The sequence below is a fragment of the Anabrus simplex genome, chromosome 14 (assembly GCF_040414725.1).
Source record: "Anabrus simplex isolate iqAnaSimp1 chromosome 14, ASM4041472v1, whole genome shotgun sequence".
Classification (NCBI taxonomy): domain Eukaryota; kingdom Metazoa; phylum Arthropoda; class Insecta; order Orthoptera; family Tettigoniidae; genus Anabrus; species Anabrus simplex.
Window position 1 is genome coordinate 5,461,671 of NC_090278.1, and position 144,179 is coordinate 5,605,849.

Below are 144,179 nucleotides of genomic sequence, written 5' to 3' on the forward strand. Positions count from 1 at the left end.
TCATTTCGTGTGCAGCTAAGGTTTTGTGCCATCAGATACTAATTGCGCTTCTATACGCTGCAAGGGCGAGTTTCCACTACTTACTTTGGCGCCGTACAAATCGGTTAGCTGCTTCGAATGACATTTTGCGCGTTTGTTTTAATGTTTAAGAAAATTAAAGGAAATAATTATACGATAAGACGAAAGATTTGTATAAATTGTTTTATTTTAATATTCCTAGTTTTAGGCGGCTAACATAGAATAAGAATTTAATTCTTTCTCCACAGATTTTTGGGGAGGGGCGGCGGTGGACGACTCCCCTCACCCGTCGTCTCCCATTCGTAATTGCCGCCACATCATTCCTCCATATACTCCTCCTCCATAAACAATAGAGCGCAGATGAGTACTGTTATTTTGTAATTTTCCCCTGTGGGTGGAGGCAATAGAGTAACACTCACGGTATCCGCTGCCTGTTGTAAGAAGCGACCCAAAAGGGCTCCAGCAGCTCCTGTCTTGGGAGCGTGGGTTAGCGACCACGGGGCCCTTAGCTGAGTCATGGCATTGCTCCCACTTAGTTGTACCTGGCTCCTCACTTTCATCTATCCTATCCGACCTCCCTTGGCCAACTCTTGTTCTTTTTCGGCCCTGACGGTATTGTATTAGAGCACCCGAAGACTAGGAAGTCTTTCATTGTCAGGCCCTTCTTGTCTTTCTTTGGCCGATACTTTCATTGTTTGAAGTGTCGGATCCCTTCCATTTTTCTCTTATTAGTGTTTTATAGTGGACAGTTGCTAGTCGTACTTCCTCTTAAATAATCCTAATAATGAAAATAGATACGAATTAATGAGGGTTTTAAAAATTGGGAATCAGTGTAAGAATGCCAGTGTAAGAATTAATTCACCCAGTAGGATATATTTTTCCAAAGCGATAACCTATATTTTTTGTGGCTTAAAAGTTTCCTGAAAGTCCAAATTAAGTTTTAACATCAACCCCGAGGAAATACTCTACCCTTCTTTGTGGTAGTTGTCCAAATTTTTATGTACACTAGCTGATGTACCCGTCTCTGTCTTTGTGGCTTTCTAACTGAAGTCAACATTACAAAACGTCAGTAGCAACGTTATCACATAAAATACTCGATCAAATAGAAAACCATACATTTTCTCACTTTAATGAACGGTACTACGGTCCCAGTGCTCGAATGGCCAGGCCGCAGATAGCCGTGAACACTCCTCTGCCATTATTTATGTAAGTGTGCACACTGTTCATTCCAATCAGTGCCTCAGAGTGGGGACTGAATAGCTCGAATGTTATGATGAACCAGTTTGTTACGTACCAGTAGTATCAGAAAATTTATGAACCAGAGGAATGGCATGCTAAATAAGATAGTTATCCAACTCCCCAGCTACTTCCCGTCAATATTCAGGCAGGCTGTTATACTCGGAACGACTGGGCGAGTTGGCCATGTGGTTACGGGCGCGCAGCTGTGAGCTTGCATCCGGGATATGGTGGGTTCGAACCCCACTGTCGGCAGTCCTGAAGATGGACTTCCGTGGTTTCACATTTTCACAACACGCAAATACAGGGGATGTACCTTAATTAAGGCTACGGCCGCTTCCTTCCCACTCCTAGGCTTTTCCTATCCCATCGTCGCCATAAGACTATCTGTGTCGGTACGACGTAAAGCAAATTTTAAAAAATCCTCAGTACGCAACAGTAATCCCATCTATCATATATGAGTGGCAACATAAGGCACAAAGCACATCACAACAAACAATGTTCAATGTAATGTTATTGTTGAGCAATTTTATGAGTTTTCTATATTGTAGGCCTTCACATAAAGTTTTCTTTCGACTAACTTATGTGATATTAGGGCGTCTTACAAAATTATTTATAGCGTAGACTGTAGTTCCTTATTCCCCGACTTTACATACCGATTTTCATTCAATGCTCTTCTCGTGACTCGGCACTGATATGGACTTAAGCAACAAAAATTCAAATTCATAAATATCTCTGTTAGTCGGTACGGTAAAAATGTATAAGAAATAGATGATCAGAAATTTAATACTATATAACTATAATTATGTAGTATTTATCAACAGGACTAGTAATAACATAAATATTTAAGAATCAATGTTTAGGCCTTCCCCTAAACTACCATTTCACTCAACGTGAATAAAATTATTGATAACATAGATTGTAGCGACTTATTCCCCAACTTTGCATACCGATTTTCATTAAGAGAGGACAGCTAGTAACATAAATATTCGAAAATGAAATTTTAGGCCTTCCCCTAAACTAACATTTCCCTCAGCGTGAATAGAATTATTTATGGTCTAGATTGTAGCGACTTATTCCCCGACTTCGCATACTGATTTTCACTATACCCTACAGGGCATAAACAACAATGCATGATCGAACTTACCTGCTTACCTGTTACGAACTAACTGCACCAACCTAGCTGCAATCGGCTGACGGTCGATTACTGGGTTCTTGCGACGAGAGTATGGGGGTTAGGAAAATTACTTTATTACTACAAATTACTAAGTGAGGAACTCAGTTATGATTCATATTTTTACTGGACAAAACATGTTTGATTAATCAAATAAGAATATTGTTATCACTCTTTCCTATGCACAATACAAAGGCGCATATTCATAATTTATAAAATTACATTCAGTGATGACTCGGTGCTGATGAGTAAATCTGTGAACCAAACTTGTATTCCTCTTTAAGGAATACCATCGGACCTATAAAAGTAAAAAAAAAAAAAAAAAAACAACAACATGATGCTAAGATCAGAACTGTCTCGCAGAAATAAAGCCATTGCAAGGGGTCCCCTCACATATTGGGGAGTACACACACAAATAGCAAGTTCGTCTGTTACAACTACGACTAAAATAAATCTTCCACTGCAACCGTATCTGTCCCTACCATGCATAGAGGTATGCATACGGATGCGAACTCATGTCCATTAAGCAATAATTGTATTTACAAGGTAGCCTAACACTACTAATTCCTTAAGATGTCCTATATATAATTCATGACAATATCAACACGTAACCGGAAAGAGAAAAGAAAAAAAGACAAATCAAAGAAACATCACTGTCAAATACTTCTCTGCCTGAAGGGGAATGCCTTACCACACAAATAAACATACACACGGATGCCAACAATAGACATCAAATTAGTCATCTGGAATAAACACAAGAGAAACAGAACAAAAATAACAATTCGCATGCAGACATACAAGAAGAAAACTCCCCTTGAAGAGGGTGTGGGTCGTGTCTTTGACCGGCTGAGTGGTGTGAGGATCTCTCCCTGACTAGCAGCAGCAGCAAAAAAAAAAAACAGTAAACAAACACACCTCCTAGACCTAGTTTCTCTCAGCTGATGCGAACTTGACGGGACAAGGACTCTCATTCTTCCACTCTTACAAGCAGGCATATCGGCTTTCTCGGCCATTCCCAACACAAGGGATCATTTACTTTCACAAGTACAAAAGGCTCAATCGCCCGGCCGCATCTGGGGCCTATCTCATTTGGGTACTCTAACGTACCAATTCATTATAAACGTTAGGGCGCATCATTCATACGGCGCAACATCTCTTCCTTGAGTCCCAGGTTCAAGTCAAGTGCAGAGTGAAAAACTCTGTCGGAAATTCAGATAATCTTACTGTTACGACGTTGCTACAGTTTATACGCCGCCTCACCCAAATCACTGGAAACCATGCAATAACAACATGGAGATCCCGACATAAATTTAACTAACATTTTATTCCTACCCAGACTTCGTCTTAAATTATCAGAACTTTCCTTTGACGACACTTACGTTGCGCAGATCCATCTATCCTACCCAATAGAGCGAAACGATAAACTACTCTGAGTAACTCTAATTTACCAGAAAGTTTTATACAGATCCTAAGGAATATACTAATCTAATGTACGCAAAACAAGCTCGCGTAATACTAGGCACTCTTCTTCCTATCATGTAACATGATTTCTATCGTTGTTGCTGCATAATATATATATATATATATATATGCTTTACACATTAATGTTATAAAATCATCTTAATGAATGGCCTGATAGGCTATAATCACGTCATCTACCAATATTTAGAAATTTAACTACTGTATTTCTGCGCAACAACCCCCAATCTTAACACATGCTTAAGTATGGTTCACTTATCTATCATTTTGGAGACTTCTTCCTCTCCTTCCGGGTTGAACCGCGCCAGCTTAACCCATCATGGTGGTGGTATGGTCCTGGATCGAGCCTCTGGGTCCAGTCTCCATGTGCAGCTCGTTCGTGATGTCGTCTTCTGGAAGAATGGCTCGTTCAAGATGCCGTCTTCTTGAAGTTATGGTCGGAGGCTCTCGTATCACACGTCTCTCGAACACGGCACCGGTCTTCACGTCTTCTGGAAGAATGGCTCGTTCAAGATGCCGTCTTCTTGAAGTTATGGTCGGAGGCTCTCGTATCACACGTCTCTCGAACACGGCACCGGTCTTCACTCTAGTATCAGAAATCAACAACTGAATCATTCGAGGCACTTGTTATTATTTCATGCCCGACTGCTCCAGTCTCATATGCCTAGCAGGAATAAAATACCGATTGCTTTAGTTTATTATTAGCACCTTTTCTGCACTTTACAAACTTCCCCTTACCGCTTCATAATGAAGTCTATAGATACGGCATTCTTTACATCAATTAATTAGGCACTCGCGACCTCACTGCAAAGCGTCTAAATATTATCATACACTTGAATTACCTCCGGTACATACGGTATTCTTTACCATCAATTAATTAGGCACTCGCGACCTCCCTGCAAAGCGTCTAAATATTATCATACACTTGAATTACCACTGGAAAGTTTATAGATTACCGATCCACTGAAACAAAGTTAGCGCAACTGCATTCATTATTCACAATCTTTGTCCTAAACAAAGGTTTCTGGCGCAATACAGGCAGACGCGCGACACGCACGGGCAGCGGTCTTATCGTCGAATGAAATCCCCTCCTTCCACATATTTCAGCTCTTATAGGAGGCAAAAAACCACGCGACGCAGAGAAAGCCCCTGGAAACAACTTGAGTTTGGTATGCAGCCACTAAACAGTTTCCCACGGTGGTAGGCTTACTACGTAGTTATTAATCTAATTATTCGTTAACAGCATTAAAAGTATCGTTTGCTTCATAAAATTCTGGGGGCCGATGACCTAGATGTTAGGCCCCTTTAAACAACAATCATCAATCATCATCAATCATCATAAAATTCTGGAGATAATTTCCATCCTTTTATTACCCTGGAAAACCTTCAGATTCGCGTGATGTGGTGAACCTGACTGCTTCCGCTTAAAATTATTGTTAGGGTGGTCTGGTACTTCCCCAAACAAATTCTTATCTCTCTTTCTCCCTTCCACATATCCTGTCTCACTCGTGCATCGCTTAGGGAATCACCTTCTGAGTTCCCGCGTTCTATATGGCATCACGCCCTTCCAGTTGGCGTCATGTTGCGCAATATTATTTCTGCGTTAAATATAATTTGTTAATAACTGAACAGAATGGTACAATACATACATACATACATACATACATACATACATACATACATACATACTTACATACATACATACATACAAAACTTTTTTTGTTATTTGCTTTACGTCGCACCGACACAGATAGGTCTTATGGCGACGATGAGGGAGGAAGGGGCTAGGAGTGGGAAGGAAGAAGCCGTGGCCTTAATCAAGGTACAACCACAGCATTTGCCTGGTGTGAAAATGGGAAACCACGGAAAACCATCTTCAGGGTTGCCGACAGTGGGGTTCGAACCCACGATCCCCCGAATACTGGATACTGGCCGCACTTAAGCGACTGCAGCTATCGAGCTCGGTGACAGACAAAACTCTTACTTTATATACATAGATGGTTCTTCTAAGAAATTTAAGAATAGTCAACGTCCTCATCAGCGCCCATATGACAGTTTGTAGGGGGGCAGACCTGGAGGTACGTAGTATTTTTAATATTTTGGAAGATAAATGGCGACTTGTATTCTATGGTAGAATAACCCACGGTGTTCCCTGCCTGTTGGTGGGGAACGGTACTATCGCTTCTACCTAATACTGATTTTTAAATCATTTTCTTGAAAGGAAAACACCTGACTATACTAGATTTTTGCCTTTCCCTGAGAGCTAGGGTGGGTGGGTGGGGGGTCCGCGGTCCAACCTTGCCCGCGGGTATGGGCGCCCTTGAACGTCCTTATACACATCGACTTCTATTTATCCTTCTTAATATCTCGGAAATGTCCCTTAACAATTTCCTCTCGGCCCGTATTCTTGGTTTTCTAGACCAGGGTAGCTATCTCAACGTCAGTTAGCTCCTCAACTGTAATCACGTAGGCCAAGTGGAACTCGAACCTTCAGGTTGAGGTAAATATCCAGGACCTGGCCGGAATGGAACCTGGGGCCTCCGGCTGAGAGGCAGGCTGGGTACCCCCACCCCACCATCCACCCAGAATGCTGGCAATAGAAACAAGTAAGTGCATAAGGTGTACACACGGGTAAATACATCACATTATCAGTCATGAATAGCAATAAACACGTTCCTATGTAAAGTAGGAACACGTGAAGCAATCCTGACTTTACGTCTGATCTTAGAGGATCGAATTAAAAAGGACAAGCCCACGTACATGGCGTTCGTAGATCTAGAAAAGACATTCGATAATGCTGATTGGACCAAGCTATTTGAGATTCTGAAGGTGATTGGGATCAGATACCGAGATATCTCACGAAGAGGTGCTGATTCGAATTGGTGAGAAGAAATCAATTTGGCTAAATTTGACAAGAAGAAGAGATATAATGATAGGACACATCTTAAGACACCCGGGACTTGTTCAGTTGGTTTTTGAAGGAAGTTTAGGGAGTAAGAACGGTAGGGGGTAAACCAAGGTATGAATATGACAAGCAGATTAGAGCAGATGTAGGATGCGATAGTTGCGCAGAAATGAAGAAGTTAGCACAGGATAGGGCGGCATTGAGGGCTGCGTCAAACCAGTGTATGAATTGATGACTCAAACAGCATGTAAAGGTCGATTTTGCACACCATTGAACGTCTATACATTGCACATACTGTGGTAATTTCAAATTATACTAAAGCGTCAGAAAAGTTCTCGTAAGAGCGACTTCATATTGCTATCACAAACTGGAGTCAAATTAACATTGTCACTCCATTGCCGCTCGGGGCACTGAATGCAGTTTTCGCGCGTTTTTGTCAAAGCTGTCCTCTCTTCTGCAAATTATGGATATTATAAAGAATACTTTTAAAATGTCATTCAAAACACAGGATAGTCTAAAGCCAATAGCACTGCAAATCTATATATATATATAAAATAAGAGTTTTGTCTGTACATTGCTCAGAATTTGAAAAGAATGGTATTTCTGTATCGGTCATGTCCACAGTAACAAGAAAACGCACTTTTTTCTTTTCCGTAATTTCTGTCTGTCTGTCTGTCTGTCTGTCTGTCTGTCTGTCTGTCTGTCTGTATGTATGTATGTATGTATGTATGTATGTATGTATGTATGTATGTATGTATGTATGTATGTATGTATGTATTGTACCCGAATGAGATAGGCCCTAGTTTTCATGATTTCTTGATTATAATATATGGAAATATTAAATTATGTACAGTGTCAGTTTGGTGTGGGAAGAAGAATTTCGACATAGCCAGACGTGGTCACGACAATCCGTCGCCTCAGTTAAGCCTGTCATTATGGGGAGAATATTCTTGGTCATAAGTTAAGAGGATTAACTCTACAGTTCACAACAACAGAAGTAATGACTACAAGGAAGTGAAAGAGCATTTATTTCTGAACAAAGGCGAGGCCAGGTGCATCACCGATACGGAGAATATGACGTACCAGTATTTCCAACGTCTTGAGGCATTTTGTGTTGTCAAGTTGCAACGAAGAGATTTTAAACTAACCGATGCGGTGTTGACCAATGGCAAAATTTATCAGAGGCTCGCAGATAAACCAACATAAGAGAAACCTAGAGTGAACTCCAGTTAGCTTCTCTGATAACAATAATTAAATTATTCCAACCACAGAATTGAATAGAGGGGATTTTTGTGATATCTTTCCCATGTTGATTAATTGTAATTGTAATAAATTAAAGTAATGAATTCTTGGAAATGACCCACGCTATCTCGCCATTGGTCAAGATGAGCACGCCATCAGGGACGCCAACTTAGCGCGCGAAAGGTGGAGGACAGGAATCAAGTGATATCTCCATGATCACCGAACGATATGAGTTGAGAATACGACACATGAATGTGTATCGCCAGTTTATTAAGTGGGATAAATTAAGAGATCCAAATCCACCTGCATATGCCGATTTAGGATAACCAACCCCCTCCCTATGAGATGACCACGGATGACCCCGGCGGGAAACCATATCGTCCATAAATAACCAGCAGTGGGACCTCACATCACCAGTTGTTACCAGTCACCAGTTGTTATCGGTCACGAGTCGTGTCAGTCGTATGAGGTAGCTGAGACTCTGACACGTTGACTCGGTAAGTCAGTATCTCGGGACGCATTCGAAGTCAGTTAGAGCTGAAAGTACGTGAGTTGTTATGAGAATGAAGACGAACAGTGAGATTATCGATAGTACCGAGTGTAAATAATCAGTACAACTGTATGTTGAATTTAATACATGTCTTGTGATTAAATATAAATAACGAACGGAACGCCGATAGTACTTTTGGAAGGCAGTGTGCGGAGCCTGAAGTAAATAGCTCAAGATAGACGGTGAATAACTATCCTAGCAGGGAACTGTAGGAGGTAGGCGATTATTAAGGCGGCTTAGAAATAAACCAGGAAGTGCCGGTTGAAGACGCGATACGCGCCGGTTCGAATGAAACGACACTTCGTCGTAATGTGTCACGACGTGTGTTTCGGGCTCATATGAAGAATATATTGTGCGAGTGTCATGGGTCTAGACACACCAATAAGTGTTTTTTTTAATTATTATTCTTGTATAAATCACTATAAATTAAATAATGTGTTAATCATGGGTAATCGCACAGACGTGTTTTGCTGTGTTAATTTTATATTGTGCGACATGATGTCCGAATAAATCACCATGGGGCCATGAAGCTTCTCATCCGCTACGAGACAATGGAATTCTACATAGGAATGAGTACACAAATGTAATATTTGGGGATGTTATCGCGACTAAACGGGGTTCAGTGTAGATTAATTATGGTTACTTAACATGGTTCGCCTCACGAATCCATGATTTTTAAGACAGACGGACGAACTAATTTATGTTAACGTAATTATGGGTTAGATTAATTAATTGAGTATTTGTTTGTTGTATATAATGTAAATATGGGATATATTTCTTTCAATTAATGCATGCTGTTTGTAATACTTTTTGTGCTAACCCATTTATTTGATTTTCAATCACTGCGGTGATTATTTGTATTTTAGTTAGGAATATTTGCTACCAGACAGCCAGATTATGAAAGTGCCAGAGTATGAAAATTTGTGTTGCGTACGGAAGGTCATAAAAATAATAATGATACTGTTCTATCTGCTTTGGGCGTTCGCAAGTTCTATATAATAATAATACTGCTCGGTGTGTTTGCGAGTGAGAAATAATAATAATTTTTGTGAGTTGGCAAAGGAAAGTAAATTATTATTATTATTATTATTATTATTATTATTATTATTATTATTATTATTATTAATAATAATAATATTTTGTGCGCTTTCAAGTTATAGTATCATAGTCATGATAATGCTTTGTGAGTTTGCTAGCGGAAATAATAATCAATGTGGAGATAACCTGTAGCGTTAAAGACTTTAAGTCAGGCAGTTTGATTTGTACGTAAATTGTTGATTTCACGTTTTTGGACTTTATATTAACCATTAAAATTTGTTTAAAAGCGATAGAGGCACGTGAATTAGAATGGTCACGATATGTTAAAAGCCCAGCGTGGTTTGGGCCCATATTTAGAGTTGGAAGTCATGATGGACGATGAGACAATAATTTACGATACCCTCATTCGTTGGACATATATACTTGTGTGTGGGGACGTTATCTACATTATCGGCCATTGTTAAACTGTTGCCTAACTGTGGAAATTACCAGGCAAATTTAATTCAAATAACTTTTCCCGATTGTTACGTATTTGGTGAATCAACTTGATTCGCGGAATTATTGTTTGAGTGGTGCGCGTATCACGCCGCGCAAGCTTTGAATCATGGGAAATAGCTTCTTCCTGCTTGCTGAGAGTGAGCTCGAACAGTCCGTTCGTCGCTACAGTCCAAGATGGGTGTGTTGTGTGAAGCTCCCAAGAGGACATCTTGGCGCATAAAAAGACAGTTACGGATGGAGCCTGACTCCGGCGGATAAGAGTGTGAAGGTTGGGGCAATGCCCCTTACTATTTTAAAAGTTTATTAGTGTGCTCCAACCTGTTTTTTTCTTTGAAATGAAATGTCGTATGGCTTTTAGTGCCGGGATATCCCAGGATGGGTTCGGCTCGCCAGGTGCAGGTCTTTCTATTTGACACCCGTAGGTGACATGCGCGTCGTTGTGAGGATGAAATGATGATGAAGACAACACATACACCCAGCCCCCGTGCCATTGGAATTAACCAATTAAGGTTAAAATCCCCGACCCGGCCGGGAATCGAACCCGGGACCCTCTGAACCGAAGGCCAGTACGCTGATCGTTCAGCCAACGAGTCGGACGGTTTTTTCTTTAGTGTGAAGGTAAGCTTGTGTCTTCTTACCGTTTCCGGTATGGAGTTTTAAAAGTGTTGTAAGTTGGATACCCTAACTCCAAGTAAGTACTGGAAATTACAATTAATTGAAAGGATTTCGTAGGAGCAGACATTTAGAAGTAAGTAATTTCATCGTGGATTTTACCAACATCAAATACGCACCCTTTCGGCATCGTATAACTTTTGTAACCAAAATCTTGTGTATCATCTTTGGACTGAATCAGTATGAAATACACTGACTGACAGAGCAAATGCAACACCAAGAAGGAGTGGTCAGAACTTTATGCCAATTGCAGGGTAGACTGACGTCACTGAGGTATGCTCATGATGTGAAATGCGCCGCTGTGCTGCGCACGTAGCGAACGATAAATGGGACACGGCGTTGGAGAATGGCCTACTTCGTACCGTGATTTCTCAGCCGACAGTCATTGTAGAACGTGTTGTCGTGTGCCACAGGACACGCGTATAGCTAAGAATGCCAGGCCGCCGTCAACGGAGGCATTTCCAACAGACAGACGACTTTACGAGGGGTATGGTGATCGGGCTGAGAAGGGCAGGTTGGTCGCTTCGTCAAATCGCAGCCGATACCCATAGGGATGTGTCCACGGTGCAGCGCCTGTGGCGAAGATGGTTGGCGCAGGGACATGTGGCACGTGCGAGGGGTCCAGGCGCAGCCCCAGTGACGTTAGCACGCGAGGATCGGCGCATCCGCCGCCAAGCGGTGGCAGCCCCGCACGCCACGTCAACCGCCATTCTTCAGCATATGCAAGACACCCTGGCTGTTCCAATATCGACCAGAACAATTTCCCGTCGATTGGTTGCAGGAGCCCTGCACTCCCGGCGTCCGCTCAGAAGACTACCATTGACTCCACAGCATAGACATGCACGCCTGGCATGGTGCCGGGCTAGAGCGACTTGGATGAGGGAATGGCGGGACGTCGTGTTCTCCGATGAGTCACGCTTCTGCTCTGTCAGTGATAGTCACCGCAGACGCGTGTGGCGTCGGCGTGGAGAAAGGTCAAATCCGGCAGTAACTGTGGAGCGCCCTACCGCTAGACAACGCGGCATCATGGTTTGGGGCGCTATTGCGTATGATTCCACGTCACCTCTAGTGCGTATTCAAGGCACGTTAAATGCCCACCGCTACGTGCAGCATGTGCTGCGGCCGGTGGCACTCCCGTACCTTCAGGGGCTGCCCAATGCTCTATTTCAGCAGGATAATGCCCGCCCACATACTGCTCGCATCTCCCAACAGGCTCTACGAGGTGTACAGATGCTTCCGTGGCCAGCGTACTCTCCGGATCTCTCACCAATCGAACACGTGTGGGATCTCATTGGACGCCGTTTGCAAACTCTGCCCCAGCCTCGTACGGACGACCAACTGTGGAAAATGGTTGACAGAGAATGGAGAACCATCCCTCAGGACACCATCCGCACTCTTATTGACTCTGTATCTCGACGTGTTTCTGCGTGCATCGCCGTTCGCTGTGGTCCTGCATCCTACTGAGTCGATGCCGTGCGCATTGTGTAACCTGCATATCGGTTTGAAATAAACATCAATTATTCGTCAGTGCCGTCTCTGTTTTTTCCCCAACTTTCATCCCTTTCGAACCAATCCTTCTTGGTGTTGCATTTGCTCTGTCAGTCAGTGTATTTGGATGTGATCATTATTTGCATTGTTGGGACTTAAATTAAGTGACACTTCATGTATGCATCTTGGCGTGATCCAAAGCTCCCTCCATTCTAAATTATTTAGGCAGTTGGCGTACTGTTCAACAAAAGTAAATGTAATTTCCATTGTAACCCATGGGAGTAATGAAAAAAATTATTATTATTATGATTTTAATAAGGTTGAGTCTGTAAAAGATTGAAATTTGCTGGTCGATATTCAACTTAAATATGCCGACCTCTTTACGTTTTGCTGTCTCCTTCTGCTCATTGTTTTGGGCTCCCTACCTTTGTTTTTATTACGTAATTATCCCTTCTTATTTAATCTGATTGACCCGTTGTAAATTTTGGTGGCTTTGATGACTATGACTGGATTATGGCTTGGCGTCGGTACTGGTAGCTCCTAGGGTGTGCTTCCGTGTTCTATTATTTTTTGTGAGGAACGTTCATTGTAATTTTCCTTTGATATACTGTACTTCATTTAGTTGAGACTGCTGTCGACTTTAATTTCATTGTGTTTTCATCTTGTTCGGTTATTTAATGTAATTTTTATTCGCGGTTGGAGCCACTATTTTTCTCTTTTCGTGTGTCCTTGTTTGTGACTTGTAATTAACTATTTTGTAGTGTAGCAAATTTCAATTTTAAGCTATATTTGTAATTGCAGGCCCGTATACTGATGATCATCACTCTAAAAATAACGATGAATTTCTATATACTCATTTCCTAGTGTTTATCTTTTAATTTATTTGAAAAGGTTGCCACCTTTTTTAATATTTTCTTCCCATATTTTAAGTAAATCTTATTGAGAATTCTATTCAGTGATGTCTGTTTTGAGTAATGCAGTATTTATTTGAGAAACCCTATTTTGCTAGCAGGTTTATTGTACCTTAAATTAAATTTAATTATAAAATGGTGTTTCACCTTTGAGTTTTAATTGCGTTATGTTTTTTAAAAGAGAAGAATATATGTAAATTTAATTGTTTCCAACCTATTTTAAATTTTCATTTTTATTTATTTATTAAAATTTCTTCATTTTCAATTTAATCTGGTCTCTCATTTGGTAGTTAGCAATATTAGCCTGGCAACCTGTCAACCGTTAATGTCAAGATCCAGCCCTTTCATTCATGCTATGCCCTCCACGCTTCATATTTTCTGCTACTGCCCTTACGGTAAGTATTGTGCTGTTTTCATTTTGGTGTTTAGTGTTATTTTGGTAAGGTTGCAGGCGAGAATCCGGCATGAAATAAAATTGAGCCGTACTGTTTGTAATGATGAAGTAGATGAATCTCAAGGCCTAAGATGATATAAAATGCATATTCCGGTGTTATGAGTGGCAGAATCCCCGCACCGAGGAGTAAATTATGAATTAAATGTTTGAAGAGTTCCAATAAGAAAAAGTTGGATTTCAAATGAGTAGGAAGACAAACGGGCGATGGGTTAGAGTGCATTCAGTGGCGAAGCTAAAGGAGATGGACGCAAACGAGAGCGCTGAGGGTGGCGAGATGACAAGGCAAGATGAGAAGAAGAAGAAGGAAGAAAAGGGGAGGAGGTGAGACGTGGAAAGGGAGGAGATCATCTCAGAAGAGAACGGGCAGTGCAGTCCGGATACAGAAGATCAAGATAGTGAAGTGGCCAGCGAGAGAGAACAGCAAGAAACCGTGAGAGCAGAGTGTAGTGTTTTAGTGAGCGAGAAAGGACAAGGGAAGACGAATCAACAGGAAGGTAAAGCAATTTTGAGTAAGAAAAGAAGTATCAGTCTGAAGGATATATGGGGAAAAGGTCGGAATGGCAAGGAGGATAGGGAGGAGGGGGAAGGGAATAGATCGGTTAAAAGAGATGGGAGGGAGACAAGAGATGAGAGGGCGATAACGACTGATAGGTCGATAATGACTAGGAGCAAGAACAGAGGGGGAGATACAGAAGGGAGTGAGGGAGAGTTATAACTATATTGGAAAATAGGATGTGTAAATATAGAGGGATTAATGAACAAATTAGGAAATAAGAAAGTGCGGGAAGAAATTGAAAGTTTCGATGTGGTGGCACTACTGGAGACGTGGCTGGAAATAGGGAAGGAGATTACATGGAAGGGGTTTGTGATAAAATATAAATATAGAAGAAAAGAGAGGACTAGAGGCCGCGCACCAGGAGGGATGATAGTTCTAATTAGGGAAGAAATTAGTGAAATGGTGGAGGATATAGAGACCGATATGAAAGAAACCATATGGATGAGATTGAATATGGGAGGGTTTGAGGGAAGGAGGAGAAAAATAAATCTAGCCTTTGTTTACTGCCATCCTAGTAATTCAGCATATGCAAATAAATATTTTTTTGAAGAGTTACTGGTAGATATTGGTAGGATAAGAGGAATGTTTCCAGGGGAAGAAGACATGTTGTTATTCGGGGATTGGAACGCGAGAATAGGGGAACAGAGCCCAGTATATAGTAGGGAGGATGGAATGTGTATGCGGAAATGTAGAAGGAGTGAGGACAAAATTATAAATAGTTATGGAGAGAAGCTCCTGGAGATGTGTGCGGTGGGAAATTTGTATATTCTGAATGGGTGGATAGAGGGGGACAGGATGGGGAAATTGACATATGTTACTGAGAAGGGTGGCAGTGTGATAGATATGGTTTTGAGCTCGGAGGGGATGATTGAGGATATTGTAAGAATGGAAATAGGAGACTGGATTGAATCACACCATTTCCCGGTGGGGGTTATGTTGAAAAGGGGGGAAGAGAAGTGCACAAGGAAGCTGGATGGGACGAGTGATAAACGGGGGAGTGGATATAATAAGTATAAATGGTCAGAGAAAGTGAGCCGAGATTGGAATAGAGTAGTAAAAGAGGAGTTACAATTCCTGAAATATGGGTAGAAGAGAATAATACTGATAAAGCCTTAGAGTTGCTGCTACATCCAATAAAGATAATAGCGCAGAAGACGAGATCTAGTAAGAGAAATAAGAAGGAGGGAGAAGAATGGTTTAATAGAGAGTGTGAAGGAATGCGGAGGAAGGTGATGATTGCGTTAAAAGATTATAGAAGGAAAGGTGGGGACCAAGAAAGGGAGATTTTTTGTAAATTGAGGAAAGAGTATAAAAAGAAAATTTGCGAGACAAGAAAGGCGTGGCTAGAGGAACAAATTGAAGCCATAAATAAGGATTGCAAGACAAATAATTTTGAGAGAGTTTGGGACAAGATTAATAAAATTATTAAGGGTGGAAGGAATAAAGAGAAAACGAATATTGAGGAAGAGCAATGGATGAGGCACTTTGATGAATTACTAGGGGAAAAGGGGGAAGAAGGATGGAGAGGGACGTGGAAAGAGGTAATTTGGAGGAATAGGAGAGTGGCAATATATGATCTGGATAAAGAAATCTCAAGGGAGGAAATCCAGGGAGTGATAAGCAGAGTTAGAGCCAAGTCGGCCGGGGGATGTAATGGTATAAATAACAAGTTTTGGAAAGAAATTGGCAAAAATGAGATAATGATAGAGGGCATAGTTAAACTATTCAATAAGATATTTGAGGGAGGGAAGTTCCCGAAGGAATGGGAAACAGGAATTATATGCCCAATATACAAAGGGAAGGGTAGTAGGAGTAGTGTGAACAATTACAGGGGCATATCTCTGCTGGATTCCTTAAGTAAAATATACACTGGAGTGCTAGCGAACAGGATAAGTAGGTGGGCGGAAGAAAATGAAATATTGACAGATTATCAAGGAGGATTTAGGAAAAAGAAAAGAACGGTGGACAACATTATGATAGTAAAGACTATTCTAGAAAAGTATAAAAGTATGGCTAGAAGTACGGTTTACGTAGCAGCAATAGATTTTGAGAAAGCTTTTGACAAGGTGAATAGAGAGGCTCTATTAGAGAAATTAGGCAGGTTAGGGATTTCAGAAAAGATGTTGAGGGCAGTGGAAGGAATATATAGGGTGGTTAGGTTTTGTATAAAATTGGGAGAAGAGAGACTGAGTAGACCCTTAGAGTCCAGGGTGGGTTTAAAGCAAGGGTGTAAATTATCGCCAATACTGTTTATTTTATTTATCAACGATATTTTAGAGGGATTTGGGGCAGAAAATTGGTCTGTGCCGGTAATTAATGGTTAAGAGGTACCAGGACTGATATTTGCGGATGATGTATTATTGATGACGCTAACTTCAGGGGGGATGAATAGAGCGTTAAATGCAGTGACGCTATTTGCGAGTAAATGGGGATTGAGAATTAATGGAAATAAGTCTAAATTATTAGTAGTCCAGGTAGACAAAAGAAGAAAGATAGAAGGTAATTGGGTAATGCAGGGAGAAAGTTTGGAACAGGTAAGGAAGTTGGAATATCTAGGAGTTATTTTTAATGACAAAGGAACGTGGAATGACCGGATCAGAAGGGCGAAAAACAGGGGATTGGCAGCCCTAGCCTCAGTCAGAAACATGCTAACCAAATATCCGCGTATCAGTTATAAAACCCTGAGGCTAGTGTTAAGGTCGGTAATTTTTGGGAGGGTATTGTACGGCGCAGAAGTTTGGGGCTGGATGAGAAAAGAGAGGAACTAAGAAGTATTGTTAGTAGTTTTGCTAAGTTAGTAATGGGCTTACCGAGGTGCACAGCAAATGCAGGGGCGGAACTAATGTGTGGGGAGGATTTGGAATCAGAGGGGGTAAAAAGAATAGTGAGATACTGGATGAATTTAAAAAGACAGAAAGGTGGGAAGATATTGCAGGCAGCGTATGAACAGCAATGTAAGAGCATGTATAGGGGGACTGGCTAGAAAAAATAAAGGGATATGTGGAGAGGATAGGATTAGGACACCTGTGGGGGGAGGTATGGTCGAAGACAGAGGTTAGAGGGATGAAGATACTGGAAAGGAGGATTAGAGATATACATAGGCAGAAATTATTAGGGGAAAGCAGACTGAGAAATTCGTTAAAGGTTTTGACGAAAATAGAGGAGATAGCAGGGTTGAATATTAGATACGTTGATAGGTCAAAACGATGTGGAATGATGTAGTGGTTGTTAGGTTTGCCAAGGAATACAGGTTGGATGCAGGGGAGGGATAAGACAAGATGTATACTTTGTGGAGCAGGGAATGATGAATTTCATTTGCTAAGAGATTGCGAGGAAACGAGGGAGATAAGACATGGATTATTGAGTGAAGAGCATCGGAAAATATTGGGAAGGGGGGATGAGAAAGCAATCTTGAGATGGATTATTAAGCAGTGGGAAAAAGGGGGTGAATTGAACAGGTATTTATGCGCGGCAAAAAAGGCCTGCGAGAGTAAAATGAAGGAGGCTGAGTAGGGGAGTAGGGGGGTGGAATAGTTTTGTATGTATATGGAAAGAGTGGGTATATAAGGGAAGGGGATAGTATGATAAGATTCAAATGAGCTAGGGAAGATAGGAGTTGTGTACTTAGTTGAGTATGGGGAGTTGGGTAATGATATGGGATTACATGAAGGCAAGGTCTCTCTGTTTGTGTTAGAGTTGGTGGGAATGCAAGTGTTGAAATGCTGAGTGGTGTTGTTTGCAGTATTGATTAGGTGTAGGTCAGTAACAATAAAGTGACGAAAGCGCAGAACGAAATAAGGACACTTGATGAGCATGCTTGAATACTGAGTAAGAGACTGCTTCAGCAAATGACTGTTACGAATAATACTCTTATACATAGATTATTATTATTACTATTATTATTACTTTCATTATTATTATTACTATGATTCTCTTTTTTAGTTTTACTCTCTTGATTCTGGGGTGTTAATTCTACGGAATGAGGGGCATGGCACGAGGCTCTGAGGATGACTGCTGTGGTGGCTCTACTTTAGGGGTTTCACGTTTCCGGAGTGTCCAAACGAGCCTTATGACATGCCCAGGGGATACGATAATTTTCTCTTCTTTTTCTTTTTTTGGTGATCTGAGTGGTTTATTATTATTATTATTATTATTATTATTATTATTATTATTATTATTATTATTATTATTATTATTATTATGAAATTAGGGCAGGTGCCTTTTCTCGCCATTCATGCATATTAGGGGGGGATAAGGGAGGATGGGCAAGGGAAAATGACGGGGTGGGTAAGGCCCATTCCAAATAAGAAAAGGAAGGGAAGAATGCGATGGGTGGGATAGGAGAGGAGAGTGGATCCAGTTAGATGTGGTTTGTTGGAATGGAATGGTGAGAATAAACGCACTGTCATCTGGTTAGGATTGTTGGGGTTTCGCCTTAGGACCCCACAGTTAGTGCCGGCTGTGTCATCATGAGGAGGGCGGCCTTTTTCTCACCAGGGTGATGACACGGCCGGACGGTAGCAGTAGTTAGTAAATTTGTATTCTCTATTGTTTATTTTTCCTTTTCTCTGTATATGAACATGTATAGGGGCGAAATCGCCTGTTATGTTCAATAAATGTTCATATGTCATAAATGAGTAGGAAGTAATAGTTTAGCAATCGCCGGCATTGGAGGTATTTGCCCAGCCGCGATGTGCCATAGGTTGTGAGATGTGTCTTGGGAGGACATGTGTCCCCATAAAATTAACGGCAGTACGAAACTGATGGTTGCGGTACCGAATACCGTGTTGTCCCGACCGATATTAAGCAGATCTTGGTGGTTCATAACGGGATTTAACATATGTGACTGAATTCTAAAGAGTGGAAATTAAAATATCAGCTTTCCATTTTTAATAATAATAATAATCCAAGAGAATCTTGTCTTAAATCAATTGCTTAGTGCCAAAGTAGACCGAAATTGTAAAAGCTTATGCATTTAACCATAAATATCGCTAACGGTAGTGTAACACGTAAAATTAATTTACCATAATAATAATAATAATATGAATAGGAATAATCATACGAAGAATTTATTCGATTAATTTGAGAATAATAATAATTGATGAAAGAAATTATGATATTTCTTGGACGATGATTCATTGTAATAATAATAATAATAATAATAATAATAATAATAATAATAATAATAATATTTTATTAGGAAACTGATCATTAAATTGTGCGGATAAAGTACGAGGAAGAACGACTCGTTGTTTGAAACGTCGGCAAGGGTCAGCATATAATCATCCCGCATGACAACTGATAATAATCAAATATAGGATTATAATTGAAATTAATGATAATAATAAAATATTTGATGGTAATCACAGAATATGATAATGATCAGATAAAGAATGATAATGATAATTATTTAATAATCATAGGAGGATATGATAGGGACAGTCGTCATGTGTCGAACTGGTCTGAACCAGATGTTGGGTTTCCACGTGGGAGATTGTCAGCGGTAGATGCGGAATAATCCACGGGCGGCACATGTCTTCGTTGTCAGAGCGTAGTAAATGAACCTTTCCGTACGTCTTGTCGTATTGACAAGTGTAAATATTGAAATAGGATTTGAGTTAATGAGCTCTACCTGGCATGTTTGTGAATCTGGAAATAATAGGCTAGAGTTTGTCCGTACTATAAATTCCCGTTTTCGATAGATAAAAATTCCACGGTGGGTGCCCGGCTCACCAGAATGTACATACCGGAAGTGTCTCATGTCCAAACGGAACGAGGAGATGACAGTAAAAAGTTACTGTCATGCCTTCGTCTCCGAAAAAATGATCTCCAGCGGGGAAACGTCCACTCATACGGATGTGAATTCGACCCCCAGTAACCAATTGGGGCGAATTTACCAAATGTTGTACACTACCAGAGTAATGAGGTAAATCCAAGTAGTATGCCATTTATTTTTCAGGATGGAAGTGTCTCAATGTAAAAATTGTCATCATGTGTAGTTTGCAAAATAAGTGAATAAATTGCTCCTCATTGCAATTTCAATAGGAAACAGTTTCCACATATTTTTATTGTAGTTAGTCCAGTATGCCCATAGAATTTAAGTTGTCACTTCCCAGTCCTATCGTGGAGTCTAAAATTTGTATGCATGAATGAGCAGTCCCCGTTACCTTAATTTAATGGCCCGTTCATCCCTGTGTTCATTTGGTGTGCCGTTATATAATTTGATTTTCTTTATTAAATATTGCTTTATCTTTTTCGAATTGATCACCCCTGAGATTAAAGTTAGTCCAGGACTCATGAGGTGAGTGGGTGCAGTATGTATGTATGTATGTATGTATGTATGTATTGCACCCATAAGCGAATTTGCCTAATTTAATTCATAATTAAATTGTATATTTCACATATGAGATACCACAGTAAGGCTGTGAAACTAGCAGTCACAAAGGAACTTTCTGGCGCCATCCTGACGGCGAGGACAATCCTTGAAACTCTTCTCTAGACACGACCAGATTGTAAACCACCCTTCCAATAAATTTTATGACACCGCCAGGGAGTGGTCACTTGCTGTGCGTTCTCACAAGAAAAGCACGCGGTGAAGCCTGACCTATTTAGCTAGGACAATAGAGGACCAACGACAGTAACCGCCAATTCGTGGGAGGAAGCGGATGCACTATGTTTTGGAAGAGCGCGAAAGTCTCAACCAATCAGAATATTCTAAATTTGAATGAGCTGTCATACCGGGAGATCTACTATCAGTATCTCGCGATCTGAAGCCCGATGTGGTAGTGAAAAACAGTGTCCTAACTTCTTTATAATATTTGGTGAATTATCTGTGCCAATCTGTGGTTAATCAGTGCCTAATTAATAAAAATTCAACTTCGAACGGAGGAGTAATAGAACCCAGAATAAGGAGCCATCATGGCTGAACGAGGCCATCCACCGGAAGAAAATAACACCAGTGACGCGCGTCATCGTGTGGATTATTCTATGATCATTTCCCGCGGCGCAATATCACATGTGAGTCGGACAGAATTTAGGAAGTTTTGAGTATAAATTTTGAAAACCATAACCTACGGATGTACGAGAAAGCGCTCCTGAGGACTAGATTATTACGCCACATCCCTTCCACGGAACTATTTTCCTGGTGGTGGGAGGAATTTTTATAAAACCCAGCGACCACAGGGTCGAATTCTCAGTGTGTTTCTGGAGTTCTCAGTCACTCTCAGTGTGAATCAGTTCTCAGTCAATTATCAGTGTTTTGAGTTTCTCTCAGTCACTCTCAGTGTTTCTAGAGTTCTCAGTGTTTCTTGAATTGGCAGTCATTCCAAGTTCTCAGTTCACAGTTGTTTTGAATACTCTCAGTTATTGTCTTGAGTACTCTTAGTGTTACTTTAGTATGCACAGCGAATCTACGTTTTGACAGAGTGACAGAGTGTGTCAGCAAAAATGCATTTTAGTCAACTTTATTTTGGCTGGTACGAAAGCGACTAGACACTTGTAGGCATTTTAGAAAGCCTTGTATTATTTATTTGGGAGAATATGCATTTCAGAAAATGAACACTTTCACAGACTTTTACTGTAAATGCAGGGAGAGTAGGCAAGAATGACACTTTCAACTTAAATGAACTCACATTATTAGTCGAGGGAAACAAATTCATGTTCCAGCAGATTTACATAAAAACATTTCTAACCAGTGGGGAGTGTTACATGTGAGATCAGTATATAATTTTCTCCACGACATAAACTGTATTTAGCTTGTTTCTACCATTCTACAAACTGTTTGGCAAGCTAGATGTTTATGGGCGGAAACTAGTAAGACAAACGGGAAGGTGATTGACTTTATTCAATGGAGGCCGCAACAGCAGACCTTGAGGGAACAGTTATGCCCCAGTAGGGTTAACGTACTATAAGCTGTAGGTAAACAGAGCTGAGGGATCGTCGGAAGGCCAGCAGGTGTTTGCAGGTAAAGAGCGAGGCGACCTTCATCTACACTACAGGCAGGAGGCTGCAGTGGCATCTTCTAAACTTTCACTGGAGTGAGAGAAATGCGAGTGTTTTTATGCTAATATAATCGTGTGGCACGGCATGGCAAGAATGTGTCAAATTTGCGTGTGTAATAAAAATATGGAATACCACATCACCTTGAAGATGGAATTCTAATTTCCACCATGACGGGGACCGGTGGGTGAACTGACCTGCTTCCACCATACAGGTATGAGCATAATTAAATCATGTAAATAATATGTAGTACCGTGGCAAAATCGATGATCAGTGTAGTTTAGAGTACTAGGTAAGGGTGTAAATAATTCACAGTTTTATAATACTGCTATAATAATAATAATAATAAAAATAATAATAATAATAATAATAATAATAATAATAATACTAATAAATGATGTTTATGTTGCACTTTCAGATAGGCTTATTTTTGTGCACTTTGTTTAAGTAGATGTTTGTTTGCGTGTATTTATGGTTGATATTCTGTAGTATGTCATTTTGACAGTTAGTCAGCTATCGATTTTAATCTACGAGTGTAATGTCAGTTTATTATTTTGTTATTTCATCAGGATTTTAGATCGATGGTTCTTGAGTCATATTTTCTTTTGTAGAGTTTTGATGTTATGGACACCGTCGCGATGATTTCAAGGTTTATTTTCATCCCGCGGATTTTTGCGACGATTTCGGTTAGACGCGCATATATTTTATCTCTGTAGTTGCGGTTGCGCACGTTTCAACATTTGTGTTTTGAGAGGCAATCTCGTCACTTGTTTTGTTTATATAGTAACAATGAGCGCCATTGATGAGTCAGCTCTGTGATTTTTGTGATGTGTTAACAGTGAATGATCGAGAGATCGAGCTAGATGATTAATATCCCTGATGATCTACGTTAATGATGGAAATATGATATTTGAACCATGTCTTGAATTTACATAAGAAGTCGTAATATGCACGACAGATATTTTTGCCCGCCGGGTACGAGCGAGGCCGTATTGTGAGAATAATGAATTATAATGACGTCGCGAATTAATGAGGAAATAGAAGTGTGAAATGAAGAATTTAACCACGTGCGTTAAAATGTGTTACGACATGGGTATGATACTACAGGCAGGAGCCTGTATTTGTTAAATAATTCCAGGGAGAATAGATGCTCGACTAATAATGCTAGCCAGTGTACAATGTGGACAGAGCGACGAGTCAATGTGTTTTGAATATTTATGTAGAGTCACGGATAACGTGAAAGAACAGTAAACTTTTCCATCAAGGTTAGGTAATATTATGTCCAGACGTTTGTAGTCTGAAATTTGAGATTGCCGTCAAATTCGCAATATTTTGCTACTCGCAGCGGGGTATATGTTTTCTGGTAACTCCGAGTTTGTTTTGCGCATTTCTATCCTTATTAATTTCCAGTAGGCCGCGATGGTGGGACCCAGTTTGTTATTGTTTTCTTTCTGAGTGCACCTTTTACCGTATTTGTGGGACGCAAGCGTATGTGAATTATTTATATTTGATGTGTTGTAAATAGATAAGTGTAGCTAGTTTTGTTTTGATTTCTGTATTTTTTTTGATCGGAGCAGTGTTTCTCCGTTAGTTAACGTAATGATGTAAATTAGATGTTAGATGTTAGGTTTATAGGTCATCGATTCTGTCACAGTCGAAATAGTAGTGGTATGCTCATACCAGGCATCTAAGTAATTACCAAACTTTCTTTTAAAATCCACTACATTTTTATTTTGAAATGAAGCGATCTTTAAATAAACCAATTATATAAAACTGCCGCAAGAAATGGTAAATAAGATGGTATCTGCCTCCATCTAGTGGTGATACCACAAATATGAATTTATAATGAAAAGCAGTTAGCGGCAAAGTCAATAGAAATTTTAATGTACAAAGATCGCTGTCATTCGATAATGTTAACATCAGGCACTTGGCCTAAATTTTGTTTTTATTTTAAGAGTCCAGTCTATCACAGGCAAGCAAGTGGAGTCTAACATGTAGATGAGTGGTTGGATACACTCAGAGTGATGTTTCGATAATTGATTTGTTTAATCAGGAGGTGTTGTATAAGACAACAGTTATGTAGGAAATGAAAGTGATGTTCATGGTTGTTTTGTTCTGTTTCGAAGAACTATTTCCTTAAGTGATACACTTGCTTAGTGCAGTCCATGTTTATTAAAATTTGGGTATTTTTCCCAAATGAGCAACATGTGTTAAACATTTTATAACTCTGATAAGTCAGTGGATTGACCGACGTAACAGAATTTAATTTACTTTATTGTGAGTCTATTTATTAATTTGGATATCTGAGAGATAGTTTCTCTGTTATATATTTTATATTTCAAGTAGGTGGTTTTTCTGACCAGAGTTTTAACAGAGTCATTTTTTTTTCAACTTGAAGTCAATGTCAAGATAGTCTGGAATATTAAATTAAGGTGTTTGACCTTCAGTCAGTTTATTTAGGCAGTTTATGTTTGTTTTGGAAGGCAGACCTTCAATTTTAAATATTTTATTAGTCTCTTTTATTTCATTTGTTTACATTTTCACTAGTTCAGTTTACGTCCATTTCAGCATTTTGCATTTTACTTGAATAAATTAGTCTTTTATTTAATTTTAATTCAGTCTTGGGTACCGTCATTTTAGTTAGTTTACCCCTTCTTTTCATCTCCCTCACTCCTCTATCAGCGGGTGGCCTCTCCGGGAATATCGAACGGGCACGACTGAGAAGAAGAGTCTACATGCAGCGGTGAGTATGATTTATATGTCATTTATTATAGGAGCAGCCGGCACAAAGAAGAAAGAAGAGATCACCGCAGTTGGTGCCTTAAAGGGCACAGGGGCCGGAGTGAGGAGTGAAAAGCGTGGCGCCCAACGTGGGGCTAGTTTTGCTTATCCCCGGGACTGTGCACTTTACATTTTATTTATTTTGTACCCAGACTAACAACCATGAACATAGATTTACTGAATGTTGATAAATATGAATGCTGTGATAGTACTGTTTGACAAGTAGTGGTATTAATTATAAATGATATGTTTTGTATAATTTTATCCAAATTTTAGGATAAAATGGTTTTGTATTGGTGATTACTGTGTCTTGCATGTGTTGGAGGTAGTGTTGGGGAACCTGATGGTCTCAGTCGTATTCTCTCAGCATATAAAATGTCGATTAGCCAGGAGCAGTGGGACAGGTTGATTAAAACCATTAACGATTTAAGTGTAACAACCAGTGAGTTGAAATCAAGTCAGGCCGAACTTGTAAACAAAGTAGAAAGTAGCCAAGCCGAATTAACTAACGAGTTAAAAAACACACAAGGCGAATTAAAATCCAGCCAGGTAGAGTTAGCCAATGAGTTAAAGGCCACACAAGGCGAATTGAAATCCAGCCAGGTAGAACTTGTAAATAAGATTGAGAGTAGCCAAGCCGAACTTGCGAATAAAGTAGAGGCAGTACACGGGCAGGTCTTGGAAGAATTTAAACAGTATGAGATAAAGCTCGAGGAGAAATTCATGAAAAGCCAGGTCGAATTGAAAAAAGAGTTACGGGAAAACCAGGATAAACTCATGCAGGCGTGTAATGCAAACAGGCAGGAGACGATGGAAGAGATAAAGAAGTTAGCCGATGCACAAGCACAGATACAAGAGCAGTTAGACAGCCACAGCGCGACTGTTGAGGAAAGCATGAGGGAAACCAGGGTAATGGTGCAAGATCAAGGCACGGATTTAGCTCGAGGTATCATACTCTTGGAAGAGCGTATAGATAAAATTGAGGATGAGACTAGAAAAGAGGTGAATAAAGTATGCGTACAGATTGGAGAGACCCAGGAGAAAACGAGCCACGAAATCATGACCTTAAAGTCGGAAAACCAGGATATTACAAAGAGGTTAACCGAACTGTCAGAAAAGATCGCGGAAACTGAGGGTGCGATTACACTCAGTGAGCAGTCAGTAAGACAGGAAATTAACGAGGTCATAGAGGGAAAAATCCAGGCAATTAAGACCCAGGGTGAAAACCTCTCGACCTTGGTCAAGATGTTAGTCGACAAACAAGCCGAGTCCCAGATAGCCAGAGAAATTAGGATACAGCCGCAGCACGAGCCGACACAGAGCGAGCCAATAACCCAAGTATTTAACATGGAAAGGACAATGCCCGAAAGTACGCAAAGAACTGAAGCTTCCACGCAAATCATAAACATCGTGCGTACGAGTGACGACCAGCCGAAGAAATTCAGTGGAACGTCACAAATAACACCAAAAGTCTATCTTAGGGAATTGAAACAATATTTCCAAGACATTAAAGCCCCTGAAGAAAAGAAACTACGCATAGTAGAAAAATATCTCGAAGGACAGGCAAAGACCTGGTACTACGGTTTCGTAGATACTTTTAAGACGTTCGCAGATTTCGAGAAGGCTTTCCTCGAAAGGTACTGGTCCTTATCCACACAACAAGCACTCAGGATGGACTTGTACACTCGCAAGTACATGTCGACACAGCCAACACGATACTTAGACTTCTTCCTAACACAGCTCGTCAAACTTAGGCAGTTAGACTCTCCAGTGTCAGACGCAGAGATCGTTCAGACGATAATCAAACAATTTCCGTCGGACGTGCAGAGAATGCTCATTACAGCGAGGGTCGATGATCCAGCCCAAGTTGAGGCTATATTAAGGGAGCTAGACGCTACATTCACTAATAACGTACCGCAGAGAGTGACCAGGCAAACGCAGGAACATAGGGCTTACCTAGCTAATGCCACCAGCGAAAATGCACGAGGCAATGTGCAGGTAAACGGCCCGAATTCAGGCGCTGTACCGCGGCGAGAGACGAACACGAGACGCCAGGAGGAAGAAATCCAACGTCCGTGGTTTAGAAAACATAACTACCCAGACAGGCGACCGCGCTACCAGGACAGGCAGCCATACCAGAGGAGGTACCTCTCACGTGACAGAAGGCGATGGGAAAATGCAGGAAGAGATAGGCCTTACTATCGCGATCCTGAAAGGAGGTGGAATGAAAGAAGGAATTACCAGCGAGATAGGAACTCGGACCCAAGGTATCAAGAGGGGCGCCGATACATCAATGACCTGAGTAACAAACAGCAGCGCGATCCATGGAAGCAGGCGATCGAATCCCAAGACATGAACCCGGATATCACGGGGGCCGAAAGCCTTGAGTTCCAGCAAACAAGAAGGAGAGGAAGCGAGGACCGCAGACCGCTCAATCCGAATGCACCGACGTACGAGGGGACCGGTGCTAGAAAAAAAAACTTCAATTTCGAATTAGTAGCTCCATTAGACACTGACTCAGCCACAAATTTTACCATTGAGAATGAAGAGTGGGAAGTAGCGAAGGTAGATTCATGGATAGCGCAGCCTGAGGACTTATTAAGTGATGAATTCAAGCAGGAGAGCCCACAAATTTTACCTCTACCTGTGATTAAAGTCAAAATTAATGAAACAAGCATTTTAGGACTTTTAGATACTGGTGCGAGTATCAGCATTATTTCGAGGAATCTGTTTAATGATTTGAAAGAGAGAATGAGCCTACCTGAGATCCCGGTCTCGACAGTAAAAATAAAAGGGATCGTGCCAGACAGGGTGACTACCTGTAAGTCCCAGACATACCTGGAGATGACAATAGGGAGCTCAACCTACAGTCATACATTTATCATAATGGCCAGAGTTAATTACAACGTAATTCTTGGAGCTGATTTTCTAAGGGATACACATGCCGTCATTGACCTTGCAGGGGGCGTGGTGAGATTCCGAAGGAATGGAGGTCACGACAAGGTGGCAATAAATCCGGAAACTGATGAGGACGAAGCAGATAACAGTACTGACGGAGACTTCCACGATATCTTAGGAGCCGAGCATGCGGATGAACAGTTAAATATTTTGGACCATGAGGGGATTTTTACAGACATTTTTATGGTTGATACTGCAGAAGATATTGAAAATTTAATCAATGACAAGGTTGCAGAGTTCAAAGGAAAGAAAGAACAGAAAGATCAATTAAGAGCTTTCTTAATTGAACATCAGGCCGTGTTCGATTCCAAAGTAGGCCTCATCCCTAATTTTACATATGTTTTCAATGTTTTGGACTGGGAACCATACAAACGTAAGCCGTATCCAGTGCCGGAGAAATACCACGAGGAGGTCAAACAAATTATCAAACAAATGGAAGAAAACGGGATCATCTCGAAGCGACCTACTCCGTACGTGAACAGCCTTGTCATAGTAAAGAAAGCCGACAATTCCCTGAGGCTGTGCCTCAATGCTCGTCAATTAAACTCCAAATTAATCCCGGAGAATGATCAAGCCATGCCTATTAAGGACGCAATTCGTCGATTTAGAGACATGGAAGTTTTCACAGGTGTAGACCTGACCAGTTCTTTTCACCATATCCTTCTGCATGATAAGTCGAAGTTACTAACAGGGTTTATGTTTGATCAACAGACCTATGTCTTTGAAAGACTTCCGTTCGGAACACGCAACTCTTCCAGCGCTCTCATACGGGCACTTGACAGGAACCTAACAGACGAAGTCAAAGCAGTTACTACTTTGTACATCGATGACATGATAATCGCAACTAAAACCTTTGAAGAAAACCTCCAAAATTTAAGTAAACTGTTTAAAAACCTTATAGAAACTGGATTCAAGGTGAATATCAAGAAATCACACTTCTGTCAGCCGGAAATCCTATTCCTAGGACACGTGATAGACGGCAAGGGAATCCGACCAAATCCGGTAAAGTTAGAAGCGATAAGTAACTTCCCTAGGCCTACCAAGGTGAAACATATTCGACAATTCCTTGGTATGTGTCAATTCTTTCGAGAACACTGTAAAAATTTCACCGAAGTCGTAGCACCACTACAAGACCTGCTATGTAAGAATAACAGATGGAAATGGACACAGGAAGCAGAGACAGCGTTCTCAAGTACTAAAGAACTGTTAGCCAGGAGTATACAATTAGCGTATCCTGATTTTAACAGACCATTTATCCTTCAGACAGACGCATCTAAAGTGGGCATAGGTGCAGTCTTATTCCAGGAACAGGACAATGAATGTAAAACCAAGGACTATTTAGGCTTTTATAGTAGAAAACTGAGGTCGCACGAACGGAACTACACAACTACAGAGCTGGAAATGCTAGCCATAGTCCAAGCCCTACAGCACTGGCGGAAAGTTATTTATGGATTTCCAATCGTCATAAGAACTGACCATAAAGCTTTAACGTTCATGTTAAAATCAGCTGTTTCATCTGACAGAATTACTAGATGGTCACTGTTCGTGCAGCAATTTAATTTTACCATTGAACACTGTACCGGCAAGGCAAACATTCTAGCAGACGCCTTGAGCAGGAACCCAAATAAACGTGAAGAGCAGGTAAATTATGTGGACTTAACCCAGGAAGACCGAAATGTACTACTCCGACTGAGCCAGTTACCAACCTTTCAACAGGCTGATCCAATCTTACAGCCGATTATCCAGTATTTCCAAGGAGCAATTCAACAAGGAGACCCTCGTTATGACGAAATTCACAAGGCCGCGCAAGAATACAGGTGGTTAAATAATCAATTGTTAAAATACGCAGATAAGGATCATACTAAATTAAAGATTGTCGTCCCTAAAGAATTACAGGAAGAGCTAATATGGCATGTACACCGTGTTATTGGGCACGGAGGTATTGATAAGACCGTCGCCACAATTCAGGAAACTTTCACCTGGAAAGACCTAAGGAAAACTGTCAGGGATGCAATAGTTACATGCGACACTTGCCAGCGTGTCAAGGCGAACTCCTACCTTTTAAAACAGAAGCCAATTCCCATTCTACCGTCAAAGCCCCGTGAGTTATTCGCGATGGATATTTATGGAAAAATCCCGAAATCACGGAGAGGCAATCAGTTCATATTAGTCACCATGGATGTATTTTCCAAATTTACAAACCTTTCTCCAATGCAAAAGGCCAATACTAGGTCAGTTTTAAGATGCATTAATAGGGAAATAATTCCGGCCATGGGAAAACCGGAGAAATTATTAACAGATCACGGAACACAGTTCACCTCCGCAGAGTTCAAAACAGGTTTAAGGCAATTAGGAATACAGCATGTTCTGAGTTCAACACGTCACCCAGAGTCGAACCCGGCAGAAAGAGTAATGAAAGTCATCGCAAAATTCAGCAGAATTTATATCCCAGAACAACATTGGCGATGGGTCGATATTCTCCCATTGATCACTGACTGCATAAACAATACTGTCCATGAAGCAACAGCGAAAATCCCAGCCACAGTGCATAATGGCTTACAACCGGCCAGGACGTGGAGCCCAGTCGTCAAGTGTCCGCCTGAACCCCAATTATCTCCGGAACTATGTATACAACAGGTACGGGAGCACTTAAGAGAGCAAGCTGACCGCAGGCTGAGGAGAGTTCGTAGAAAAAAATTCCACAAGCCATTACGGGAAGGTGAAATGGTATTGATCCGTAGACCAGCCATCTCCGATCCTGAAAGGAAGTATTACGCAAAATTCGCACCATTGTACATCGGTCCTTACCGCATTGTCCAGGATATGCAAAACAATGCATATAAAATTAGAAGTTTAGATGGGGAAAATGAAATGATTATGAATGCAGCAAATCTTAAAGAATACAAAATAGCACCAGGCGCAGCTCAAGTAAATCTCGTGGAAAAACCAGGGAGCTCAAACGCAGGAGAAGACGCAAGTTCCGGCACGGAAGAAGAAGATGATGATGATGACCCGTGTACCGAAGCAGAAGAAGAAGATGATGATGATGACCCGTGTACCGAAGCAGAAGAAGTAGATGACCAGGAAACCCTATCAACGCACCCAGGAGACGACAGTCATTTCGAGACAGGTCAACAGACAGAAGAGAATTGTCCGGAATGCGGACAGAACTCAGCCGAGATACTAGCAGTCATGAAACAGATTGCAGATGACCTCGAGAAAGAGAACAAACTTTTAGAGAGAGAAATCAGAGAAAAACTCAGACATAAGCAGAGGTATACTTTATAGTCAGAAGTATACATTCGCTTATGGCTGCAAGTATGTCTAGAATATCATTGGTTGAATTTAGAAATCTTCCACTATCGCGTAAGATTTCTAACGGCGTAAGGGGGCATTGCACCCATAAGCGAATTTGCCTAATTTAATTCATAATTAAATTGTATATTTCACATATGAGATACCACAGTAAGGCTGTGAAACTAGCAGTCACAAAGGAACTTTCTGGCGCCATCCTGACGGCGAGGACAATCCTTGAAACTCTTCTCTAGACACGACCAGATTGTAAACCACCCTTCCAATAAATTTTATGACACCGCCAGGGAGTGGTCACTTGCTGTGCGTTCTCACAAGAAAAGCACGCGGTGAAGCCTGACCTATTTAGCTAGGACAATAGAGGACCAACGACAGTAACCGCCAATTCGTGGGAGGAAGCGGATGCACTATGTTTTGGAAGAGCGCGAAAGTCTCAACCAATCAGAATATTCTAAATTTGAATGAGCTGTCATACCGGGAGATCTACTATCAGTATCTCGCGATCTGAAGCCCGATGTGGTAGTGAAAAACAGTGTCCTAACTTCTTTATAATATTTGGTGAATTATCTGTGCCAATCTGTGGTTAATCAGTGCCTAATTAATAAAAATTCAACTTCGAACGGAGGAGTAATAGAACCCAGAATAAGGAGCCATCATGGCTGAACGAGGCCATCCACCGGAAGAAAATAACACCAGTGACGCGCGTCATCGTGTGGATTATTCTATGATCATTTCCCGCGGCGCAATATCACATGTGAGTCGGACAGAATTTAGGAAGTTTTGAGTATAAATTTTGAAAACCATAACCTACGGATGTACGAGAAAGCGCTCCTGAGGACTAGATTATTACGCCACATCCCTTCCACGGAACTATTTTCCTGGTGGTGGGAGGAATTTTTATAAAACCCAGCGACCACAGGGTCGAATTCTCAGTGTGTTTCTGGAGTTCTCAGTCACTCTCAGTGTGAATCAGTTCTCAGTCAATTATCAGTGTTTTGAGTTTCTCTCAGTCACTCTCAGTGTTTCTAGAGTTCTCAGTGTTTCTTGAATTGGCAGTCATTCCAAGTTCTCAGTTCACAGTTGTTTTGAATACTCTCAGTTATTGTCTTGAGTACTCTTAGTGTTACTTTAGTATGCACAGCGAATCTACGTTTTGACAGAGTGACAGAGTGTGTCAGCAAAAATGCATTTTAGTCAACTTTATTTTGGCTGGTACGAAAGCGACTAGACACTTGTAGGCATTTTAGAAAGCCTTGTATTATTTATTTGGGAGAATATGCATTTCAGAAAATGAACACTTTCACAGACTTTTACTGTAAATGCAGGGAGAGTAGGCAAGAATGACACTTTCAACTTAAATGAACTCACATTATTAGTCGAGGGAAACAAATTCATGTTCCAGCAGATTTACATAAAAACATTTCTAACCAGTGGGGAGTGTTACATGTGAGATCAGTATATAATTTTCTCCACGACATAAACTGTATTTAGCTTGTTTCTACCATTCTACAAACTGTTTGGCAAGCTAGATGTTTATGGGCGGAAACTAGTAAGACAAACGGGAAGGTGATTGACTTTATTCAATGGAGGCCGCAACAGCAGACCTTGAGGGAACAGTTATGCCCCAGTAGGGTTAACGTACTATAAGCTGTAGGTAAACAGAGCTGAGGGATCGTCGGAAGGCCAGCAGGTGTTTGCAGGTAAAGAGCGAGGCGACCTTCATCTACACTACAGGCAGGAGGCTGCAGTGGCATCTTCTAAACTTTCACTGGAGTGAGAGAAATGCGAGTGTTTTTATGCTAATATAATCGTGTGGCACGGCATGGCAAGAATGTGTCAAATTTGCGTGTGTAATAAAAATATGGAATACCACATCACCTTGAAGATGGAATTCTAATTTCCACCATGACGGGGACCGGTGGGTGAACTGACCTGCTTCCACCATACAGGTATGAGCATAATTAAATCATGTAAATAATATGTAGTACCGTGGCAAAATCGATGATCAGTGTAGTTTAGAGTACTAGGTAAGGGTGTAAATAATTCACAGTTTTATAATACTGCTATAATAATAATAATAATAAAAATAATAATAATAATAATAATAATAATAATAATAATAATAATAATAATACTAATAAATGATGTTTATGTTGCACTTTCAGATAGGCTTATTTTTGTGCACTTTGTTTAAGTAGATGTTTGTTTGCGTGTATTTATGGTTGATATTCTGTAGTATGTCATTTTGACAGTTAGTCAGCTATCGATTTTAATCTACGAGTGTAATGTCAGTTTATTATTTTGTTATTTCATCAGGATTTTAGATCGATGGTTCTTGAGTCATATTTTCTTTTGTTGGAGTTTTGATGTTATGGACACCGTCGCGATGATTTCAAGGTTTATTTTCATGGTTTTTGCGCATTTCAGTTTGTTTATGTTGCGGATTCATCTTTCAGATGGCCGGTTTCGATTTGTATTTATCCCGCGGATTTTTGCGACGATTTCGGTTAGACGCGCATATATTTTATCTCTGTAGTTGCGGTTGCGCACGTTTCAACATTTGTGTTTTGAGAGGCAATCTCGTCACTTGTTTTGTTTATATAGTAACAATGAGCGCCATTGATGAGTCAGCTCTGTGATTTTTGTGATGTGTTAACAGTGAATGATCGAGAGATCGAGCTAGATGATTAATATCCCTGATGATCTACGTTAATGATGGAAATATGATATTTGAACCATGTCTTGAATTTACATAAGAAGTCGTAATATGCACGACAGATATTTTTGCCCGCCGGGTACGAGCGAGGCCGTATTGTGAGAATAATGAATTATAATGACGTCGCGAATTAATGAGGAAATAGAAGTGTGAAATGAAGAATTTAACCACGTGCGTTAAAATGTGTTACGACATGGGTATGATACTACAGGCAGGAGCCTGTATTTGTTAAATAATTCCAGGGAGAATAGATGCTCGACTAATAATGCTAGCCAGTGTACAATGTGGACAGAGCGACGAGTCAATGTGTTTTGAATATTTATGTAGAGTCACGGATAACGTGAAAGAACAGTAAACTTTTCCATCAAGGTTAGATAATATTATGTCCAGACGTTTGTAGTCTGAAATTTGAGATTGCCGTCAAATTCGCAATATTTTGCTACTCGCAGCGGGGTATATGTTTTCTGGTAACTCCGAGTTTGTTTTGCGCATTTCTATCCTTATTAATTTCCAGTAGGCCGCGATGGTGGGACCCAGTTTGTTATTGTTTTCTTTCTGAGTGCACCTTTTACCGTATTTGTGGGACGCAAGCGTATGTGAATTATTTATATTTGATGTGTTGTAAATAGATAAGTGTAGCTAGTTTTGTTTTGATTTCTGTATTTTTTTTGATCGGAGCAGTGTTTCTCCGTTAGTTAACGTAATGATGTAAATTAGATGTTAGATGTTAGGTTTATAGGTCATCGATTCTGTCACAGTCGAAATAGTAGTGGTATGCTCATACCAGGCATCTAAGTAATTACCAAACTTTCTTTTAAAATCCACTACATTTTTATTTTGAAATGAAGCGATCTTTAAATAAACCAATTATATAAAACTGCCGCAAGAAATGGTAAATAAGATGGTATCTGCCTCCATCTAGTGGTGATACCACAAATATGAATTTATAATGAAAAGCAGTTAGCGGCAAAGTCAATAGAAATTTTAATGTACAAAGATCGCTGTCATTCGATAATGTTAACATCAGGCACTTGGCCTAAATTTTGTTTTTATTTTAAGAGTCCAGTCTATCACAGGCAAGCAAGTGGAGTCTAACATGTAGATGAGTGGTTGGATACACTCAGAGTGATGTTTCGATAATTGATTTGTTTAATCAGGAGGTGTTGTATAAGACAACAGTTATGTAGGAAATGAAAGTGATGTTCATGGTTGTTTTGTTCTGTTTCGAAGAACTATTTCCTTAAGTGATACACTTGCTTAGTGCAGTCCATGTTTATTAAAATTTGGGTATTTTTCCCAAATGAGCAACATGTGTTAAACATTTTATAACTCTGATAAGTCAGTGGATTGACCGACGTAACAGAATTTAATTTACTTTATTGTGAGTCTATTTATTAATTTGGATATCTGAGAGATAGTTTCTCTGTTATATATTTTATATTTCAAGTAGGTGGTTTTTCTGACCAGAGTTTTAACAGAGTCATTTTTTTTCAACTTGAAGTCAATGTCAAGATAGTCTGGAATATTAAATTAAGGTGTTTGACCTTCAGTCAGTTTATTTAGGCAGTTTATGTTTGTTTTGGAAGGCAGACCTTCAATTTTAAATATTTTATTAGTCTCTTTTATTTCATTTGTTTACATTTTCACTAGTTCAGTTTACGTCCATTTCAGCATTTTGCATTTTACTTGAATAAATTAGTCTTTTATTTAATTTTAATTCAGTCTTGGGTACCGTCATTTTAGTTAGTTTACCCCTTCTTTTCATCTCCCTCACTCCTCTATCAGCGGGTGGCCTCTCCGGGGATATCGAACGGGCACGACTGAGAAGAAGAGTCTACATGCAGCGGTGAGTATGATTTATATGTCATTTATTATAGGAGCAGCCGGCACAAAGAAGAAAGAAGAGATCACCGCAGTTGGTGCCTTAAAGGGCACAGTATGTATGTGTGTATGTATGTATGTATGTATGTATGTATGTATGTACACGCATCACTCGAAAACAGCTTAAGAGAATTTAATGAAAATCGGTATGCAAAGTCGGAGAATAAGTCGCTACAATCTTCTTCTTCTTCTTCTTCTTCTTCTTCTTTTCCTGCCGCTTTTCCCACACCTGTGGGGTCGCGGGTGCGAACTGCGTCGCACATGTGGATTTGGTCCTGTTTTTACGGCCGGATGCCCTTCCTGACGCCAACCCTCTATGGAGGGATGTAAGCACTATTGCGTGTTTCTGTGGTGGTTGGTAGTGTAGTATGTTGTGTGAATATGATGAGGAGAGTGTTGGGACGGACATATACACCCAGTCCCCGAGCCAGAAGAATTAATCAGATGCGATTAAAATCCCCGACCCGGCCGGGAAACGAACCCGGGACCCTCTGAACCGAAGGCCAGTACGCTGACCATTCAGCCAACGAGTCGGAATGCAAATGGAGTTGGTATGCAAAGTCAGTGAATAAGTCGCCATAATCTACACTATAAATAATTTTATTCTCGCTGAGTGAAATGGTAGTTTTGGGGAAGGCCTAAAATCTAATTCTTAAATATTTACGTCATTAATGGTCGTATCTCATTGAAAACTGGTATACAAAGTCGGAGAATGAGCCAATATAATCTAGGCTATAAATAGTTTTATTCTCGTTGAACGAAATGGTAGCTTAGGGGGAGGCCAAAAATTTAATTCTCGAATATTGATATTATTAGTGGTCGTATCGATAAATACTACATAACCAAAGTGAAATAGGATTAAATTTCCGACCATTTATGTCTTATACATTTTTACCGTGCCGGCTATGATAACACAGATATTCATGAATTTGTATTTTTGTTACTAATATTACATATCGACGCCGAGCCACGAGAAAATGGGTTAATAGAATTTAATGAAAATCGGTATATAGAGTCGGGGCATAAGAATCTACAGTCTAAGCTATAAACAGTTTTATTCACCCTGGATGAAATTGTAGTTTAGGGGAAGGCGCCTACAATTTAATTTTTAAATACGTATGTTTTGGGTCCTATCGAAAAGTACGGTACTAGATAACAAAAGTTACAAAGAATACAATTTCCGATCATTTATGTTTTATTCAGTTTTACCGTACCGACTATGATGAGTGGTATTTCAGAGTCAGAAGAAAACTAAATATGAAGGCCTACAATATCGAAAGCACATAACATTGATCAACAATAACATTACATTGACCATATTTTGTTGTGATGTTATTTGTCTCTTTTGCTGCCTCTCAACTCCGATAGATGGGATTACTGCTGCGTACCAAGTATAATAGCTTGACCGAATACTGGCTGGAAATATCTGGAGAGTTAGAAAACTTTCTTCTTTAGCATTCCATTCCTCTGGTTCATACATTTCCTGATACTGCTGGCACGTAACACACTGGTTCATCATAGTATTCCAGCTATTTGATCCCTACTCTGACGAGCTGTTTTGAATGAGCAGTGTGCATACTTAAGGCGGAGGCTGACTTAGTAGTAGTAGTAGTAGTAGCGTGACCTGGTCTAGAATAACAATGTAGGTCTATTCCAAATTATAGCACCACAATTCACTAAATAACTCAAAATTGAACCCTGAAAAGAGCCGTTTCTGAAGAAAAACTTCTTGCTCTACACTTTTATTAAATTCTACATTCATTTTATTCCAAATCATCAGTGAAGAGGGGGTTTCTCCTCGGGCTTGGAGGAAGAATTTGCCTCCAACTCAGATAGATTTTTCCGCCGCCAGTGTAGTGAATTATTTTCCGACTCATCGGGTACTCCTAGGAAACAAATTAGTTAGAGGGCATGGCTTTTGCCCTGGGAGTCTCCACTATTCGACACTCTCCCCCACTCCCCGCCGAAAAAAAAGACGAAGAGTGTTCACGGATCACGGCAGTCTGCGGCTTGGTCATTCCAGCTCTGGAACTTTGGACTGTTAGGTCGACAGAGTAGTCCTGTTCGTTAAAAGTGAGAAAATGTCTGGTGTTTTATTTGAACAAGTATTTCATATGAAAGCATTGCTTCTAATCGCGCCATTCATACTGACGTCATTGTAATGTACGTTCATTTCAGTTGGGAAAACCACTAAGACAGTCTTTCTGAGGATGTAAAAAGGCAGGTGGAGAGTGAGTGTCTAACCATTATACGAACAACTCCCCAATCTGATTGTGACTGGTGGTATGCAAGTGGGTCTACCATTACAATGAAAATTCCCTAACTCAGTCTTCATAAGAGAAAAGATGTTTGGTGTCTTCCCCGTCGCGTTTCTAGGGTAACATTAAGAGCTGTGCAATTTAATACACTCTTGCTCACAACGTGTACACTAGAATTCCAAATGCACTGTAGAACGGGTACATCAGCTAGTATTCTAGAAAGGTAAGGATAAAGAGCCTTCAATGTCCAATGAACAGTCACTAAAAACGCAAGGGGTATTTCTTTCTTTTAAATTTACTTTTTCTCTTTATTTTGAAACAATTCCCTGTAAGTTGAATTAGGTCCAACTTGAAGATATCGTGAAGGTCGTGTAAGCGAATTATATCCAGTTACTTTGGTTCGCTCTTTCAATATTGTTCATGATTTCTGTAAGGCTGAGAAAGTGAGCAAATAGGTTATAAAGTTGAGCAACAGGGTCATTTCCGAATATCAGAAAGAGAAACTTTCTCTACGACTGTTGGTAGTTATCCTGGATGCTACGGTGAAATTGTTTACTCTTTGCTTCCTACCTTTACCTCGTGGTGTTGAACGTTCTTTGAAGTTCATTGCGTCCTGTGGTTTTGCTAGGGTAGGTTGTGTTTGTGTATTGTGGTTATGGTTTAATATATCTCTCTTCATCGTTTGTACCACGAGATTTATTTTATCGTTTATCTGCATTTTTAGATTTTGAAGAATAGCTTTTAAAGTTTAATTATATGGTAACTCTGTACTGAATCGAGTTTGAAATATTTCGGCTGACGTTATACCATGCGTCATGTTTTGTATTGTACATTTGCAATTTCTTCTTTTCAGTCCTTAAACTCTCTCTCTGGAGGAATCCTTACACGCACACGATGGGTAGGGAGGACAAAGCCACCTGGAAGTCCAACTATTTCACGAAATTGATTGTAAGTACTTGTATGGAACTGAGTGTGTCCATGTTTGCGTATGCAGTAGTGCCTTATTGTTACTGCAGTTTTATTTTCGTGCTAACTTAATCGTACTTTGTCATGTTGGTTTGAGGTAATTGCTGATGTAGAAAAATTTTTTGGTAGGCCTGGTACAGTAAACTTGCTTATGTGAAATCTGGCAACGTCGATTATTTGCCTTAACAGTTCGAAATGTTGCCGAAATTGCTTTGCGTTCGTGTCATTTCCTTTACTTGCATTATGAAAACACTGTCTTTTTTGTCGAGAACCATGAATTTGTATCGTTTGATGCTGGGAAATCCAAACCAACGAAATTACGTTCGGTAGTAGGTCAGTGCTAAACAACCATGTGGTTACTACAATGTGGGCAATCTTTAGGGGCCCTTCTAATTTAGTCATTGCTTCAGTCTTGCAGAGGCATCCCTTGTCACTTTTCTTTCTTTTCTTTCCTACCGTGGTATAATTAGGTTCGTAGGCCCAGGGAGTCTGGATTATGTATCTTCATGACCCATTTGAGTGGCTGGTTAGGTTCTGATACTTCAGAAAGCTGTAGGCCTATATCACGAAACTGTTCCACTCTTTCCTCCTGTGCTAGGTTTTCGGTTATTGCTTTGGTACCCTTCCTACAAAAGATAGGCTAGAGATCCAGCATGGCATGCCTTGTACGACCTAACAAGCTTTCCTATGTCAGCTTATTATACCATCGCCCTCTACTATGACTGCGCTAATACGCCTTCTCATTCTCCCAGTGTCACATGTAAACAAGCGAACACGGCGTAGTTACCAGTTCAGGCGCTTGGAGCGCTGGGAAGCTGGCATTAGTCTGCTTGGCGAGACATGCTGGGTGATCATTGCTAAGAGTGCTGGTGTAATTTGAACCTGTGTTTACCTTATATGGATTGTTTCTTTGGTCGTGAACCGTCTTAATGTGTATGTACATAATATTGTTTTCTGCTGTGTGCCTTAATCTAAGATGGAAAAGCAGGTCGGGAAGTGGGAATTTCCTCTCAACGAGCAAGGACATAAATGGCTAAATGTTATTTCAAGAAAGGATTTCTCTTTGAATTTCAATTCGACATAATCGAAACGATATGTTTGCCACGTCGAATAAATCCACACTTTCACGCTACGTAGGAGATATAAACTGCAAGACTGGAATAGCACCCTTTTAGTAAAGGAGCGCTTCTTAACAGAAAGTCGGTGTCTAAATGAAGCAGAGGTTGTGATTGTTGGTAGTCCATCGAACAGCAAATGTTATATGACAAGAAACTCGACAATTTCTTTCAACAGAGAGATGCTTCATTCCATGTTGAGCGAATAAAAACTACTCGAGATGACTGTCATGCAAGCCAAAGTAGAAATTGAATGACCCTAGTCAATGACCTTTTCTGTTTTATAATTTCTGCTGTGACTACAAAATAAAGGTTTTCAACAGTGCTAATGGACTTGATTTATAAAAGGGATTAAAACAGCAGACTACGAAAAAAGGAAAGAAGGAAAAATGTCCAATCCCTCGTCATTTCACTGCTTGTGAGTTGGCAACGATCCTTATTCAATAGTTAATGGATATTAGGCCCCTTTACTACAAGCATCATCATCAGACTTTTGCTACACGTGAGCGTTGTGAAGTTCATTGCACTTCTCCACTGTAAAACTCTATGTACTTCTGTATTTTTCACCTGACAGTAACTTTCCCACAGCAAGTGTTTTCACTGTTGATGGAAATTATGAGACAATTCAGGCTGGACGAGTGTCCAGAAATCACTTATGGTTCAGAAGAAAAATTGCCATCACAGGGGGAAGGATGCTTCAAGAAAAAACGTACAATGAAAAGTAGCTGATGGATACAAAACAAGCTTGCATAAGAGAATGTTTTATCACAGAACAAGAAAAGTGCACATTTTATTGTGTAATATGATATACTTGAAATTAGATTAGATAACTGACAGGAAGGGCAAAGGAAGTGTTACTATCGAGAATTGACTCAAAAATTTTCGTCGGGGTGTGGGGGGGGGGGGGTGGAGGAGTGGAGATTACTGATAACCAACTTCAGAGGTTGGCACCTCTGCAGATCGTGAAGAGGACTATCGAATGAAAACATTTGATAGTTTTCATTCGGTTTGAAATTGGTTATAAAGTAGGAATGTACGTTTTGTACTGCAGTAGTAGGTAGTACTAGGGTAGAATGATAGAAAGGGGTACGCAAGGATTATTACATAATGTTACTTTAAATGCTGCTATTCTCACCTGAAGATGATTGTGGAAGAGGAAGTAGCGATTAAAAGCAATGTTATGATATAAAACATTTGATCAAATGAAAAACCGCACATTTTCTCACTTTTAACTACTAGTACTTTGGTGCCGATCTAACAGTCCTAAGTTCCAGAGCTGGAATTATCAGGCTGCAGACAGCCGTAAACACTCCTTTGCCTTTATTCCGTGAAATAGCCTATGCACACTGCTCATTCCAGTCGGTGCCTCAGAGTAGGGATTGAATAGCTTGAATGCTATGATGAACCAGTGTATGTACCAGTAGTACCAGAAAGTTTATGAACCAGAGAAATGGCATGCTTAAGAAGTAAGTTATCTAACTCCCCAGCTACTTCCCGCCAATATTCAGGCAGACTGTTACTCTCGGTACGACCGGGTGAGTTGGCTGTGTGGTTAGGGGCACACAGCTGTGAGCTTGCATCCGTGAGATAGTGGATTCGAACCCCACTGTCGGCAGCCCTGAAGACAGTACTCCATGGTTTCCCATTTTCACACCAAACAAATGTTGGGACTGTACCTTAATTAAGGCCAAGGCCGCTATCCTTCACACCCCTAGCCCTTTCCTATCCCATTGATGCCATAAGCATACCTGCCAACTTTCCCGATTCAGGCGGGAGACTCCCGATTTTCGACAGTTTTTCCCGCCTCCCGAATATTCTATCTTTTCTCCCGATTTTTTGGTGAACTTCAAACATTTGTTTTCAAATCCCTCCATTTCAGCTTTTTTACGTCAGTGGCCGGAAGTCCTTCGCTCAATGGCCGCAAATACAGTAGAGACAATACACGACACTTACGGATTTCGCCTTGCTAAAATGGGAGACAATTCGACGGTGGCGCTCCTAGTGACTTGACCTGAACAAATCGCGCTAAATTCAAATATCAATGGAAATGTATATACGGAAATGGATAAATAAATTACGTCTAGAAAGAAAGTGGTATTGAGATATTAACTTCGAAGTTGCTAAAGCAATTCTGGATAAATGAATGAAGAATTATTTAAAAGGTTATTATTCAAAGACTGAAATTAGACATATAAACAAGGTGTGAAATGGACTGCTGTGAAATGGCTTGATCTTTCATTTATGCATTACTTTTTTAGCTTTAGCATACCTGCCTGAAATCTTACGGTTGGATTTGTCTGTTTTCCTCATTTAAAAACAATGTATCATCATATTAAGACATTTGTCAATAAAAATATCGGCACATTCCTTACACATATGATGCAATGAATTAACATTTAATAGCTGGACAATTTTCCTCTTAACATGAAGCCTACTAACAGAAAGAAAATCTATAAAATCCCGGCTTTAATCTGAGAAGAGGGATAAAAGAAAGAAAAGTTTGAAAATGTTGTCGATAGTGATGCTTTGAGGAATATTTACGTACAATTAGAGTAAAAATGTAACATACCCTTGGCTGTACAGTCGAGGACTTTTAAAGTCGCTGGCCTGGAAATGATCTGAACAGATCTTATAATTCTTATACAAGCGTAACGTCCCTTCTTTCTTGTACACTTTATCCAAATCGCTTCTGTGACATTTCAAAACCCACAGATCACACCTACAACAACACATCGGTATTGAAGGTTAACTGCTGCACTATACAATAAAATATGCGTATTATATTTTAAGCCCGTTAAAACATGGGTCGAGCAGGTCAGAAGATTATGAAGTACTATAAAAATCTCTGTCACTGGAAGAATATATATGCAAACACAATATTACTTACATGTTATTGTCACGAGGGAACCTGAAGAACGAGCGCGCATTTTTCTCTACTTCGTAATTACTGCAGCCAAACACAGCACATACCTTTCCCCTCATGTTGACAGGAGATATCAAGGAATGGCACACGCTACTATTTAATTATGTCAACTCACTGAAAACGCATAATTAACACCAAAAACTTCACACAAAAATGCACGTGCTCTTATGACAGAATCAGTACCGTTCAGGTCTATCCGCTAGAGTGTGCTCCAATAGCTGTCCCTCGATATCTCGCTCAGTGTCGTGTATTGTCTCTACTGTATTTGATGGCCGCTTTCAAACGAAATATCGAAGTTTATTAATGTGCGCGAATGTGCGATGTTTATTGAAACCTGTATATCGCGACGCGCATATCGATTGTCAATCTCTCGTTCTCGCGTGCTATGTTCGTGTTCGTTCACGTCAGTCTAGTCGATTCCATCCTCTTTGGTCGATTCTAGAGACTAGTCGCTTTCTTAGTAATATAGTGACATAATTTCAATGATAACGACGGGTGACTTCTAGAGATTTTAGAAGCCATTTGGAGACAATTGTGACTAATTTTAATTTATCTCAATATAAATAAAATGTTTTGTCTGTACATTGCTCAGAATTTAAAAAGAATGATATTTCCGTACCGGTCATGGCCATATTAACGAGGAGAAATAAGTTTTAATTTTCCGTAATTTCTGTCTGTCTGTCTGTACGTGCGCAGGCTCATCACGAGAAAACGGCTGAAGAGAATTTAATGAAAATCGGTATATAACGTCGGGGAATAAGTTGCTACAATCTAGGCCATAAATAATGTTATTCGCGCTGAGTGAAATGGTAGTTTAGGGGAAGGCCTAAAATTTAATTCTCAAATATTTATGTTATTATTGGCCCTAATGATAAATACTACATAACTAAAGTTATATATTATTAAATTTCCTATCATTTATGTCTTATACATTTTTACCGTACCGGCTGTAATAACATATTCATGAATTTAGATTTTTTTATTTTATTATTATTATTATTATTATTATTTTGCTAAGTCCATATCAGCGCCGATGTACGAGAAAATGGGTGAACAGAATTGTATGTAAAGTCAGGGAATAAGGAACTACAGTCTATGCTATAAATAATTTTATTCACTCTGTTCGAAATGGTAGTTTAGGGGAAGGTGCCAAATATTTTTTAAAAATTACCTATCTTAGTGGTCATATTGAAAAATACTACATAACAAAAGTTACAGAGAATGCAATTTCCGATTATTTGTCTTATTCAGTTTTGCAAGAGACACTTCTCATGATTGATTCGTATAACTTACACTTCTCAGGTACATTTTTTGCCCCTTGTTAAGGGCATCATCAACCTTTAGGTGCCCTTAAGTTCATATGTCTGAAACATTATCTATTCATACATGGATTAATGTGTAACATACTTTTCATTGTAATCCATATATGAATAGATAATGTTTCAGACATTTGACCTTAAGGTTACCTACAGGCTGATGATGCCGTTAACAAGGGCCGAAACATGTCCCTGAGAAGTGTATATGGTATTATGTAGATTTCATCCACGAAGCACGTGGCTTATATTGAATAGGTGGTAATAATAGAATAAATTATTTTTGTGATAATTTGCTTGTTCAGTTTTACTGTTCTGACGACAATAATATTGGTGGTGATGGTGATTAAATTTTGAAGATTATAATAATGAAGAAAGTCATGAAGGAACGATCGCTTGAATAGTACCACAAGAGGGAGTCATGAAAGAAAGGACGACTCACTTTACATTAGATGCTCTAATATCACAGATTCAGAAGAAAACTAAATGTGAAGGCCTCCAATATAGAAAGCTCATAAAATTGATCAACAATAGCATTACATTGACCATTGTTTGTTGTGATGTGCTTTGTGTATTCTGCTGCCATTTATCTACGATAGACGGGATTACTGCTGGGTTTCAAGTATAACAGCCTGCCTGAATACTGGCGGGAAGAAGCTGGGGAGTGGGGAGTTAGATCTCTCTTCTTTAGCATGCCATTCTTCTGGTTCATAAATTTTCTAATACTACTGGTACGTTACACACTGGATCATCATAGTATTCCAGCTATTCGATCCCTACTCGGAGGTAGTGATTTGAATGAGCAGTGTGCTGCACACTTAAACAGAATAATTGCACAAGAGTGTTTGCGGCTGTCTGCAGCCTGGTCATTCTAACTCTGAAACTTTGAACTGTTAGATTGACACTGTAGTACCTTTCGCAAAAATTGAGAAAATATACTGTTTTCATTTTATCGAATATTTCGTATGAAATCATAGCTTTTAATCACGACATTCATACTGGCGTCGTAATGAGATGTTGACTTCAGTCGGGAAAACTATAAGGACAGTCTTCCTGAGAATTCCGTAGTGAAGCACGGGTACATCAGCTAGTTATTTGATCCAGATAGCATTGCGCTTCGCATAATTGCGCGGGTGCTTGATGCAATATATTAATCTATGCACTTGCTAAGTAATGGCATCTAAGTGCATGACTGATTCACACATCTGGAGCATGAGTTCATACTATTTTCGGTAGGCTTATCAAAGACCGATCATCCCACTCACGCACTTCCTGTGAGGGAATAGAGATATGTAATTTTTAGCCTTGTGGCCTCGTATAGCAACAGTCGGGCTTTGAGACAATAAGTGTTATAAATATATCGTAGTACTGTGTTGCGCAAGACATGTAGAATAAGCAGTTTTGACCAATTGTATCTCCTGATTTTTCCTGATTTAAAAATCAAAATCTCCTGATTTTTGGTTTTGTAAAGTTGGCAGGTATGCATAAGACCTATCTGTGTCGGTGCGAAGTAAGGCAAATTAAAAGAAAAGACTCGGTACGCAGCAGTAATCCTATCTATCGGAGATGAGTGGCAACAGAACACAAAAGCACATCACAACGGTCAGCGTAATGTTACTGTTGATAAATTTTATGAGCTTTCTGTATTATAGGCCTTCACATTTAATTTTCTTCCGACTGATATTAGGGCGTCCTGTAAAATTATTTATAGCGTAGTCTGTAGTTCCTTATTCCCCGACTTTACATATAGATTTTCATTAAATCCTGTTTACCCCATTTTCTCGTGATTGGCGTTGATATGGACTTAGTAACAAAAATCCGAATTCATGAATATCTCTGATTATAGCCAGTACGGTAACAATGTGTAAGACATAAATGGTCGGAAATTTAATACTGGTACTATATAACTTTAGTTACATAGTATTTATCGATACGACCACTAATAACATTATACGGACGTGAAACGAATGTACATTGTACGTGGAATTGCGTTTAGAGAAGGAATGTAGACCTAGGGCTGCCCCGCCGCCGCTTCAAAACGGTATAAGGAAGGGAACACAATGCAAATAGGCTGCATAAACGCAATGCAAACAGCCGGCATACCTATGATATACATTTACCCGCGGCTTCGACCCCGCTGCAGTACATGGCACGTGCACACAGTACCAAGAATAGGAAGTAGTGTGTTCTAACGGTACTCACCGATTAATACAGACGGTGCTTTTGGTATCCATTGCCCGTACGGCCGGCCATTCGTCTACGAAGCCAGCTAGCATACTTTAATACAACAGCACTTACGAGGTTCGTTCCATCGCATGTTGATACGCAATACAACAATGCACATAAACGCAGATGGAATGTACGCATCATACGTTACGGAGTCACATACACGATACCGCACAATGGTTATACAGTATATGAGCCATTACGGAAATAAATATCCGAAACGTGATTTGACAGTAATGGCACAAGTTTCACGACCATGTGGTAATGGCGACTGCTGCTCCAGCTTATCACCGCCCCTCCACCTTCGATCGAGGCGTACCAACCTAAGGAACGTAACCACTTGGTGATAAGCGGACATGACGTCACGGATTATGGAACGGCGGCCTGTTTCAATAGCATGAAGTAGAAGGAAATACATTCACACAATATAATAAGCAACGTACTCACCTTATTGAGGGTAGCACTCTGCGATGTGGCACAAAATCGCAGGAAAGGCTGTTGATGGGTCCCTACAATACGTTTCGCGCCACATGAATTCATTAGTATGCTGGGGAAGGAGAGGACTGCTAAAAAAAAACACGATATAAGTCGCACACTACACATTGCCAAAGGAAAGGATCCATGTATTATGGTACAATGCCGGTACTTACACCTCGTTGCTGGCAGAACCGCTTAAAACGGCTCCAGTATCCTTCAGCCGCATTGGTGCAGGTCCCATCCTCCGGATTACGGTACCCATCCCTATGACAAACAGTCCTGTGGTCGTTTCCCAGAGAACCCAGAACTCGATAAGCTGCCCATTCATCCGTATAAATTGAGCCGGGAAGTACGGAATCAGGGTACATCGGTTCCTAGCGACGTGCCGAATTACGCCTCGCTTCAGCACGGTGTCATAGATTCAGAGTACCCATTTTGCCGGTACAATACGACCTCGTCCATACTTCCCGCGTGTAACTACAGACTCGTCAACCTGCACGGCGACATTGGGCCCATGAAAACGGTACCCATCGACATTCTGGATAATCTTCCATGAGGCGATATCGCGGAAGAAAGTGAAATACTGAACCACAGTACGCTTTCTAATACCGGGTTGCACCGTAGCCACGCCAACAGTAGAGCCAGTAGCCCAAAGGCACATTAATTGCAGAATATTCCGCATCGAAAGGTGGGTTTTCGCAAAGAATGTACCTTCAGCTAAAGACTTCGTCTTCATACGCTTCCTGCAGCGAAGGATATAGCCGTTAATTCACTCTTCTTCCCCAACACACGCGACACCCTACAGCGAGGACATTTCCCAGCCTTCTTCAAGAGACCTTGCCTCTGGAGGTCTAAAACGATCTCATCGCTTTGCTGTTCAAGAAAACCCACGAAAATTAATATCATGCAAATTGTCGTGTCCACAAACCTCCAAACTAGGTGTCTAATCACAGCCTGTAACTTACCGCAAGGTATGTTAACACTAGGATTACCAAACATTCTTCCTACCTACTTTTACCGAAGCGGTCATTTTGACCCATAGTGGCACGTATTCGTTTCTTGAGGATATTGGTGCCAGAAAAAGGTTCGAATTGAGTATAAAAACATCATAGACCATAATTTAATTATTATCATGCATGACTTGTAAACACTATTATGAATAAATAAATAAACAAATAAGTACACTAGTAAGAAAAAAATGTTCTTCTTACACACTTTAGTTTACATTATATACTGTACGTATCTGCATGAATGTCACTTTCTGCTTTTCAACTTATTTGTCGCACTGTGCACACACACTTTGCTTGGTCACCTTTGAAGTGAACTTAACCACAGACCAGTTTCATACAGATTGCACACCTTTCAATTGTCTTGTTCTCTCTGCACACTTCTTCCGTGATTCATGAAAAACTCAGCAAGACGCAATACTACGTGTTCACTTGGGGTCTGATCGGTGGGTCGCGTTTCATCTTTTCCAAGATAGGGAAAACCGTTTACAACATACTTGGCTTCCACATCGACAGCCAAACAAAATTTCATACCAAACTTTTCTTGTTTATTGGCCGTATATTGCATAAATTGGCATCTAGCTTTCGATGGAAAGAGCTGTTCTTCCCCGGTAATGTCCCCACTTGGTCTGAAGCAAATAGTAAAATTATATATATAAATTTGTCCCGCACAACGGATACAAGCTCCAATTTATCAATTTTCAGGTGATCCCTGCTGGTAGATTTTTCATCGAATCGAAGAAACCTCGTGATATCCAGGAAAAGATTTTGTGTCACAGTTTGGGAGAAAATTCCAGGACCCCACTTCTGTTGACGACAGATCGAGAACGTTCGTGTCAGCTCCATAAGTTCCGCGTGCATATAAATACCAATGACAGCGTCCAATTCTTCTAAAGAAAGTTTCTGTTCAGGATTGTTCAGAACTTTGCGGGCTCCAACCTCAGTATATCATTTGATGTGGCGCAGCTTGGATTTGTCAAGAAAAAGACAAGCTGTAGCGGCACAAGTTCCTTCAATGTGACGTTTTTCATGTCCTTTGGGATCTCGGATTTCCCTCAGTATAGTTTACTGTCCTCGACGGCCTGGTAGGCTTTGTAGATCAACAAGAGTCCGCACAGTTCCATCCAAAGCGACTTCTTCCTCGCCGACCGTCATGTGTTGACCACGCCGATATGTTGACTCATCACAGCGTATGCTCGGCCTTCTGTAGTTGATATTGTGCTCCTTGCTAGTAATTTCATTATCTTCCTTAGTGTGTCCTTCACCGGAAAAGTATAATACCAAACTTATTTACACTGTTCACTGAATTACGTAAATAAAAATGACTAACTTCAAATAGGCTTACCTTTGTCATCAGCTGCTTTGCAAGTGTGCGTGCGTTGCCATTTGGCGGAGAGTTCCCTAACCCTTGAGGTCGAAGGCTGCTGTGTGATTTCATGTGCACATGGAAATTCTGCAGGCTCGACGGAACTAGAATCACTATCCGAACTATTTCCGTTTGTCAAGTTATACACGTCTTCGCAATTATCCAGGTCTAAATCCGTCCCAGCTTCATCGCTTGATTGTGATGGTGAAATTATATGCTTATGCTTCACAATTTCGGCATTCATTTGCAAACTACGCGAGAACATGTTTCTTCGGGGTAATTACAAACAATCGGGAAATCTAGTTTGAATGTTTGTAACGATTGAATACGACAATTGACTGCTCGTTACGATTGCACACCTTTCATTACTGAACAAATACTGACTATATTTTCCCGTCAGTGTATTTGTATCATTGTTTGAAAAGAGCCAACAGCTGTCTCACTGCAGCAAAGCAGAAAGTTATATTCGATACTATGGTAATAAAGTACACTGTAACAGCTTGTTAGAATGATACCCCGTTCTAAATTAATGCCACAAAATGTCTTATGGGGTAGCTACTGCAATACCGGTCAAAATGACCGCCCGGTAAAAGTAGGTATATGACCTCATAGCGCTAACTAGAAAGGAGTTACGGGTTTTTGAAGCTATATGCCGAAAAGTACACTTAATATCAATAAAAGCCACCAAAGGGTTTGTATGTTCTAAACACATAACGAGAGTGATAGAGAAAATAAAACTGGAAACGGTCATTTTGACCGCTTCGGTAAACCTAGTGTTAAAAGCTGGGATAATGTCCTGCACTCGTGGATTTCCATTTTGGAACTATCATAATTCGGGCACATTTGACAGACAGCAAGTGCCTGAACCCCCCCTCCACCCCCTTCCCCTTCAACCCCTAATAGTGCTACTTACCTGTTGATTGGCAAAGAACGTACATCATATGATTAAGTGCACACAAATGTGCATAGTTCGACAAAAAAAGAATGAAATATTATTGCTATTAATACTTAGTTTTGCGTATTCACTTATGGTTTTTGTTCGCTTTGTACACAGTTCGATGTGGTAACGATCACACGTTTTGTTTCCCGATTAGTTTTACCTAAACTATTCACCGGTTTTATACGCCTTGATTTGCATGTATTACCGATGTAAATGGTCCGTTATTGGACATTATTGGGAATCGACATCTATATCGATTGATTTGCATGTGGTTCAGTATTCCGTTATGTGCCATGGATATGTACATATTTCGATGAACTAACGCACAGCGGGACCGCACGTGTTACGCCCCCTCGTTCTGGCGTGGAAGTGTTGGCGGCCCTGTCTGACGTCACATCCTTACAGGTGTCCTACATGAGTTGTCTATAGCAGAACTAGGGGGTGTTGTGACGTCATACTTATGACGTCACGATCATCTTTCTGGTCCATAGTGAAATGTTTAATAATTAAATCAGGCGCGCATGTGCAGTAACGAAAATTTGCAGGCAATAAGGCAGGTAATAGTACAAAACCCTAGTATTATCGCACCTCTACTCCTTCCTTGTAACCTAATGAACATATTTCATAGCATATGACGGCGCCTACGAGTGAACTGGAGATAGCTGGCTTGTTTACCGTAACCTAACAAATATTTGACAATTCCATTTTAGGTCTTCCACTAAACTATCATTTGTCTCAGCGTGAATACTATTATTTATGGTCTAGATTGTAGCGTCATATTCCCCGACTTCACCTACCAATTTTCGTTAAGATACGACCACTAACATAAATATTTGAGAATTAAATTTTAGGCCTTCCCCTACACTACCATTTCAGTCAGCGTGAATAAAATTAATTATGGCCTAGATGTAGCGACTTATTCTCAGACTTTGTATACGGATTTTCATTAAATTCTCTTCAGCCATTTTCTCGTGATGCGTGTACATACAGACAGAAATTACGGAAAAGTAAAAAGTGCATTTCCTTGTTACTGTGGACACGACTGATACAGAAATACCATCCTTTTTAAATTCTGAGCAATGTACAGACAAAACTCTTACTTTTTATATATATAGAAGTACTGTTTTAGATGCCTTACTCCATTGCTTATAATGGTGATTGGTTCACGTATGGAAGAGGATGACCTCATTGACACCTAGGATGAGGCCGAGATCATGTTACCAACCATTGCAGAAGACAAAATTATGAAGCGGTCCCGGGAACTTTAGAAGGGTCATGGCGCGAGAAATAAAGGTCATTTATTAGCTTTAACGTATTACCTTTGGGGCCACACTCCCTTCGAGAGGTTCTTTTCTATCGCCGCGGCGCATACTGTCTGCACAGCAAGGAAAAAAGTATAGCCATATGTAAACAACCAAGACCTACTCCAGTACTCAGACCACAGTACAGAAAAAACATGACTGCCGTACCGGGCCAAAGCTGACATGGCGACGAATAACCTAATAATAGTCGTAAGAAATTTGTAGATATGAACATTAAAACAATAATACTTGTAAAGAAATTTGTAGTACGAAAATGTTTATCCATGGTTATCAAACTCGCAATATTTGAAACATAAAATAAGTGGTAATTTTCATTACGCTTTATCTATGAGAGTATGTCACATAGAGCAGACTTTGAAAGCTTTACAACAAACAACAAGTTTAAGTAAGACTTCATTTAACCCTCTTAGTGCCAGACCGATTTAGAGGATTTTGCAGGTTCTCGCTCTCTGGGCTACATACTTCACAAATATCACTATGACTTGAAATTTTTAGTAGTAGATGGTAAAAAGAAGACATTCTTGCTGCCGAACTAAATTATAATACTGAAGTGCTCTTGGGTATTTTGAAGAAAAAATTCCGAACAATTTTAGAACACCAAAAATTAAAAATCAGAAAATTCAACTCGCTGCTAAATATTGATGACTTCTTTGAAATGTCCTATTTCAGATGAATAAACATGTTAAATTTCACATTTTTGTCTCGAGTACTTTAAGAGTTATTTACAATGTTTCTACACGACACAGGAAAAAATATTTGCAAAATCACACGCCTCCTTGATTGCATGTTCTCTGCCACTAACAGTCGTGGTTTGCGATGCACAACCCATGGAGTCCTTTACCACAGTTTTGACATGCTGTACGGGATCTTTGGAGAGGGCCCCCATCTTTCCTACTGCAAACTGCTCAAACTTTTTCTTTTCGTCCGGGCAGTTTCCGGATTCCTTTCTCAGTAGAAGGTACAGATACTGATGGTGCGGATTGACAAGAATTTCCATTTTTCTCCATCCACCCCTCTTTTTCAACATATTCAATTATAGAGGATGTGAACTTGAGACGAGTCGTCTTGTTACTGGTAGTGTTTTCCCTATATAACAAATATACATTCAGGACCATCCCTGCAAGAAAAGTTACTTTTTTCCAGTATTTGAGTGTTCGTCTCTCATCAAGGTAAGTATTAATCATCATGCTCAGTAACAGAAACTTCCGGGTTCAAATTGGCAATAGTATGAGCTCACTGAGGAATCTTAATAATGGTCTCCCATAAGGTTCTGTGCTGGCTCCCCTTTTGTTCTGCTTATATATAGCAGATATGCCAGAGACTACATCTAGGAAGTTTGGGTACGCAGATGACTGGGCCCTTGCTGTTAGCCATAGACTTCGAAGTTACCGAGGTTATTCTAACCAGAGACCTATCTGCTATGGGACGATACTTTCGTGACTGGAGGTTACAGCCAAGCGCAGCAAAGACAGTAGTTGCTTCGTTCCATCTCAACTTTAAAGCGAATAGAGAACTGAAAGTTCACTTTGATGGCAGATTACTCTCACATACCAAGTATCCAAAATTTCTAGGAGTCATTCTAGATAGGACTCTTAATTCCAAAGAACATCTTAGCAGAACTGCCGCCAAACTCAGAACCAGAAATAATATCCTGTAGAAACTGTGCGGCACTACGTGGGACTTCTGCCCTTGGACTAGTTTATCCCGTGGCTGAATATTGTGCTCCAATCTGGATAAAACGCGCTTATGTTAAGCTTGTTGATACTCAGCTCAACCAAACCATGCGTTTAATATCAGGGACAATCAGATGTACTCCAACATACTGGCTTCCATCATTAAGTCACATACCACCTCCATCCGTGAGAAGAGAACAAGCACTTATCAAGGTGTACAATAATATGTGCAACAATTCTTCTCTTCCTGTACATCTTGACCAACCTGTTATTAACAGGAAGATACTTCGCTCTCGCCACCCTCCATTGAATACTGCAAGGAAGCTTGCTGAAAGTAATTTCAACATGATTGACAGCTGGAAGCAATTATGGAAGACCTCTGCAACACCAGAACAAGCTATGCCATGCATCACATCTAAGCCACCAGGTTTTGAGCTCTCCAGAAAAATTTGGTGTACTCTAAACCGAATCAGAACTAATTGTGGTAGATGTGCAGACTCCCTTTATAAATGGAAGAAAATTCCATCTCCCGAGTGTAGTTGTGGTGCTGAAAGACAAACTGGTCATCGTATTATCCAAGAATGCCCTCTATCAGCCTTCTCAGGAGATTCAGCAGAGTTCCTGATGGCTACTCAAAACGGTGTTATGTTAGAGATACCAATCTGACATTTTGACTTAATGTGTTCAGACGTGAAAATAATTTTAAAATACTTTTATTGTGATGTGATTGTGAACCATACGATAAATAAATAATAAATAGTGGTTTTACTTTTTCATTCTCTTGTCGGTGTCTTGCCATTCGTTTTGTTTTATTTGCAGCGATGGCATCAGTTGACAACAATAAAACTGGTTTTGTTTTAGATTGCTTTACCCTGAACCCACTAATCAAAACCCCGTTGCTTCTGTAGTGTTTGGCCTCTCCAACATTGTACTTTCCCGCTAAAGCACTTGGAATGCCTTTCCTTTTCTTACGAAGTGTTCCTGTAATGTAGGTCGACTTCAAAAAGATAGCATGCCAGGGGTATACCCGTAAAAAAGTTGTTTGTAAAGACATGGTATCCCATCATCATATAGTTGCCCAAAATTAGTAATTTTGTCACGACAATATGTCCAAGACCATATTTCGGCAAACGTTCAGAACAGGTTACATTTTCCAGCCCATGCATCTTGGCGCGATTGCACTGTCATTTGTTTCTCTCTCGCTCGCGTCTCTCGAAGGGCTTGATCGTGCGCTGGACAGAGCTGCCAACTGTTCATATAAAGAACTGGTCGTAGTGCAGCGGTGCTACTTATGAATTTACGAATCTCGTGACAAAGCCATTGGTCTGGATTGGTTAGGCCATTGGCCTGGATCAAGCAAAGGGGGTCTGGGGGCTTAAGCCCCCAGGTTAGAAGCCGCAAAGTGGCCCTAGGCCTCTAGTATCCTGTGTGACAAAGTCATTGGTCTGGATTGGTTAGACTATTGGTCAGTGACAAGTCATTGGTCTGGATCAAGCAAAGGGGGCCTGGGAGCGTCCAGATTAGAAGCCGCGAAGCCGGTTTATGGCGTACAGCTTCATCCATCGAGTTCATTCCTAAATTAGCCTTTATCTCCTCATTCCGAGTACCATCCTGCCACTGTTCCCACCTGTTTGTACCAGCAATCATTCTTGCTACTTTCATGTCTGTTACTTCCAACTTATGAATAAGATATCCTGAGTCCACCCAGCTTTCGCTCCCGTAAAGCAAAGTTGGTCTGAAAACAGACCGATGTAAAGATAGTTTCGTCTGGGAGCTGACTTCCTTCTTACAGAATACTGCTGATCGCAACTGCAAGCTCACTGCATTAGCTTTACTACACCTTGATTCAATCTCACTATATTACACAACCTAAACACTTGAAATTATTGACCTGTTCTAGCTTTGTATCACCAATCTGACATTCAATTCTGTTGAATTTCTTACCTACTGACATCAATTTAGTCTTCAAGAGGCTAATTTTCATACCATACTCATTGCACCTATTTTCAAGTTCCAAGATATTAGACTGCAGGCTTTCGGCACAGTCTGCCATTAAGACCAAGTCGTCAGCATCGGCCAAACTGCTTGCTACATTTCCACCTAACTGAATCCCTCCCTGCCATTTTATACCTTTCAGCAGACGATCCATGTAAACTACGAACAGCAAAGGTGAAAGATTGCAGCCTTGTCTAACCCCTGTAAGTACCCTGAACCAAGAACTCATTCTACCATCAATTCTCACTGAAGCCCAATTGTCAACATAAATGCCTTTGATTGATTTTAATAATCTACCTTTAATTCCATAGTCCCTCAGTATGGCGAACATATTTTCCCTCGGTACCCTGTCATATGCTTTCTCTAGATCTACGAAACATAAACACAACTGCCTATTCCTCTCGTTGCATTTTTCAATTACCTGGCGCATACTGAAAATCTGATCCTGACAGCCTCTCTGTGGTCTGAAATCACACTGGTTTTCATCCAACTTCCTCTCAACGACTGATCGCACCCTCCCTTCCAAGATGCCAGTGAATACTTTGCCTGGTATATTAATCAATGAGATACCTCGATAGTTGTTGCAATCCTTCCTGTTCCCTTGCTTATAGATAGGTGCAATTACTGCTTTTGTCCAATCCGAAGGTACCTTACCAACACTCCACGCTAATTTTACTACTCTATGAAGCCATTTCATCCCTGCATTCCCACTATACTTCACCATTTCAGGTCTGATTTCACCTATTCCTGCTGCTTTATGACAATGGAGTTTATTTACTATCCTTTCCACTTCCTCAAGCATAATTTCACCAACATCATTTTCCTCCTCCCCATGAGCTTGGCTGTTTGCGACACCACCATGATGATTTCCTTTTACATTGAGAAGATGTTCAAAATATTCCCTCCACCTGTCCAGTGATTCCCTGGGATCTATTATGAGTTCACCTGAATTACTCAAAACACTGTTCATTTCCTTTTTCCCCTCCCTTCCTAAGATTCTTTATTACTGTCCAGAAAGGTTTTCCTGCTGCTTGACCTAGCCTTTCCAGGTTATTACCAAAATCTTCCCATGACTGCTTTTTGGATTCAACTACTATTTGTTTCGCTCTGTTTCTTTCATCTACGTACAAAGCCCTGTCTGCCTCAGCCCTTGTTTGGAGCCATTTCTGATAAGCCTTCTTACGTTTACAAGCTGCTCTCACTTCATCATTCCACCAAGATGTTCGCCTTTTCCCATCTTTACACACAGTTGTTCCTAGGCATTCCCTTGCTGTTTCTACTACAGCATCCCTGTATGCCACCCATTCACTTTCTATATCCTGAACCTGTTCGAAACTTCTCACTAATCATATCCATGTACTTCTGTCTAATTTCCTCGTCCTGGAGATTTTCTACCCTTATTCGTTTGCAGACAGATTTCACTAATAATACTTTAATAATTAGTAGAACTTCAAAAACCTAAATATTACATGCTACCCTCAATAGAATTGTATTCTACAACAGTAAAAACACATCACACAAATGGTTGCAATACAGAACCTGTATGATGAGCATACTCCAGATGGTAAGAATTTAGAGCCTAATTTATTTTTCAAATTTTACACATACTCCATCGCAGATTTTAATGTCACTTGTGTGTAGATGGCCAGCCAGGGACAAAACTAGTCCCTAGTTTAGTCATGCAGTTCAAATATGTTGCATATTATAGCATTGAAAAGGTGGACCATTACGGCATTAATCATCGTCATCTTCCAAGTATTGGGCCATGTGACCCGTTACAGTCTTGCATTTTACTTTTTGCAAGACTTGAAAGCAATCAAATGTCCTTCCGACGGGTTGCTAGCCTGAAGGAAGTAAGACCATTGGTGGAGCTGCCACCTCTCAGCTAATGGACTAGCTGAAATCGCAGCATTTCCTCCATAATGGATGTAACGGTTATACTGCCGTGACTCTGTCTAAAGATTTGAAGACCAATTGGGTAGCCTATTGATTTTGAACCTCGTATATCAAACCTCGTGAAAGCTTGGCATAAATCGTTCATAACTCGACAAACTTCCCTTCTTAGGCTTATTGGTAATAATTAGCAGACAAGTACAGGAAATAAAAATAAACAAAATGAGCTTCATACATCTGATGATAGCACCTCAATCGAAAGTGGTGTCACTAAAAATCAGTTGAGCCAACCCCGTGTATTGGTGTCTAGCTCCAGGTAGCTACCTAGTGCTTACACGCAGGTGATAAGCATGCAAGCCAAAATACTGATTTACTCTCCCAGGTAGCTGCCATCTGGTTTGCCAGCATGTGGTTGAACCAGACCTCTTTGTGATAACGATAAAAAAATCTCCCTCAGCGTGGAATACACAGTTTAGGAATGCCTTTTAACATGTAGGGGTTGGGGGGGCAGGGGAGAAAGCAAGAGGGGGGGCTGTTCATTGCCAAGGCAGAATGTCAAGAAATAGTGCACCATTTTCCATACATCCGGAGTGAAGAGCCACTGCCATTGACTGAAATTGATTGAATGTGCCATAACTCCTAGAATTAAACATTTCATTATCAACTAATGTAGTCTAGTTCCTATTTCTCCATGTGGAACCAAGGTCACACAGGGAAGCTCTTCATTATGTCCTGCAGCCAGGTCCTTTTACTTCATCCCATTTTTTCTCAGTTCCAATTGGTTCCTCTCCTAGTGTTCCTAGGTATTCCACACTTCTTCCTCCGGATTCCATACTAGCCTGTACTAGACTTTTACCAAGATGCTGCAATAAAACAAAGGTAATTATTATTCATAGTATTCTGAGCAATGGCAGTTGGCTATGACTGATTTGTACGACGTAGCTTTTGCTATTGAGTTTTATTTGTACTGTTTGAATTACTGTAGAGAATATACTGTAGAACCCCTTTTTAACGAATAGGCTATATACAAAGGTAATCCCAAAAATAAGGTCTATTTTTTTATAGATACATAGACCTTTTTAGTTCTACAGTGGTTTATATCATTTTAGAGCTTGAACATTTAGCTATTTTTCTACAAAATCACCATTTCGGTCGATACATTTTTGTAGACGCTGTGACAGTTTTTGTGTGCTCATATACCAGCTCACCACCATGCTGTTCAGGAAGTTGTGAACCTCATCTTTCACCCCGTCAGTGCTGAATCGCTTTCCAGCCAACTTTCAACTTAGGGGGCAAGTGATAGTCACTGGGCGCCAAGTCGGGACTGTAGGGTGGGTGGGTGATGTTCCACTGAAACTGTTGCAGGAGAGCAACGGTTTGCTGGGCGACATGCGGGTGAGCGTTGTCATGGAGAATGTTTACGCCCTTGTTCGACATTCCTCTTCTCCGGTTCTGAATTGCCTGTTTGAGTTTTTTCAGGGCCTCACAGTGCCTGTCGGCGTTAATTGTAGTCCCAGCGGGCATAAAGTCGACCAACAATACCCCTTTTCGATCTCGGGTTTGCTTGAATTTCTGCGGCTATGGCGAAGAGGGATACCGCCACTGACGTGATTGTTGCTGCAATCTCTGCACTACTTACGAATGTTTTTGACATTCATGCACGTCTCACTTCCGTCAATTGGCGATGGATTTCAATCAGTTCGGTACCTTTTACGTTAAAAAAAAAACGAATAACTTTGCACTTGGCGATAACATCCAACGGGAGCTCCATTCTGAACGGCTGCCAAGACTGAGTGCCTCAGCGTGGCTTGCGCATGTTCATATACGTGCATGGGAAACACTTCGCAATATTGTGACCCTACAGCCACACAAACAGAGTTCTGTATTTATACAAAAATAGGAGACCTTATTTTTGGGATTACCCTCGTATCGCGAGAAATATTACATATATGTCTTTAACTAATGGAATGTCAAGAAATAATATATGAAGGTGTTAATACTAAAAACTCAAATTAACTCGAGTATAACAGAAAATATGTACAAAACAGAAGACGTAACAAATTCCTTAGTGGACCATTGGGAGCACAACCTGCAGCAAGAAAAAGAGAAATAGGTATTACTGACTTGCAGTTTTAAGTTGAACAGAGACCTAACATGATTTTAAGGAGATTTGTGAAAAATAGAGCATGAGAACCATGAGAATAAGCATATTGACCTTCATTTTCTGAAATAGTCCAGGACAGTAGTTGGCTTCCTCTTGCCTAGATGTCTCATGGAAAGAAGTTTTCTCTCAGTTTGGTTGACACTGTTGATGAGATCTTCATCAATGTTGGAAGAAGGAGAAGTACCGGTGGACAATATCCAGTCCCTCCCCTGCTGTCCCAAAAGTTGGTTCTGCTGGATTCTTTTCTTCTTCCTCTTCAGTACTTTGTCGTTTTGCATCGTCACTGAGTTCTCCAACATCCATCCTGTCTTTTTGCATCGTCACTAAGTTCTCCAACATCCATCTGTGGTGCTGAGGTTAGGATATCATATCAAGTAACAAATTCTTCTAATGTTGTGGCACTAGTCTTTTGATACAACCCCGCAATCTTGCCTAATTTCATCAGTAGTATCATCTTCATTAAAAACTTCTGAAATGGCACTAACACCTGCATGGCCAAAGCAGTTTTGATTAGTGTCTGTTGTGACTAGTTGCCATGCTGCTACAAACATGCATGGCTTGGAGTGTATTCAATTTCATTTCCTCATTTCTTTCGGGGAAAGAAATAGCTCTTTGAACCAAGGCCTTCCTGTACTTCCCTTTCTCAGAATAATGCCAAGGTCCAAAGGTTGCAGGTGACTAGTGCAGTTGGCAGGGAAGAAAACCACTTGGATATTCTGCAGGAAAGATGTATGTGAAGGATGAACTGGACATCAATCACCAGCACCATCTTCCTTCCTGATGATCCTATCTTAGCATTCAAATTTGTAAAAATTTTAGAAATATCTCCTAGGTCAGGGATGGCGAACCTATGCCACGCGTGTCACTGGGTGACACGCGAACACGATTTCGGTGGCACACCACACGCATATTAACGTTTGTATGCACGTCTTGTTCTATAGACTATACATACCTCATGCATCATATATTCATAATGTTTCAGGTTTAAAAAAATAAGTACCGAAAATCTAATTTCAAGTTCCATTCAGACGTGCACTATGGCAACACTGATAGAGATAAATGTCAGATGCATTCGCTCACCCACATCAGTCAATTGCTGAAGTTTGGCTTGTGTTAGCATAAGTGTTTATCGTTTTGAATTCCGTAAGAAAAATAGTTGCTAGGAGATTATCCCTATTTTGAGATTAGGAAAAACTATCGCACTTTATTTCAAAGCCTGATATTGCACACTTGAGTGATATCAAGGTCAATTTTTTTGAGTGGCAGTTTAGAAATGGAGCTGACTGAATTTCAAGATACCAGTCATGGGTGAACAAATTCTTACAGCTTAGTAAAGCATTGGTGAAAATCGAGTGTGCTTTTGATGGTGAATACTCTCTCCAGAAACCGGAGAACTTAATACTTGAACAGTGGAACAGCCTCGGCCATGAAGAAACTTGCTACAGCGCTACTTTCCCATACACCTGCGAGCTACCATTTTCTACAATGAACGTTGTGAACAGTTAGAAACCATCTTGGTTCAGACCTAAGTGCTTCTTGCTTGTTACTGAAGACAAGAAGTTATGAACCTAACATAAATGTCATCGCTACTAAGATTCAGCAACAAGTTTCACACTAAAGTTGAGTGATATTTCACTGAAAGTCCTTTGGCAATACTAGTCATCTTGATAATACTTAATGACGAAGTGTGTTACAATGGTCACTTAATATACTTTTTTTCAAAATAATGTTAGGTATTCTTAAATCGTACACATTTAAACATGTATATTTGTGGTATTGGCAAAATACGACCACGGAACATGAAATTAAATGAAATATTTTACAATATATATGTAATAACATATTATAGAACATAACTTGGAATTAGGGATGGAAGTCGGGGAAAGGGGTGGTCGCGGGTTGTAACCATTCGAAAGGAAAATAAGTGGCACAGTAGACATGTTAAAAATTAAATAACTGGAAAGGAGGTTCAACCTATTCAATACTCAAAAGAAAGAAACGTAGCAATCACATTTCTATTTAAATGGGACCGGTTTCGACCTTAATCTAGGTCATCATCAGCCATAAAAAACATGTAAAATGTTTATGAATGTTGGAGGTCAGTTTCACTCTCTGTTAGGCACAAAGACACAACACCACATTCTGTCCTGCACAAAGTCACAACACTACCAATCAACATGCGAAGATCAAAAAGGCTTGAATTCGCATACGAACAGATCTGTAGTAGAAAGCCGCCAGCTCCCGGTGACCAGCGCGGCACACTCAAGGTCACGCGCTGCGGCCAAACACCAAAGTAGAGTGGAGAACGTTTCAAAGGTCCAGAACCTGTCACGGCTGCGGGAAGCCAAGTACGTATATAAAAATATACGACGCCAATTAGTACAACCGAATGAGCACCCGTACTCCAGTTAAGTTCTTGTTAAACAGTTGACTTGAGAAAACAATTGTAGAGAGAAGAAAAAAATGTAGTAAAAAGCGCAATATCGGAAAACAAATGAAAACTTATATGCACAGTGCGCTATTTTTAAAAAGAAAAAATTTTTAGGTTATGATTGAAGTAGTTTAAGTTGGCGCAAGACAAAAATTTTTTGAAAGAGGAGAATAAATTAAACGAGGAAGAGTGATAGTGAAATAAGAGAAAGAATAAAAGAAATTGAAGTTAGATGGTAATGAGGAAAGATAAGATAGGGAAATGAAGGAGGGGTAGTTTAAGGTGGGTTAGGAGGGTGGGTTATTGGAGGTAGAAAATGTGGGTGGGAACTATGTAAGACATGGAAAATAGAATTGGGGTTTTGGAATTTGGAATTTTTGAGAAGAAGAATTAGGAAGTCAAAAAGGATATTGGGTTTTTCAGAAATGTCGTTTAAATTGAAATTAGGGTTGAAGTACTGGTCAAGGTGGATAAAGCAATTTTCAGTAATGTTTAAGAGGGGGCCTTTGTTAATGATTTTAAGTATGTTTATGTCATTGTCAATACTGGTGAAACTATGTTTGGAGTCTTGTATGTGCTGTCCTATGGCAGAGAATCTGTTGTATTTAATGGCGTTGACATGTTCAGAGTACCTGATATTGAAGTTGCGGCCAGTTTGTCCGACGTAGGAGGAACTGCAGTTGTTGCATTTAAATCTGTATACACCAGATTTAGAAAAAGCATTAGACTTATTTAGAGATTTAGAGTTGTGTAAGATATCAAGACTTCTATTGTTAGTTCTAAAAGAAATTTTCATATTATGTTTTTTAAAGATATTAGTTATTTTATAAGCATCCTGAGTAAAAGTGAAGGTGGAAAAAGCAGTTGGTTTTATTGTGTCTTTAGATAAAGTGGTTTTTGGACGGTGTTTGAATTTGTTGATGATGCGGTTAATGAAGGAGCTGTTAAAGCCATTAAATTTAGCAATGTTGCGGATGGTGTTTAATTCATTATTTAAATCTTTTTTGGACATAGGGGTGTTGAAGGCACGAAAAATTAAGCTGTTATAAGTAGCACGTTTATGAGCTTGGGGGTGCGAAGAATCTTGTCTTATTGTAGTTGCTGTTTGGGTTGGTTTTCTGAAAATTTTGTAAGATAAAGAAGAAGGATGTCTAGTAATAGTTAGGTCTAGAAAATTAAGAGTTTGGTTGTGTTCTGATTCGAGGGTGAATTTAATGTTAGTCTAAGTTGTTGAGATGAAGAAGTGTAGAGGCTGCGTTGGTTGATTCGTCATTTAATATTACGAATGTGTCGTCGACATATCTCGCCCAAAAGAGGATGTTGGAGAAATTATTATTATTATTAATTCTTGTGTTTTCTAAGAAGTCGAGGTAAATTTCAGCAAGAATGCCAGAAGCAGGTGAGCCCATAGCCAAGCCATCTTGTTGATAAATGGTGTTGTCAAAGGTAAAATAATTATTGTTGAGAACTAATTTTAAAATAGACATGAAGTCTTGAATTTCAAGTTTACTTAGGTTACTGAATTTGTTTAGGTTGTTGTTTATAATGGGGAATAATTTTGGAATTGGAATACTAGGGTACATGTTGACAATGTCAAAAGAATGGAGAGAAAAATTAGGTTGGATTTCAAAATTTTTTAATTTGTTGATTAGATCAGAAGTGTTTTTGATAGATTTGTTGGATAAAATCGATAATTTTTTAGTAAAAATGTTTGGATGAATTTAGAAGTGTTGTATAGGGGACTGGGTCTGTAATTGATAATTGGACGGATAGGAATGTTAGTTTTGTGAATTTTAGGGAGGGCTTTGGCAGTGGGTTGTCCAGGGTTCATGTTTTTTAGTTTAGTTTTTTCTTGATCTGTGAGGAGAAAGGAAACGTTTTTTAAAGTATGTTTGAGTAGGCGTTGGATTTTTGTGGTTGGGTCTTTTTTTATTATAGAAAAAGAAGGGTCACTGAAAAAGTTTTTGGTTTTATCTAAGTAGTCAGTTTTATCCAGTAGACAGTTGAGAATAATAAATCAGACTTAAAATGGCACACCAGTTGGAAAAGGTTCGCCATCCCTGTCCTAGGTCATCCACGCACTTTTGTTAAAATCATATATAGCCTACATGGGAGTGTATGGGTGTTCTTGAAGCATCTTGGATTCTTAAATTTTCCAATTAGTGGGGGCAATTTTTCACTCCCGTCACTGTTAAAACAACAGCTCTGTCAGTCTTTCTTTCTTTTTTTAATTTTTCGCCTCCGTGGCATTTTTCTCCGGGAACAGCATTTGTCTTGGATGGGAGCAAATTGTTAAACACTCCTGTTTCATCACCATTAAAATTATCCTTAGCATCATATCCTTCAAGAAGTCGAGTTAACATTCTTTTTCCAGTACACAACTGTATCATTAACTTCCGCACTCTCGCCGCACATGTTTTGGAACCAAAGATTGTGCCGCTTTTTTTAAAACGATCAAACTACCCATTAGAAGCATGCAAATCTACCAAACCCAGTGGGAGTGTTATTGCTCCCTTTTCCCACGAACCATTCCATTAAACTGTTTTCAAGTTCCTTGTGCGGCAAAGAACGAATATTCTTCTGTATTTTTTCCCCAGAACCGCACTCCACTTACGTGGTCAGAATTGCTTCAGTTTCATGATACCAAAACAGCGTAGAGGGTGCCAAGCCATATTTTTTTGCCATCTGTGACAAAGGTACTTGGGTATCCCTTCCAACATCACTAATGATGTCGATCTTTTGTTGAAGTCAGGTTCTTACGCTTAGCAGCCATAATGAACGAAGTCCGCCGTAACTCCCGGTACAACAGACACAAATGTAACTTGTAGCACAACTTGCAACACAGTAACAAAAACAGTGAAGCTGCAGATATTCTTCAGTCTGCGCCCTCCGTGTGATTCCTAAGCAGCGATTGGTGCTGCGAGACTGAAATAGCCAGCCAGCCAAACAGCGCTGCAGCTATAGGTTAAGGCAGCTGACCTCACTGGAGATATAACTATTGAACTATCGTTAGTGAAGATTCTCCTTTTTCAGATTCTAACTTTTTAATCTTCTGAAATATATCTTACACTCTAAATCACGTTAAATTTCCAAGAGACCTTTCACCTAAATGTTTATATTTCGTGAAGTTACTTGTGTCTTGCGGCATGTACACTTACGTCAGTCATGCCTCTAGGTCGTACGGCTACTCTTGCTGGTAACCGCACTTCGCTCCCATACACCCGTCATTCCAGTACGGCCTACAGTTCAGTGGACATGACTAACCAACAGCATCTAGCATGACAGTGACTGCTGCTTGCCGGTAACAGTGATTTCCAAAGGCTGCACCAATTTATCATGGTTCCACACATTTAACACGTTAACTTCGGGCTGAGATCCTGTGAAAAGCGGAAGTTAATTAACATTTCAAGCAAGTTTAGAAAAAGTACCTTATCTCAAATTTTCCTCAACGGGATGTGCGATCTTAACTTATGTGAAATATAGTCCTTAAAAACGGACACTTCCTTATGTCAGGGGTTCGTTAGAAGAGGGTTTAAATAATTGCTTATGGCGATTTGGCTGGACCTTACGAAAATCTTCGTTAGAAGCGGGAATTCCTTAAGAGTGGGCATGTTAAAACGGTGTTCTACTGTAGCAGGAAGGGACTGGGAATAGTCAAATTGTTTTACTGACTCAGTTGAATGTTTATAACATGGTACCTCTTTTCATCCACCGCTGGTGCTAGTTTCTTCCACCTAGCGGTCAGCATAAAAGAGGAAAGAAAAGCTTCTGAATATCAACGGTCTTATTCTTAAGTAATGACTGCATATTCATAAGCAACAGTTTCATTATTGTAGTGTGCTTTGGACTGTTCTGCTGTGCTAAGAAAAAAAGGCAGTAACTGCATGAAGTTAAAAGTTTAGATGAAAATGTCATATATATTTTTTACTTTACTTTCTACTTTATGGGTGACATTGAACACATTAACTATAAACCAAGGAGGGATCTTTATTTCTGGCATCATTTTTATCAATTTGACAGATACTGCCTTTTTACAAAGTGTTTGTGGAACTTCCCTTTTTTGTTGCATGTTGTAGATGCTGTTTTCCCTTTGTACTCTTAATTTTTAAAAAAATTTAATGAGATGATTTGAGCTTATTAGGTAATTGAATAGCAACATTTTCACACAGAAACTCCAACTAGTGCAAAGTGAATCAAATAACGAATAAAAAGTACAAATAAGCAATGTACAAATGAGGGGTTCAGGTGTAAAACATGGTGACATTTTGGTGTTTTGGAGGTACCGGAAAGACAAACATTTCCAAAAATATAACTTGCACATTTAGAACATCAGCAATTTAATATTAGTCCCACTTATTAATTGAACTTTGCATAAGACACTGCTATTAATATCATACAACTTTTTATTATAATTTTGGGTCCACCTTATTCAAAACATAAAAATTGTTGCGTATATGTAATTACAACATATATTTTTCAATCACTACTAGTTTCGACGCCCCACTGCGTCATCAGCTGATAGAAGTTTGTAGAATAATTGACAATCATATAAGTTTATCAATGTTAAATTCATCACAATTTAAAACCATATTAACTACATGAAACTGTTAAAAATATACCATCTCTAAGCTCATATTTTCAACAAGCAAAAGACTTGCAACTCTTATGGCACAAACTGATAAAAACATATGCAAACCGGTTTGCTCACTTGTGATATAAAGTGGAGTTAAAAAGAACCAATTATAAAATAAAATAGTCTTGAAACACTATGTGCTTAATTTATCGCACATCTTAAAACTTCCTAACATGTAAAAAATAAGCAATAAGTAATACTGTTTAGAAATTATGGACAGGTTCAACACCATATAATCATTTGGAGTATCGAAATGAAATGTTGGTGTTACTTGAACTGCCACAGCATAGCCATCAGTTCCGATTTCTTGAGATCCGTTTTAACTTATATCACTGTTATCACTAAAATTATTTTCGTTATGTTATTTATTCACTAAAAATTTACCTCCACCCCTACTCAAATATTTTTTCACTTCCTTCATTTTATTCAGCTCACTTTCAATATCCGCAGTATTCAATCCTGCCATGTTTACGAACGAAACAGCTGACCCGTGCTCGCAGAAGTTCAAGACCTTAGCTTAGGCACCGTCAAGACAGATTCTCTCTCTCTATTTTATTTCCTAAACCTTGTAGATTGTACTGCATGTTCATAAATGCCTTGAAATGAAAATGTCGTATGGCTTTTAGTGCCGGGATATTCCATGACGGGTTCGGCTCACCAGGTGCAGGTTTTTCTACTTGACTTCCGTAGGCGACCTGCGCGTCGTGATGAGGATGAAATGATGATGAAGACAACACATACACCCAGCCCCCGTGCCATTGGAATTAAGCAATTAAGGTTAAAATGCCCGGCCGTAATCGAACCCGGGACCCTCTGAACTGAAGGCCAGTCCGCTGACCGTTCAGCCGAGTCGGACATAAATGCCTTATAAACACTTCACTGCTGAATAATTACAAACTATTGCATAGATTGCGGATGTGTGCAGATAATGCAGCTGGGCGGGAAAGAGTTACGTGAACCAGGAAAGAGAAAGCCAGTCCTTTGTTTTGGCCAGTAAAATTGTCTAACAAAATATGAACTGCTCTAAATTCCTGTGAAACAAACTGCCTGAAAGTATACTAGAAGTCCACTATAGCAAGTACGGCATATAGCGAGAACTCTGTTGTAACGACAGACAGCTCGCTGTCTGTTTTATGAGGGATAGTGGCCTGTTTTATCAAGTTTTAAAGTGAATTTTTATTTTATAAACTGTTTTTGTTGTGTTTTGTGTTTTAGTCCGTCTTTATTGACTTTTAATTTCGGGAGTCCCATCATCACCATAAGACCAAGTATTCCGTTTTTATTTTCGTAAAATGTACAGATTTTGAATGTGTTTTACGGTTGTACCGATGAGCATTATTGTACGGATTTTGAATATCCGCGCTTGATCTCGCATTCTGCGATCATATCAGATTTGACTTTCGACAGTAGCTGGTAATACGAGATGCAGGGTTTGAAATTCGACCACAGTTGTATCGATAATCCATTTTTTTTATCACCGTGCTTTTGTCACCTGTTCGACCTCAACTGCTATTTCATTCACTGGGATGATGCTAAACAAGTAGCAGGCTGTGATTTTGAAGTAAAGAAATCTGAAAAGTAGTAAGCTGTGATTTATATATAACTGCGTCGTTCTTCATAGCAGCTGTGAAAGGCTTGCTTTGTGTGTGGTTGCAAGTACAGTACGCGGAACTTTTAGTGATACCTGGGCTCCTTTGTGCTGAATCGCGAGATCTTGATTATCTTCCAGATTCGTATTGGCAACCTTTGTAACACAAACTATGAATAGAGTATGCATCACCGTGAGACATCTGGCACACACTTTACGTACTAGTACTGTTGTTTACACAGCAAAGCCAAAATATAGAATTCATGCTAGGAACAAGATTTGCATAGAGGAATGTTATATGTGAGTGACAGTTGTTGGCTTCAGATAATAAAGGTTTAGAAAATTCATATCGATCGAACATACTATCGATTCAATTCTGATTTTAATTTCCATTCAGTTGGCAGTACTCCCGGAACCGGGAGAGCTCCCTCGTTAATCCTCATCCTCGTAAAACCAGGTATCGCTAAAAGTTGCGCGTACTGTAACATTGGTGGTACAGTAGTTCTGAAAGTCGTGGAATTGTGTGTCAAATTTGTGATTTAGTATTTTTAGTGGTGTTGGTAATTCGTTCCATTAAGAAACCATATTACGTCATTTAGGGAGGCATATTCTGCTTAATTTCCTTATTTTATACTATCACAGAAAGTGTTCCCAGTGTTGAGTGAAAAGATGAGCACGGGTCAAGATGTAACTTTGTGTAAGGATTTCATTTCAGGGGTGATCATAACATATTTTTGACTTGTATTAATATGGTTTATAATCTTGCCCCTTGCACTCGTGTTCCATTATGCCTCAACTTTGTGACTCATTCGCGTGTTAAAAATTTTCAGCTTTAGGATCTTCTGGATTTCTCTTTTTGAAAGTTAGCAGGTATGCCTATCTGTGTTGGTGTGACATAAAGCAGATTGTAAAAATAAAGTTAATATGAATGAAATGTTATTTCAAAGGCTATGCCTTATTCCATTTTAATACATTTTAATCTTATTTTTAAATCAGCTTGTAAGAAAATAAGGCATTGCGAATTAAAACCCAATGATTTTAAATTCATAATCATTTTCATCTTTTAATAAATTCTAGTCGTGTACATTTTAATTATTACGCTGTTTCATTTTGTACCATTACGGGACAGTAATCTAGATGTTAGATCTCTTTAATAAACAAGAATCATCTCTCACTTTTACACAGTATTCCAAATTAAATAGTAATGAAACCAGACTCATCCAAATCAAATTTCATTCCAATTCTTATTTTGTTTACAGCAGTTTCCAGAATCAGTTTCACCAACACATTTCCCTGGACCCTCTTTTCGCGACAGCTTCGTCCTAAATAGAAAAGTATACCTATTCAATTCTACAGTTAAGTGCACTATAAAGTCCAGAGCTTTATTTATAAAACATTTGACTTGTAAACAGTTTTTGAGTATGCAAAACCTGTTGCAAATCAAATGTTATGACCCTAATAAATTGGATCACTTGGTGCTCGTTTTGTTCAGAGTGTGAATGTTTTTTTGGCCATATTCTGCTTCACTTAGTGTTTCAAACTTTCACATTCCCTGTATACAGCATTTACATTAATGCTGAGCTTGTCAGGTGTGGAGCAGGTATCAGCCGTGGGAGTTTTGAAACTTAATCCTCAGTGAATATTCTTCTATATATATTATCTGAAACAGGATCAATATTTTTCAAGCAACAGACTGTGACATAATATTCATACAGTATAAGCATTATAAACCTCGCTTGTACATAACCCAGGGGTGCAAAAATGTTCTGAATTGCGGAGCCAGCCCAAGTGTTCAGGTGCCAGTATGATCCCTCCGCCGGGCTGAGTGGCTCAGATGGTTGAGGCGCTGGCCTTCTGAACCCAGCTTGGAATGTTCGATCCTGGCTCAGTCTGGTAGTATTTGAAGGTGCTCAAATACATCAGCCTCGTGTCTGTAGATTTATTGGCACGTAAAAGAACTCCTGCGGGACTACATTGCAGCACCTCGGCGTATCCGTAAACAGTGTAAGTAGTTAGTGTGACGTAAAGCCATTAACATCATTATTATTATTTTGAATCCCACCAACCCGATACCTATAAATAATGGAGATGTGCTACTTAGGGTTGACCTCAGTATATGCAGTATGTTTAGGAGTTGTGAAGAATTGTCATACCAGCCTGGTTTGTCATCACAATCTCGTTTCTTATTTTCTCATATTCGAAGGCTAGGGCAATATTAAACGTGCACTCAGACACGCAATTTATGATTTGCAGGTTAAAGCCCTTCATTTATTAGAACTTCAATAATAATAATAATAATAATAATACATACTACCACGGACATGTAAACACATACCACCACTTCATTATGCTTTTGACTACATGTAACTGAAGTTATTAGTTCTAAATTCTTTCACCAAGGACTTTGCTCCTCTAACGGACAGAGGAATTTTAGCTCCAGATGTTGGAGGGTTGCAGTGTGGTAGTTGAACGAAGGTCGTGGGAAGTGACCGCACAGCATTTAACTTCAAGAGAAATCTTATGAACCAGGCATGCAGTTGATTTGCAGATAAGAGTTAAAATCATACTCTAAACATATGAATTTCCTGATATTACCGAAGGACGGGTGAGTTAGTAATGTGCCATTTAAGTCGGCGACAGGACTTGAGCTGCAGATATCGGAGTTGTGCGGAGGTAGAACAGAGGTCACGGGAGGTGACTGCGCAGCATAAATCTAAAATAGGAATATTGAGACACGTATTTGGGACATGTCACGCTTGTGTTTTAACTGTAAGCAGATTATTTAAACAATGATAATGAAAATGCCAACATTCAACATTAGCTTTGTTGAGTAATAACCCTATCAATTGAAATTGTATGTTGTCAGTCGGCCATGGAGAACAGAAAGAGCAAGAGTTATGCTGGACGAGAAAGTAAAATTTATATGAGAAGCGGGCAATAATCCACTTAAAACTGAAATTAAAATTGCCAGAGATTTAGGAATTGCTTAGACCGTACTTTGCACAGTCATTAGTAAAAAACTCTATTTTAGGCAAATCTTTAAAAATTAGGTGCAAAATCAAGAATGTTTATTAATGATGTTGCAAACCTGATGTATCAAAAGAATGATCAGTACACAAATTAACTTTCATCTCTGAAGAGGGCCGATGACCTCGATATTAGGCCCCTTTAAACAACAAGCAGCATCATCATGTCTGAAGTAATGTCTAATCTTGTTCCTGAGAATAGAGAAAAAAAAATTCTGTAATTGACGCCACTAGCTGGCGAATTAACAAATGTGCAAATTGTCAAAAATTTCGAACTGAAAGATGATGATTACTCATGTCAAATCAATTTTTATATTTAATGATTGGTTTTGTGTGTTAACCTCACAGAATTAGCTGCAAATGTGATACTTTGTCAGAGGTAGACATATAAATAATAAAATCTGGACCAAAACTTTAGAGCTGCGGGTTCCCTGGTTTATCATTTTTCGCTAGTTTGCCATAGTGGGGACAATATCTAAAACTGGTTTGTTAGTAATTCTTAGTTATACAATGACCTTGAGCAACTTGTAAATGTTAATTTTGGTACTAATAATATTAAAGATTTTAAGGATCTAATTGGTGTTGGATAAGGTGGGTCCAGATTGATTTCCTTTCGAGGTCTCCGTATGGTGTCAATGCAGAACTGCGAACGAGATTTATAAACGGCATGGTATTTAGTTATGTACAAACCTGCTCTTCACCTTTATATATGATTAACTCGGGTTGAACTGTAAATACTTATTTTATAAGCTCACTGAATTGTAACTACTAACAATTGTAATAGCCTAAAAGTCAGATCTTGTTTTATGGTGGTTAATAATTCTGTCTAGAGTTATTAAGAGTTTGATATATACTATTGTGAGAGTATTGGAGAAGTAATGCTCGTATTCTCTTTTAGCAACTTTTGGATGACTATCCAAAATGTTTCATTGTGGGCGCAGACAATGTCGGCTCAAAGCAGATGCAACAGATCCGTATGAGCTTGCGAGGTACAGCTGTAGTTCTGATGGGCAAGAACACGATGATGCGCAAGGCTATCCGCGGTCACCTGGAGCGGAATCCAGCTCTTGAGAAGTAAGGACCTTCACTTACCAACATTTCAAAGATGCAAGTAAAGTTTATTTTGTACGAATTAGAGTTTGAGAGTGGCCAGTCAAGATAGACTTCTTTGTTTGCATATCTTAATACCCTGGATTAATACAAGTATGAATTTGTGGGACTTGGCAAAGTCCTCTTTCAAGTTTTCAGAATGCAATTGTCTCAATGACCATTGGACCTCCAGCCAGTGGCATTTGACTTGTAGTGGAACACCTGCTTTTGTTCTTGTCTCAGCTGTTAGTAGCAGCTGTCCTCAATGCTGTTTGCTTGCCATGTGTTTAGACACATTTTAAAAATTCAGGTTTCCTCTGTAAACTGGGTTACTGTTAAGTTCCACTGGCTGCAGATCCAATGGCCTTGGTGACTATATACAACCGTTCTGGTGCTCTCTTTATCTTCCTTCTTCCATTTTTTCTGATACTGACGTACTTCGGTGTTTTCATGTTGGTTCCTCCTTGTTCCCAGTACCTCAGTTGCCTGACCTGTTCCTGTTCTTATTTGCTTTTTGGTTTTTATTTATATTATTTGTTACAAAGACTTAATGCAGCCTCTTTTCATCCACCGCTGGTGCAGTGTCTTCCGCTTAGCGGTCAGCATAAAAGAGGAAAGAAAAGCTTTAGAGTATTGTTTGTCATCTCTTCTTATGCAGATGACGAATATGAAAAAGCAACAGTGTAATATTATTTTTAATATCCTGCGCATTAAGAGCAGAATAATGCATTTTAAGATTTTTGAGTATTTTGTGTTCTGTTATTTCTAGAAATGCGCAACAGTGGGGAAATACGCAAGCTTCTTATGGACCCTGCTTGGTAGCAAACTTGGGACCGTAGTGTTAGTTTGGTCTAAGATATTTCCTATCCATATTTTTAGTTTGTGATAATTTGGTGTAGTACATCCATTGGAATAAGTGAGTTAATGTGCCTAGAGGTTGTTTTTTCCAACAAATTGTTCTGAGCTAGCTCAAAATTTTCTTAATGAACATGCGTGACTCAGAAATGTTTCTGGGTAATATTTTGTTGGGTCACTTCGATGACACTTCTGAGCTTTAACAGTGCCATGTGCTACAAATTAAATTACAAAACTCCTTAACGATAGATGGTTATTAATGTGACATACGTAATCATGTGCTTATTGGTCATATATTGAGCCCGGATTTCCATGCACTATCAAATCTCAAAATCACGCATTCATGCACTGTCATATGGCAAAATATGCACTATAAAAATTCAGTTCCGTTTGAAGCTTTGTGCAACAACTACCTGAATTTCTCCAAACTGTCTTCATTTAAGCTCATCCGTTTTGTCACCACAGACAATGATCTATGTCTCAATAAGTGACAGGTGCATGAATATGTTTGGGACAAAATGAGGTCAGATTGTACGTGTCTTGCATTTTCACCACAATGTTTCTTTTATAAGCTTGATGAATTCAAAATAAGGATTTGGACAGATCACTTTCGTTCAACCTACCTCTAGCTTCTGCAGCTACTTGTCTGTGCGACACATATGAATGTGCTCAATAACTGGTAACGATTGCCTCCTGTGATAAGAAGGCGTGTGACAAGTGAGAGTTCTGGGTAGGAAATTCCTGGACAACAACAGAAGAGGGTTCAGTGCAAAACCAATGTTTGTAAGTTTCTATCTCATTAACACGGTGTCACAGAAGCGTGATACAAGTTTTGTTTTCTTTAACATAGGTGGAAAAATGAGCCATCAGTGAGTAATGCACAATTTAGGGTTCAGTTTATAGCCATGTATAACTGGGACACCTTATTCCTAAGAATTACAGAGATCGATGTAGGGCATTCCAGCTTACGTCAATGTTTACTCAAGCAGCGGATAAGAAAGTGCTTGGTTAATTGGATTATAGAACCTCTGCCATATCTAACTTTGGTTATCTCATAGGATAGCAGGAATACATTCTCTGTCTCTCGGTAATAGACATACTGTGTAACGTGGAAAAATGATCCCGAATTCTGCAAACCAGCATTCATAAAGGCGGGATTCCACTGAGGCAACATTTGGGCGACGTGGAGCATGTGACAGTGACGCATGCTGCAGTCAGCCTTCAATTGAGGAAACACGGCTCGGCATGTAGCATGCGGCTGTGTGGCATGAGACATGTTGCAATCTGTCGAACACTCTCTGGTGCCGCATGCCTCAAAAATGTGCTTGTTGAACAGTGTTGCCCGCGATCTGACAGTGTGTGGATCGGTGCTACAATTTCCGTGCATCAAGATGGAGTGGGCTATTGAAAAAACTGAATTTGAGGATTACCACAATGCTCCAGAATTGTGGAATGTAACTTTGAGTGACTATAAAAACAATAGTATTAAGATGGATACGTTGAAACGGCTCTCAGATAAATATAATTGCAGTGTCCAGGAACTGAAGAAGAAAAAAAATTGCGTACAGCTTTCCACCGGGAGCACAAAAGAATTCAGAAAATGAAAACGAGCGGTGCTTCTCTATTGAGAGGAAAAATATGGTTCGGGTATAATCTACTTACCTTCCTTCTTGACATCGATGCTCCGAGGAAAACTACTTCAACGTCAGGTGTCATTGGGGAACGTGAGGTGAGTCGATTTTAAGCCACCGTTTTCCTTTAATAAATAGTTAACTGATTATGAACTTTTGTAAGTAAGATTGTGATTTATTGAAAGTCTGGTTTTCTGGTTGTTAGTAACGGAACAGTTTGCACTAGAAAAAAAATTAAGAGATAACAATGAAAATATATTTTGACATCATACTAGTACTAATGATGATGATGATGATAATATAATATTCTGCGTATCAGTACCGTATGACATTTTCATCCCTGTAGATTTTTCATAAATACGTCGTTTAATAGCATAACAACAAATGTTTCTCCTTTGTACACTGTTAACACACAACAATAATTTACTTGTCATTTAGAAATCCATTCGCCACTACTCTAATTGCGCAAAGTCTTCCAACACTCTTTCACTACAATCTTTTTCTTCCTCACTGTGTCTACTTCTAGTGTCACAGTTCATTTTCATCATATAAGTTTATTAGAAATATGAACGGTAAGGGGGTAAAATAATCGGAATATGGTTAGGATATTGTACTTTAAACTAATATATTTTGATAATGATTAAATTACAATGTACAAGAAGCTTCTAAAACTTCCCGTACCTCTAAGCATACCGATCCTGCCATGGTACGCAGCCTTCATCTGACATAAAGTACTCCATAAACTCATCCCTAATGGCTTTCGCTTCTTGAGAATTCCGACGTGGTTTGTTTCCCAGAGGCTCCATACCTGTATCAGCTTGGATCGCTCCGCGCCATGATCCAGGAATGATATTACCATCTTGGGTGTCGGTGTCAAATGTCCCCGGAGGCAAATAAAGAGATCTTGAAGTAGGACGTTTTCTGAGAAAGTTGTGTAGATAAATACATGTGGTAGTTACAGTCACTGCATTTTCTACACTAATCTCCATAGGCTTTCTAAATACTCGGAAAACACTGGCCAGCAATCCGAAGCAGTTTTCTACGATTCAGCGAGCACGTGAATGTCGGTAATTGTAGATTATATGGGGCGAGCCTTTGTCGTGACAACCAGAGTATGGTTTCATAATGTGCTCTTGTAAGGGAAATGCATCATCCGCCACAAGAACATAAGGCGATGCTATTTCTCTTCCTGAAAGAGGTTCTGGAGCTGGGAGAGAAAATTTTTGTGATAAATCCTTGTAAAATCCGGTTTCCCGGAATACTCCACTGTCCGAAATCCTTCCTCGACATCCAATATTAGCGTGCAGGAAGCAATATGTTGCGTCAGCGACTGCCATCAACACGATGCTGAAAGTTCCCTTGTAATTAAAAAATTGACTACCACTTCCTTTCGGACACTTCACCAATACGTTTTCCGTCACGCGCCAATGCAGTGAGGATAATTCCATGAAGTCTCAAAATCTTGTGATACTCTTCCCCACTCTTCTTGTTTGTTTGGAACCTGAGGACAATAATTTTGTTATTAGCAAAGTATGTTGAGTACTCAGCCTGAAAGCTGATTGAATCCTCAACAGCTCTACCTTAAGCTGCCATTGCTGGCATAGGTATCGCTGAAGAGGTTTACAAGGGAAATGAGGAGTGAGGTAGTTTCCTGTTGCTTTCCTCACCGAGCCAGCCGTTGCTATTACACATCAGTTAGCTGTGCCCACAGACATGTAGCACCAAACGACCCTATGTGCAACATTTTCACACCATTCGTATCAGGGACTGGTTGCTTAAGGAATGATGTTACTAATGTTGTTCATACCTGTCACTTTCTTATTAGTATTATTTAATTGTTGCATAGACTTAATTTATTCATATTACATCTTTACCTGCAAGCTACAATGATTTGTTACTCTTTATTTAAGGAGGAGACTTTGGAAACTGAAGATTTACTCCACGCTGCAACTCCAGACTCTGCAGAAATCTCAGTGGATGATCCATCAAATCAGATTTTAGAAAACATGGACAGTAATCAGCATCCTGCTGAGGAAATTGGACTTGGAGACAAGAATCGTGGAAAGGGCAAGAAAAGGAAATGCAAGAGTCGAAGAAGCTTATAGTATTTTGAAGTCTTCCATTAACGAGAGATGAGTTCGCAGTGTATGGAGAATATGTGGCAAATGAGCTGAGAAAAGTATCTCCAAGAGCACAAGTTCTAGCAAAGCACAGGATTAATAACATTTTATTCGAAGCCTCAATTGGCAACTACAACTTTGTCTCCAAGCTGCACTAGAAATTTTATCGATACCCTACCCTCAAATAATAGTAGTTACGGGTCACCGTCAACTACATCAAATTCTACACTTCAGTCTCCTCTGGCGCTTGTATGTTCACCTCAGGAGCATGCTTCTGTCTCGTTCCCATCCACGAGATTTCACAACTACAGTGCGATGACAACACTGCTGTCAGCCAAGCAGATTTCGTGGAATTACTTTCTCCACAATTTGAAAGTTAAATAATGGTGTTATAAATGAACATATAGAACAAAATGACTCGGTTACTCCAGAATATTATGGGTTATTATAAATGTGACTATTGTAAAACCCAGTTTATAATTTAATGCCCATTCGGGCGAACCTTTCTTTTTAATAAATTTATATGTTTTATATGACCAGATCCTGCTTATTTTTCTTTGGGTTGTGTTATTCATTTTACTCTTTAACTGGTGATGTGAGCTGTTGTTAATGTGACCTTGTCTTTCTCAACACATTTCACACCTTCAGTCAGGAATATTCAGTTGCGGAATGATAGGTTTTTTTTTTTCCCCCCTATATGCTTTAAGTCGCACCGACACAGATAGGTCTTATGGCGACGATGGGATAGGAAAGGCCTAGGAAGCGGCCGTGGCCTTAACTAAAGTACAGTCCCGGCATTTGCCTAGTGTGAAAATGGGAAACCACGGGAAACCATCATCAGGGCTGCTGACAGTTGGGCTCAAACCCACTATCTCCCAATTACTGGATACTGGCCGCACTTAAGCGACTACAGCTATCGAGCTCTGTATGATAGGTTTCAAAGTGCATTGCACGTTCTCATTTATAGGACTATTTCTGTTTGCGCTAGTTATTTTCTTGTTCTTTGGATTATAGGGAATCAGTGAAAAGTGATTTATGGTGTTTGCGGTGTATCTGTACAATTTAAATGACAACGGGTAATGTGAAATTTATGAGAATGTCTGCACTCTGTGAGTAAAATATATATTACCATAATATCATATTTGCATTAGTATATCCTACGTATATTATATTGCGAAAGATTATTAAATCCTGAAAAAAAAAATGAAAACCTACAACCTGTTTTCCAGTCATTGACCGGGTCAGGGATGTTATGAAGCCGATGTAGGCTATTAGTACGATGGGGTCGCCACTATCAAAGTGATTTTTTATTAATGAATGATAGATGCTATGAAATGAGGATGGAGAGTGTTGCTGGAATGAAAGATGACAGGGAAAACTGGAGTACCTGGAGAAAAACCTGTCCCGCCTCCACTTTGTCCAGCACAAATCTCGTATAGAGTGACCAGGATTTGAACCACGGTATCCAGCGGTGAGAGGCCGACGCGCTGCCGTCTGAGCCACAGCGGCCCCTATTAAATCCTGAATCAGATAAAATATAGTACTTGTATAAAATGTCCAATGTTTCTTATTGAACTGTTTGTCTGGAGACTCGAAAACTTAACATCACCAATTATGTTCTGAATTCCGTACGTATCCACGTAAAGGTTTCAAACAGGAAAACAATTCTAAGTTTTGTGATTGTCCAAGATACGTGTGATTGATGTGTTATCGTAAACTGGGGTAACATTGTGACGTGTCGTCCCAAAACTCACGAATTCCAGGAAGAGGATTAGTAAGAACAGGTTTATCTACCTGGGCCAGTCTCAAAACTCACGAGCAGGGCCAGTTCTTCCTTGAATGGATAAATGTCCACCCTGTTAGTGATGGGATAATGGGATACTTTAAATAATTGAATAACTTCCATCCGATTATTTAAATAATCAAATGAGTATCAAATAGAATTCAGTTATATCGCACAGAATAATCGGATGCGTCATGTAATTTTTTTTCGGTTTAAGTGTGTCGGGTAGACAATCTATTGAAATAAACGAGTAGATGACCTTTTACGAAACATAAAAGTAAGCCTTTTTTAAAAATGAATCTCCAAGTGTTGAAACTAAATGGGTGAATTAACTGTCTTGATCTTTAATATTTCTAAATAAAATTCCTTATTCAAGTAAATGCCGCCTTCTGGCCGCATATTGGAACTAAGCCCCAGTACTACTAACTGACAGTTTATTTTAACTAGCAGCGGTCAATAGACCCACCTTTAATTGTATGTCGTCCGGCTGCATGCATAAATGGTTACCATGCTGGTCTTTCGTCCAGGGGATCTCAGGTTCGATTTCCGATCGGGTCGGAGATTTTAACTTTCATTAGTTAATTCCTATGGCTCTGGTACTGGGTGTTCGTGCCATCTTCAGCATTAGACTTCATCTAAGATCGGACTTCATCCTCACAGACGTGCAGGTCACCTGTACGGCGTCAACTCTAAAGACCTGCACCAGACCTCCCCGGAGGCGACATGTCATTATTATAAATTTATGTGAAAGGGTAAATGTTAGTTTTAAGACAACAGCAAAATATTTTAATAATAATAATAATAATACACGTCGGTCTCTTTCATTCACCAGCCATTATTAGAATGTTTACTTTAGATACCAGTTTGTAGTCGTGAGTTTTGATACTATTTGTAACTAATTTTAGCCCTTGAGTTTTGAAACTCGTGAGTCTTGAGACGTAACCACATTGTGACACGCTAGAATCCTCCAGAATCCGATATGTCGGCTTAGAATTTTGCCAAAGAAGGGTTGTAACTTGAATTATGTAACACTGCAAGTTACTAGTGGACTATGAAGTAAACAGTTTTGTTTATGACTTCTTATACTTTTCACGAATTTTCTCCATTCTGGCACAGTTAACCCAATTAACGGCACATTTTATTACGAAATTAAAACGGGAAAAATAAATATTATAATTTATTTATTTATTTCGTGTCAGAGTGTTGAGAAACTTAAAAATATAAATAAGGTATTATATACAAATAAAACAGAATACATTTTATGTCACAAAACATGTTTCACACAATGTCTGCCCAGAAATGGGCAACAGAAATTCCCTCTTCAGTGGCTTGAATCAAGTCTTGAAGTGTACAACGAACAGGGCAGGACTGACAGTCATACAGGTGTTGGGTAGTTTGTTGCTCCCCACAATCGCAAAAGTCTGACTGATCTTTCAGATAACCCCATTTTTTAAGGTTATCCTTGGATTTACCTACTCCACTCCTCAAACGATTAAGTGCCTTCCAGGTTGTCCATTCCAAATGATGACCAGGGGGTGGAGATTCAGAAGGCCCCTTCCAATCAGAAAGATGCTCCATTTTTGTTCGCCACATATCACAACGTGCTGTTCTTGCTGGTTTATCCAGAGCCTTGGAGACATTGAGGAAACTTTTCCTGGACTTCAGTCTTCTGGGTGGAGGTCGATGTCCAAATAACGGGTGGTTGCTTGTGAGATCGACCTTCGACCTCTCTTGCCTTGCAAACACTTCTCGCCGAATGTCTGGAGGAGAAATACCAGCCAAGCAGTAGAGTTTGTCAGTGGGAGTAGGTTTCAGACACCCAGTTACTATTCTACATGTTTCATTAAGGGCTGCATCCACCCGCTTCGTATGGGCTGACCTAAACCATACAGGACACGCATACTCAGCTGCAGAAAAACTCAGAGCAAGAGCTGAGGTTCTTAACAAAGTTGGATGGGCTCCCCATTTGCTTGAGCCAAGTTTACGGAGGATGTTATTTCGGGCTGAGATTTTCTGTCCAGAATTAACACAGTGTTTCTTGTATGTTAAGGTCCAGTCTGAAGTGGCACCCAGGTACCTAGGTGTAAAACAATGCTCCAGTTGCTTACCCTCCCACGTCACGCACAGCTGTCTAGTAGCTTCTCGATTTCGAAGATGAAATGCACACACCTGGGTCTTAGTCGGGTTTTGCAGTAGCCGGTTCTTCTGATAGTACACTGAAAGTTCCTTAAGTGCATTTGAGAGCTGCATTTCAGTGGTTTGAAAGTCGTCGCACTGGACAGGTAAAGCGAGGTCATCGGCATAAATGAAGCTTCTTGTATAGGAAGGCCTTGGCTGGTCATTTGTGTAGATATTAAAGAGGATTGGCGAGAGGACACTGCCCTGAGGAAGTCCGTTCCGTTGGTCCCTCCACCTACTGCGCTTTCCTTGAAACTCAACAAAGAACCGGCGATTCTGCAGGAGAGTTTCAACAATCTTCGTGAAACCATAAGTCTCTGGTGACGTTATAGAGCTTGGTGATCAAATTTCAATGGTGCACTGTGTCGTATGCTGCTGTAAGGTCCACAAATACCACACCTGTGATTTTACGTCTCAAACCCATCCTCTATGTGCTGAGTTAAATTGAGCACCTGTGAAGTGCAGTTCCTTCCAGATCTAAAGCCCGCCTGTTCTGGAATAAGAAGGTGATCTACTTTAGATGTGAGGCGCTCAAGTAGGATCGTCTCAAATATCTTATATAGGTGACAAAGTAATGATATTTGCCTGTAGCTCTTAGGATGTAACGGATCCTTACCTGGCTTCAAAATAGCTATCACTCTAGACTTCCTCCATACCTTAGGTATCTGTTTACTCTGCAGGCAATTGTTTAGAAAATCAACAACCCACTTCCTTGCTCTGGAACCAAAATGTTTTATTTGTTCCACTCTCATATCATCCAGACCTGTGGCCTTGCCATTTTTGGATTTGTTTATGGCTTTCTCTAATTCCTCTAGGGTGATATTATTAGTGAGGTCGCTAGACTCCTTATCTATTTGGCGTTCTATTTTAACTCTATTCATATAATCCCCTATTTTTCCATTGAGAAAAAAGTTGATGAGCAATGGCATCTGGGGACAAATTGACGTGTACAGGGGCTTTTGTGAAGTCATTATTAAGCCTCTTTAAAAGTCGCCAGGCTTTTTGACTACTTTTAGACATGTCCAGCTCTTCAAGGGTAGATATCCAACGACTTAGTTTATCTTCCGCTAACATTGTTGTCAACTCTAGACCTTTCTGCACAGTCTCTTCGCCAAAGGGATTCGTCTCAAATAGATCAATGTATTCAGCCATCAGAGCTGAGGAATGTTGAGTCCAGGAACATAATTCATTCGACAACCTCTGGGAATTGACTGTCTGGAGCTCTTGTTCACTGCATCTACAAACAGATCGTAGTCAGTCATAGAAATACCTATATCAGATACAGCATCTTCCAGATATGCAGTAAACTTGTTCCAGTCTGCTTTCTTAAAATTATATCGCCTGCGAAAAGGTACGCTCATAGGACTTACCGCAGCAAATACCTGACACATGATGGGTCTATGCTGTGTGTGTGGTATTGGGGTGCCGATGTTCTTTATACACTGCTGAGCAATTCCTTCGCTAACAAAGATTAGATCAGGGTTCTTACAGGTAATTATCTTAAATGTACTTACCTTTATGAAGTCTTTCAAGGCACTTATTAAAGCCGTGCACACCTCCGGAATGATTCGTGAGATGCTAGGTTCAGAAACTTGAAACACATCAGGGAAGTATAGCTGTCACCAGTAGCCAAAAATCGAAGGGTAAGCAACAGTCTAACTTTCGGCGGTATCGCCTCTCGAAAATTGGTATCGGGCTTTGCAATGATCGGTCCAACCTTCTCTAACAAAAATTCAAAATCTTCCTGGCTCATCCGTGTAAAATTTTTGAAATGCGCTTTGTCGTCAGCCAACAGCTTCTGAAATAATTCATGCTGTACTTGATTTGATCGAACGAATAGTTCTCGCCTCCACCACCGGGGCCGTTTTCTCCTACGACCGTGCTGAATAACAATGTACGCTGCTGCCGTAATAGTCTGCAAAGACATCCTTCTCGGTCAACGTCGGGTGAGAAACTGTTGCCTTGGTTGAATAACGTTTGTAGCTGGCAACACGTCTGCACAAGTGACTCATGCTACACCCGGCAACATGTGGCATCCCTCACTTTTCTGCCGCACTGATAACAAGCCACATGCTACAAATAGCAACATTTGTTGCCTGTCGCATGCTCCATGTCGCCCAAATGTTGTCTCAGTGGAATCCCGCCTTAAAAGGCACTGTCATGCAGGTTAACATATATATGCACCAAACTAAGAAGTCATATTATGCAATATAAACGTCCAAGTTTTCGCTATTAAATCCAAAACATGCAAACATACAGGGAAGAAAAATGGTTATTTGGAATCGGTAAGCCTTAAAATGAATATTTGCAAAGTTTGAGAACTGTAAGCAGCTTATTTATGCATGTCCAGAACTTGCAGCCCCTGGGCTTGACTGAAAATTGCTAGAATCTGTTCCGAAATGGATCTGAATTTCTGGAACACCTTGAATTCAAAACTCTGTTCAGAACCGGTTCTGGATTTGTTATAACAGGATGTGTGCTACTGCATGTGTCGGCAGTTCAAAAAAAGGTTCTCGATGCTTATTGGAACAAACCCCTAGTCTGGCCCTAAATAAAATTACAAACTACCTACCATTTTTCTGTATCACCATCTGGTGGCATAATGGAAAACCCTGGTTTGTAAATGGTCTGCATTAGCATCTTAATATTTTGTCTTGAAATGATCATCATGGAATGGGGTGATAATGAAAGAAAATTGTATTGCAGTCTATGGCTGGTTTCTGGAATGACAGTTATGTGTAGATGCGTAGTTATCAGTGACTTAACATGGCGATACATTTAAAACGAGTTTACGAAACAGTTACCAGCTTTTTCACAGTTATCTGCGCAACAACTGGTAACTGCAGCTATACTGAGTCAACTCTTAAGACCTAAGCGGTCCCTTTGATGTTAGCCAGACTTCTGGTCAGTGAAGAGGCTTCTGCAGCGGTAAATAGTTTGTATGTTTGTTGCTTGTTGCTGCAGTCAGGAGCTTCTATCAGGTTGGTTAGATATGCTGGTGAACTGACTTGACCAATTTAAAAATTTTGCGCTGTAAAAATATGGAAAATATTTCACAAGTGGCATGTTATTCGGGTTCATTACCAACTCTTACATTTCGTACATAGATGGCTGTGAATACCGTATTTACTCACTTATTAGACTCCTTTTTTCCCCCTACTTTTACAGCCAAACATAGTGAAGGGGGGGTCCAATATGCGATAACCTCAAAATTTTGCGCAGCGAACACACGACTTCTAGATAATTAAGAGCTATAAATTGTACGTGTAAACATTCTATATGTACTATTACTTAACAAATCTAGAATGTATTTAAGTTATACTGGCTATTTTCGTCGGAAGGCAGTATTTCTAAACGTAAAAAGACAAAACAGTAAACAAGACTTTTAGGCCTACGGTACGTATAAAAGTCTGTTTCAGATACTCATATCACGTCATTTATTACATCTCATTAATAGTTCTGGTGAGGCTGACATCAGAAAGGGCATACGGCCGTAAAAACTTTCTACGAAGATTCGTCTCGCTTCATACTCGATCCCGTAGAAGAAAGGGATAAGGGTATCATATTATCATAATTAAATATCAATACAATAGAACTTAATGGCCAGTCATTCGTCTCTGTCAGTCAGCAGTAGGCCTAGTACACAGTAAACCTGATCACTGCTTTCGTTCACCGCCGGTGCTTTCATTTGAATTACCGCCTTGTGCCGCCAACTTCCCTGCCTTGCTACCAGCGTGTCGGCATTCTAAGTGACGTCATCTTCTCTGCTATCTCTCTCCAGTCGCGTCAGCCATGCTTCTTTCTCTTTGAGCTATGCACTGCAATCCAGAGCATACGAGGTCCTGTCTTTTTGAACCTTTTAAAAATAATTTTGTTCCTGACCATAGAGTCTAAACAGTGTAAATCTATTCCCTGTTCGTGTATATGTAGCAGAAGCCACTCCTTCCGAATAAAGCCGTGCTTGTAGAAGGCATGCCAAACCATCAGCTGATAACTAGCGTATGTTAAGAGTTGTACTTCTGAATGTAATACATAGGAACTGGAAACAATTCTTTTGATAACTGTGGCTGTTGAAACACAGGCCCATATGTTTAAGTTCGTCTCATGCTTGTCCTCTACATTTATCACATCAGGATTTGTGCAAACAGCTGTCCATGAGATAAGACAGACCACATTGTTTAGGTTAGGGATATTATCGCCCTGGTAGTGCCAAAAGTTCGACGGAAAAAATAAATAACAGGAAAATATACCGCATTTATGGATATCTACAGGTGTGGCGGTAATGCGTTTTGTTATCATAATGTTTAATTTTGTATGTTTGTTGTCTCTCTTTCTTATTAACGCATACCCTAGTATGTTTTATTTGGCATCTACGAAAATCTTTTAAAAGTACGTGGGGACATAAAATTATTATTTGTTAGGTACGTTGGCGAGTAAAACAATTGTTTTAATTTTATAGCTTTTATCATGTTTTAAACTTGCTTCTCTCCTAATATATACCTATACTGGCCCGAGTTATGAGATATTAAACGACCACTTTATTATCTCGCCTGCTGTATAAATAACTGCGAATATTTCTCAACTAAAGTAAACTCGTTTCCTCATCCCGAGGTGGTGCAGCTCTTTTTAGACATGTACCGCTTTTACCACATATCAACCTTCCTGCCATTCGTAAATCTCTGGCTGTACGGTGCCGGGAATCAAAGTCAGACCCCTGAAAACAGCAATTAATTGTGCTAACCATTGCGCTGGCGGACATTATTAACCTGCTGAGTGCTACGCCCGCCTATAGATTGGCTGATGCGGCCGGTCCACCAGTGCTACGCCCGTCTATAGACGGTGCATGAGAATTTTAATTTTTTTGAGTTTCCCAGTTCACTTTCGAGTGCAAATTTGAACTGCGGCATGTTCTGCCATCTGTTGGGCATTATGTAGGCCTAACTGATCAGAGATTATAGCTTCGGGAAGTAACTTACAGAGCTTTTTGTAGACGTCTATTGAGTTCATCTGGGATGTAAACAAACATGGCGGAACAATAATTTATTTGCTCTTGCAGCGATGTTATTTCAGATCACAGAATCTTTCAGTTATTAACCAGAGCGGAAAGTGATGATGGAGATGATCATTTTAAGGAATTGTTAAGCAATTTTGAAAGTGAGAGTGATAGTGCCAAAAATATTGTATGTGGAAGGGAAACAGAGCCTCCTTCTAAACAAAAGAAGAAAAACACACTGAGTACAAAAGCTGTTTTATCGCTAATTTCGTGGCGGATGGATTACTTTTCTTCACCTGAGTTTCAGGTAACTGTGACAGGCTCTGAGGGCCAAGTAGTGTTTGATGACAACCCGAAAATCATTGATTTTTTAGCAACGTTTGTGCCAGTGGAGTTGGTGCAGATAGTTGAACAAATCGGCATCACAAACAACCAGTAGAAAACATTTAACTATCACCACATTCCAGGTTTGGAAAGTATTTTAAAATATCAACTTATATACTTCTAAGGAGTTATATGTATTAGTTGCCTACAGATTTTAGGAAATATTATTTTGGGCTCTTTACTTTGCATAAAGATAATGCATGCATGGGCACATAAGTGTAATTTTGTTTGCTCTCAAAATAATATTGAACGTAAGTGTAGGATTTTCCATATGCATTTAGATTTGTAAACAGCCAACATTTATAAACATTTTAAGCTAATCCTCCCACTGATAAGTTAAAAATTGAGGCTTCTACAACTTTTCTTGCATGCAAATGAAAAAACTCAGCACTGAGGTACCAAACAGTCGAGTGGTAACTCAGCACTTAAAAGGTTAACAAGACAGGCATGACTAATGCATGCTTGCAATGCGTGGGTTGGGCACGAAGGTAGGCCTATTCATCTATTTGTGCGACGTCATCAGAGTTGCGGTAGACCTACGCTACAGAGGTGGACATTTCTTAACTACGAAACACAGAAGTACCGCATGGATTCAACGCGTTTTCGTTGCGTAGGTCGTACGGATGAAACTATTCACAAATTTGTGCGATGTCATCAGAGCTGCAATAAGACTTGTATCCGCTTCGAAGGAATTACGTTGGGGAGTCTTATAGGCGAGATTTTTTCATTTTCTTCGTCTCGAAAAAAAGCCGGGGGGGGGGGGGCTAATACTCAAGTAAATACGGTAGTTCCTGTTCTTGGTGGTGTATGTAGCAAAATAATTATTTAACGTGAGTTTGATATCGTATTGCATTGTGTACTTTTAAGCTTAGTTCAGGTTTATTCCATTGCTGTTTAGTTTGCATGATTTTTACAGAGTTGATGGATCCAAGAACACTCTGGCAGTGTTGACTGCAATAGCATGCTCAGTATTCATAATGGCTGCCAGCCACGAGCAACGCGTGGGTGATGCTGCAACGCTCGAGTCACAAGTGAAATACTTTAAGAAGAAAATAAAAGTGGGGGGAGCAACTAAGTAGGATATCTAAACAAATTGCGATGAGTATTTACAGTAGCCTAGGAGATGCGAATCCGCTGTGGACTGTGGAAAAAGTAGTGAAAAAACTGTGCAGCTGATGGACGTTTCTACGTACAGTGTTTACATGGCTCGCGCGGAATTTAAAGGAAATCGTATGTTTTTTTTTTTTTTTTGTGGTACCATATCTTATATGCTGGCCTATTTTTGTTTATGTATGTAGTGTTTCTGACGATACGTCTCCCTAAAGTCGCTGAAAATTTAGTTTTAGGAAAGTGTCTGAATTATGTAAACAAGCAATCAAGGTGATAAGGAAAGTGGAAAAAAAAAAAAAACGTAACTCAGCTAAGTTGAATGCCAGATTTATGTGACGGAAAAGGTTTCTTCTTTTGCCTGTTTGTCAGTAGGCCTGTGTCAGCTCAGTTTGAACTATACACTCGCCTTAAGGAAAACAGGAAGGGCCTTAACACGGTATGGGTATAGGATCCTTAGTGTACGCAAAATAATAATAATTTATACTTCATTTTTGTAATTGCCCTCTTATCTGCAGAAATGTCATGGGATCTTGAGTTTGTTTTTACCTTCCGAACGAAGAGACCACAATATTTACAACATTCCTGGAAACCCTGTATTTTGCAGTCATAGTCATAGGTGGGTTTTCAGCTTGTTGAACTGTGAGAAACTGCCACTGATAATCGTTGCACGAGAGTGGAATAGTGTAGTACTTATGTTGTAAGTCCCCATGTTCCTCACACAAATTGCATTATGAAATAAAAATAAACCGTGCTTCTCTTGCCTCGGTATTCGTCAGTAGTCTGTAGGTTTTGCATGGTCAAAGGAATAAATGGGTATGGTACGTAATCAAAGTACAACTATTTGAAAGGAAGTGATTTCTTTTGATGCTTCACTATTCGAGAATGAAGTACTTGTAGATAGACGTACAACGTTAATAATAAGCTGGTTGTGGCGGAGATTGGGGAAGGGGACTGGGATGTGCTCACATGCGGAAGGATACTTTTCCTAAGCTCTTGAGTTGACTTTCAGTATAGTGCTGTAGTTACCTCTATGTTAGAACGGAGTCCAAAAAATACGATATGAGGTGCCACTCCATACTGTTTCGTACAAGGTTGTATATTAGTTTTGTAAACATTAGTGAGTGATAATAGTCATTCATTATAGTTTTAATGTGCTTGGGTGTGCTGGAGCCAACAATATTTAGGTCAGTACATTTACTTCCACGTAATCACTGGCTTTAGTCACAGATTCTACTTGCATGGTGTCATCAGTCCCAGCTGTTTCGTTTACAATCTCCTCGGAGCTTGGCACCTCTACTGTAGATATATCTTCCAATGCGGGAAATGAATCGTCAAATAAAATAGAACTCTAATCAAATGGATTTTTATCAGGCTCAAATTGATCTTTCATTGTAGCTAGAATGTTAAGATCTCTTTCATCAGGCTTCGAATCATGCGCCCCACCAAGTTTTAGTGAACACCCAATCTGAAATTATGGTGAAGTTACCATCGATAGTTACATATGTGCTAAACAATAAGTATCTCAGGTACTGGTATGCATTTAATATAAATCCAGTGAATAATAAATACAGATTTTTCATTGCTTTTAAAAATGTTTTTATATCCTTTAACTGGAGACGTGAGGTCTCACAGACTCTCAATAAACATAAAACATCTGGACTTCTTTAATTAAAAATCTTGCAGGGAGTTGTAGTTTACCTTATGTCTCAACACACTTCACACACTGAGTTAGGGTTAGCTTGCTATGTTTGATTGAAATTTTCAAGTGGACTTAACATCAGCAGTTAAGAGTATTTTTAGTTTAAAGTTTGTGACATGTGAGAGTATTTTTGTCGATACATGTTGTGTGGTCATTGTAAGTGAAACATCTCCAATGAGATATGAGGAGGAATAAGCAACATTTTGCCTGCAAAACTCTGCACCGAGATATAAAGGACAAACTGAAGAAACAGCAATCATGTCGTACATGTCCAGCATCCTTGGAGAAAAACTGCACATGCGTATTTTAAGTGGGAGTTTTCAGTTTGTTTGCAGTCCACTAAAAAAATCCGCAACAGTTGCAGCGGGAACAAATGTATATCGCACCATCAGTGCAGAATTTCAGTGCCGGTATGATAGATTCTAAAGTGTGCTGCACGTTTTCATTTATATGATCATTTTTGTTTACGCATGTTGTGTTCTGGATCAGTGAAAAGTGATTTGTTTGTTAATTCTTGTGTATTTGTATAATTTTAGTGACTACAACGATCAAGGTTAAATTTAAGATGTCTGCGTACTGTGAATAAGAAAGAAGGGGAAATATATCTGCATTATTCAATCGTACATATATTCATATTATGAGAGATTACATGTTCATACCTGCCAACTTTCCCGATTTAGGCGGGAGACTCCCGATTTTCGACAGTTCTTCCCGCCTCCCGATTATTCTGTTATTTCTCCCGGTTTTAACCTATTTTTCAGTGAACTGCAAATATTTGTTTTCAAATCCCGCAATTTCAGCTTTTTTCGCCGGTGGCCGGAAGTCCTTTGTTCATTGGCCACTTTCAAACGAAATATCTACGTTTATTAATGCAAGAAATGTGCGCGTATGTGAGATGTTTATTGAAACCTGTATATCGCGTGCTATGTTTGTGTTCATTCACATCAGTCTAATCGATTCCGTTCTCTTTGGTCAATTCCAGAGATTAATCGTTAGATATTAAGTCTTACTTAGTAATTTAGTGACAGAATTTCAATGACTAGTGACTTTTCTAGAGATTTTAGTAGCCATTTGGAGACAATTCTGACTAATTTTATCTCAATATAAATAAAATAAGAGTATTGTCTGTACAGTGCTCAGAATTTAAAAATAATGATATTTCCGTACCGGTCGCAACCATAGTAACAAGGGGAAAGGGTTGTTCACGCACGCACGCTCAAGAGAAAACTGCTGAAGAGAATTTAATGAAAATCGGTATATAACGTCGGGGAATAAGTCGCTACAATCTAGGCGATAAATAATTTCATTCACGCTGAGGGAAATGGTAGTTCAGGGGAAGGCCTAAAATTTTATGCTCAAATATGTTGTTATTGCCGCTATTGATAAATACTACATAACTAATATTATATTAAATTTACTATCATTTATCTCTTATACATTTTTACCGCACCCGCTATAAGAGATATTCATGAATTTGGATTATTTGCTAAGTCCATATCGGCGCCGAGGTACAAGAAAATGGGTGAACAGAATTTTTTCTAAAGTCTGGGAATAAGGAACTACAGTCTGCGCTATAAATAATTTTATCCACCCTGTTCGAAATGGTAGTTTAGGGGAGGGTGCCAAAAATTTAATTTTTAATTACCTATCTTACTGGTCATATTGAAAAGTTCTACATAATGAAAGTTAGAGAGAATACAATTTTCTATTATTTGTCTTGTTCAGTTTTACCGTACGGACGATAATAATACTGGTGGTGATGGTGATTAAATTTTGAACATGATTGTAAGAATGAGAAAAGTCATGAAGGAATGATTGCTTGAATAATAACACGAGAGAGTCGTGAAAAAAAAAAGGACGACTCACTTTGCATTAGGTGCTCTAATATCACAGATTCGGAAGGAAATTAAATGTGAAGGCCTCCAATATAGAAAGCTGATAAAATTGATCAACAATAACATTACATTGACCATTGTTTGTTGTGATGTGCTTTGTGTATTCTGCTGCCATTTATCTCCGATAGATGGGATTACTGCTGTGTTTCATGTATAACAGCGTGCCTGAATATTGGCGGGAAGTAGCTGGGGAGTGGGTAGTTAGATTTCTCTTCTTTGGCATACCATTCCTCCGATTCATAAATTTTCTGATGCTGCTGGTACATAACACACTGGATCAATATAGTATTCCAGCTATTCGATCCCTACTCTGAGGCAGTGATTGGAATGAGCAGTGTGCACGCTTAAACGGAATAATTACACAGGAGTGTTTGTGGCTGTCTGCATCCTGGTCATTCTAGCTCAGAAACTTTGAACTGTTAGATTGACACCATAGTACTTCAATCTCACTTAGTTTACAAAAGGAGTACATTTATTGTTCAACCTATTCAATACAATATCGCTGTTTTCAATACGGACCAAAAAAGGTAGTGATGATTTGTAACCATAGTACTTTTCGCTAAACGTGAGAAAATGTGCTGTTTTTCATTTTAACGAATATTTCATATGGCAGCATTGCTTTTAATTGCACATTCATACTGGCATCATTGTAATGACCTATGTTGACTTCAGTTGGGAAAACTATAAGGACAGTCTTTCTGGGAATTCTGTAGCGAAGCACGGGTACATCAGCTACTTATTTGCTCCAAATAGCATTGCGCTTCGCATAATCGCGCGGGTGCTTGATGCAATAATATATTAATCTATGCATTTGCTAAGTAATGGCATGTAAGTGCATGACTGATTCACACATGTGGAGCATGAATTCATACTATTTTCGGTAGGCTTATCAGAGACCGATCATCTCACTCCTATACTTCCTGTGTGGGAATAGAGATTTGTAATTTTTAGCCTTGTAGCCTCATATAGCAACAGTCGGGCTTTGAGACAATAAGTATTATAAATATATCATAGTACTGTATTGTGCAAGACATGTAGAATAAGCAGTTTTGACCAATTGTATCTCCTGATTTTTCCTGATTATCATATCAAAATCTCCTGATTTTCGGTTTTGTAAAGTTGGCGGGTATGCATGTTGAATCAGATTGAGATGACTGTGTGCATGTTTACCAACCAGTTTTCATTATAGCTGCTAGTAAAAGTAATAGATATTACCAAAGTAGCCCTAAAATAATTTCCGTAGAGACATCTATTGGAGGACGAGAGAAACTAAACATGACTATCTGTACTGTTTATTAGCAGGGCTTATAAATCTGGATTTAAGTTTCCGGAAACTCATTAAGTTAACAGCGCAATTAAAGTTACAGGTGCATTTAGGTAACTTATAGGTAACTGTGGTGTACCAGAAACCGGCTACAGGGTGTATTAAAACAGTTAAATGTTCGTCGGTTGAGCACTTTGGTGTGATTGGGAGTATGACTACCCTTTGTTTTTAAGCTCATCAGCGCTGCAAAATAAAGAATTTGCTGATATTGTGTGTGAAAGCAATGAGTAATAGAAAAAAAACTTTTAGGGCATGAACATTATTCAGGGTGCTAGAAAGTGGCTTTGATCTGAAAGTGCTTTGTCAGAGCACATCAAAGATCAGAATCGGGTTCAGTGCCAAGCCTTATTTAAACAATACATGCAAAATGTTTTCCAGAAAATGATATTGGTGAATATAAATAGGGACACGTCTGACCAGCATTAGAAATAACATGAAACACTTGCAGGTGGATATTGTTACTCGCAACACAAATGTGACTAGTATGACTAGCATCTCAACAAAAGCAAGATGGCACTAACATGACACCAGAGAAGACAAAAGAAGAATCCTAGAAGACAATGCAATATCTATTCTGGAAATGGCTAACAGTAAAAGCCACACCCAACAAATTTCATCCTCCACATCGAAGATTGTATAAACTTAGAGCATTAATTTAAATTGAAACCATATTGTAAATTACACAATCTTGCTGTGAAAAGAAAGAATTCAAGCTCTGCTCATAGTGTCAATAGGATAAGAGTTCGTAATTTGAATGCATAGAATCTGGCACACCCGAACGTAATTTAAATTTAGTACTAAATAACTCTGTGCTGATTAGTACAACAGTATCTACTTAAAATAACATAGATACGTATTATAATTCAGCTGAAAATAAACTTAAAAATAAATTAACCCCTTAACTGGGTTTAGGCGTCAAAAGCTGTCGCAATAATATTGGGTTTGACGCCTTGTAATTCGAAATGTGTTCTTACATTGGGATAGCTGCCTGTAGGTGTCTCTGCCATCTGCTATTATAATTTAAAACTTAATTCCGTTCATATTAGATGTGATTAATGCTGTCCTATTCATTTTTATCCAGTCTCACGCCAGTTGGGTAGTTAAGATGTACAATATTATAGGGTAGTTCACGCGTAGGCTGCTTTCCGACAGCTGTCTCATGCGGTCCACGCCAAATTCTTCATAAAGAATTTATTTGTGTATATGTACATTGAAATTACTAAATTTGTGAGTTGTTGTTGCGATACAGTTGTCCTGTAAACTCCATTGTCCATGTTCTGATAACTTTTTGTAAAGTGGTCTGTGTATGGTGCTGAACTGTTCGTGTGACGTGAACATGGCTTGGTTAGGAAAGATATTGTATTATATCGGTGACGATGAAATACTGGAACATTTATTACAAGACAGTGACGCGTCCACTGATGGGTAAAGTGACACAGAAAACGACGATCCTGAAGGAGAATTGGAAAGTGACTCTATGGACTGACATTCCAAGTCAGCCTAGGTCGAGATTTCCTTTCATTGGAGATCCAGGTATACACATAGTACTGGAATGTGATCTGCTAAATATTTTTGAATTCTTTTTTACTGACGACTTATGTACTGTAATTGCTGATCAAACAATTATATGCCACACAATCAATTGAAAAAAACTCGAGCTGGAAAATGAAGTATAGAAGTCATGACAGCAAGTGGGAACCTACTAATAGTTCAGAAATAAAACTGTTGTTAGGTCTATTTTTACTAAAAGGCATAGTTCAGAAGCCAACACTGGGGATGTTTTTCAGTAAAAACAAACTGCTTTATACTCCATTCTTTACTGATATCATGACTGAATCACGATTATTTTGTTAGTGAAATTCTTGCACTTCAGTGACAATGCAAGTTGTGATCCAGAAGGTGCCCCTTATTCAAAGCTTTACAAAATTTGGTCTTGTGTTGAAATATATTGTTGAGCGATTTCAAGCAGCCTACACCCCTGAACATGACATTGCAATTGATGAGGATGAGTGTTGTGAGGGAAAGGTCGCCTTGGCTGGAAAATGTTTATTCCGAAGAAAAGAGCACGGTTTGGGTTGGAGTCCTTGAACTTTTACGAATGTGATTCTGGGTTCGTTTGGAACACTCTAGTGTACAGTGGAAAATCTACACAGGTTCAAGCTGAAGTTAGTAATTGTTGACCTACTAGGCTAAGGGTGTATGTTATACATGTTTGAATTGTTGATTGAAAAGAAAACTGACGCCGCAGGCACTTGACGTGTGAACAGGAAGGATGTCCCCAAAGATCTGAAGACTCGAAAGTTACAAAAGGGAGAGTTTACAGTCTGGTAAAAGAACAAACTGATGATAATGAACTGGGCAGTCAAAAAAGATGTTCATATGATCAGTACCATCCATGACAACAGTGTTCAGCTTTTACGGGATAAGAGGGGAATAATAAGTTCAAGCCTACTCTAAGTATAGAGTACAGGAAAGGAATGGGAGGAGTCAGATTTGTCTGACCAGTGCATCATCAGTTACTCTGTGACGTGGAGACTGAAGAGGTACTACATGAAAATGTTCCGGCACTTATTGGACATTGCTGTTTTCAGTTCATTTGTTCACTTCCAAAAGAAGGGTGGGACTGATTCTCAACTTCGTTTCCATCTCAATCTGGTATCAAAACTGACGAGTATTGTGATTCGACAGTGAAACCAAAACGTCCAGGGAGAACTTCTGGAGGTCCAGTTTGACTAACCGTACGTCACTTCATATCTGAGAACCCACTGACCGGAAATAGGAATCATTCAAGAAAAAGTTGTGTTGTGTGCCTGTCAAACCAAAGGCAACAGGAAACTGTCTACTTCTGTGAGGAATGTGACTTGGCACTTAGTGCTTGCCTGTGCTTCCGTATTTACCACTGCGCAATTTCTGAATAAGCTATAAACCAGAAAGTATGTATAACCTATTGATGCATATCTGAGAACTTGAAAAATATAATAATGAAAGGAACACTATATTTACTTATGTACACACTGTGTATTACGGGTTTACAGGAAAAACTGTAATAAATAATGCTATTGAATTTCTACTATGTCATATCACTAATTATTTAAATGAATCCAGTAAAATATATTTTTCTGTTGAGTATTTACATCTGCCGCATGCTACTGTACCCATTCCAAAAGTACACGTTGCGCTGAATAATTACCCACTGGCTGGTTGACGTTTTGAAACTATTCCCCATTTAAGGGGTTAATGTGCTAATCCAACAAGAAATGTAACATGAAATTTATCTTTATATGTGGTAAGACATCAATAAAACCAGTACCAGTATGTTTTAATGTCTGTTCACAGAAGTTACAGTAAGGAAATTAACAATTTAAACCATGCGAATAAATATGTCCAGTTGGATATGCAGACTCCAGAAATGAATATAACAGTAACTTCTTGCATTAGGGCATCATGAATTTGACTTCCAATAATTTAAGCTAGGAACTGTATCTTCCAGGACACAAGGTATTTACGAGCTCGATAGCTGCAGTCGCTTAAGTGTGACCAGTATTCGGGAGATAGTAGGTTCGAACCCCACTGTCGGCAGCCCTGAAGATGGTTTTCCATGGTTTCCCATTTTCACACCAGGCAAATGCTGGGGCTGTACCTTAAGGCCACAGCTGCTTCCTTCCCATTCCTAGGCCTTTCCTGTCCCATCGTCGCCATAAGACCTATCTATGTCGGCGCGACGTAAAGCAACTAGCAAAATATATATATATATATATTTACACTTAACCTTTACAGAACAGGTTGAAAAATAACACTATAGTTGCACATGAGTTGCTAGAAGTATTGGTTTAGTGCCATGTTAATAATACACACATTGTATGGCCTCAGCTACCATCTGCAGACATTTTAATTCGACTCCATCTGGTTGGCTGCTCATTAGTTTGACATTTTTTACTCTAAGCCTACTAGACGGCTAGTAAACCAAGGTTCTCGTGGGCGTCTGTGGCTAAGTTGTAATTACAGTGGAACCTCGATTCTCCGTTTTTGGCGGGGCTACGGAAAAAAACTTACAGTGCGGGAAAACTGAAAATCCGGGAACGAATGAGCCATCAACAATTTAACTAAACATCACAAAAATTAAATATGTGTACTTATAACCCTCCAAACACCCCTATACCAAACCAAACTATAACTCCAATGGGTCTTCCATCTACCAAGCGACCGCCCTCGGTCTGAAGGTCTGAAGATTACGAGGTAACGTATGGTCAGTGTAACAAATTCTCTCGGCCATTATTCCTGTCTCTCTAGACCGGGGTCACTATCTCGCCATTAAATAGCTCCTTGATTAAAGTTAATCTTAGAATGAGTGAACCTGGAACCAGCCCTCATATCCAGGTTAAAATGGCTGACTTGGCCGGTAATTGAACCCCCGCCCTCCAGGTGAGAGACAGGCAAGTAAGACAGCGGGGCCGGCTTTTAACATTATCAGTACGCATCTTAAAAATCTTGAAACTTTACATTCACTTTTACTGGGGAAACTTCGTCAGTTTTCTCTGAAAACTTTTCAGTTCAGCAACTTTGATCAGCCGAACGCCAAGCCAAACAACAATCGACCACAAGTAGAATTCTCTAAACTAAAAACGCACATTAGAAGTGGGCCGGCACAAGGTTGCACTTGACAGTTGAGTCATGTTGGCACCACTATAAAAATGAAATGAAAGTCACCCGTCAGTCAGAATGACCAGTCTACTACTTTCTGTGTCTGATTCAGTTGCGCATTTTATTCGTGTTAATTCTTATTTAATTCCATATAGTGCTTATAATCTTTTATTTGCGAAAGCGTAAATTAGACCTACATCGACTTTTAAAGGTTATGTTGAACTCGAGAATATGGTTTTGAGTGTAAGTATCGATCCTCAAGTTCTCAAATGCATTATATTCAATTCTGCCCGTCACTAATCACAATCGCATTGGAAAGAGAAAAAATATCATTAACACTTACGAAATAACACGTTTTAACACAAAAACTTGAAATTCCCAGTCCGGTATTAGGACCAAAACAGTAATGGGCAATCCCAAAACTTCCCATGTAAGGTGCAACATCTGTTCTGGTCTCGATAACATAATCGTATACGATGTTAAAATACTAAATTTGCCTTACTTAAGAAGGAGCAGTTTGAATTCCTGTTTGAAAACCCAGTGAGTGACTTCGGTGCCCTGAGGGAAATGTGGAAAACCTGTTGGGTGATACACTCAAAAAAATTCAACATCTGACCCTGGACATAATGTAGACGTTTTGCAAGTACGAACATTTGATGACTCGTTCGTCTTCATGCAGAGCTGTCAAAATGCGATCTGTCTTCTTTCAATCGTTGTGGAAACTCTGCTTTAGGATTTCCCAGAATTCTATAAGCAATACCACCCGAAAGCGATGCTAAGATGGTCCCTTATGCAAGTTCACCACAGATCGCTTTTACAGTACTTCCTCTAATTAGCGTAATGGCTGGGCGTTAACACTCAAGATCCGTAAGGATGCCGTAGCCGTCCTTTCGTGAGATACAGTTTCTTGAAAAGCACATGATAGAGAATTTAGCGTTGATGGGATTGAAATTTCTGGACGGTTGATCTGGGAAATAGTTTCTTCGAGGAACGGATAATGCAGGATTTTTACAGCGTGATTTAATTAGGATACTCGCAGGACCACGTAATTTGAACTAATAATACGGGAAAACGTAGCTTCCGGGAATGTATAATCGAGGTTCTGCTGTAATTCTTTTTTGGCGAACATCAAATGTGTAACTAGAGATCTTTTACATGCTAACATAGTGCGTCAAATAGAATTTTTTTCACTCATCAAAAAATCAGACTGACTACCTTGGACGGGTTTGAACCCGCTATCTTGGGATCCAGAGGCAAACACTTGTACTACTGGTTCACAAAGGCAGTGCCGTGTTAAAAATGATACAAATAACAAAGAAACACAGGATAAGTAACATACAAGTTTCAAAGAAAACGAAAATACAAACCACTTCACGTCATTTGTTCCAGTTAATAAATCCATATTTTTGGCATCTGCTTCAGAGCCTGGCTGGTTAGATACACCTGCCAGCATCTCTTTTGACATCAAGATTCACACTTCTTGCACACAATTAACATGGTACGCACATTGATATAAATGATGCATGATATAGATGTTGACTCCCATAGGGAACCTTAAATATCAAACTGTTCGTAAAATAATACCTAAAATCTCCGTATGTTCTATTATAATAGGTAATAATGCCAAGAGAGTTGCCTGTAAAGTTCAGTTCATGTAGCTGTGAAACATTCGGGAGATGGTAGGTTTGAGCCTAACATTGGCAATCCTTAGGATGGTTTTCCATGGGTCCATATTTCATACCATGTACATACCTGCCAACCCTTCCGATTTACCCAGAAACTTTCCGTTTTTTAACTCGTTTTCCGATTTATTTTTAATTCTTCCTATTTTTGACCAATATAACCTCCAGTACGGTCAACACTTCCCCTAGCATAAATTCTTATGTGCTTGTGTAATGTACCCAACTCCATTTTCAATTGTATTTATTTGATGCTTTATTTCGCGAGTGTATCGTCCGTCACCTCGTGTATAGTGTTTCCTGCCCACTACAGCAGCATGTATGCTTCACGGCTGGGGATTCGGGACGGCAATCGTCCTACAAGGAAGAGAGGCTAGCGCGTGCTAGCGGCACAGTTAATCGGGACGTAAGAATGAGTTTCTTATCGTGTGGTTCGCGCATATTACCATCGTTTCTATGCGTAATTACGTACAAGTTGTAGACCACGTTTTCCTAGCGGTTCTGTGCTTTTCCCCGTGTCAGTCGTATGTTAATAATGTATGAGACATACCGATCTGTTTTGTATGTGGCAGTTTCGCGTATTATAGTGCATTTTTGTTTATTCTCACTTCATAATTTTAATTAGTTGAATGTATTTCAGGGAGTTGTGTCGGTGACAGTTTCTGGTATTTTCTCTTCATGTTAAGGCCAAAAAAATACAAAAACGTTATCTCCAAGTGTTCAGAGATACCTATAAAATTAAATTTCCGTACATTTTAATAAAGGAAACTATTATGCGTTTTGTTGCGTGTGTCGGTTTGATGTAAATACAGTGGAACCTCGTTATCTCGAATCACCTTGGGAGATAAATTTTATTTCGAGATATTTTAAGATATAGAGAATACCGTTTCTGAACATGTACAGTATAGCATATAATTGAATTATATGTATCTACGGGCTTTTACTGAATACATTATCTTAACGATACTTAAAAATATAAGAGAAATAAATACACGTGAAGAATAGGACAGACGGCCGGAAAATATAAGTTACTTTGAGATACTGAAAATTCGGGTAATGGAGATTCGAGATATCGAGGTTCGACTGTATTATTATTTGTATGTAGCCTATGTGTCAAAGGAGTGATTAGGTACATTTTCTTGTAACCATTTTTATGGTTTTTATTTTAAGATTTTAAATTTAATGGTCAATTCACATTGTAATTGTAGATACGTATTCCCTTTATCCTGTCCTTTTTTCACTTACATCGTGGCACAATATACGTGATAAATGAAAATGAAATATCGTATGGCTTTTAGTGCCGGGATATCCCAGGACAAGTTAGGCTCGCCAGGTGCAGGTCTTTCTATTTGACTCCCGTGGGCGACCTGCGCGTAATATATGTGATGAAATCCAAAAATTTAAAAAATCATCCTATTATTGATTTTGAAAACTTGGCAGCTATGCATGTAAATGGTGGGCTGTACCTTTACTAACACTGAATTAGGTGCGTCCTAAAAGTAGCATCAGTGCTCGCATCGTATCGAACACACAAATTCAGTCCATCTACACAATTTAATAATGCACTTCAAGGATTATTTACATCGTATCCATCGAAACATTGAGAAATGACACTGGCATTTTTGAAACAATAGAACTAATTATCTGATTGTTCTTTTCAGTCTTCAGGATCCTGAGGTCTTAATGTTACTAATTAGTCAAAACAACTCACTGAACACAATACAGTTCTATAAATCATCTTAATTTTCAGTTTCGAAACTAGGATGATTGCTGCCTGGGAGACTGGTTCCCTTGGATCAGGTAGGGGTGTTTCAGTCTTGACAAAGAGTACTGCAGTGGATTCAAAACGTCTGCAAACTGTACGGAATGTACAGAAAACAACACTGTTCAACCCGGAAGAAGAACCAAATAATAATATTGAACTAATTAACAGTTAAGTGTAAGAGAGGGCTGTGAGCCTTAACTTCACCACAAATGAAGGTATGAAATAAATATATAAACATGAATACTTTTCAAATTTTACCTGCATTGTATCTGCGAGCTAGAGCTGGTAGCAGCTCATGACATTTGTATTCCATGAAGGTCACAACACTACTGGATGTCACCACTAGAGACAGGAAGTTAAGAGAGAAGATGGGCTTCTAGCCTCAAACAAGCTCAAGTTTCACCAATAATCATTGCCGTGTATCTCTCAGATAACACATGACAAATCCAGTTTTAAGGTCATGGCCACTATATTCCCAACCCACTCCATCCTTGCATTGCTGGTAACCTGTGTTAGTGCGATCCACTAGCAAAAATGTGTAACTGCATTGTTGGTTGATTATCCCATGTTATCTACTTATAAATATCCTTCATAACTTTGGCCCACATAATATAAATGTATTTTGTGTATTGCAATTCTGCTCATGGTTTCTCTTCTTCCATAGGCTCCTGCCTCACATCCGTGGTAATGTGGGCTTTGTGTTCACTCGTGGCGATCTGGTGGAGGTTCGTGACAAGCTCTTGGAGAATAAAGTGCGTGCTCCGGCCCGTGCTGGTGCTATTGCGCCCTGCCCTGTTGTCATCCCGGCACAGAATACAGGCTTGGGGCCTGAAAAGACTTCCTTCTTCCAGGCTCTGTCTATTCCCACCAAGATCTCCAAGGGAACGATTGAAATCATCGTAGGTATCTCAAGATTCGTAATATGAATTCACCTTGGCTTTTATTAAGAAAACAGTATTAAAGTCTTACGTGAATTTACGGTTTTCTTTAGGTATTTTAACATTCTCTTAGAGGTTTACTTAGATTGTATTAACTAGGAAATTCTTCAGCCGGACGGAGTAAATGTTCGTGTCTTACTAGGATCCCCTTCTTGTTGGCAATCTTCATATTGACTACTAACCAACTTTAAATTTACCAAATCAGTGTAATATCTATCTGAAGAAGGGCGTGTGAAATGGCCTGAAAATCCTCTGGCAAACACCAAAACTGTACTCGGAACGTTAATACCTCATAAACTTCAGACTTCATTATGTGAAAAACTCTCTCTCCTCTCAATTTAATGCCATATTTACAGTCTTACCTATCTGCCTTTTGTTTCTGTAATGCTGTTTTTTTGAGCTCTTATTCTTTTATCCTCTACCTACCGCAGTTTCACAATTTCACTTCCAGTCTGTGTCATTCAGTTCACAGTAAAATTTCATTTGTAAACATTCACAAAACATACTATTTTATTGTAATTATTCTTCGCAGTTATTTCAGCCAGGTTTGCTGTTTGTCCACCCTAAATCATACGATCTGCTATATTGTAACAATCTCTGTCTGCTTTTTTTTTTGTTGTTATATAGGCAACTTTCTCTTTTGCATGCTGTAACCTTTGTAGTGATGAAGCACTTCTACCTCTTAATCTGTCGAGCTACCCACTGGAGCCAGAAATGGTTGAACCCACCAGTGTGGCGACAGTGCTGTTGATAAATAGCATGAATGTTGTCTGAACAAGGGTTATATTTCATTTCAATATTTAATTTTAATTCTGCATAATTTTTTCTGAAGCAAGATAATGTCTGTTTCAGAACGATGTGCATATTTTGAAAGAGGGTGACAAGGTTGGTGCCAGCGATGCTACTCTGCTGAACATGTTGAACATCTCTCCGTTCTCATACGGTCTCATTGTAGAGATGGTGTATGACTCCGGAACCATTTTTGAGCCTGCCATTCTTGACATAAAGCCTGAAGACTTGAGGGTCAAGTTTATGGAGGTAAGTTTGAGTCATGCTCAATGTTGGTCAATTGTCTTTTTAATTGTTCTGAACTTTTGTTTTCCTAAAGTACTTTTGGTTATTAATTCTGTGTATGGAGCGTTGAGTTTTATAAAAATAGTTTGTGAGTCCTATTAAATTGCGGTCCTACCAGGCGAGTTGGCCGTGCGGTTAGGGGCGCACGGCTTTGACCTTGCATCCGGGAGAGAATGGGTTCTCACCCCACTGTCGGCATGGTTTCCCATTTTCACACCAGGCAAATGCTGGGGCTGTACCTTAAGCCCACGGCCACTTCTTTCCCAGTCCCGGGCCTTTCCTATCCCTTCGTTGCCATAAGACATACCTGTGTCGGTGCGACGTAAAGCCAATTGTAGAAAACAAACACGGTCCGAATCACTGCAGATTCAGATCGAGTGTGGTTCAAATTATGTTTTAAAAAATAGCCATAAAATTCTTACCCTTTTAATGCACTAACAAAGTGCGTAGGGGGATTTTGCTTTATGGGCTTGAACAATTTTCCTTGGTTTTGACACCATGAAAGTGGCTGAAGTATGAGTGATAACATTCCTTGTGCAGCTAGTCCCTGCTATGAATAGTGTGAAAATGTTGCTCATAGGGCTCGTTGGTGCATGCATTTCAGTGGGCTCGGCAGACTGATAAGCAACTGCAACGTCTGGCTCAGTGAGGGAAGCTACCTCGCTCCTCAGTTTCCTAGTGCGCCTCTTCAGTGATGCCTAAGCCATCTCAGACAGCTAATAGTGAAGCTGTTGAGGATACAGCCAGCAAGCTAAGCTTTGAGCCAAATTGCATTGGCCTTTATCAGGTCATGTGAAGTTTTGCCTCAGACAGTGAGCAGAGAAATTTTCCGAAGGAGTGGAGGTCATGCCCGTACTATCCACGGCCTACGCCACGATCCTTTAGTCATGCCCTGATGGCCAATGCAATTTGGCTGAAAGCTTGGCTTTATTATTAAATACGTGTGTGTGTGTGTGTGTAGTGGCTTTAATTCAGTTCCTTTATTTCTTTGTTAATACAATGAGTCACGAAAACCTACGTTCATTAATAACTTCAACTTGTTTGCCTGCACCTGTGTTTACCAAATATGTGACTCTGTTGTATTTTAGCTTTTGTCAGGCAATCTCCTAGTTAGTCTGGAGTTCAGTGCAGGTGCTGTGATGTCACAACAAAAAAAGCATGCTCTTTGAATGAAAAATCTAACATAATTGACAGTGTGAAAAATGGAATGTCTAATATGTGTCTCATAAAATTGTGTTCTCTTGTAGCCTGCTATTCTTTCCCAATATTCTGACTCCCTGTTGATAAATTTCCATTTACTGCAGTTAATCTATCATGCAGGGTAGAGGATGTGCTGGACAACCATGTTAAATTGAGCTGCTTCTGAGTTTCGTTTTAAGACACAGATTATTAACATTTTTATTTACTATAATAAGATTTGAAAAGTGCTTCAATATAGAAAATGTTTCATGAACCTGCATTGACTTATCCCAAGTCATCCTTGGTGCTTATAACTTTTTTTTGTTATTTATTGCCTGTTACTCAGAATGTCTTATTTGTATTCTGATTCTCATTATAGTTTTTAGATTCAGTTCTTACATTATTTAAACTTGTTGACAGGGTGTAAGCCGATTGGCAGCTGTATGCTTGGCAATCAGTTATCCTACAATTGCCTCAGCTCCCCATAGCATCATCAATGGCTTCAAGAATCTCCTGGCAATTGCTGCTGTCACAGATATAGAGTTTGCAGAGGCTGCTACGGTGAAGGAGTACCTCAAGGTATTGTAACATTTTCAAGGTTTCTTCAGAGACTAAATACTTTCCAAGTTATTTTCACCAAATGAATGCACACATTAGTTTCTTCTTCAAGTTTCATTGGAGACTTCACTGAAGTTCTTCTTGTAACCATTTCTTCTGCTTCCATATATCATATTAATTTGCATATCTCTCACTTTTTCTGCAGATCTTAGCTTAAAATTTGGGGTGCAAAATATATGCAGGTACAGTCTCAAAACTGGTTAAAACGCCCCTCTCTAGCGCGTTTCCCAGGTTATTGCGTCATTATTCCAAAATCCCAGGAGATGTTCTATTAAATACATGCTAAAGAAACCTGGATGGCACATTTACGTCAATCTAGTACGTTCGTAAATCCCACCATAAGAAATTTAAATTAGCGTTCCCGGGCACCATGCACGCAGGATGGGCCAGCGACAACTGGCCTGGGAAGGGATCAAAAAGGATATAATAGGCTTCACTAGAGAAAATTTCACGGTCTTGGAGCACAGTTGCATGTTGGCCTACAGCTGCAGGGAGTGTCTGTCCCAAGTCAGTCTTGTTCTCTTTGCGTCTGACGTGTTGGTGCTTAATTTTACGTTCGTGAGGCCTCATTCAGACAACACGGGTTCAACTCGCATCCCTGCTTAACTGCCTAGGCTTAAACTAAGAACTCATTATTCAAATACAATCCTCCAGATGACGCAGGGGCAGGGAGTAGCATTTTGCTGACAACCAGGAATGAGTTAGCTGGAAAATTTATAATGTCCAATAACGGACCCTTTATATTGGTATTACAAATTTACTCATTCGGGACAAATGTTTCAGATTCCCTATGGGAATCAACATCTATATCATCTGATAGCCAAGCAGGCATCAACTCTCATAGTGCATTGGCACTGCCGGTAGCTCCCAGTAGCCTACGCAGTGGCCTCCACGGTGTGCACTAGCCAGCGTCTTGGTAGATGTACTAGGTACCAACTGATGAGCCCAACCTAGGACACGAGGGCGAAACACTGGCAACCAGGAATGAGTTAGCTGGTAAATTTATAATGTCCAATAACGGACCATTTATATTGGTATTATGACTGGCAATGCCGACAGTTGACAAAAAAGTGTGGCTCATATAATCAGTTCACAGGCACCGAACAATATTGTCATTGCCGATGAAACTGCATTGCTTTCTTTTAATGCAGAGCCCAGACGGTCTTACGGTTTTAAAAGAGAAAGTGCCAGTCTGGAAATCGTACATTGTACTGTGTTGCAATGCACACGGAAGCGAGAAACTTTATCCCCTTGTCATAGGAAAGTTCGATAAGCCACAATATTTTAAGGGCGTCGGACACTTTCCATACAGGTACGAGGCATCTAAAAATGCAAACACTACAGTAAGCCAAAAAATAATGCATTTGCGCAGGGAAACCAGCATAATTTATCCTCGTCTTTGAATTGTGGGAATTTTTTCTTTCGTTGCGTGAGGTTATGTTCGTCAGTGATTATCCAAGTGCATTATTTGAACATTTTAAATGCACTTTGTTCTTTACTTTTAGGAAATAGTTTTTTTTTTCCATGGCATTTGAAAAGTTTAAACTGTGAATCGAGGTGATCGCATGCATTACTGGGTCTTGGAATACTTTGTGACGTGGCAAATGTTTACATTTCTGAAGTATGAGAGAAGTGCCATGGAGGGAAATCGTATAAGTATAGTCATAAGAAAGTTCGATTAGTCACAGTGTTTTAAGGGCGTCAGGTACTTTCTGTGTAAGTACAAGGCATGTAAGATGCATACAGTACAATAATCAGACGGATGAAACCCTTGATCATGGGAGCCAGCATAGATTTCTCCTCGCTTTTGAATGTTTTTTTAAAATTATTATTATTATCATTGCATGAGGTTATGTTTGTCAGTGAGTTATCCAAGTGCATTATTTGAATACTGTAAATACACCTTCTTGGATACATTATGAAATTTTTTTTTTAATGGCATTTGAAAAGTTTTTTTTGCTAGTTGTTTTACGATGCACTGACACAGATAGGTCCTACGGCGACGATGGGACAGGAAAGGGCTAGGAGTGGGAAGGAAGTGACCGTGGCCTTAATTAAGGTACAGCCCCAGCATTTGCCTGGTGTGAAAATGGGAAACCACGGAAAACCATTTTCAGGGCTGCCGACAGTGGGGTTCGAACCTACTATCTCCCGAATACTGGATACTGGCCGCACTTACATGACTGCAGCTATCGAGCTCGGTTTGAAAAGTTTAAGCTGTGAATCAAGGATAACTGGAGGCAGTGACAGGCCTTAGAATATTTTGTAACACGATAAGGGTTGGCACTTCTGAATTACGAATTGGCGGTTAATTCGAATTCATGTCATTCGAAGCCCGATTTTTACGTTCCAGCGACTTTGAATTACCAAGGTTTGACTATATTTTGTGTGTGCTAAAGCGGGTTCCAGTATGCGATAATCTTAAATTTTGTGCAGTGAACACACGACTTCTAGGCTGTGACATTTTACACTATTCTTTAACAAATTTGAGAATGTATTTTAGTTATACTGGCTATTTTCATTGGCAGGCAATATTTCTAAACGTACAAACACAATAAATGGTGAACACTACTTTTAGGCCTACATATAAAGTATATTTATATATTTTTTTTTAGTTACTCATATCATGTCTTCCTTACATCTCATTAATTCCTCTGAGGTTTGACGTCAGGAAGGGCATACGGTCATAACTCACTACGATGATTCGTTTCACTTCATACTGAACCCCATAGAGAAAAGATATAAGGGTATCATGTTATGCAATATTGATACAAAAGAACTTACTTGCTAGTCATTTGTTGCTATCAGTTGAGCAGTAGGCCTACCACACAGTGAACCTGATTGCTTGAATTTGAATTATCGTCTTTCGCCACCAACTTCCCTGCTACCGGCGTGTCGTCATTCCAAGTGACAGCATTTTTGCTGCCATCTCATCAGCCATGCACGGCTATCGAGAGCATACGAGGTCCCTGTTTATACCTTTTAAAAATAGTTTTTTCTAGAGTCTAAACCATATGAATCTATTCCGAATAGTTTCTGGACATGGTGTCTCTGATATTCCCAGTTGGTGTATGTGTAGCGGAAGCCACTCTTTCCGAATAAAGCCGTGCTGTAGAAGCGTGCCAAACCACCCGATCACAATGTTTAATTTCGTATGTTGTCTCTTTTTTTAAATTAATGCATACCCTAGTATGTTTTGTTTGGCGTCTCCGAAAGTCGTTTAAAGTACATGAAATTGTTATTATTTGTTAGTTATGTTGGCGAGTTAAACAATCGTTATAATTGTATAGCTTTTATCACGTTTTAAACCCATTTCTCTCCAAAAGATACCTATATTGGCCCGAGTTAAGAGATATTGAACGATCACTTGGTTGATCTCGTCTACTATATAAATTCACACAACCATGAATATTTCTCATGTAAACTCATTTCCTCATCCCAGGGTGGTGCTGCTCTTTTTAGACACACCTACAGTGGAAGGAAGTTACATGTACATGTACGGTGCCAGGAATCAAAAACTCAAGACTCCTGAAAACGGCAGCTAATTGTGCTAACCATTACGCTGGCGGACATGACTACAAAAGACACATAGCATGACTGATGCATGCTTGCAATGCACGGGTCAGGTACGAAGCTATTCACCTATGTGTGTGACTTCATCAGAGCTGCAGTAGGCCTACGCTACGGAGGCAGACATTTCTCAGCTATAAAACACTGATGTACTCCATACTTCGCGTATTTCGTTTTACATTGCGTAAGTCGTACAGATGAAACTGTTCATAAATTTGTGCGATGTCATCAGAGCTGCAAGAAGACTTGTACACGGTTCAAAATGGAATCATTCTTCTCCGACTAATTTACGTTGGGGGTCTTGTATACAAGATATATTTTATTGCATTTTCTTTGGTTTGAAAAACCAAGTGATGGGTCTAATACACAAGTAAATACGGTGCATATTTCATCAATCTTCAAAGCAATGTAATTGTGATGATTTTTGAGCAAATGGTAAGAAATTCTGCATATGCAAAAGTGGTGCTTGATGATTTGATTGCTAACTGGTATGTTAGGGCTGGTTTACACGGATAGAATAGCGAGGCTAGTAGAGTAGCCACGTTACTCTACCGCTGTCTGGTAGTGTTGACACTCGTATCGTTCATACGGGAGTCGAGTCATACAGTAGAGTAGAGTATAGTAATAGCACCATGTCAAGACGTAAGCACATCGTAAGGAAGTGTTTAAAGACATTTACAAACATATTACTGCAAGAGGTTAGTGAAGCGTTAGAAGAAGAGGTAAATGAGGAAAAAAGGGAATGGGTAAGAGGCTGGCTTAGTAGGAGAGATACACTCGGGGCATTGGCATTAATTCTGAGAGAACTTGGCAATTTGGAGAAATAGGGGGGGACAAACTCGACACAGTTGGCCAAGAACATGGAGTTCCCTGGCAGTACAAGCATGTATTTTAACCCTGGAACACAAACGATTGAATTTTTATGACTTTAGTCATTATTGTACAGAAAGTAACGACAGTGTAATCATCCCCTCAGGATTTTACTAGTCTTCGTCTGTGAATACTGTAGTGGTGATTTCTAAGATAAAACTATATGAACGAGCTGCAGTCTAATTATAGATCATAATTCTGGCGAAGGTTTTAGTTCCACGGTGAAGGGGTGAGGTACTCCTTTCCCCAGTTTGACTGTAGTGATGTTTCTGTTTCCATTTTTTTGTATTTCAGCCAACCTAAATCTTATCCCAATTAAAATTTACAGAATTAATTTCAAAAGTTATAGAAAGAATACCCATTGGCCATCAGTGTGTCGTCTCAGAACCCACGAGTCTCAAAACTCACGAGCAGGACCAGTTCTTCTTTGAATGGATATATGCCCACCCTACTAGTGACGATATAATCTGATATTTTTAAAAATCAAATAGCTTCCATCCGGTTATTTAAATAATCAAATGAATTTCAAATATCATTCAGTTATATCGCGTAGAATAATCGGTTGCGTCATGAATAAATTTTTCAGTGTAAGTGTGTCGGATGGATAATCGATTGAATTATGTGAATAGATGAAAAATAGAAATACGCCTCTTTTTTTTTCAATCCATGAAGTCCAATGCTGAAGACGGCACAAACACTCATTTCCCGAGCCATAGGAATTAACAAATGAAAGTGAAAATCCCGGCCAGGAGTCGAACCTGGGACTCCCTGGACTGAGGGCCGGTTCTACCATCTGCTGGTAAAGTGGCTGGCAGCTGCCCGGGAGGTAAACTACCTGGAGGTGTAAATCGGCTGGTACTTTGGCTTGCGTCCAACCACCTCCGCGCAAGCGCTAGGTAGCTACCCGGAGCTAGACACCGATATACGAGGTTGGCTAGACTGATTTTCAGCGATTTCTCGCTTTCGAGTGTGGTGCTATCTATCGTCAGATGCATGAAACCCATTTTGATTGTCTTATTTCCCTGTGCTTGCGTCTGCTGATTATCACCAAAAAGCCTAATAAGGGGAGTCTTAAGAGTTATGGACAACGATTCATGTCAAGCTTTCGTGATTTTAATCTATGATCTTCAATATCAATACCTAATTGGGATTAAAATCTCGAGATTACATTTTCTTACGCCAGTTATAACCTGTCATGCAAGGCAGCGTTTTTGAAAGGTATTCTCGTAGTAGACTGGTCAAGTCGCTCGGTCCGTAATAGAAGGTACGCAGGTTTTCATCGTATTTCTAATTTACATTTTAAAGTGTATTTTCGTTCCCTGCCGTTATTCTTAACTCTCTTTTACGCACTTCCATATACGTATATACACACACATCTTCTTTACGGACTTATTGCCTTTGAGCATTCTATCTGCAGGCTTCTGTGAGTTGATTAAGTATCTCCGCGATGCTCTATTTGCAGCTAGTTCTGTGAAATCGTTTAGTTCCAGATGCTTCCATTTATTGATAAAGCATTTCATTTTCATTTTTAACTTTATGAAGATAAAGTTGGAAGGTACTGTAAATGTAAAGAACTAATCGGGATAAATATCCATTCATAGGAAGAGGAATTCGGGAATGGAATAGTTTCCAATTTCTTCGAAATAATTTACAAGCCTATGTAAACAACTAATAGGGAATCTGCTACCTGGGCGACAGTCCTATGTGCTATTAATCATAACATCACTTGCTATAGGTAGCATACATATAAAGCAATTTTCCTAGTAGACATTATATTGTGATAAGAACGTATGAAAAGAGGCATACAGATTAATACAACGCTAATAATGGAAATAAAAAAGATTCGTCATAATAAAGACTCGAACCCGCACACTTCGTATTACGAAGCGAACGTGTTAACCATTACGCTACGCAACCGCTTGGGTTAGGTAGGATACATACAGTAATATATATCTCGTGTCCGAATAGATTTTGATTTTACATCCTTTTAGAGTTTCTTTACGAAAGCTTGACGTATAAAATGTGTTCCCTGCGCTACCGATGCGAGAGGCTGGTGTGACCGTTGCAACTAAAGGGAAGCATTAATGTTCAAAATCCTGCAATACAATATCGATCACTGTTACAGTATACTGCTTTTTTTCAGTATACTAAGCTAATTTAAGTTGCATATCACCAGAAATACAGCTAATAAGTTTCAGCTCTCAGAACACCCCCGGCAGGTAAAGTCTTATCGGGCCCTCGAAGTGGCCGAGAAATTACGCGCCGGGTAACGACGATTTATGCTGCCGATAGCGCTACCTGGGAGTGGTCGGACGGAAACATCCTTTTACGCGGAGGGCAAATTACGCGCTACTTTACCAGTAGGTGGTAGAACCGGCCCTCATTGGACCACAGGCCAGCATGCTAACCCTGTATCCATGCAGCCGGACGATATAAAATTAAAGTAGGTATATTGCCTGCTGCTAGTTAAAATAAATTTTCAGTTGGTAGTAATTACCGGGGCTTAGTTCTATTAAGAGGCCAGAAGACGGCATTTACTTATATAAGAAACTTTATTTTACTGATATTAAATATTACGACTGTTAATTCACTCATTTAGTTTCATTAGAGATTAATTTGGTCATGAATCTCGTCGCAGGGAAATTAAATTACTTATCTCCATTCCCTTCAGAAAGTGGGCGAGTATGATGAAGGGTCTCTGATACGCTTTCCAAAAATAATATGAACTCATGCTCCACACGTATGACTGAGTCATATACTCCCAGATGCCTTACTTAGCATAGATTAATATATTACATCACGCCCCCACGCGATTACACGAAACGCAATGTTATATACTCGTAGTATTGACTACTTGGGTCACCAAATTTATAAAATCATAAATTAAAATGTGTCGGAATTTTATCTAAAATATAGCGAAGTAGCCAGTCGCTATCTTCGACATTTTGTTGCTATATGACTTAAAAAAGACTCCACAGCGCTGATGTTGATGATATTTTATGATGGTTCTTTCCCCAGCCAAGAAAATGTGGAAAGGTTCATTAAAAATCAACAAGTGTTGAAAACAATGAAGGAAAAGGTAGTGGTGGTGATTACTGTTTTAAGAGGGAGTGCAACTGGGCAGCCATCCTCTATTAAAACTAATCAGAGGGAAAAAATGGAAGGTGGCCCATACTTCGAGAAAATGAAGGTTTCGGGCAAAGAAAGACAAGGGCCTTTTCTAAAAAATGTAAGTACCCCTGGGGCCCCTTTTAGTCACCTCATACGATAGGCAGAGGATAGTGTGGATGTTACTCTGCCACCCCAACACACAGGGGAAAATAATGGTCGGTGAATGACACAGAGGTGTATTATTATTATTCGCTATGGGCTTTACGTCGCACCGACACAGATAGGTCTTATGGCGACGATGGAATAGGAAAGGCCTAGGAGTTGGAAGGAAGCCGCCGTGGCCTTAATTAAGGTGTGAAAATGGGCAACCACGGAAAACCATCTTCAGGGCTGCCGATAGTGGGATTCGAACCTACTATCTCCCGGATGCAACATTATTATCATCAAAACATTTTTCTGTGGTCTTAAAGGTAATATAACGTATTTTTCCTTTTGATATAAATTTAATGTTCATGGTATTGTGGCCTCAGGAGAGGCCTGGTGAGTGAGTCACCGCGCACCTCACCCCTCCTGCCGTCATCGCAGGCATCTGCTGTCCGGAGTCGTGAATTTTGAGACTCATTGTAATATTAATTTAGCTATTAGTTTGCAGTCGTGAGTTTTGATACCATTTGCTACTAATTTTCGCACGTGAGTTTTGAGACGTAACCGGCCATAAATACACTGTAAATTACGCTGGCGTAGGCCTAATTTGCAGTAGCTTCTTCGCCATAAATATCCCAATTATTGATCTATTTAATTTTTTTTTAGATCTGACACTGTACTGTAAACAATAATTATTTTGGATATTCCAAACAACATATGGAAACTATTCAATTTGTTGGAGAAATTACTGTTGTTGCTGAAAATTAACGGCAGTGGCAAGTGATATGTAGAAGATCCCTATGTATGTTATTAATATGATTAAATGTACACAGTCCTGCACCATTGTATTGCCTAACTTATACATGTCAAGACATATGATGAACACGCTGTGTAACATTGAAACTTGAGAAATCTTCATATTAAGTGAAAATCCAGCTGACACTTGTTTATATTTTATGTGTAGACTCCAGACTTCTTGGATCTTCGTATTTTCATGAGTTCTTGATTGTATGTACATCGTAAATTTTTTATTTTCTGTTTTAGTTCCGTTAACCCAAAACCCTCTTTACCCATTTTCGCAATCAAGTCCTCTTCCGCCGCCCGTCTCATATTCTTATTTCTATAAGTAACGCTGTTTATGTTCCATAAACATTCTTTTTCGCTGTAGAGCTCCACAAATTTGCAAGTTTCTTCTTCCGTCCACTTCATTTTGCCGCCAAATAAACGCTCCACGTAATACCACCGTCTGTACACACGTGCAAATACGGCAGTCGAATGACGCGCCAGCTGAAAAATCGAGCATCCTCGGACTTCTCCGGTGGAGGGGGAAGGATAGTGGTAGAGTTACTTTACCGCAGCGGAAACCCACTCTACTCTACTGCCTACTAACTACTCTACTTGCTACTATCCCGGTCGTTTACACGATGCTAGTAGCTCTACTATCCACTCTACACGCCTCGCTACTCTACCCGTGTAAACCAGCCCTAAGTGGCTCTTACTGTTATGGCATAACATTGTGTGGAGTGTTGTCTCTCCATGGAGGTTGTCTAGAATGTGAGCAAATTTGCTGTTGCCTGAACACCCTTTCTTTGAACTATTCTGTGGAGGTTTAAACTGTTGTAGGAACAAGTACTTCAGGCCAGATTCCTGCTTATTGCATTCATTTTTCCTATAGTGGAATTATCCCTTTTCGTTTTCATACCTTTTCAGCTGCCTTGATAGTGTCTTTCCATTGTTTTTTATGATGTGATTGTCTTGATGGAAATTAACAGTGCCATTCCCTGTATTTCCTAATTGTCTTTTAAACTAAATTATTTGTAAGTAGATTTGCACTGCCCTGAAATGATGTCAAATGAACCTGTCTGAAGCTAGCGAACTACCCTCCGGAGCCAGAAATGGCAGAACCCACCGGTGTGGCGCTAGCATAGTTGAAATTTTCCACTTAGTGGTGTCTGACCAGGGCTGAGCATATGAAGCAACAGCTTCCTCATTTGTTTTGCACATCCTTTCATAATTTCTTCTTTCAGGACCCGTCCAAGTTTGTAGCTGCCGCTGCTGCTGCTCCTGCTGCAGCCCCTGCTGCTGCTGAGGCACCAGCCAAGAAGGAAGAGAAGAAGGAGGAATCGGAAAGCGATGATGATGATATGGGTTTCGGTCTCTTTGACTAAATGCTCATCTGTTCTGTTTCTGTCTTTTGCCTGACGGTCAATAAATGTCCAAGTCTTGAACTATGTCAACTTCATTTTTCTTACCCTTGCTCTTTCCTGAGATGATTGAAATAGTCTACATAAATTTTAAAGAACAAAGCACTCCACTTATTACCTTGTACTTCATGTTCTTCGAATCCCACTGTCGACAGCCTTGGAGATAGTTTTCCATGGTTTCCCATTCTCGCACCAATCAAATGCCGGGGCTGTACCTTAACTACAGGCATGGCTGCTACGTCCTCAATCCTAGGCTTTTGCCATCCTCCTGTCGCCGCAAGCCTTAGATGTGTTAGTGTGATTTTAAAACAAGGAGTTTAAGGTAACCATGTAATTTGAAACTGGCAAATAATGCAGAACTTCACAAATATCCCAATATTTCAGAACACTTTCAAGTTCGTACTTTGAAATTTGTGTCATTTGTTTGATAGACGTATGAGTATACAATGTAATGGACATTGTTCACAGTCAAACAGTATTGTCATAAGTGCATTAATAGTAAACTTTAAAATTGTCAAAAAAGGTCATTGTGTGAGAATGTAATTTTACACATGAAGTAATTACCCTGTTCTGTTAGGACTAGGATCATAACCATGTTAACTGGTTCTTAAATGAAGTGTGTAAATAAAATTTCCATTTTTCATGAAAATTTTGTATATATTATAATTTATTAGGAACTACTGGACAAATTCAGTGTCCTTATTCTGGAAAATCAGGGGGGAGAATTTTGGTCAGGGAAATCTTGTCCAATGATGGATTTGAGGGGATATTTTTAGGCTCTAGCCTGCTGTTACCCAGGCTATTATAGCATTTCTTTTTCAGGTTCTTTTTCGCAAGAAGAGCACAACAATTCAACAATTTTTGTTGTGCCATTGTATCGTTTCTTTCAACCATTTCTATGGTTTTTTTTTTCAGTTCTCGGATGCTTTCTTGAAACTCATGACAATGGCTAACAAGCAGTGTACATTTAATAAACTGGCTAGACAGTGTAGTGTTTTCCGAATTGAGTGGTTGGTTGGATATATCAGTAAATGATGCAACTTCAGCATATTGTGAAGTGTGTTGTAGATCATTCAAATTTAGTAATATGGGTAAACAAGCAGTCACTTCTCATGCTAAAGGACTGTAATATGGGTAATCAAGCAGTCACTTCTCATGCTAAAGGACCTACTCATGTAAAGTACATGAAAGCGTAAGTCTTTCCAGCCAACAGTGTCTTTCTTTGCAAAGAATACCTGTAATTAGGGACCTGAAAAGTTAGCAGCTGTTTGTTTCAAAATTAGCATCTATTTACAAACTTAAAATAATTGCATAGTATTATTAATTTGAACGATTCCAACTTTATCAAGTGCAATTATTGTCCTTGGTTCACACAGTACAAATTCATTGTTCAAATGAAAGCATTGTCAGTACTTCGGCATTGCTTTTTTACAAATTGCACAGTCCGTAACCACTGTGTTGTAATGAGACAACACGCTCGCTATCTACATTGTTCTTTGGGGTCCACAACAACTCAAGACAGTATTTAGCAAATATACTGTGCTCTGTCTGAACTGCAGTTAATGCAAGCATGACATCACATTTTTCACTTTGTTTCATCTGGGTTTGAATTGCATGTTTCAGAGAACAGTAACCAGACCAGATATTGTTTCATGAGAGATCTGTTACTCCAAACAATTTCTCATGCTCATCCAGTTTATCATTGTTATTCTAAATAATAGTTTTTGGATACAAGGCTTGAGAAATTGACTCAAAATGCTTATGGTTGGGGTCTTTTTTTTTGCTACGGGCTTTACGTCGCACCGACTCGGATAGGTCTTATGGCGACGATGGGATAGGAATGGGAAGGAAGCGGCCGTGGCCTTAAGGTACAGCCCCAGCATTTGCCTGGTGTGAAAATGGGAAACCACGGAAAACCATCTTCAGGGCTGCCTCTACGCGCACGGCCAACTCACCCGGTGGTTGGGGTCTTTAGCTTTCAATGTGGCTTGCATGCACTGTGAAGAATGAGCAGCTTTGAGAAATGTGTGTGTACATGCAGCCTGCTGTAGAGGAGTGGGCTTAATCAAAGCATCATTAGTTGCTGCAGAAAAATTTCCCTCACAAATTAAGGTAAAACTGGCTTCAAGGTTATGCAGTTTGGGATAAAGGAGATGAGGTAGGATACAGAGACTTCAAGTTCAGTAAGGAGGTCAGCCAATCCAGCTGCACGATTTGTGACGAAAACCATGTGGGAGTGAAGCCTATTCACTTCTTCGGTCAGTCAGGTACTTAATACTACACTAGTTGTCTTTCATGTCAGACATCTTGGAAAATGTAACATCAATAAAGTAAGCACTCAAATAGAAGACAGCCTGAAACCAGCTATTCCATCGGGTTATGACAGGTGCAGGAAAAATCTTTGCTTCCTGTGAAGCACCGTACTTCGATGTTAAGAATTGTAAATAATTATATTTTTGCTTTCTTGTGTTCAAAAATGCAGACTTTACCAATTACAACCACATGATTTTAATCTGTCATCACTGCCATCCAACTATTGCCAACCAAGCTGATCTTATGTGCCCAGCACTGTACATGCATTAAATGATCCCCTATGACCACATTTAATGTTTCATAACACCGGGTCATATACGGGTCACTGTCACAAACAAACACTTTAATTGCTTCATATGGTACCCTATAACTGCGCAGAGCTTCTAAAACAGCACGAGAGCAGTTTGTAGCATTTCCTGCATCAAGATAGTTCATAGAAACGTGCAGCTCTCTTTTCGATCCAGCTGGGACTTGGAATATGATAAAAGCACAATGGCCCATTCTATCTGCAGTTTCATCACAGAGTATGTTGATGTTCTTCCCCACTATAGAGCGTTCCAACCTTAAATTGCAGTACAGCGTAGATGGAGCGCGCTGTTGCGAAATACTCGTGGAGATCGCGCTCGAATGTGACTCGAACAGGGCGTCACTGTTCCGCATTTTTCGTTTGTAATTTTAAGTTCATTCATAAATTAATATTTGTAGGCACTGGCGTTGCTCTCAGACATTGGACGTACACCTTCTATCATTTCTGCAAGGCCTGATGTTCCCGCTTTGGATGAACCGGGTTCGGGAGATGAACTTGAGGATGATCCGGACGATGAAGAAAGTCGTATTAAACCTTTTTATCGTCGACATCGTCCTGTAATTCTGCTTTCCACAAGTCTCATTTTTCTTTTTCTTTTTTTTTTACTTCGTTCACGTAATTTGCCCAATTGTCTTATATTTTTATGGCATTAAAATGTTAGTTCAGCATTTGAAGCAAAGCCATGTTCATTACCCGCGTAGACTAAGGCAAATCACGGTCCTCAGCTTTTCGGTGGTCCTCAAATGTTTTATCTCGCTGAGATATCTGTGCTTCCAATTAATTTCATCGGTTTCAATGAAAGCTGCATTATTACCCTGACTTAAATAACGAAAGCCTATATCATGTAAGAAGCGATACAACGTAGTTTTGGAAAATCGTGGCAAAGAATCTTCTCCATTTACCCAACTCAAAATCACGTTCAATGTCGGTGGTATGTTAGCACATAACAGAGAGTGAACCACCCGACGCACTCTACTACGCATAATTTCATCATATTAAATTTTCCTTGCATTTTTCTGCCATCTGTAGCTTTAGCTGTTTTACTGACTGCGCCGCTCAAAAATAATCCAGGATACTCGTTATAATGCGTTCTTTTTCCCTGAGTTTACCTACGGAACGTTTCTTTTTAATTTGACGATCCACTGTACATCCTTCTGCACTTTTTTTTCGAACTAAGAACACCCCGCACGAGCACGAACTGACAACTACACAAACACAATCCACTTGTCCTCAAGAACTATACACTTATCACTGATCATGTCCGGCTCCATGGCTAAATGGTTAGCGTGCTGGCCTTTGCTCCAGGGGGCCCCGGGTTCGATTCCCGGCCGGGTCGGGGATTTTAACCGTTGGTTAATTCCAATGGTTCGGGGGCTGGGTGTGTGTGCCATCTTCAGAATTAGAATTCATCACAGGTAGGGCCCCATTCTTATAGAAGCGAAGGTCGCCTATGCTGCGTCAACTCAAAAGACCTGCACCTTGCCTCTTCGGAGGCCACACGCCATAAACTATTATTGATATATGAAGGGGTTAAAGGTATAGTGGTGTAAGTCACTTTATCATCGTTTTTAGGAAATGAGCATAATGCGAAAGGTATTGTAGTTAATTCAGTAGACAAGTTTTTGTGATGGTATTGTTTTAGAGGTACTACGTAGGTCCAAACTTAGGGATTAGGCTTGATTTGAAATTTTTTTTGCTCAAAAGTTGTACCTCACGCACTAACCAAAGTCACTTGCACCACTGTGCCTTACCAAAGCCTGTGACATACACCACTGTATGACCTAAAACCAAAGACTTACACCACTATGGACATCAACAAAATGATGTAAAGTTGACTTGCACTTCTCAAACACATTTTTATTGAACATTACACAAAGTATAAGAATAATACAAACAATTTAATTTTTTATCACGAATGGAGTCTTAATGTTTTTAACATGGCAATACGGATTCAGTCTATTTCATCAGGATATGTGGTTTCCACAATTTCCAGAGGTCCAACATCTACAAGCTCCTCACCTTCTTCAATAGTGGTTCGCAGGGAAACGAAGAATTCATGTTTCACTGGTGGAATGTATGGCAGAAGATCAAGCATATCTTTCTTTTTAGCCTCGGTAACAGGCCTTCCCCTTGGGTACAAAACATCTTGAGAAACGTTGGCCAGAGAATGTCGCCTACCGGGCTTTGCTGCCTTTAGATTTAGTTTAGAAAATGGGATATCCTCATTCACAGTTTCTTTGTAGAAGAGAGTGTAAGGTTGATCTTTCAAAATTCGTATCCATTGAATTTTCAACCAATTAACAGCAATGTTGTTCTCATTTTTCTTTCGTCGCGTGATACAACTTTCCAACTTTGCAACAGATTTGAAATCCTCTCGGCTCATTTTCGTCACCATGAATGGATTGTTCCTTCGGCACTTCATTATGATACTGTACCAGTCGTCTGCAGTATAAATGGACTTGTTCTTTGCGTACGATTCAATTGATCCAAATTCAGCGTCGTTGGGTAGAAAAGAGTGGCCACTTACCATAAATTTGTGATCGATAATTTCTGCATTGCTTTGAGGGCCCTGTATGTACTTCATGAGGTACAAGGAAAACTTAATATTACGGTTTTGGCCCGTGCATGCGTCACTGTACAACACTATGTGCCTAGCAGATGACGCTCTTGCTGCAAGATGTTTGACGATACAGGAACCAATCTCTTGAGACCCACGAGAAGCGATCGTTTCATCCCAGCAGAACATGAAGCCTAAACCTGTTCCAAGTTCATGGCAGCCAAGGTTATAACAATACATATTCCGCTTATAGTAAGCCACGGACGTCGTCAAAACAGGAAATGGCAAAGCCTTTTCGAGGTCGAATGTCAGACCATAGAAAGATTCGTCTTCCCGTGCTTTCACTTTGTCCCGATCTCTAGCCTCTCTCACCTTTTCGGCATTTCTGAGGTGTAATTCTTTTTCAGCCTTCAGCTTTGTAGATTCGTCTTCATCTTCACACACTTCAATCTTCTTGTCAAGCACATCGCATCTGGTGCACGTATCTTTAAGAGGCCGGTGGAAATGCAAGTTGAACTCATTGCTAAAGGTTCGACGGTAGATGGCTTCAGAAACAGGAATATCACCTTTTTCCGTGCACTTTTCTTTGTACAGTTCATACATTGTACGTACATTCATGTCAGGAGGAAGGTATTTCCTGTTAGGGTTCTCTGATCTACTGTAGTGCGATTGATACGATGGGAAAGATGCTATGTGGTCACGCACACCATTCATGGCTGCCTCCGGTGTTTTATTTTTGGGGGGATGGCGTCCTCGGCCATCACTTCCTGGTTGTTGACCCTCTCGTACTTTTTGTATTGCCCTTGTCATTCGCCCATCCGAAACTTGGAGTGTTTGTAAGAAAAAACGCTTGCACACAGTAACGCTATTGCCTCTGACTTGGGATCTGAAGCTGTTTGAAACAGACTTTGCATTTCTCGTTGAATTTCGTGGGCGTCTTACATTAGGTTTCTGTTGCACAATCAAACCACATAAAAATACGTTTTGTTCAGAAAAACTGCTTAGCTTCCAAAAGGTGTCGAAAATTTCTCGCCTCGCCACTTCAGGTACGTTCTCCACACACTTTTTTTTACATTTACAATCAAAGTTCTGATACAGCTTACCGGCCACTTCTTTTCCTCTAGAGGACACGTACGGGAGCCCTGAATTTCGTGCTCGCTTTCGCTTTTGAGCTTTACTTTCGTGTTTTTGTCTTCTCCTCGTTCTCGGGTGAGCGTTTTCTCGATTCTCAGAAGTTCCAGCAGTAGGAAATTCGCTGGAATGGTTGCGCTGGCGTCCGCCGTCTACCTCTGCATCTCCTTCTGATTCTGAAACAACAAACATCTTGTTACACTTACTACCGAAATAAAAAACTGCAGGGGAAGCTTCGATTCAGCATTCAAAATTACGTGAAAAACGATACTCAACACGACCATTTTCAATAATCACAGAAAATTCACTAAAAACATCACTCTTCATGCATTTTTCTCCATTTTTCCTTTCTTTTTTTCCGAACCGATTACAAAGGTGTATTATTCAGGGAATAGTAGACCAAAAGGACCTAAGGCATAATCTAATGTAAGTACTTGCTAAAAACGTTGCAACAAAATAGGTTAGTAGGTGAGTAACTGAGAGGTTAGAAGGTGAATAGTACTTACCATCATCTGTTTCTGATGTGTTTTCTCCTTGTTCACGCTCCCATTCATCACTGGACTCCAGCTCATCCAACGGATCACTTAAACTTATTTCAGAATCCATCGTTTCTTTGAGTATTCACGCATGCATTCAACACTCGATGAACATCGCGGAACAATTACAACCACACTGGTGTAAGTCTGACTCACACCACTTCAGTTATCAGCAAAACAGATGATCCATTACCAGTCTAACTTGTGCTGCCATCTAACGACGAAATGAGTGAAGCTCTGACTTACTCCACTTTTTCTATGAACAGTTTTTTATTTCTACATCGCCTTTCTGTGCCTAAGTCAACTTCTACCGAAAATTGACTTACACCACTTTGACTTTAACCCCTTCATATATAACTGATCTTTATTTAATGAATCTTATAATACTGATTAAATGAACACGGCTGTCAGTATATTTAAAAGCTCGGCCAGCAGAGTCACTTGTGAAACGCAAACCCTGTCATAAATTAAGAGAGAACGAGATAAGGACTTGAGGTATGATTTTAAAAAACTTCCATATCCGAAGACCGTTTGCCATGATCCTTCTGCACTTTTTCTTCGAAATTAGATCCCCACGCACGAGCACGAACTCACAAACGAAATACACTTTCCCTCAAGAATTGTACATATGGTCACTGATATGTATTTAATTACTATTATACATACTACTGACGAAATGGGCACTGCACTGCATGCGACTGTCTGGAAATGTTAAAAGCGCATGTTTGGGAGATCACTACCGGTACTTCAGCCAGCCAAGTTACACGCGAAACCAAAATTCAAGGAGATATTCTTCCTGTCACAAATTAAGAACTAAGCAAGATAAGAACTTCGGGATTGTTTTAAAAATAACTTCCATATCTGAAGACCATTTGCCTCGCTGTGACCCCTCGTGCAAATTCAATAGGAAAGACGCTGGCCAGCAACTGAATTTTTCGTGCCTGCACATAAAATTCCCTGAACATAACTGAAAATAAACGCATATACTGCATTTTGTTATTTAAATTTAAAAATAAACTTATCTACATCGAGCTGAAATGTTTCTTTACCAGCAGTGAAAAAATTAGGAAAATAATGAATATAATATAGGAGTTATGACTGATGAGTTCTACGCAATGAAGATTTTGCATTTGGCGAAACTTTCCATTATACCATTTTCACATTAAATTCCTTTTTTACATATTTCTTGTTAACGGCATAAAATGCGCCTTGAAATTCTGTACATAACACGATATTCACCCATTTTAACCGATAACATTCTGATTTACGGATATTTGGCAAACCCGTTGCATTAGAGTAGGACAGCGCTACCCGCAAAACATGGGAGAAGGAAAGAGATGGAATTATCCCATTACTGCTGTACTGCAATCTAAAGTTGGAACGCTCTATAGAGTGTGCTGTTCTTTTCTGGTGGTCAGATGCAACTTCTAGAAAGGAAGAAAGACCTCAAATTATAACAAAATAATTTAAAATTACTGGATCAATTGGGTATGGTTAAGATAGTTCGATATGGAAATCGCATGCAAATTCGGTATCCTTTAGTTTTGCGCGTGGTTTCGATGTCAGGAAGTTATCTCGGGGAAATTTTTCGTCTTTTACAGCTGTCTAACTGGGTAAGCACAGAAGATTGCTTTCTTTGTGACGTACTAGCAGCAGGGATTGAACTTTAGTTATCGCGTCGCTTACCCACGTGTTTTTCAGATTTAACATGTTTCACAATGCCATCCTTTTTTTCCCACCCAACTCGGCAATTACAATACTTGCAAAACACTGTCGCTGAATATATGGCATATAAACCAGCCTTTGCATATTGCTGAGCACTTTTGTGTGCAGTTTTTGTCGTTCATATTCCCCCTCGGCTGTTTTGGACTTCAGTGGGCTGAGAACAATGAATTTAGTGAGATGGTCGTGATAAACCATTACGAATTTGTCTCCTGTTTGCGATTGGAAGCCAGTGAGATCAACTTGACACCTGGAATTTAACTCTTTGAATTCCATAGGCTTCACTAATATTCCTTTCTTCTGACCTTATTGTTGTTGTAAACAAGGCTAAGATAAATCTGGATATCTCTATATATTATACAGTATTGCCTTCATTTACGTTCATGGCTTTTACGTTTTCCAGTCTTTTACAACATTCTTGAGATTTCCTATGCTCGCAATGTATTAAAATCCTCAAATTTACGTTTACGACATTTTATGCTTCCCGCCATTTACGCCACGACAGGCTGTTCGAGCAACACCTCCTAGATAATAAGGCCTCACAACTGTTCCGCATGTCTACCGTGACGTCACTACCGGGAGGCAAGCTTGAACCTTCTCAGTGTTAAGAAAGCAATGAGTGTGGTCATGTGTCGGTGCAATTATGTAGAAGTGTTTTAATTATTTTAATTGTACCAGTTGCGAATCGTGTACAATGGTGCTAAAGTGTTGTGTGCCCAACTGCAAGGGAAATTACGATAATGATAACAAAGTCCATGTGTTTAAGTTCCCGAAAGATGAGGTTATGCAGCAGAGATGGTTACGTGCAATTCCAAGACAAGATTACAGAGTTACTAAATACTTGGTGGTGAGTAACTGGTACTTTTACATTCTCACATAATCATAATGCACATAGGCCTATTAGGTATTAAACTACACGCAGCAACTGGTGATATGTAGGTATGTTTACTCTCGTAAGATATGAGGTTATGTTAGCTTACAATCAAGGGATACATTATTATTATTATTACCCGAATTAGATTTATTATACACATTAAACTACATGCCTACATATGTAGGCCTATTCACTCTGTAAATGCATGAAGTTGGCTCACAGTGGTATCTTATTTTATAGGTATGCCACAGACATTTCAAAGCCAGTGATGTCTTGTGGGAAGTAACTGCTACTGATTCAAAGACAGGAAAAACTTTAACTGCTCCTCTTCCAAGTCCACGACTGTCAGAAAATGCAGTCCCATGTATCTTTCCCAACTGTCCATCATATTTATCTTCACATTCTACCAGTTCAAGAGAAGAACCGGACAAAAAGAGAAGTAGAATAGAGAGGGAATCAATAAACAGAGCAATTGAAGATAGTATCAACAGTCATGCCTCATACACAGACAGAATTTCAGTCCACAATCTAACACAACTGAAAAATAAAATAAACATGTTGATGTTACCTGATGGTTGGTGTACTGTTGTGAAGGAAATGCAAGTAATTTTTCTGTACATGGATACATTAAAGCAACCACATTGCATAGCATATATAATAATTGAAGAGGACATGACCTCAAAAGTGTATTCTAAAGGGGTTTTATTGCAGTGTAAATTTTCTAATGTAGACAAAATTACCAACACAAATGAAGTACATTCTTTAGTTACAGAATTCCATAGGTACATTACAGGGAATGAGTGTAACAGTGTGCAGAAAGATACAACAAATAAGTTAATTCTAGGCCTAGTGGGTGAATTGATCACTGAGGAAGATGACCCCACGTTTAATTTAATAAAATCACAGTTAAAACTTTCCTTAGTTCCTAAACACAAAACGGAGTATGATAATGATTTTCTTGTTATTTGTTCAATCTTCCAACTGATTTTTCCTCATCCTTACAAATTTATGAGACATAGAAGTAATTTAATTTTACCACATGTTAATACTTTGAAAAGAGTATGTTCCAGTCTGAATGGTAGCCCAATATTAGAACAGAACCCTACATATTTTCTGGAATATATAAAACAGAAAGTTCAAGGTTTTCAACAGAATGACGAATTTGTAACATTGATGGTAGATGAAATTCACATTAAACCATACATGGACTTCAAGGGAGGGAACATTGTAGGCTCATGTGCTAACACTACCAATGTTGCTACATCAGCACATGTATTTATGATCCAGAGCATTTTATCATCAAAGAATAATAATGCTATTTGTTTTACGTCCCACTAACTACTCTTTTACGGTTTTCGGAGACGCCGAGGTGCCGGAATTTAGTCCCGCAGGAGTTCTTTTGCGTGCCAGTAAATCTACCGACACGAGGCTGACGTATTTGAGCACCTTCAAATACCACCGGACTGAGCCAGGATCGAACCTGCCAAGTTGGGGTCAGAAGGCTAGCGCCTTAACCGTCTGCGCCACTCAGCCCGGCTATCATCAAAGAAGGAAGTAGTTCATATTCTCCCTGTGTCCAAGTTAACAGGTGATGATTTACACAGTATCATGTCAAAGGTTATTGTTGGTTTGGAATCTATGGGATTTAATGTTCTGGCTGTTGTGACTGATAATAATGCTCTCAACACCAAAGCAATGTCAAAATTTTCAAATCCACCTCAACTTAAAACTGAGTATTGTAATCCTGGAAATCCTAACAAGTCTCTTTTTTATCTCATTGACACTGTGCATTTATTTAAATGCATCAGAAATAATTGGCTCAACCAGAAAACTAATGGTTTGGAATTTGTGTATCCTGACTTTGATGATTTTTCTAAAGTTAAAGTTGCATCTTTCAAAGCTATAAGGGACTTGTTTGAAGCATGGGTATGGTTTGACTGTCAAAGCTCTATGGCCTTCAAGTTTTGAAAGACAAAATGTGAAATATGTGTGTCAGTTGTTTAATGACCATATAGTAAATGCTTTACTAGTTGTAGGAGAAAAGCACAATTTAACATCATATGAGGGCACAGCTGAATTTGTAAAAGTAATCACTACCTGGTGGCAGATTGTTAATGTAAAGACCCCTTTCAAAGGTGTAAGACTTAATGATAAATTTCAACAGCCTCTCACCAACAAACCTGGTGATGAACGGAAGGGTTTTTTAATGAAGTTTGTTCAGTGGTTAGATCACTGGGATAATCTAGGTCTGAAATGTGGCAAATTGTCTAGTCAAACGCATAGGGCTCTTACTCTTAACAACTCGCTGCCTTATACAGCTAACAGAGTTTTGTTCTGAAGTACTGAAATGGTCATATTTTCTTCCTGGAAAGTTTCAGACAGATGCATTAGAGGCACGATTTGGTGAATACAGGCAACTTGCAGGTGGCCAATACTATGTTTCTGTTAGACAGGTGTTTGAAATTGAGAAAAAAATAAGAATCTTGAATTCAATTGAACTGCCCATTTCTAATGGTAGGAAAATTGTTGTAAATGATATTGTTGATGAAGATATACTGTTAGACCATGATTATTGTGCAGTTTCCTCATTTCAAACATTTACAGGCGAGCTCAATGTAACAGACTCAGATCTTGACAGCACATCTGGTGTTGCAAGTGTTTTAACATACATAGCAGGTTATTGTTGTCATTCTCTTCTCAAGAAATTAAATTGTAATTACTGTGCAGATTTCTTAGTTTTGAAAGATGTTACTGTTAGAAATAGTCATCATAATGTTATTGACAGCCTCAATAGGGGCAATTTGAAATATCCTGCAGAAACAGCTGTACACTTAGTTACATACACATATGTCATCATAAAAAAGATGTTGAGGCCAGAAAGTGAGAGAAAATTCCTTAGCTTAAATAACCATAAGAAGTATGTTAGTGATGTGACCCTGCAAATTGTTCTCTCAGCTGATGAATGTATAGACGACAGGAATGAATGTAGGGAGCACACTTCAAAATATTTGTATTACAACATTATTTGGAAGTGTACAACTGTTCTAATAAATAACTACTGCAGGAACAAAACTAATGAATCCACAAAACATTGTACAAGAAAGTCTGTAATTTTCTCAAAATAGGTGTGTACAGTACTCGTGTAATAGGCAAAAGTATCGAAGTCATTTTGCATTACTAGCATGCTTGATATATGATGATGTATATCTTATTAACTTTAATGCCAATATGTTATAATTTGGACCTAGGCCTACCTACAGACCGGGTGAATGTTTTGTTCCTCTTCCTTAATATTATTAACTCAGTATCTTTCTAAATTTTTCCAAAATGGAAGTTTGTAAATAAATGTGGAGTTAGTGTATCATATTTTTGTAGTACAGTCTACATGTTAGGCCTAAACTAATTTTATGCGTTCTCTTTTTATTTTAAAATCATTTACTGTCTATTCAGTGCCTATTTCAATTGAAATATGTTTGTGAATTTCAGTTCTGTGTCAGCCTGGAGTAAGTAAACATTGTAAATGCTGCCGTGATTTAAAACAGTGTGTTGTTTATCTTTAATGACACAGTCTCTAAGATACGGTAATAACGGCAATATAATTCAATGTCCTTTAAAGTTTAAACTTTATTTGTTGGTAAATAAGTTATTCCACAAGCTAAAAGTATTAAAATCATGTTTGTGCGTGACCATGCTTTGCGTTTCTTTGGATTGCGATCGCCTCCGTAGCGTGACGTCACAGCGCTGTTGTGAGGCCTTATTATCTAGGAGGTGTTGGTTCGAGAGGAAAAAATTGGAGATAAAATGGCGTCGCAACTAACCTTAAACGCTTTGGCATGCCGACCAAATCAAACAAACCCTGTATAAGCGTATATTTTTCTTAATAATAAACGTTGTATACGCATTGTATTACTATACAGCACGTATACACTCGTTCCAAGTCATAGGAATCTCTTCGTGCAATTCATTGACGTATTTCGCACGTTCTCCGCCTTTATGATCGCTTCTGCTGGTTATCTACGAGCTTTCCGGAAAGTCGCGCAGTAGCACGGCATCCAAAAGCAGTGGCAACACAAAGTGAGACAGCTCGGAATTGGCTTATATTGATACCAAATTTCAATCGGTCACTACTGATTTGCATTTAGGGCAGTCGCTCAGATGGCAGTTTCTCTATCTGTTGTTTTCCTAGCCTTTTCTTAAATGATCGCAAAGAAATTGGAAATTTATTGAACATCTCCCTTGGTAAGTTATTCCAATCCCTGACTCCCCTACCTATAAACGAATAGTTGCACTCTTGAATTCCAGCTTTCTTCTGTAATGAATGCCACGAAAGAAATGGAAAAGCTTAAAAGATCAAGAACTCCTAACTGGGATAGTACGGAAAACGTAGGCAATTGTGATTGAATCGGTGAGTTGAAAAGGGTACACATTCCAAAATCATTATTTTTCAGGAAAAAGGAAAAAACTGTTTCGTAGTTAATAGAAAGGTTTGATCAAAAAGTTTATATCAGGCATTTATACATCATAATCTGCATATTAAACTACAAAGTATGGAAATCATATTACGTACGGTTTTCAAGTTATACCATTGTTTTATGTCAAGGAATATGTTCCTTTTTATACTCAAATTTGAGAAATATCTTTGTAGAGGCAGATAATGTATAAAAAAACTCGCAATTTCAAAAGTCTATTAAGCAGTAACACATTATTACACAAAAGTACGCCCAACCATCTTTTCTTTTATAGTTTTTCATTGTCATTCCGTCTTTCTTTAAAGTGTTTTACTTTACAAAGATGTTTAGCCTCCATAACCTCTAAAACTGATATAAACATCTATGTTTAAAATATCGTGAAGATCATCCATTCTTTCAATGTGTGTTCATTGTTAAACGGATAAGTATAATATTTCACTACGATTATATTACTGCAGAGAGTAAATACCACGAAAAGATACTGCTCACTCGTTTCTTTGTTCGCTACTCGCTGCTATATACAGTGCTTATATAAGGGTCCTGGTCTGTATGAGCAATTCAGTGAATAACTACACAGGAGGCTTATACACGGTTTATTAGTAACGAATTTAACATAAACGGTGTATAAAAGTTATACACCATTTATTAGTTAAACGGTTTGTCTTGGCCGAGTTCGTTATTTCACGGTTATTGTTTTACACTTGCGTTTGTTGTTGGAGTAGTTAAAGCAAATACTTTAATATGACAATACGGGACAGCTTGCTGTTTTCAGCGAGAAAGTCGATAGTGCTGCTACCTACACAGCTTGGTGTGACCAACTCTTCAATAACATCGCTCTCTGTATGATTCTTGACGCACTGCCGTGTTGTTTGTCACAAAATAATCTTACATTGCAGTTATATTCCAAGAAAAGTGTTATGCGCTGAACAAATTACCCAGCAAGATAATGGGCAAGGGAACTGATAAGGACCGCAAGTATTAAAAAAGGTAATGATCTCCCATCTGTGTTGAGGTTACATTCTATGCTCCTTATATTAAGAAAATCAATCAAATACTCTACTGAAATGTTAGTGGGACCTAAAACCAATAATATTAACAAATATGGAACTCTAGTATACTCAAACTTGAGGATCCACGTTGTTAAACAGTACCATAAATTTCACAATCGGAAACTTGTGGGCCTGTAGCGTAATGGTCATCGCGGTAGTCTTGAAATTGAAAATTGAAGGACATGAGTTTCGAATCCAGTCACCTTTTTTTACTGTAATAAAATAATAATAATATATTTTTTACGTCCCACTAAGTACTTTTACGGAGACGCCGTGGTGCCGGAATATAGTCCCGCAGGAATTCTGTGTTGGACCTCATTCCATTTCCCTTGTGATTAGTGTTAATATAGGATGGCTGGCCAGTTGTACTTCCTCTTAAAATAATCATCACCACGGAATGTTCAGCGTACTGGCCTTCGGTCCAGAGGGCGCTGGTACAATTCCAGGCTGAGTCGGAGATTTTAATCGCGTCTGTTAATTCCTATAGATCGAGGGCTACAGATTAGTGTTCGTATTCATACGCATCTTCAAGTAGGCCTATATACAACACATCATACAGAAAACAACCACAAAAACACGCGATAGTGAGTACGGTATACATCCCTCCACATATGATTGCTGTTAGGAAAGGCATCCGGCCAGAAAACTAGGCTAAGTCCATACAAAATCCTGCGCTAGGTAATTGAGAAAAGGCTAAAAAGAAGAGGAGAGAGTAGTTGTTAAACATTTCCCCCAGAGGCTGGGTGGATCCTCAAATAAATTCTGCTTTATAATTTTTAAGTCAGCGAAAGGCACGGCTAACATAATGCTCCTTTGGAGGTTTATGAGGGAGGCATTTCATATATTAAAATTTCATTATTATTATTATTATTATTATTATTATTATTATTATTATTATTATTATTATTATTATTATTATTATTATTATTATTATTCAATTATTTTAACAAAAACATTTCCAATGAGTGTAGTGCATTCCTCTCCCGTTGGTCTTGACTGTAGCATGGACAAGTATGCAGTTCACACCAACACGCTAGATGTCACCACCGTCGCTGTTCGCACTCCACTTAATGCAGTTGAGATAGAGCTGTCCGGTATTGGTGTATTAAAGTATTTGGTTAAAGTTACTGTCGCTGATTTGTCACATTTACTGTATTTTTGTTATTTATTACGTTTTTGTTCTTGTTATGTGAGTCGAGCAGTCAATAATATTAATAATAATCATAATCATAATGTCATTCTGAAAAAAATATCTCGCGTGAATTGCTGCGATCTTCCTTTCCTGTCGTGTGTATTTGTTAATCCTTTTTTGTTATTGGTTTATTTTTTCCTGCTAATAATGGAAAAAAAGAAGGAAAGAAAAACTTTCACTATGGGTGGGAAAGTTCGAATATTAGAAAAGGATGATTCGTACCGCGGAACACGTGTTTCATTGGCACGCGAATTGCAGCTTCCTGTATCCACGCTGAATACAGTTGTGAAAAACAGCGGAAGCATTACATCAAGTGCTTCAGAATGCGGACCAAGCTCCAAAAAAGGAAGTATGCGTCATACTGCTAATGCGAGAAAATGGATTTTTTAAAATATTTTGGTTTGAAACTTCAAGAGCCGCAGGCATTCCAATTGATGGTGTGCTCTTAAGGGAAAAAGCGCTTCAAGTGGCAAACATTTTTGGCATTGAAAATTTCAGTGCGTCCAATGGCTGGATCGACCAATTTAGTATAACCTAACCTATAAAACTGTTTGTGGGGAATCTAATGCAGTTAGTGATGAAACTGTGGAAAAATGGGTCGATAGAAGATAGCAGGAGCTGACCAAGGATTACGAACCCAGGACTGTTTATCAGTGTGTTGCCCAGCAAGACTTTGGCATTCAAAGGAGATACATGCCATGGTGGAAAACACAGCAAGATGAGGCTCACAGTGATGTTGGGAGCCAATGCTGATGGCTCTAAGAAGCTCCACCCATATGTGATAGGGAGATCTAAAAAGCATCGTTGCTTCAAGAATGTGCGATCATTACCTACTGCCTACGATGCCAACCATAAAGCTTGGATGACCTCAGATTTTTTCCGACAGCAGTTAATTGCTCTGGATTCAAAAATGGGTGCGCAAAATAGGAATATCCTTCTTTCCCTCGACCGTTGTCCTGCACATCCCGTGAATGTTAATTTGAGAAATGTGCAGTTAGAATTTCTGTCTGCTAACTGCACAAGCAAGCTACAACATATGGATTTAGGGGTTATTCACTCCTTTAAGTCATTTTATGGAAAAAACCTGGTGCAGCGAATTTTATTCCTTATGGATGCTGTAAGGGATCCATCATCATTTAAAGTTTCAATCCTGGTTGCGCTTCACATCATTGCAAAGTCTTGGAAAGCCGTGAAGTATACTAGCATCTCAAATTATTTCTTGAAAGCTGGATTTTTCAAGAATCATGCCGAATCTTAGCTGCCAGAAGAAGAAAAAGAAGGCGGCCTACTACCTAATGTATGGAGAATGTTGCAGTCAGACTGCACTACTGAAGATTTTCTTCGGGTAAATGATTCTGAAATAACTGCAGAGGAAAGAAGTGTGGAGGAGTTGGTTGCTGACGGTGATGAAGCAGAGAGACAGTGAAGTGATGCCTACCAGTGCTGATGCAAGTGCAGCAGTGGATATTTTATGCAGGTATCTGCCATCTGTAGAGGGGGGTGAAAATAATTTTCATAACCTTTATGAGCTTGAAAAACTAATAGAGGTCATAAGAAACAAGAAGTATAAACAGAGATCGATTCTGGACTATTTTGGTAGGAAGCCGTGATTATGTAGTTACCATCTGGAATAAATTGTGTTAATGTTGTAAATACAGGTACAATAGTAGCAAATAAATGTTTCATTCAGAGAAAATATTGCATCTTAGATAATTCTATAGCTATTCTAAGAAAGTAACTACTGTATATTAAAATAATATATTACACAAATTTTTAACCACCTATCAGTAACCGTCTCCTGGGCAAAGAATGGGCAGAATTACAAAGGCAGTGTAGTCAACAGTTAATGCAGTACAGTGATTAACTTACATGGACCTTTATTTGAGGTAAGGATAGTGAATCGATTGAAACTGAAATACACTATAAATTAATAACCTGCATTTCTGTAACATTTACCTCCTTTTCCAGAGCATTTTATATATACCTGTACAAGTTGTTTCCCACAGTTTACACTTTCCCCCTCTTTTACACCATTATTCCTCGGTCCCTTGAAAAGTGTAAAGGAGGGGTAATACTGTATTATGGTACTTTGACCTTATGCATTTTATCATTCAGTCATGTCCACGGTGGCCAGTCGTTACATGAGCATCACAGTCCTTCATCACAAACACAGTACTTAATCTTGCCTTCTTCAGTAACAGGTTGTATTAATTTCGGCATTCCATTCACTTCGAGCACTTCATTTCTCTTCAAAAACTTGTAGTTGCTGTTGCTCTTTCGTCCAGATTTTAGTGGTTTAACCTTGCTGATAAGCGAGTCGTACATAATCAACTGATGACAATTACATTCATGCCGATGCCTAGTACCATTGTTGGACGCTGATAGGAGGTTGTGTCGGAGAACAAATATATCAGTCTATTGTCTAAATCATATTCAAAGCCGGTAAAAATTCACAACCAGATTAAACACGCACCATTACTAATCTGCTACTATACACATCCACTAACTGTGGCCAGTGATGGTACACCTTCACTAGTGGATGTGTTCTTTTAATTTTATGGTAAGCTTTCACTAGTGGCGGCTCGTGGATATCAGCAGTGGGGGGCGCGCCTTAGTTTCATAATTCCATAATATATCTCAAGTTCTTCAAACCATGTTATCAAAATACACACTTCGAACACTATACGGTGCAATGCATATGCAATTATTTTGATTATTCTTCTTCTTCTTTGTCGTTTAGGCCTACTGAGGACCACGGGGCTCGTATCTACTCTTGGGTAAAGTTGTTGCTTTCTTCTTCTTCCAATACTCCTTCATTTGCTGACTATGAGCCAGCTTTCTCTCCTCGGTCCACTTAGTTCCTGTAGTCTTCTTACTTGTAAGGGACGTTGGGAAAACTCCGTGTCGGATGGCTTGACGGAACAGTAGTCGGTCATGAGTTTGTCCCGGTGGGATATCTAGTTGTTCCATATCTGACTTAACTGACGTGATCCATTTGTTCTTAGAAGCCTTGCCTCTTCCTGTTACTGTGAATATCCTGTTGGTGAGTCTTTCGGAATCCAGACGGGCCAAGTGTCCATAAAAGGTCAGGCGCCTTTTCCTTATAGAAGTGACGATGTCCTCCTGGTGTTCATACAGTTCAGCATTATGGCGGATTCTGTAAGTGCCTCCTTCCTCTCTGATTGGTCCTAATATCCTCCTCAGGATCTTCCTCTCTTTTAACTCCAGCTTTCTGAGTGGGCCCTTCCTAGCCATTACAAGGCACTCAGAAGCATACAGAACAGATGGTTTGACTACCGAGTTGTAGTGTCTGAGCTTGAGGTTCTTGGAGAGGCACTTAGATGAATAGATACTACGACACGAGTGATAAGCCCTTTCAAACTTTGATTATTATTATTATTATTATTATTATTATTATTAGTATTATTATTATTATTATTATTATTATTATTATTATTATTATTATTATTATTATTATTATTATTATTATTATTATTATTATTATTATGCGTGAAGGGTCCCTTTCGGAACACACGAACCTTTATTTAGGATTTTGTTTGCGGAGGATCCACGATGCTTTCATCTGTTGACTAAAGATCCTCTTCCTTTCTTCCTTCACTTGGTACCTGTTCTTTTTGGTACTTCATTTTCTGGAGTAACTTCCCACTTATCAATTTTCTTTCTATATATATTTCGATTAAAAATATCTTCGGGTTGAATTAGTGCGTTCTTCATATCCGCTTTTGTTTGTTGTACTACGGTATTATTATTATTAATAACATTTGCCTGTTCTTGTCCACGATCGAATTATGTTTACGAATAGTTTCACTGTAGTGATCACACAAACAAGACACGACATTGACTTTACCAAGCATTTCAGAGTCCATGGTGCTATTGATATCACCCCTGTGGTGATCCATTTATCTCCTTTCCTAGAACGGGAGAATAGCAGGCAAGGAATGCAGTAAAAGGTTTCTGAGATATCACTTCCACATATCCGCGCGTTCTTGTTATATACGTCAGGAGAATTAATTTGTCTTTGAAAAGCCCTATTTTCATTTTCCTTGGTCTCCGGTTTTTTCAGCGAGAAGTCTTGTGTCGGCCTACCACACTCCTTCAGTTCGACTTTCTTTTCGATAGAAAGAGAAGAAAACGTTAGTTCTTTAATATGTTCAACGGTAATCATACTGTACGAAGTGCACCCTAACACTACGCCTACATATAAATCACAACCTTTCTCCTAATTTCACCTCGTCACAGTCACCTCACGTGATCATTCATCAACACACAGCTAAACATCGCGCTCTCCAGTGAGTATCGCCAACATGAGTCAAGTGCGAGGAGACAGTAGTTACAGTCGTTACTCGGTTCGTTAGTTAATAATCCTAAAAATTACAAGACCTTTTTAAATATATACCGGCACATTTAACTCAGGTAAGTGCCTCAGTAAAATAGTTCCTATTTTTAGGAGAGAAATGGCACAAACTGACCCCTGTTAAATAGATATCCAATCAGCAATGTTTCGGGTAGGTTGGCTGCAACGATAGGCCGCGGCAGAAACGCGCCGGAATCTCCGTTAGAACAGCACATCTCTACTGTGTCTCTGATTGGCTCCCTCAAGGCCAGTCGAGCGAGACTCGGAGTATTTGGTCCGCTATGAGAGAGCGCCCTCCTGCGCAGAGCCAGCAGCGCATCGGGCCGCAGTACAGTATAACTCGCGTCCTTGATAATAATAGTAAAATATTTCCCTTGTTAACATTTAAGATTAAAATTCCCTAATTTAATGGAACCCCGTGGGGGGCGCGTGCCTTAGCGCCTCCCAAACGAGCCGCCACTGGCTTTCACTGATAATTTTAGTGATGGTACACATGCAGTAGGGAAGGTTTACCTTCCCTAACCATCCACTTCCACTATAACACATACACCAGCTAACTCTATGATGAACATTTTCACACCATCACAGGAAATAGCCGACACCAGGAGAGACAGCACACTCCGGACACTGTTTCTCACCAGAGACAGATCTAGATTGCTGATACAATATAGGCATTAACAACCAGCAGGTCTCCTGAAATGGGGTCGGGGATGAGTTGAGATATATTTCTAAGGTATGTTGTTACGGTTCAGATGCTCTATGAGCACTGTACGAGCTGTGTGTGATTGGGTGATGGACATTCTTCCTGGTTCCAGACCAAAAGTGGAGTTCAGCAAGGCAGTGCCCTATCCCTGTTATAGTTTGATCACCATCTTGGATGACATAATGAAGAACATCAAGAGAACATCTGGTGAACTAAATGCAGTGCCTTTCGCTGATGATGTTATGATCTGGAAAGAAACTGAGGAAAAAGTACAGTTGAAACTCAATGAATGGTAAACTTCCAGGAATTCAATCTCAAAGATAACTGAACCCAAAATAGCAGTGACGGCAATAAACAGAGTGATGTCCTGTGAACATCATGTTAGGAAACCATCCACTAGAAAGTGTGGAAAACTTTACATACCTCGGCAGTGTAATATCTCGAGATACACTAGTCACAAAGGAGGTGACAATTAGAGTGCAGAAGAGCTCTCACTTTTACCAGCGAGTACGAGCACTCCTCTGAGATACCAAAGTACCAAATAAGGCAAAGCTGGTGATGTTCAATCAGTACTTCATACCAATCTTAACCTATGGTATCAAAACCTGCATCCTCGCTAAGAAGGACTCATCAAGGTTGCAGGCATCTGAGATGAAGTTCATTACGTCCACAATAAAAACGAAACAGGACAAGTTAAGGAATGACGTGGTTAGAAAGAAAGCTGGGATTGAGCCTTCTTTGTTAGATCGGGTCAGCATGTCCAGATTGAGGTGGTTTGGGCATGTATTGAGCATGGAGCCAACAAGGACAGCTTACCTTAACTTTGAGAGACATGGGGCAGAAAAACGGATGGTAGGAAGATCAAGAACCCACTGGATGGACATAGCAGATTGGGGAAGGACACTAGAGGATGTTATAAACAACAGAACATATCGCAATAAGACAGAATGGAAGAGGCTCGCCAAAGTACCCGGGAAACTGGAACTGTAAAATGATTATGATTGTTACGGTCTGATGCCCTTCCTGATACCAACCTCAGTTGAGCCGCTACTGAGTATAAAATGGATGATGGTGAATGATATTGGATAAGGAGGAAGGAATCAGAATCCATTGTAGCATACAAATAGAAACTGCCTCGGTATTTGTCCGGAAGTGAAAATGGGAAACCACAGCAATCCATTTTCAGGACAGCTGATGGTTAGAGCCCTGCGCGGATATACAAAAAACTATCCGCATCCGCAAATGGTCATCCGCAGATACTGTAAATATTTAACTACATTATACTACACGAGATGTATTGAAACGGATAGATCTGTTAACATAATACAAAAGGCCTGATGCCTGGCACCAGACCCCCTACAGTCGCAGGTTTTTGAGAGATTTTCCCTTGCGACAACCATCGATGTATTGACCTTCGTTCCTTCTTTCCATTAATTGCAGTTAGTCGGGGGGATGAGCCTCTACAATCTAGGCTATAGATCATTTTACTCACGCTGAGTGAAATGGTAGTTTAGGGGAAGGCCTAAAATTGAATTTTCAACTATTTATGTTATTAGTGAGCGTATTTTAAAGAAAATGGGTATGCAAAGTTGGGGAATAAGTTGCTACACTCTAGGCTATCAATAATTGTATTCACGCTGAGAAAAATGGTAGTTTAGGGAAGGCCTAAAATTTAATTCTCAAATATTGTTGTTATTAGTAGTCCTATCTTGATGAAAATCGGTATGCAACGTCAGGAAATAAGTCGCTATAGTCTAGGCTGTAAATTATTTCGCTTAAGTGCGGCCAGTATCCAGTAATCGGGAGATCGTGGGTTCGAGCCCCACTGTCGGCAGCCCTGAAGATGGTTTTCCGTGGTTTCCCATTTTCACACCAGGCAAATGCCGGGGCTGTACCTTAATTAAGGCCACGGCCGCATCCTTCCACTTCCTAGGCATTTCCCATCCCGTCGTCGCCATAAGACCTATCTGTGTCGGTGCGACGTAAAGCAAATAGCAAAAAAAAAAAAAAATTATTTTATTCACGCTGAGTGAAATGGTAGTTTAGGGGAAGGTGCAATCGATGAATGCTACATAACTAAGGTTATATAGTATTAAATTTCCTATTATTCATGTCTTATACATTGTTACCGTACTGGCTTTGATCACAAACATGTTCATGAATTTGGATTTTTGTTACTAAGTCCATATCAGCACCGTGTAACGAGAAAATGGGTAAACAGTATTTAATGGAAATCGCTATGTAAGTCGGAGAATAAGAAACTACATTTTACGGTATAAAATATTTTACAAATCACAGAGTCGAAAGAAAACTAAATGTGAAGGCCTACAATATAGAAAGCTCCTAACATCGATCAACAATAACATTACATTGACCATTGTTTGTCGTAATGTGCTTTGTCTTCTGTTGCCCCTCATCTCCGGTAGATAGGACTACTGCTGCGTACAGAGTATTTTTATTTGATTTATGTCGCACCGACATCGATAGCTTTTATGGTGACTATGGGATAGGAAAGGGCTAGCAGTGCCTTAGGCCTTAATTAAGGTACAGGTCCAGCATTTGATTGATGTGAAAGTAGGAAACCACGGAATACCATCTTCAGCGCTGCCGACAATGGGGTTCAAATCCACTATCTCTCGGATGCAAGCTCACAGTTGCGCACCGCTAACCACACGGTCAACTTGCCGAGTCGTACAGAGTGTAACAGCCTGCCTGAATATTGATGGGAAGTAGCTGGGGAGTTAGATAACTTTCTTCTTTAGTATGCCATTCCCCTGGTTTATAAATTTTCTGATACTACTGGTACGTAACACACTGGATCATCATAGCATTCGGGCTATTCAATCCCTACTCTGAGGCACTGATAAGAATGAACAGTGTGCATATTTAGCGGAATAATGGCAGATGAGTGTCCATGGCAAACTGCGGCCTGGTCATCCCAGCTCTGGAACTTCGGGCTATTAGATTGGCACCGCAATCTAACCGCAGCACTGTTCGTTAAAAGTTATAAAACGTGCGGCTTTCCATTTGATCGAGTATTTTATATGATAGCATTGCTTTTAATCGCTACATTGATACTTTCGTTTTTGTAATGACCTATGTTGATTTCAGTTAAGAAAACCACAAAGTCAGTCTTCCTGAGAATCCCGTAGCGAAGCACGGGTACATCAGCTAGTATTATATAAGTATGGTACAGTAGATGTACTGTATTCTCTGTTGTCTCTATGCTCTCATTGATAGTTATTATGTATTTTGACAAGTCACTTGTTTACGACATTGAGCCACTCACTGAAAATAAACCACTAATCTACTCAACATTTGTAACGTAGCCTACACGTGCTTTCATATTAATTGTTACACGGTAGTACGAAGTATATGACTGTGAGAATAACCTAGGCTATTATAAAGTTCCTTTTGGGGATCATTGTAAGTATGTAGGTGTTAATATAAGGAAAGATCTTCATTGGGGTAATCACATAAATGGGATTGTAAATGAAGGGTACAGATTTCTGCACATGGTTATGAGGGTGTTTAGGGGTTGTAGTAAGTATGTAAAGGAGATGGCATATAAGTCTCTGGTAAGACCCCAACTAGAGTATGGTTCCAGTGTATGGGACCCTCACCAGGATTACCTGGTTCAAGAACTGGAAAATATCCAAAGAAAAGCAGCTCTATTTGTTCTGGGTGATTTCCGACAAAAGAGTAGCATTACAAAAATGTTGCAAAGTTTGGGCTGGGAAGAATTGGGAGAAAGAAGAAGAGCTGCTCGATTTTTAATATGCTCTCTTGGTAGAAAAATGTCTAATTCCCTCCATGGGAACTTAGAATTTCCATAAGTGGTATGTTCCGAGCTGTCAGTGGAGAGATGGCGTGGAATGACATTAGTAGACGAATAAGTTTGAGTGGCGTTTATAAAAGTAGGAAAGATCACAATATGAAGATGAAGTTGGAATTCAAGAGGACAAACTGGAGCAAATATTCATTTATAGGAAGGGAAGTTAGCGATTGGAATATCTTACCAAGGGAGATGTTCAATAAATTTCCAATTTCTTTGAAATCATTTAGGAAAATAACAGATAGGGAATCTGCCACCTGGGCGACTGCCCTAAATGCAGATCAGTATTGATTGATTGATTGATTGATTGATTGATTGATTGATTGATTGATTGATTGATTGATTGATTGATTGATTGATTGATTGATTGATTGATTGATTGATTGATTGATTGATTGATTGATATTGTAAATGTGTGTCAAACCGTAATTGGTTGTTTAAATAATGATTAACTGAAAATGTGGTTTCTTTATTATTTCCTCTCCATATTTATAACACAATTAGATAAACAGGAGGCAGGCAATGGCTTGACAAATTAACAGAAGTTACTTTGGCTATCCACTTGACACAAACGCAAATTCAGATGAATAAAAATGACACCGGTTTCCACATCACTATAACTAATAATAATAACAAAAAACGAGGAGTGCAAATGTTATCTAATGAAATTCACAAGTTAGGACAAACCCTTAATTTTAGGGCTGTTATAGTTGACATACAAACTTTTACTAACAAAAAGTATGTTTATATGGATATCCAAGACAATAATACAAAGTAGCATTCTTTAAAGATAATAAAGAAAACTAAGAAATCCTTAACTAGATTCTAAGCCTCCTGAATGACCATTATGTTCAACATATGTTTCTTATTTATAAGTGTTTAATTGTGTTTCATTTTAATTAAAAGACAACAAACCCAAAGATTAAGAACTGGTCATTACAGTTGAATGAACGTTTTAACGTGTTTCTAATATATTGTTCACTGAGTGTTCAACACTCATTTTATGTGTTTTTATATCAAATTTGTAATATTTAACTAGTCTACTAAGAGTGATAAACAAATGTACCGGTACCTTTCAATTCAGATCCATTATGCCTAAGCAATAATGAGGTCAATTAATACATAATCGGGATCCCAATGCTTCATGATTTTGAGGGTGAGCTAATGGCTGATGATGCGCTATATATAGGGCGAAACATGTACCAGTTAGGATTGTTAATAACAATGCATAAGTCATAGCTTAAGATATAACATTACATTGAATAGGTGGAACCAATTTTTCAAAATAAATTGAATAATTCAATATTATTTAGAAATTAAATACGGATCAATAATGGAATTTATTACTTGTAACATACCGCTTAGTCGATCAGGTCGTCCCCGTACTTCCAAGCCTACCCAGCCCAAACTTTGCAACATTTTTGCAACCTAATCTTTTGTTGGGGATTGCCCAGAACAAATCGTGCTGCTTTCCTTTGGCTCTTTTCCAGTTTATGTCTCAAGTAATCCTGGTGTAGTCCTGTACACTGGCACCATACTCTAATTGGGTTTTACCAGAGACTTATAAGCTTTCCCCTTTACATCTTAACTACAACCCCTTAATACTCTTATTCATTCATACATTCATTCATTTATTTATTTCAATTAATTCCAACGAGCCTGCCGGCTCATACATAGGAATTGTACAGGACATTACATACTGGCAGGCACTTACACATCAAAATATAGTTTGTGTATATAAGATAATTAGTAAACGGTTAAACATATAAACACATACAATATATAAAATATGTACATCATCAGTATGAGGATTACAGAGAATTATTTCTGGCTGTATTTACATTTACATAACATGAAAGTTACTATCGCTTCATCAACACAGCAGGACTTCTGCTCTTGGTAAAATTTACAACCTGACTTTTCAACCCATTTCAATCATATCATTGTCTGCTGTCCAACTCAGAACATTGCAGAGATCTTTTTTTGTAATCACTCACAACTTATTTATTACTCTGCACAGTATAAGATTATCTGCAGCGATTCCAGTTCTTTACTCTATTATTTATATACATAAGAAAACATACTTCCAATAATACTGCCCTGCAGGTCATCCCTCTTAATCATTTCAAAATCAGATAAAACTTCTCCTACACTAATTCTGTGAGTTCTGTTTTCTAGAAATTTACCCACCCTTTCAGTCACTTTTTTGTATATTCCAATAGCCCTCATTCTTGTCAATAATCATCTATGATCTACCCTATCAAAGGCATAGGATAGGTCATTGGCGATGTAGCCTATTTCACCACATGAATCTATTATATCTACTACTTCCTCTGTCCCAAAATAATAGTCGCATTTCTTTCGCAAGTAATTTATTGACAATAAACACTACAGAAAGGAATATACTTATAACACTAATACACCACACTAAGCCGATGCTATTGACAGTACTCACAACTGCACCTGATCAATCAACACGTTCTTTTTTTTTTCTACTTGCTTTACGTCGCACTGACACAGATAGGCTTTATTGCGACGATGGAACAGGAAAGGGCTAGGAGTGGGAAGGAGGCGGCCGTGGCCTTAATTAAGGTACAGCTCAATACGTTCTAAGGCAGCACGAGCTGATATGACAATATCAGAATCACACTGTAGAACAAGAGGTATACACCCCTGTCGTCGCAGTTTCTGTTTCCCCATATGAGGCAGGTTGTAACAGTTCTTTCCATGAACCTTCATGCATTCAACCATAACTTATTGCAGTGTCAGGAAAACATTATTCAGTGTCTCAGCAGAAGGTCGTTGAAGGCTTTTCCAAGAGCAGTAACAAGTTCATCTACTGTGGATGTTGCCTCTTGATATTGGAGCGACTGTATGGCATGGAAGAAGCCGAGATCTAGGACATTCATATCTGGGCTATTTGGAGGCTGACAGTACAATTGTATGGTTAGACCAGTATTAGAAGCGGCACCTTTAAACTCAGGATCAGACGGATCAATGTGCGGTTTTGCATTATCCTGTTGTATGTAGATGGGTTTTGATGCTGTCCATCAAGGTCATTTGAACTGGATAGCAGAAAGAACTTTATTTATGAGTATCTCTCTGTATTTGTCCTGTGTAACGGATTGGATAGGTTTCGTAACCATTGTCCCCCTAGGCCTATTTTTGCTACTGCGTTTTGCTCGTTCCTGGACGATGAATGGAAATACCCCAAGTTTACCATCAAAGTACTGGTTACGCATTGAATCAGGACGGGGACGTGCCACTGCTGATAGAAACATCACCTTCGTAATGAAGCATTTATTCTGACAGATTCAATGTGGATAGGGTTCTTCAGCAGCAAGGTAAAATCGTCCTCTTTCTGCAGTCATGTAGAACCATTTTTCATCAACATGATTCCTATTGAACATGTCCTGAAATCTTGCTCTGCGTATCGAAATTGCTAGATCCAACACTGACAAACATAATTGCAAACGCTTCTGTTCTCCTCTGAAGTTCAGTGTTGGTTTTAGTCGTGATGAATGTCGTCGAACAGCTTTTTCTTGGATTCTGTGATACACTGTTGATTTTGCCATACCCAAAGCGACAGTTACAGATCTGATAGTCTTTCTTTGGAATGTTTTAAAGTCTATCCTGATCTATGCATTTCTTCTTACTACGACTCTCCCTTTCATTCTAGCTGAGATATCAGCAACAAAGTTGTCATTCATTATGGAGTTCTCACCTTGTTTCCATATGCGCTCTATGGATCGTCTATGAATGGCAAATTTCACAGCACTTTCCTTTATTCTCTGCGACAGAGCAAACATCACTGTTCTGTGCTTAAATTGCTATTACGTTGCCGTTGTTAACAATAAACGCTCGTTGACGGAATGCGACTATTATTTTGGGACAGAGGAAGTATATTTTTACAAGCTGAGCCTCACAGGAATAAACTTTCCTGAACCCAAACTACCTTCTATCAATACAAGCTGTAATTTTGCAAAGGTGTCTTACATAATAGGAAAGAGTGCATTCCCAGAGCAAAAACAGGTTTAAAAATTCTATGAAATACAGGCTTTCAAGTGGCGTTCACTGAATTAGGTTTGTTCTTTAGTGAGATGTTAGTTTATAAGTGACATTTGGAACGTTGACCTGTGGCTTATTCGTAATGTTTTAAAGCTGTATTCCTGATGAGCTGTTTACACTTTGTATATTTTACATCTGAATTTTTGTGAACACATCAATATTTAGGAAGTGTAGTGTGATTTCCAGTATTTAATATTATTCATCAAATTTGCTATTTTTTAAAGTAAAAGGTTAAGAAATAGTTTTGGGTAAGTTACATTATGATGACATCTAGCTGTAAGAGAATGTAACTTTGTTGTTAAATTCATGTACATTCTTTGCATGCTTGTGTACTGTATATTTGTTAGGGAGGTTGTGGGTTCGGATCCCACTGGTGTCTGGTTGGCCATTTTTGTTCTGTACTTAACATCTCTTCATCACGTACTAAATGTACGTAACACGACCTAATAGGTTGAAAGTCGCTTTCGATTACAATGTGGTCGTGAAAATTCAATATTCATTGACTTGGCCCTCAACGGGCAACTTGAACGCACTCTACAGTGTGATGGTAGTAGTACCAGACCTGTAGCTTAGATCCTTTCCAACAGAACAAAGATGGCCCAGGCCACCATAGCTCAACTGGTAGAGCAACCGACGCGAAATCGGGAGGTTGTGGGTTCGGATCCCACTGGTGTCTGGTTGGCCATTTTTGTTCTGTACTTAACATCTCTTCATCACGTACTAAATGTACGTAACACGACCTAATAGGTTGAAAGTCGCTTTCGATTAAATTAACCTTGTTTTTGGCACACTAAGGTCCAGTAGATTGGGTACGAGATACCCCTGTTTCTTTATTATGCCTTGATGGCAGGTGGTGTAAAAGTCCGTTATTGCCGTTATAGGCTTGAAAGATCGAGAGCCGGACAGCTCTTGATAGTGTTGTGGTAAAAGTGCCTTAGAGAGGCTTGAGATGTAAAGTTGGGAGCTAATGCTCCATGTAATTAAGGGTGTTCTGCCCTTTGGTATTTTGTT

At 39.5% G+C, this 144,179-nt stretch overlaps 1 protein-coding gene across 1 annotated transcript; it reads left to right on the forward strand.

The window, feature by feature from the left end:
• The first annotated feature begins 38,699 nt into the window (after positions 1–38,699).
• RpLP0 (ribosomal protein LP0) lies at positions 38,700–114,064 on the forward strand. Its single transcript, XM_067157623.2, has 7 exons — positions 38,700–38,754; positions 38,979–39,073; positions 72,082–72,257; positions 100,994–101,228; positions 102,120–102,305; positions 103,941–104,099; positions 113,861–114,064. The coding sequence occupies exons 2-7, from the start codon at positions 39,020–39,022 to the stop codon at positions 113,999–114,001; spliced, it is 951 nt and encodes a 316-aa protein (XP_067013724.1). The 5' UTR covers positions 38,700–38,754; positions 38,979–39,019; the 3' UTR covers positions 114,002–114,064.
• The last annotated feature ends 30,115 nt before the right edge of the window (positions 114,065–144,179 follow it).

Coding starts and splice junctions, on each gene's coding strand:
- RpLP0 (XM_067157623.2), top strand. CDS start 39,020: ATGGGTAGGGAGGACAAAGCCACCTGGAAGTCCAACTATTTCACGAAA. Junction 72,258..100,993: donor CGGAATCCAGCTCTTGAGAA/GTAAGGACCTTC, acceptor CTTCTTCCATAG/GCTCCTGCCTCACATCCGTG. Junction 101,229..102,119: donor AGGGAACGATTGAAATCATC/GTAGGTATCTCA, acceptor TGTCTGTTTCAG/AACGATGTGCATATTTTGAA.